Source organism: Falco peregrinus, chromosome 14 (assembly GCF_023634155.1).
Source record: "Falco peregrinus isolate bFalPer1 chromosome 14, bFalPer1.pri, whole genome shotgun sequence".
NCBI lineage: Eukaryota > Metazoa > Chordata > Aves > Falconiformes > Falconidae > Falco > Falco peregrinus.
In genome coordinates this window covers 489,860-632,283 of record NC_073734.1, presented here as the reverse complement: position 1 = coordinate 632,283, position 142,424 = coordinate 489,860, and the positions used below count along the sequence as shown (strand labels likewise).

The window sequence follows — 142,424 nt, the reverse complement described above, 5'->3', positions numbered from 1 at the left end:
CTCAGTAGCAACGTTTTGGATCAAGAGTGTATCTGTGAGTGAGAAACTATGCAGACCCTGGAAAGCCATCTTGTAGACGAGTGTTCTGTCTAAAGTATACTTGGCATTTCTTGCTAATACAGCTTCTTTGCTGCACCATGCTACACATTCATTCAGATGCTATTGAGCATCATTTCTTCATTTCTTTCAAACGGTGCATTTTTGTCGTGGTACTGCGTGTTAAACGGTGTCAGGGCAGTACTGAAGTTTTATGGCAGATCAGTTATGGTGAATATACCTAGAAATGTTCTTAGAGAAACCCTAAGTTCTTTTGAATCTGAGAAATGGTGCTTGATTCTCAGAGACGGTAATGGTTTTGTATTACTTAGTGTGCTGTTTCAGTTTGGTAATCTACCGTCTGGCAAAGCTTGCATGTGATTAAAGACTTTGGAATATGACTTGTCAGAAATACAAAGACTTGGAAACCGTCTCCATTCCTTAAACATTCAAATTTTATCGGTTGGGGTTTTTTTTCTTTTTTCCTGTGGTTCTGTGACATTCCCACAACAGTCTTGTCGTTACAATGTGTACTCATAGGATTTTTTCCTCTCCCTGTTTGATGTATTAAAACTTAAACAGAATAACATGCCTGCTGCGGTAACTGTAACTTTGGCCCCAGCCTTTCAAGTGGTTGGACCTAAACACGCTGTTTACCTACAGATAGGTAAAGTATGTTCAGGAGAGTATCTGTGAGGAGACTTAACAGCACGGTGTTAGGGGTCTTGGGGGTGTTACGGGATCGCGTGTCATATACAGCAGTAGAGACAGACATGCAGGTAGAGGCAGACGTACAGGTTGTGACACAGATGCTTACTGGAACTTTTGTAAGGGTGTTTTCCCCGTGAAAATGCAAAAATCCCCCAGCGGTTGTCAGAGCAAAGCTAAGGAATACATTTCGGTGTCATTTATGTGTATGCCAGATTTTGGCGTTTTATACATAACCGTGACTTTCCGTTTTTATTGAACAGCATCTACGTGCTTAAAGTCACCTTCAGAAGATGAAGGAAAGAACTAGGCCTGGATGTCCTGCCTAAAGGGGGTTCTTGGAGATCCTCCCTGTGGAGATATGGTAGTGGGTTTTATAACTTTGTGCAGGAGTCCTGACTAAATGGTGACGTGATCTTGGAAAGACCCTTCAGTGAACCTTGAGTGAAGATGGCCAACTTGTTCAGAGTTTTCCGAGCCGCGTGATCACGGAAATCTCGTAATAGAAGCAATGCTAATAGAAGCTAAAAGTAAACAGGATTTTACACATCACTGGGGGGAAAAAAAAGAGATGGTGGACTCTTTTTGAAGATGGTGGGAAGGCAAAATGGATGGTTGGGATGTGTTTTAAAAGGTGGGAGGCGGGGTGGGGGTGTCCTCTTCCGTGCTCGCTATTATAGAGACATGTTCTAGGGTTTTGTAAGCTAACAGGAGCAAAAGCAATGAAAGTTAGATCAGGAAAGAGCCTCATGTTTTAGCAGACTCTGCTTTAGTGACTTTAGAGACCATTTTGCTGTTGGCATTGAAACGATTCAAAACAAATGGAAAAGATTTTGCTGCTTGTGTTTGACTATCAGACCTGAAGATTTCTGGAAAGGTACCGTGAGCGTGTGGACATGATAAAAGCATGACGCTGTGTGTAAAATGTTGCTTTTCTATCCATAAAGGGTTACCTGAAGTGCTATGTCATGACATATTAATATCACTCTTACGAACTGACTGATGCTTTCTCTGTATTGATGTTGTTTTCAGAATACACAGATGACAATGCCCTGATTCCAAGGCACTCATCGGTAACTGTTAGGAGAGTCCCTGTTAGAGGAGTTAAAGCTACCGGCAAGACAGACCTTGGGTAAGTAGCCCTAACGCGTTGTGTTCTGTGGGAGGGGTTTCAGTGTGTTCACCTTCTTTGTGGCTGTTGGTTTACGGAGGCATTCCGGTTGTCTCTTTCTTGTTAAAGCTGCTGTTAAATTGTGTTGTGACAGGGCAGATCTGAATGTATCTGTCCCAAAGCAGACTTAGATTTTTCAGCCCGCTGGGACGTGGCATTCAAAGTCCAACAGTGGTAGCTGTTCAGACGTTTGAATTGGGTTTGTTCTTGGGGTTGGTTTTTCTGAGAGTCAAGTTCTCCATCCTGTTTCCTCTATGCAGAGAGATTCCTTATTTCATGCTTTTGCGTGTATTGCTTTTAGAGTAAACGGAGAGACACATTGCAGTGTGAACTGGTAATTGCTTCCCATCTGCCAGCAGTCCGAGTCCCAGTGTTTGACTGCTTCCTTTGTTTGGGGGCGGGGGGGGCAGGGTATTCTTACACCCCAGAGGGGTGGGGGTGGCGGGGCTGCATGCTGTCTCCAGAGGAAAGACTGAGAGTGGCCAGCTGGCAAACCGTGCAAACAAGAAGTTTCATTCTTAAGTGATTCCTATTAGTTTCCTAAAGACAATGCCTGTGTCGGGCAAGAGAAAAAGAGCAACGTCCTAAAGCGTATTGCCTTTTGTGCCAGGACGGTGAAGGAGCAGTTGATCTTTTCCAAACCTGAAGCTCAGAAAGCAGTTGGGCACATTCCCAAATGTTGGTAGTTACCTTTCTAAGTTTGATTTCACCCTAAGCTGCTCTCTGTGCTCCAGGTATTACTGCTGTATTCCTCAGATTTATGGAGGACAGAGAATCTGATTACAATTGCAGATATTCAAATGTAAGCCTGACTACAGCATTGTTGCTGTCATCGATGTATTCGTCCAGTCCAGTTCTGTATCAGCTGCGTCAGCATGGTTTGAATGGTCATGTTTTCCAGCCTTCTTCAAGACAGACCTCTCCTCCACCATCAGTAGATATTATTGACTTGTGGTTTTGCCGTGTCTTTCTAATGTTAGTTCTCAATAAATAAAGTATACCGGCAAGTTTCAGCGTGTCTCAAACAAACAGTACAGCAGCATCCTAGTACCCGTGAAGCATCTGCAAGCAAACCCCCCTGAATTTATGTGGCTCTCCTGTAAGCTTTGGGCATATTAGTGCTTTCAGGCACTACCAAGAGTTTCTGGATGCCACAGCACTGTGCTGCTAAGCATGGCCTTGTTTGGGGGGTTAATTTAGATGGGGATGCTTAGTGCTGTCTTGTCAATATAGCCTCCATTTCTGGTTGGATGACACCCTCTCCTGGTGTTGGAATGCTGCCCTAAAATGAGAGGCTAGGTGCCACTAGCATCAAAGATCCAAGAAGCACCTGCACGTGGGGATAAGGGATGAATGCCGCTGCTCTGCTAAAGTTGCAAATGGATCAGGCAGGTCAGCTTTCTATTCCTTCAGCTGGAACCATTGTGGAAACAACTGGTAGAGCTGTTAATGTTTGGGAATGGTGAATGCATGCTGTCATGGTGGAGAGGCCTTCAGGAATGTGTTAGTCACCTTGTAGTATCTTCCTCAAGGCAAGTGGATGAAGAAACCATGGTGTGGTAATCTAAAGCTTTTCCTCGCGCTTCCTCATCTTCAGGAGGTACGTGGCTGTACTCGCGAGCCTGGTGGTGGTGTAGCAGTGTCAGGAAGTATGAGCCTTTCTATTTGTGCAGGACTTGCACAGCAGCCTTTGGGTTGCCTCTGCTCGTGGGACGCTTTGGATGAGGTATGAATTGTTTGTTAACTAGATGGGCGGTTGCATGTTTGATTCATGAGTAGCATGCAGGTACAGACCAATGAGTATGTGGAATCTCGGCAAGGGCTTGTGTGTCATAAGTGTTCCCTAAAATATTGTAGCATGTTCAAGATGATCTTAAAGGAAGTTCTGGTAATCAAGACTTTTTTTCTTATTTTTTTAACACAGGCCTCCTCGATCTCAGAAAATCCTAGGAACTGCTTTCAGGTGATGTTTCTACTGCTATTTGTAGTCACTTTAGGCTAAGTATGGTAGGTACCTGAACACAGTGCTTGGGCTTCCACCAAGAAACACTTTTCTACAGACAACTGTTCTCGTTTTGTCAGAGGAGTGTAGAAACCAAAGTGCTCTATCTGGTACCTATTTGTGGTAGTGGGGCTATACAGATTGCCTGAAAGTGCCTTCGTATTTGGATGGCTGACTATTTAAGAACAGAAAAATGTAGCACAGTCTTCACAGTTTTGGTACTTAGAGAGCAGAAAGAAAATATGTGAGGACTTCTTCTTGCACTGCTGTATTCTGTATCTTAGAGTCATTGGGGGCAAAGAAGGAATGGGATTTTGGGTTTTATTTCAATTGCACTGAATGCACCAGGAGAGCACACTTTATGTATAGAAATAAATTTCCGTATTCATAAGACTACCAGTACACAATGTTTTGATGTTCAGGTTTTATAAACTGTTTTCCCTGCTTTATGTTGGTTACGAGTGCTTTATTTTAAGTTCTGATCATCTTTCTTTCTTCTTCTAGAAGTCGAACTGGGCCAGCGAGTAGAACATCAAAAGAGGTATGTAAAAACACAAGCTGAAACTTTTTGCTACATGCTGCACCTAAGTCTAAGAAATGTAGCCTTGTACTAATTTTTTAATATATATAAAAATACATAAAATATATATGTTTTATATATAATATTTATAATATATATATCTCAAACATATTTTCCAGTGAAACATAGTGTATGCTGTAAATCCAATGTATTTGATTCAGCATAGTGAAAACTGAGCAATGCCAAGATTTGCGCGGTTCTAATGTGAATAATGGTATTTGTGCCTAGTAACGCATTGCATTTCGTACTGAATAGGCTAGAATATTTCTTGTGTGACTGTGTGTTGTACCGATAATGTATGCTCATTTTTAGAGCTTGTAGGTTCAAGGTTTGCACCACTGAACTTGGTGCCACTCTTCAGTACGCCACCACTTTGAATTTACATTTGGAAAAGGGGCAGCATTTTTCTTCCGGTCAGAAAACACTGTTGTTCTGCTGCTAAGACATGAATAAGTAACTCGAGGAGACACTTGACTAGTAATGGCCTAGATCTCCACTTGGCCCTTGGGGGGTATGCTACGTGCAACGATGCATTTCAAAATAGCCCTCATAGTACAAACATTACTTTGTGGTGGTGGTTGGTTTTCATCTGTAAGTATAACTGCTTGTTCTTCACTAGAATGGAGGGAGGCATTACATGAGCTCTAGGTCACTGGATCTGATCACTTTGTAAGCTCTTAGGATAACTTAATCTAGAAATTCGTGAACTTGGGGTCTAATTAAAGTAAATGAAAGACAGCGCAAAAACTATACTGCATTCATGAATCATACTTGTGTGCATTTAGTAGATGATGAGCTATTAACTGATTAATTTATAAACTGCACTGACAATGTTTCCTGTAGTGACACTTCCTACTCAAATAAACGGAAATAATTTTTTTAGATCCTTTCGAGCTGCAAATGGACAGCTTCCTTAACCCTCCGTCTTTTAAGCAGTTGTGAGCATTTGACAAGGGTCCCCCTCTGAGGTATTCTGAGCAATAGGTTGATCTCAAGAGGGGTTGGTTACTTTAGTTTCTTCTCATTAACAACGTAGGCATACTTAAGCTGTTTAAGGTTTGGACTTTGTTTTGAACAAGTATAAATTCCACTGGCTTGGAGGTGGCTCTTCCAGTGACACTCAGAGGATATAGCGCAGGCTTTCATACAGCAGTAGGGGTGAACTATTGCTCTGTTTTGATTGTAGAACTTGAGTATGTGTTTAATTTTTCTGAATAGATTGGCGACCCTTCCGCACCTCTTTCTCTGGCCCAGCTTATTAAGGTATGCTTAGATGTACTTGCTTGTGAAATAGTGTTAAAAAGAAAGGGGTGGGTGTGGGTGTGTATCCTTGTATTTTCAAACCTTACACTGTGCTCTCTAGCTGGATAACTGCTGTAATATGAGCAAAACATTAATTGTTAATAATTCAGAGTGTTTCTCCTAACTTTAAAATGTTACTTTGATACTATCCTGTAGAGAGTAGTTCCCAGCTTGGGAAGATGGAAGGGGAGCACCTTATTGGCCTCAGTGTAATGCTGCAGTGTTACTCATCTGCGAGACACAAAGAAGCAGCACTTCAGAAGCTGTTTACCATTTTTCATACGTCCCGCTCATTGTTCATTGGAAACTAACACCATTTTTACAGCAGGATTTAATTGGCTGTAAGTCATGGACATTTCTAGGGCCTTTGCAACAGCCGGAACAGACGTGTTTCTGGAACATGGACAATTGCATGGCTGTTTTTGAATTTTTAGTCATTACAGTTACAGATCCATTCTTTGAATGGTGCGGGACTGCTTGAATTGTGGCATACAGATAGAGGACGACGCAACCTAATTTGTTTACATGCAGACTGTGAAAAGTGTGCAAGTGCACCTAATTGTTGATAGGACTGTGCCAGTGTTTATGCGAGGCACATCAGCAGACGTGACCGCCTGAAAGCATATTTTGTAATGGAACTGCTTGTATTTTGTGCTCAGCAACGTGTAACGTTGTCTGGGGAAACACTAGTGATTGCACTTGGTGAAGAGGCATAGTGCTAGCCACAGAAGTGATTAAAAGCATAGTCTTTAAAGTTACAAAGACTAGAGAAGGCAGGGCCTAACGCAGAGGAGCTAGTTCTTTCCTCTGAAAATGAAGGCCAGAGCTCATGTCCAAGAGAAAGAAATCCTTCCCACTGGGAACGTCTTCCCTCGCTCGCTGCATTTATTTATTTTCTTAATAAATTTAATTGTGTTAATTAACATTTTGCGGCAGGGTGGGGGTGGGGGTGGAGGTGTGTGCAGAATTAGTTTGGGAAGCAGCCACCAAAAGACATTGGTCTCCCTCAGGGCTGTCCCTTGGTTCTGTAAAGTCATGTGAAATTTACTCTAAAATGTGGAAAACTGTCCCAGCTTTTGAGAAATTCAAAGATTTCAGAAATACGGAGATAGGTAACAAAGCAGCTCCGAACTGTTACCCTAGCCTCTTTAGTGCAGGCTGGCACAGGAGGCAATGTGTAGTAAGAACTTTTCTGCTTTGTTATGACTATGTATTGAATGCCGTATTTGAATGGTGGTCTGTTCCTAGAAATGTGTTGTGGGTTTTGGATGTGTTTTGTAAACCATTTGGGTTCAGACAAATCAGTCAAGTGTCTATAAAAGTTCTCTGCAAATGTTACTGGAAATGATTTCATAGATGGAGATCTGGATTATGTTCCTGCGTATATGGAACAGCTAGATGAAATAACATGTGGAAACTAGTTGGTTGCTTTCGTGAGTGAATGCATGTAAAAAGGAAAACATGAGCAGTTGGTCTGTAGGATAGGTGCTTGAAGTTCCAAATAATTTACAGTCACCCCCTTTGACCCTGCTTGTATCTGGACTAGTGTGTAATAGAAACATTTGAAGAAGTACTGTGTAAAAAAAACCATCTGGCTTCCATAGTTCGTAGATCTAGTTCTGCGTAAGGTTTATATTACAATTTGCGTGTTAAAAGGACAGTGACAACTGGAAAAAAATTGTAGTTCAGTCACTTCCTATGAAGAAGCGAGTGGCGGTGGGGGAGGGGGCGGAACCGTGCGGTTTGGACTGCCTACAGCACATGATGGTCAGATGTCTGCTGAAAAGAATCTTTTCTCTTGCTGAGGGATTATAGAAAGCTTGATTCCTTTTAATGCTTCTGGGTCTGAAGCTGAATTTCAGCAAGCAAAACCAACTGCCACGACTCTGAAGTTGTGTGTCCTTTTGACACTGCAGAATGTAAATACTGCTACTTGCACACATCTTTCTCAGTTAAATGTACCGTGGCTAGCTTCTTTGACTAGTCTGGAGCTTAAAGACCAGCTTCAAAATGCTGGCTGGTGGGCTTTTTTCTACACATAGCTTCAGTCCGCTTGGACAAAACTTGGATTGGCTTCACAAGTCTTTATGTAAGGTACAAAGAGAGCCTATTTGTAGCCTAATGTGTGTGTCAAATAACCATTACCTGTTAAACAGACTGCCAACCTGGCTGAAGCCAATGCTTCCGAAGAGGATAAGATAAAGGCGATGATGATACAGTCCTGCCATGAATACGATCCATCCAAGTAAGTATCAAATGTGGTCTTCAAAGGTTATGGAAAAAGTATGGAGATGTTTCTTTTAAGAAGAGAGACACATGCATACCTTTTCCTTTTTTCCCCCAAACCTTCTAGTTACTTGAGGGAACCCTTGGATCTGCCTCCACCATCATCCAGTTGCTTTTGCTGTGGAAAACCTGGCCACTATGCCAAGAACTGCCCGGTAAATAGGGTAAGATTGGGGCAGGCCTCTGGTGTTACCGAGCTTTTAGGGTTTTTTACCTTGGCATTTATGTGACAAAGACATGAACACTCCCAGTAAGAATTGTTTCTCTCGGGGCGAAATGTTACATGGCAATGTTGCAAAGCCCTCCCAAATTCAAGGGAAACTTGGAATTCTAAATGTGAAACTTTTTTTTTCTCTAGGTCACAGACATTAAAGATGTCCATAGATCTTTCTCAGTGAACTTTCATAGATATTTGTATCTATTTCAATAGTACTGGAAATGTTCCTGGTTCTAACTCTTTCTAATGACAGTTCAAAGTTGTTGGTATTTCCTCTAAAAACAAGAGGTTTCTGTCGACCCCGTCTATTGAGTATCTGTCAGTTTTAACTACAGAAGCCTCTGGCTGAATATTCATGCCGTTTAACATCAGTCCCTGAATGTACGTGCAGGAGGGATGAATTCAGCCTTCCTATATAGATGTGAATGTAAGTTTCCATGGGGGCTGATTTGGAGACCCTGAATTAAGCTCTCACACGTTGCCCAGGGGCTTTGGAGGGGGAACAGGTTTGTGCCTCTGCTCTGAGCGGACGGTGAGCAAAGGGCTGTTTCACCCTGAAGGGTCCTGAAGTTAAGCCAAAGAATGACGACTGGGTTCAAAACTCTGCTCAAACCTGTGGTACGTCCTGGCTATGCTCGTTGGGGAAAGCAGGAGTTTGAGTCGAGCAGCCATTATGTTAGGTAAAAGGAGGGGATTAAAGGCTTTCGCTGCTTAAAATTATCTCTGAAACGTCATTTTAAGTGTGCGTCTGAAGAGGAGAGATGTCTGCATTTCTGTTCTCAACAGGACAAAAATGTGGAGCCTGTTCGCAGAATTAAAAGGAGCACCGGAATTCCAAGGAGTTTCCTGGTGGAGGTGAAGGATCCCAACACAAAAGGTGCCATGCTGACAAAGGCTGGGAAATACGCAATACCAACTATTAATGCGTAAGTATGGAATTAATCGGACCGACCAAAATGCGAATGAGAGCAACCATGCGTAAATGTCTGAGTGGCAATGCAGCCGAGGTGGCCAGCCTCTAATTACGAGGGAGGAAGCACTACCGTCGTATCTTAACCTTAAAATCTGCAATACTTTCCCATATTGAAATAGAGTAGTCCTACTGTTCATGCCCCGGGAAGCTGGCTGACCTTGGGGTATGCTAAGAACCTGTATTTCTGCAAGGCATTTCAGTAGTGTTTCCAGCTGGCATCATTCTCTCTGAATGCTCATTTTGCTTCTGGTTTATGTTTCAAAGGCTTCTTGCAAAATTTAACAAATAGCCCTTGGACTGAGATTTCCTCCTCCTCTGACTTTTAACAAATCTCATGTGTGAAACGGGCTGAAGTGTTCCTGTTGCTATAAACTAAGAAATTACTGCTGTGTGCTGACAGGAGTGGCTGTTGGAAAGTGCACTCGGTAGCACTTCCCTTTTTCTGTCATGGATCTCCTGTTGTAGAAGCTGTAGCACAGACTTCTTTCATTTACAAAATGAAATTACTTGGGGACGAACTTTACCCTGATCCAGCAATTTGCACTTACCCTCTGGCAAAGGAGAGGTGGGATTCCTTTCCCCTGCTCTCTAGCTGTCAAGCAATTATTTTTCTAGTCTGAGCTCATTTCGTAGTTGATCCAACGGATGGGAGAGTTCTGCAGAAGGAAAAATGTTCCCCCCTCCTTCTTCTTCTGATAGTGTGGCTCTAGAGAAGTCATTTAGCGTAAATGCCTACGTTGTAGAAAGCCAATGTGGAGTGAGAAGACTTCCATCTATCACCTTAGTTTGATAAAATCCAAAGCTTGGAAAATTTTTCCTTTCCCATCTTTCACTTTTTTCTTTTTCCTTCCCCACCTGCCCTCCAGGGAAGCTTATGCTAGAGAGAAAAAGGAAAAGCCACCCTTTTTACCAGAGGAGCCCTCCTCCTCCTCCGCAGACAGGCCTGTTCCAAACGAGTTGTTATGTCCCATTTGTAAAGATCCAGTGACGGATGCAGCGCTTATTCCATGCTGTGGAGCAAGTTATTGTGACGAATGTAAGTGCGTAATGTAATGTAAGGAGTAAACTCCCCTCCCGTGTTTTTTAATCCAAAACACCACATCAGATCTTCTGAAAGCAGGAATAGGAGATCACCTGTGCTACCAGGTCTATTTCATACTTCAGTACGCCCGGAGTAGGAAAGGCCTCTTCTCCGTAATGGGGGGGGGGGGGGGGAAAAACAAACCCAAAGGCCAAAGAGCTTTTTTCCCTTTCTGTGTATCTAGTCAAATCTTCTTCACATGCGGAAGGTCGAGTACGAGAAGAGTGCATAATTGTGCAGGTGAATACAGTATTAGATATGGAATGCACGTAGTTTGTCCACAGCTCTTTCTCTCATACACAACTATAGAGCCAGCTCTGGTGACTGACTCTGCTCCACCACAAACAGGCAGTCGGGCATTTAATCTACATTCTTTGCCACAGGAGTTGGTTAAACCTTCAAAACTCGAACCGACTCATGGCTTTTTGAGATGTGCTTTGTTCATTAGCCTTGATGTTGGTGGCTTCTTGCTGTACTCGGTAGTAGAAAAAAGACTAGTCCAAACATCAGGACACAGCCCACTCTATGGTCTTCAGCTGTTACAACAGGGAAATGTCAAAACTGTATAGCGATTTGCTGCATACTGGGCATTTTTTACACTAATGAACATTTATAGCTTCATGCTCTCCATTCAAGACCATATCCAGCCATTAATCGTCTGTGTGTTCTTATAATTGATGAGAACCCCAAAGAGTTCCCTACTTTGGCTGAAACCTATTTTGACGCTTCTAATTACACACAGGTATTAGAACAGCTTTACTGGAATCGGAGGAACATATTTGCCCGGCGTGTCATCAGACAGGTGTTTCTCCTGACGCTTTAGTTGCCAACAACTTCCTGCGCCAGGTAACGTGGTGACTTTTTCATCAGCTGTTTGTAAGGAAAGTCTGTTTGTAAAAAGCTGAAAGGGAGGAAATTATTGACATCTCCTTAAAGAAGGATAAACTGAATAAGGCTGCATTTACTTTTCAAATGCATTGTCTGTTGTTACAGAAGCTGACAACTCTTTAGAGATAATCAGGCAAACTCAGGTCAAACTTTTGTCTAAACATGCTTGCCTGCCTCTCAGAGTCGCTGTTAACACTGAAGTCCTTTAACTACAGATACTCTGAGCTACCAGTCCTTAATAGCAGTGTTTCATGTGATGTGTTCCTATCTCTGTGTGCTGCTTTACTCTAGGCTTGATAGCATGTACAGGACTATACAAGTCATTTTACCCTGTGGAGGCTTTTCTTCATCTATTGTCATCATAATCTGACACTTTGATCTTTTTGTCCATGTTCTTCTGCCTCTAGGCTGTGAACAACTTCCACAATGGAACCGGCTACACAACAGGGCTCCATAAGGAGATTCAGCAGCAGCAGCAGCGACAGCCGCCGTCACCGCCTGCACGACCACTTGTGACTGTGACACCTGCTGCTCAGGTGACTGCCACCAAACTTTCTAAATCTTCCTCTCTGTCAGTCAGCGGTCTGTTAAGTTTTATTTCAACATATGCTTTTGAAATACAGTATTTATTAGAGCTTATTTTCCAACTGTTTGCATTTATTCACAAGGGCTTTCCGGTTCCTGTAGCAAGACAACCGGCAGTACCATGTCTTCTGGGCCCCCAAGAGCTAAAAATACCCACACCTGGTGAGTGACCGTAACTTTAGAATTTCTTCTAAAAAAATTATCTTCAGATGAACTGAATGGGATTTATTTCTTTTTCCTCTCCCCACTCCAAAAGGTCATCCGATGAGAGCCAGTGCAGTTCGCTCAGCAGGTGGCAGACCAGGCTGGGGACTGTAAGTATTTCACCGAAATTCAGTCTCTGACGACTTGTAACCTGTTAAACCAGGCTGTAACACCTACATTACTTCTACAGTAGCTGATTTATAATGAAATGCGTATGCACAGATAGCTGTGGAGAATACAAGTGGCAATTCATTTTTAAGTGGCTCAGCTTGAGTTGGCTCTAACAAAGGGGATCTGTGCTTGCAGTAAAACGATTACAAATAAAACTCCAGTATGTGACCCAAAAGTAGACTCTGAAAAAGAAACGCTTTTGGAGGAAACCGTAAGTATATATCAAAATGAAACATAACGACAGGATGAGGTGCAAAGCCACCCTTTCGAATTACTTACTGGCTGGATAGGGCTGAAGAAACTGATTTCCCAATTGAAGTCAGCCTCCAACATTTGATTCTTAATGACTTAGTGATGGAGCAAATTGTTGGAAGAGTCAGTGCTGTTTTTTTATGACCATTTTGAATTTCTTTAGTCTAGTCATCTCAAATAGCCAAGCTGCTTTCTCTCCGTTGGAGAGAGAGGAATCTCTTTTTGCTGTTATTGCCCTACCAGTTAGTTCTTCCTTTTGGTATGTATTTGTTATGGATAGATTATAAGTGTGCATCGTGTTTATAAAATCTTAAAGATAAATCAAAAGAAAACACAGCAATCCGTCCCAGAGATACCTAAAATTCTCAGGTTCAGTAAGCAAGGAAAGAACAGTTCAGGGACAAGACCAGGCCAAACAGATCATCACGAGGCAACAACCTAGGAAGTTTGTGGGGAAGAACTGAAAGGAAGTTGGAGAGAAGCTTGGTTAATATCTGTGCAGTACTTTGAAGCTCGGAAGTGTGAAGTAGGAAGTGTATCGAGGAGTGGCAGAGGAGCCGTGGGCACCTGGCACCTGGGAGATGGGAGTCTCCTTTAAGCATGGGCAGCCTCTGCCCACAGTCACAAAGCTGAATGTAGGGGGAGAAGCCTGAGGCAACTACTTGGGGTGAGGATGTGGAAGGCAAGTGTGAGGATCCAGAAATGAGGGTAGGCTCAAATGGACAGGAAGCTGCCAGAAAAATGCTCAGGTTGAGAACAAGAAGGGCTCGCCACCGTGCTCCCGCTTCATTCACATTCCTCTTTAAAATCAGGGCAGAGTGTGACAGTGACACGCGGGTTTGGGTTTCTCTGGAAGTTCAAATGGAGGACATCCACGTAGCACACGTACCCAGAGGACTCAGGCCCCGACACTGCCATCATCAACAGCAGCCTCTGTACCTGTGCCTCCACCTCCCTTGCATCCTCCCCCACCCCAGGCGCTTCCTTTCCCGCTGGCGGTACCACCACCACCACTACCTCCTCAGTTTCCACCTGGTCAGCCTCCATCTGCTGGGTATACCCCCGCCCCGCTCCAGAATATCCCCCAGCTCCTGCAAACATGTCATCAGCCAACAGCACGGCCAGCGACTCATTCAAATACCCTCCCAGCGACACCAGCACTTTCTTTATAGAATCACAGGGTCATTTAGGTTTAGTTGGAAGAGACCTTTAAGATCATTGAGTCCAGCAGTTAACCTAAACCTACAAAGTCTGCCATGACAGCAGGTCCCTAAGCGCCACCTCTACATTTCTTTTAATACACCCAGGGATGGTGACCCAACCGCTTCCTTGGGCAGCCTGTTCCAACGCTTGACAAACCTTTTGGTGAAGGAATTTTCCCGAATATCCCATCTCAAGCTCCTGTGGCGCAACTTGAGGCCATTTCCTTTCCTCCTATCAATTGTTACCTGGGAAAAAAAGAGACCGACCCCCACCTCACTACAGCTGCCTCTCAGGTAGTTGCAGGGAGCAGTGAGGTCTCCCCTCAGCCTCCTTTTCCCCAGGTTAACCAACCCCAGTTCCCTCAGCTGCTCCTCACAGGACTTGTGCTCCAGAGCCTTCAGCAGCTTTGTTGCTCTTCTCCGGACACGCTGCAGCACCTCAGTGTCTTTCTTGTAGTGAGGGGCCCAAAACCGAACCCAGTGTTGGAGGTGCAGCCTCACCAGGGCTGAGTACAGAGGGACAATCCCTTCCCTGGTCCTGCTGGCCACCGTATTTCAGGCAGAAGCCAGGATGCCGTTGGCCTCCCTTGTCTAGGGAGGAGTTTTACGGGAACAATGGAGGCTTCAAAAGGAGTAAGTGTTTGGCTCCAGGAAGTTGCACGGGTTTGCGCTTTGGTATTTCGTTAGCACCTTGGACTGCAGTTACACTAAAGTGCATCTGGCAGAAGCAAAAATGGCATCGTGTTTTATCCAACAGACCTTTTCATTGCAGATGGTAAATGTGCAAAACTCAAGCAAGACAAATGGAGTTGTAGAACTTTCCCTGAATCCTGGGGGAATTCTAAACTCGTTTTGCTTGACTAGGATGTTCGTGTTTGGCATTACATGCAGTAAACATTTTCTCATCTTGGCCGTGTTTTGTATTTTGGTGTCTGTTTGGAATAAATATCCAACTATAATTGTAATAATGGTCAAACTGATTTTAACAGGGAAGAGAAAAAGCCCAGACCCGAAGTGTTCACAAACACTTCTTCTATGGAATTGGTGGCACGTGAGGAGTTTCAGGAGGAGCGCAGGCATTCATTTCCCAGGTAATTGCGTTGCATGTCCCTAACGGAGAAGCAGATTGTCTAGAAGAATCAGGAGGAGTTCCAGTCCACCTCTCTATCCTGAGGTGGGTTGGATGGTTCAAGGGACGAGCAGTGATGGGAGCTCCACATGTAGGTCACTAGCTCAAAGATGGCAGGGATTACAGGTGACTGATAGTTATAACTGGGCAGCAGTTGAGAAGGAACGGGTGTCTCTTTTGCCAAAGCTTCTCTGTAGTGACATCCTTCGCCTCCTGACAGCCCTGAGGAGGCTAGAAACTGGACAGGTGTGGATTCCTGTGCCTCCGTGCTCTGACTGTAACTGTTACCTCAAAGCACTTTGGAGGAGATACGTGAGAGGAATTGCCTTTGTTGCCTCTGTCGTCTAATCTCGCACAGACGGATTGCAACCTGGACTGCAAACTGGCGCCTTTTGCTCAGATTCTGCTGACATCCTTAAATTTTTCTTACAAATTAAAAGATCAGACTTGCGTAAGGAAATCTTAAGTTGGAGGAGGAATGAACATACGTGGAATAACTCGTGAAGAAAAATCTAAAGATAGCTGCTGTCTTCTGTCCTTAAAAAGCCCTTGGGCAGGAATCTGAAGAGCTCTCTGTAGTAATGCTGTCAGTATCTTTCCCAGAGTAGTGGCATTCCATCAGCTTACTGGAGACTGAGTTTAGAAGCTTTTAGCTAGGATTTTTCTTGAAATGCAGTCACCGGCCTTGGTTGGAGCTAGAGGTATGTGCAGAATTTGGCTACCACTGGCTAGAAGTGGGGCATTTTGCATGCTGTACAAATTGCCAAATACGTAGTGAAGTTAAATAGACTAAGCTGGCATTTTCAAATGGAGCTTTACTGCCTCCAGGCTAAACCCTGCTTTCCTGACAGTTGATACTGCGCTGTAGCCATTGAGACTCACTTGTTTTGCATCTTACGGCAACAAGAGTGATTTGCGCTGCAGGTGGATGCTGGGTAGTGAGACATCTGCATGTCCATGTACCAGCAGAGACCAGTAGACACCCCTGAAATCCATCCATAGCTAGGGCAGTCCATGCGATAGAAGTGAGTGGGAACAGACTTACCCTTCCTGCGTGTTTTTACACTACCACAGCAGCAGCCGTTCTGGCTCGTAAGCAGAAACCTTTACACGCCGCCATGCTCTTCGGTTTGCAGCAGCAGTATATCAGCAGCTGAAAGAAGCTTTGACATAAGCGTATGGAGAGGAAAAAACCCCAAACCCAAACAAATTTGGGAGAAAAAAAAATGGTGTGAGTGACTGTTTTGAATTAACTTCATTCATTTCCTTTGTGTTGCGTTTTGTTTTTTAAGGTCCAGGTCTCCCTATGCCAGTTCTTCTCGCTCTAGAAGTTGGCATACCTACTGCGAGTCAAGATCAGGTCCTTCCCACCCTCGCTGCTGCTCTCAATCATCTAGTCATGCCCCCTCTCATTCCTACCCACGATCACCACCATATCCAAGAAGAGGCAGAGAGAAGAGTTGGGGCTGTCATTCTAGGTCAAGGTCACGTGGTTATCCCCGCTCAAGGTCAAGGTCACATGGCTCTCCCCGCTCGTGCTAGCGGACTCACCCTTTCTCTCGTCTTCCCTTAACTGAACATTTTTGGAAAAAATACTGCAGATACAGAATTTAAATAAAAGCTATTTTATGAAGCATTACAAAAGATGACAGCCAGTGTGCACCGCGCCCGTTGCGACTGGACTGCGCCCTTTTTCCCTCTTGGCACTGGTTCTACCAGAGGAAGCCCCGTCAGACAGAGTGAATAAAAGCCAGTTACAAAAGGAACCATCATTAATACCATGGAGGAGTACAACAAGGACAACACTGCGACACCCCGAGATGTCCCCTCCCTGCGCTGTCCCTGCGGTGCAGGCAGCCAAGTGCCACTCGGCAGAGCCCCAGCATCTCCCCCAGGCTGCCTTGGGACAGGAGGGGACAGCAGGTGGGGACAGCCTGGGGGTGACAAGAGGGGACAGCTGGTAGTAACAGGCCTGGGGGGTGAAGGGAGAGACAGCTGGTGGGGACAGCCTGGTGGGTGACAGGAGGGGACAACTGTTGGGGACAGCCTGGGGGTGACAGGAAGGGTCAGCGGCTGGGGACAGCTTGGGGGTGACAGGAGGGGACAGCAGGCAGTAGCAGCATGGGAGTTGACAGGAGGGGACAGCAGGCCATGACAGCCTGGGGGGTGACAGGAGGGGACAGCAGGCTTTGACAGCCTGGGGGGTGACAGGAGGGGACAGCAGGCCGTGACAGCCTGGGGGTTACAGGAGGGGGACAGCAGGCAGTGGCAGCATGGAGGGTGAGAGGAGGGGACAGCAGGCCGTGACAGCCTGGGGGGTGACAGGAGGGGACAGCAGGCCATGACAGCCTGGGGGGGTGACAGGAGGGGACAGCAGGCCGTGACAGCCTGGGGGTTACAGGAGGGGACAGCAGGCCGTGACAGCCTGAGTGGTGACAGGAGGGGACAGCAGGCCGTGACAGCCTGGGGGTGACAGGAGGGGACAGCAGGCCATGACAGCCTGAGTGGTGACAGGAGGGGACAGCAGGCAGTGGCAGCATGGAGGGTGAGAGGAGGGGACAGCAGGCCGTGACAGCCTGGGGGTTACAGGAGGGGACAGCAAGCCGTGACAGCCTGGGGGGTGACAGGAGGGGACAGCAGGCCGTGACAGCCTGGGGGTTACAGGAGGGGACAGCAAGCCGTGACAGCCTGGGAGGTGACAGGAGGGGACAGCAGGCCGTGACAGCCTGGGGGTTACAGGAGGGGACAGCAGGCCGTGACAGCCTGGGGGGGTGACAGGAGGGGACAGAAAGCCGTGACAGCCTGGGGGGTGACAGGGCACGGGGCGGTGATGTGCCCAGGGCTGCTGGGAGAGCCCCCACAGGCGCAAGGGCTGACAGGTGACGCAGGATGGTGAAGGCCCCAGGGGGTGACAGCAGGGACACCGGAGCCCTGGGGGGTGACAGGGCACGGGGCGGTGACAGGCTGGGGGACAGCAGGGACACCGGCGGCCCAGGCGGGGCTGATGAAGGCCCCTCCCCCAGGGGCGCTGAGTGGCCCCCTGAGCCCCTCTGTCACAATGCGGAGCCGCCTAGGTTGCCATAGCGAGCAGCTTGGCCTGGCAGCGCTGGTGCGAGGAGGGAGCGGAGGCCGAGCCAGGGCCTGTCCCCATCGTCCTCCCACCGGGGCTGCGAGGAGGAGCCGGCGGGCTCAGCCCGCGCTGCTGGCCCCAGCCCCTCGGTGGGCCCCTGACCTGCTGTGGGGGCCGCGAGGCCAGCTGCTGCGTGAGGTGCCATCGCGGAGCGGGCACCGCCTGGCCCCGGCCATGTCGTGTGTCCACTACAAGTTCTCCTCCAGGCTGAACTCCGATGTGGTCACCTTTCACGGCCCCCCACATCTCCCCTGCGCGACCTCAGGCGCCAGATCATGGGCCGCGAGAGGCTGAAGGCGACCCACTGCGACCTGCAGGTCACCAACGCCCAGACCATGGAAGGTGCGTGGGGGCGGCGGGCGCGGGGACCGGGGACCGGCCGGCTGGCGATGGCGCAGGCGGCCAGTGAGGCGGTTGGGCCACGGCCGGCAGCGGTGACTTGTGCTGGGGCCTCAGAGCTGCTCTTCCGTGGTTGTGCGCTGGCAGCTGCCGTCAGGGCTGTGTGCGCAGCCAGGCACAGCAGCGTACGGGGCCCGTGTGCGACACCGCGCGTGGAAGAGGTTTGGTTTCTGGGAACCCTTCTAGGTAAAACGATAAGGGAATGTGGGACAATGCCTTGTCATCACAGACCTGCCAGATTTCTTTGAAAGCCGGCAGAGAAGGCTGAACGTGATAGAAAAGGAGTGGGTGGCTAATTTAAAGGGGAAAAAAAAGTGGGTTTGGTGACTGAAATTTGTCTTCAGCTACTTTTACTCCACCGCATTGGAAAAGCGGTGCTTGGCTGCCGCAGAAACTGCTCAGTAGCAACGTTTTGGATCAAGAGTGTATCTGTGAGTGAGAATCTATGCAGACCCTGGAAAGCCATCTTGTAGACGAGTGTTCTGTCTAAAGTATACTTGGCATTTCTTGCTAATACAGCTTCTTTGCTGCACCATGCTACACATTCATTCAGATGCTATTGAGCATCATTTCTTCATTTCTTTCAAACGGTGCATTTTTGTCGTGGTACTGCGTGTTAAACGGTGTCAGGGCAGTACTGAAGTTTTATGGCAGACCAGTTATGGTGAATATACCTAGAAATGTTCTTAGAGAAACCCTAAGTTCTTTTGAATCTGAGAAATGGTGCTTGATTCTCAGAGACGGTAATGGTTTTGCATTACTGAGTGTGCTGTTTCAGTTTGGTAATCTACCGTCTGGCAAAGCTTGCATGTGATTAAAGACTTTGGAATATGACTTGTCAGAAATACAAAGACTTGGAAACCATCTCCATTCCTTAAACATTCAAATTTTATCGGTTGGGGTTTTTTTTTCTTTTTTCCTGTGGTTCTGTGACATTCCCACAACAGTCTTGTCGTTACAATGTGTACTCATAGGATTTTTTCCTCTCCCTGTTTGATGTATTAAAACTTAAACAGAATAACATGCCTGCTGCGGTAACTGTAACTTTGGCTCCAGCCTTTCAAGTGGTTGGACCTAAACACGCTGTTTACCTACAGATAGGTAAAGCAGGTTCAGGAGAGTATCTGTGAGCAGACTTAACAGCACGGTGTTAGGGGTCTTGGGGGTGTTACGGGATCGCGTGTCATATACAGCAGTAGAGACAGACATGCAGGTAGAGGCAGACGTACAGGTTGTGACACAGATGCTTACTGGAACTTTTGTAAGGGTGTTTTCCCCGTGAAAATGCAAAAATCCCCCAGCGGTTGTCAGAGCAAAGCTAAGGAATACATTTCGGTGTCATTTATGTGTATGCCAGATTTTGGGGTTTTATACATAACCGTGACTTTCCGTTTTTATTGAACAGCATCTACGTGCTTAAAGTCACCTTCAGAAGATGAAGGAAAGAACTAGGCCTGGATGTCCTGCCTAAAGGGGGTTCTTGGAGATCCTCCCTGTGGAGATATGGTAGTGGGTTTTATAACTTTGTGCAGGAGTCCTGACTAAATGGTGACGTGATCTTGGAAAGACCCTTCAGTGAACCTTGAGTGAAGATGGCCAACTTGTTCAGAGTTTTCCGAGCCGCGTGATCACGGAAATCTCGTAATAGAAGCAATGCTAATAGAAGCTAAAAGTAAACGGGATTTTACACATCACTGGGGGGAAAAAAAAGAGATGGTGGACTCTTTTTGAAGATGGTGGGAAGGCAAAATGGATGGTTGGGATGTGTTTTAAAAGGTGGGAGGCGGGGTGGGGGTGTCCTCTTCCGTGCTCGCTATTATAGAGACATGTTCTAGGGTTTTGTAAGCTAACAGGAGCAAAAGCAATGAAAGTTAGATCAGGAAAGAGCCTCATGTTTTAGCAGACTCTGCTTTAGTGACTTTAGAGACCATTTTGCTGTTGGCATTGAAACGATTCAAAACAAATGGAAAAGATTTTGCTGCTTGTGTTTGACTATCAGACCTGAAGATTTCTGGAAAGGTACCGTGAGTGTGTGGACATGATAAAAGCATGACGCTGTGTGTAAAATGTTGCTTTTCTATCCGTAAAGGGTTCCCTGAAGTGCTATGTCATGACATATTAATATCACTCTTACGAACTGACTGATGCTTTCTCTGTATTGATGTTGTTTTCAGAATACACAGATGACAATGCCCTGATTCCAAGGCACTCATCGGTAACTGTTAGGAGAGTCCCTGTTAGAGGAGTTAAAGCTACCGGCAAGACAGACCTTGGGTAAGTAGCCCTAACGCGTTGTGTTCTTTGGGAGGGGTTTCAGTGCGTTCACCTTCTTTGTGGCTGTTGGTTTACGGAGGCATTCCGGTTGTCTCTTTCTTGTTAAAGCTGCTGTTAAATTGTGTTGTGACAGGGCAGATTTGAATGTATCTGTCCCAAAGCAGACTTAGATTTTTCAGCCCGCTGGGACGTGGCATTCAAAGTCCAACAGTGGTAGCTGTTCAGACGTTTGAATTGGGTTTGTTCTTGGGGTTGGCTTTTCTGAGAGTCAAGTTCTCCATCCTGTTTCCTCTATGCAGAGAGATTCCTTATTTCATGCTTTTGCGTGTATTGCTTTTAGAGTAAACGGAGAGACACATTGCAGTGTGAACTGGTAATTGGTTCCCATCTGCCAGCAGTCCGAGTCCCAGTGTTTGACTGCTTCCTTTGTTTGGGGGCGGGGGGGGCAGGGTATTCTTACACCCCAGAGGGGTGGGGGTGGCGGGGCTGCATGCTGTCTCCAGAGGAAAGACTGAGAGTGGCCAGCTGGCAAACCGTGCAAACAAGAAGTTTCATTCTTAAGTGATTCCTATTAGTTTCCTAAAGACAATGCCTGTGTCGGGCAAGAGAAAAAGAGCAACGTCCTAAAGCGTATTGCCTTTTGTGCCAGGACGGTGAAGGAGCAGTTGATCTTTTCCAAACCTGAAGCTCAGAAAGCAGTTGGGCACATTCCCAAATGTTGGTAGTTACCTTTCTAAGTTTGATTTCACCCTAAGCTGCTCTCTGTGCTCCAGGTATTACTGCTGTATTCCTCAGATTTATGGAGGACAGAGAATCTGATTACAATTGCAGATATTCAAATGTAAGCCTGACTACAGCATTGTTGCTGTCATCGATGTATTCGTCCAGTCCAGTTCTGTATCAGCTGCGTCAGCATGGTTTGAATGGTCATGTTTTCCAGCCTTCTTCAAGACAGACCTCTCCTCCACCATTAGTAGATATTATTGACTTGTGGTTATGCCGTGTCTTTCTAATGTTAGTTCTCAATAAATAAAGTATACTGGCGAGTTTCAGCGTGTCTCTAAGACTTATCTCTAAGACTTAACCTTGAGACATAGCCATAAGTCTTAACCTAAAGACCTAACCTTAAGACTTAACCCTAAGACTCAACCCTAAGACCTAATGGGTAGAAGCTCCTGATCTGGCTCCGGTCAATCTGGGATCATCACTGGGAACCACGGAACTTGGCCAGCACAAGGTCTGTGAGGTAGCAGGTTAAATGAGGCAGAGGAGAAGCCCACCACTCTGATGAGCTGGGTTCTTGGCACCAAGGTACCTCTGTGACATTTTCACTGTGCTGCAGTGTAAAGACGGCCTGTGATTTTCAAAAACTGAAGATCAGTCTTTAAAATGCAATTCCTTGGACAATAATAACATTGTGTCAGGTAAATACATACACCCCTCACCAACGGAGTTTTGGTTTTTTTCTTTGTACCTTTGCTGCTTCTGCAGAAGCCAGTAGTGCAGAGGGCTGAGGGTACAGCTACACAGAGTGGCTTCTGTTCTGTGAGCTCTAACTAGACGTGCAATGGACAGCCATTAAGATTGGGAAAGCTCACAAAAAGCTTAAAAACAGATAAACCACAACATTTCTTTCTTTTTTATAGAACTCCTTAGACTACTCCTTTTTTTATAAAAATGAGAAATCAGGGGTTAGTCATGCTTTGTATGCTATCTAAAGGCTTTAATCAGCAGTGCCTCCCCTGTCCATGCAGAGGAGGTCATGTCCATCTTTTTTCAGATTTTCTGTAGCTGGAAGAAGTGTTTTTGCCAGCCACCACAGACAAGTTTTCCTAAAAGGCATAATCTGTCCATTTAAGTGTTCCTTCAGCCTGATAATGATTTAAAAACTGTGCCTGCTGGTCTGAACCTGGATTTCATGTTCTAGTTCCCTCCTAACCAAATAAATAGAATGTTCTTTGCTGTAGATGCCCCATTGCAACGGGGTCTTCAGGAAGGGATTCTGCATCCAGCCCATCATAAATAATCACGCAGAATTCCAGAGAATATTTTAAGACCAACACGCTCTGCACTGATATACGTCTTCACCACTGTCATCTACAGTGGTGAAGATGACAATGAGGAGTACAATGAAGAGGAAGAGAACTGTAAACAGTTTTTTTCTCTTTTTTTGCAAGGAAGAAGAATGAGGGGCTTTTCAACTCTTGCAATGCACTGCGTGAACGATTTCTTAGAAAGAGCATTACAATTCTAGGAAAGACTTGTCAACAAGTTTTTTGAAATAGTTTCCTAATCTTCAAAATATTGGAGCTGGTAGTCACCAGCTGTGGCTGACGCACCATTTTCTGACTCCTGTGAAGTGCCTAACTGTCTGTTTCCATAGTGGTATCATTCCCATACCTCCTTTTCCTTAAATAGAGTTTAAAATGGGGTCCACAAATCAGATGATGCGGTCCACAATTCAGATGGCCATCAAAGAGTCTTCAAAATTTCTCAAAATTCAGGTACTTCTTTTCTGGGAAACATACTCTTTGCGACTTTAACAGAACGTGTATGTGTATGTATGTGTAGGTATTTACAAAGAGGCATTTTGTAAAACATTAGTTAAAACGTTGACTGTCTCTCACTTAGAGGTGAGAGATTCCGGGGGAAGGAATGGATTGCACATTCCCAGCGAGTGAAAGCGAGAGAACACCCTGCTCCCGCGCGTTCCCTCCGTAAATGCCTGTGCTAGTTCTCAGGCGGCCCCCAAGCTGCTTTTCACATCCCCCCTGCCCTTCAGGCTGGCTGGCAGGGCTGCCGGTTAGCGCTCCCTCACCGCCTTTCAGGCTGAGCACGCCTGTCAACAAGACAAACAGGAGGGCTTTGCTAACCTTAGTATCCTCAGCGGAGACGGGGAAGGAGCACTCGCGTCACCAGCTCTGCTGGCAGGCATCACAGGACAGCAGGTCTGCGCAGAGGTTTTGTGTCGAGCCCTCCCTGGGGACACGTTGATCCCAAAGGTTTCCTTTTGGGTGTCAAAGGGCGATTGTTTTGAAAAGGAGTGCTGAGGATGGTTTTGGAATGATTTAAGATCAACAAAGAGCAGCTTCTGAGTACGTGTTGGACCTGCAGTTCCACTGCACTTGGCAATAGCTGCTGTTAAGGACTCCTTTTCCTGGCCAGGAGCAGAGCTTGTGGGCAGACAAAAGCCAACAGAAAATCCAGTACCAACAGAAAATTCTTAAATCCCTTGCTAAGGGATTATCAAAAGCTTGATTCCTTTTAGTGCTTCTGGGTCTGAAGCTGAATTTCAGCAAGCAAAAGCATCTGCCACAACTCTTAAGTTGTGTGTCCTTTTAATGCTGCAAAACATAACTAATGCTACTTGCATGCATCCCAGTTAAATGTACCGTGGCTAGCTTCTTCAACCAGTCTGGAGCTTAAAGGCCAGCTTCAAAATGCTGGTGGTGTGCTTTTTTCTACACATAGCTTCAGTCCGCTTGGAAGAAAACCGGATTGGTTAAACAAGTCTTTATGTAAGGTACAAAGAGAGCCTATTTGTAGCCTAACATGAGTGTCAAATAATCAGTACCTGTTAAACAGACTGACAACCTGGCTGAAGACAATGCTACCAAAGAGGATAAGGTACAGGCTATGATGGTACAGTCTTGCTGTGAATACAACCCAGTCAAGGAAGTGTCAGGTATGTTCCTTGAAGGTTATGGGAACATTGTAGAGATGTTTGTTTTAAGAAGAGAGATGCATGCATACCTTTTCCTTTTTTTTTTTTTCTTTTTCAAAAAACTTCTAGTTACATGAAAGACCCCTGGGATCCACCTCCACCATAGTACATTTGCTTTCGTTTTGGAAAACCTGGCCACCATAAGGTTAAGTCTTAGGTTGAAGTCTCATTGTTGAGACCTAGGCATAAGTCTTGGAGCTAAGTCTTAATGTTAGAGTCTTAGGGTTAAGTCCTAAGTTTAAGTCTCAGGGTTAATTCTTAAGTTTAAGCCTTACGGATTGAGTCCTAGGGTTAAGTCTTAAGTTTAAGTCTTAAGTTTAGGTCTAGGGGTTAAGCCTTAGGGTCGAGTCTTGGGGATAAGTCTCAGGGTTATGTCTTAGAGTTAAGTCTCAGTGTTAAGTCTTATGGATAAGACTTAGGGTTAATTTGTAGGGTTAAGTTTTAGTGTTAAGCCTTAGGGTTAGATCTTATTGTTAAGCCTTAAGGTTAATTCTTAGGGTTAAGTCTCAGGGTTAAGATTTAGGGTTAAGTCTTAAAGGTTAAATCTCACGGTTAAGTCTCAAGGTTAATTCTTAAGGTTAAATCTTATGGTTAAGTCTTAGGGTTAAGTATTAAGGTTAAAACTTAAGGTTAAATCTTAGGGTTAAGTTTAGGGTTAAGTCTTAGGGATAACTGTTAGGGTTAAGTCTTAGGGCTAAGTCTTAGGGTTAACTATTAGGGTTAAGACACAGGGTTAAGTCCCATGGTTATATCTTAGTGTTAAGTCTTAGGGTTAAATCTTACCTTTAAGTCTCAGGGTTAAGTCTTAAGGTTAAATCTTAATTTAAGTCTTAGTGTAAAGTCTCAGGGTTGAGTCTTAAGGTTAAGTCATAAGGTTAAATCTTAAGGTTAAGTCTTTGGTTTAAGTTTTACGGTTAAGTCATAGGGTTAAGTCTTATACTTTAAATCTCACGGTTAATTCTCAAGGTTAACTTATAAGGTTAAGTGTTAGGGTTAATTCTTGTAGTTAAGTCTGGGGATAAGTCTAAGGGTTAAGTCTCAAGGTTAAGTCAGGTTTAAGTCTCAGTGTTAAGTCTTAGGTTTAAGTTTTAGGGTTAAATATTAAGGTGAAGTCTTAAAGGTAAGTGTTAGTGTTAAGTCTAAGGGTTAAGTCTTAAGGTTAAGTTTTAAATTTAACTCTTAAGGTTAAGTCTTAAGGTTAAATCTTAAGGTTAAGTCTTAGGGTTAAGTCTCAGGGTTAAGTCTTAAGGTTAAATCTTTAAGGTTAACTATTCAGGTTAATACTTACGGTTAAATCTTAAGGTAAAATCTTAAGGACAAGTTTTAGGGTTAAATCTTAGGGTTAACTCTCAGAGTTAAGACTTAACATTAAGTCTTAAGTTTGAGCCTTATGAATAAGTCTTAGGGCTAAGTCTGAACGGTGAGCCTTAGGGTTAAGTCTTAGGGTTCAGTATTAAGATTAAGTCTGAAGGTTAAGTCTTAGGGTTCACTCTTATGGTTCAGTCTTAGGGTTAAGTCTGAAGGCAAAATCCTAAAGGTTAAATCTCAGGGTTAAGTTTTGCGGTTAAGTCATAGGATTACATCTTATGGTAAAGTCTCACGGTTAACTCTTAAGGTTAAGTTTTAGGATTAAGTCTTAGGGATAAGTCTTAGGGTTAAGTCTCAGAGTTAAGTCTCAAGGATAAGTTCCAGGGTTATGTCTTAGGGTTAAATCTCAGGGTTAAGTCTTAAGATTAAGTCCTAGGCTTAAGTCTTAAGTTTATGTCTTAAGGTTAAGTCTTGGGTTAAGTCATAGGGTTCAGACGTAGGGTTGAGTCTTAAGTTTCATCCTTTAAGGTTAACCCTTCACCTTAATTCTTAAGGTTAAATCTTAAGGTTAAGTTTTAGGGTTAAGTCTTAGGGTTAGTTCTCAGGCTTAAGTCTTAAAGTTAAGTCTTAAGGTTGAGCCATAAGTATAAATCATAGGGTTAAGTCTTAAGGTTAAGTCTATAGGGTTAAGTCTATAGTGTATATCTTATGGATTGAGACTCAGGGTTAAGTCTTTAGGTTAAGTCTTAAGGTTAAGTCTTATGGATGAGTCTTAGGGTTAAGTCAAAAGTTTAATTCTTAAGTTTAAGTGTTAGGGTTAACTCTTAGAGTTAAGTCTTGGGGATAAGTCTTAGGGTTAAGTCTTAAAGTTAAGTCTTAAGGTTGAGTCCTAGGGTTAAAACTTAATGTTAAGTCTTGGGTTCAGTATTAGGGTTAAGTTTTATGGTTAAGTCTTAGGGTTAAGTAGTCTTAAAGGTTATATCTCAGGGTTAAGTCTTAGGGTTAAGTTTTAAGGTTAGATCTTAGGGTTAAATCTTAGGATAGAGCCTTAAGGTTGAGTCTTAAGGTTAAATCTTAAAGATAAGTCTTAGGGTTAATTCTCAGGGTTAAGTCTAAACGTTATATCTTTAAGTTTGAGCCTTAAGGTTAGGTCTTAGGGTTAAATCTTAGGTTTAAGTCTTAAAGGTTGAGTCTTAGGGTTAAGTCTTAGGCATATAGTCTTAGGTCTCAGTCTTAAGGTTAAGTCTTAAATTAAAGTCTTAAGGTTACGTCCTAGGGTTAAGTCTTAGGGTTAAGTCTTAGGGTAAAGTCTTAACATTAAGTTTTAAATTTAAGTCTTAAGGTTAAGTCTCAGGGTTAAGTCTTAGGTTAATACTTAGTGGTAAGTCTTAGGGTTATGTTTTAAGGTTAAGTCTTAGGGTGAAGTCTCGGTGTTGAGTCTTAGGGTTAAGTCCTAAATTTAAGTCTTAGGGTTAAGACTTAAGGTTAAGTCTTAAGGTTGAGTCTTAGGGTTAAGTCTTAGGGTTACTATTATTACCGGGAACAGAGGTGTATTTCTCAAGTTCTTGCAACTTAGTCTTCTGCAAGATTGATCGATAGATAGATAGTCAGACGGACAGAAAAATTACGCAATAGCTGCCGTAAATGGTTCAGAGATTTGTTTCCATCAGGGTAGGGCGCAGAACTTCCTACAGTGGTTATCTACTTCCTCATGCGGCCAAGAACTCCATCGTGTTTGCCATCACTGCTACCAGTTGCTCTGTTCCTTGCTTCTTTGGGCAACTTTGGAGCCTTTGCTGTGGAAACAGGCTGGTGTGATGAAATTTAGCACATAGGAATACTTCATGGTTTGCTGGCTCTTCAGCAGGGGTTTCCTTCCTCCACTCCCTGCCCAGCTCCACCCCTGTTCTCTTCATTCCTCTGTCCCTCTCCTGTCCCTCTCCTGCCACCACACCGCCCCATCTCACCCCCCTCTGCTGCTCGAAATATTAAGGGAACTAGACCTGTATTGAAAAAAGTGGGGTTTCTCTTTCCTCTCCTGAGGATTTACCACCCAGAGCAGGCTCAGGTTCTGATCCTGCCAACTGCTCCCCAGCGCCTGGATGCTTGCTCTGGGAAACAAGGACAGCTGCTATACTTCTTTTGCAGGCACAATCTTTGTTTAAATTCTAGTTGAAATGAAATAAAGAGCTGTCATCAGTCCCACCTGTGGCACAGAGAGACACCTGTGTTTCATGCACATGTCTGCACAGAAACACACACAGAGGGAAAAAAGCCCAGAACCGCTTTGTGCAAGGAAGTACGTAAACTCTCCCTATCAGCATTGCTTCTTTGAGCAACTGAATTGTTCTACAGTCAACTGACAAGCCGACACGCTGCCCATCAAATGAGAACCAGAATGTATGCCATTTGCAAGATGGGGCAGCAATAAGCTTTCGACCACTTTCCAGCAAGATCATGTCAAGCAAGGTGGTGTACTCATGGATTTTCTCCTCTGCAAAGCCATGAAGAAAACATGAACCGCAGTCCCCAAAGGCAAAGGAGCAAACTGAGGGAGAGCAGCTCATCGGTGCCTTTCAGAGCTTCAGCAGTCTGGAGAAATGGGAAAAAACCCCATACAAAGAGAAACAGCAGCCAAGAAGCACTTTTATAAAATGCATATTGGGGCCTGTTCCAGACCTCAGAATGACTTTCAATATTGCTTTGCATGACTATTAGACCAAGGCCTAAAGTGGAGTGATAGCTTCTGCTTGCCGGGGCATGAGAAGATCACTCAAATGAGCGACACAGTAACAAGTAAACACCAAAGGCAACAGCGGAGCTTACCATTTCCCTCCACTGGCGACCAGCTGTGCAGTAAACCAGCTTAACCAGCCTCCCTAAGGATGGCTCTAAAGTCGCTGAAAAGGAAAAAAAGAAGGTAAGTTCCTAGCCTGGAATGCAAAGGCACCATCTTGGCTCCCAGGCAGGTGGCACTGATGGCCCAGCAGGGTCATGTCCCCACGTTCCAGGAAAGATAAAAAAAGTGCAGGACGTGTTTGTGGGGTGGGTTTGATGCATCCTTTCCGTTTGGTGAAAGCCTGAGGAAGGATGTACCCCACGGTGGGACTGGTGGCACTTTAGACCTGAGGTTAAAAAAGTGCTGCACATCAGTGACACTGCCCAAGCTGCTTTCACCACCAAACAATAAAAGATTTGCTTTCTGCAGTATGGTGGGAATGATGCCATAAAGTCGGTCATGGAGAGAAACCCTCTAAGCCTTGCTTGCAAGTTTCAGAAGGCAGGCATTCTTTATGGCAGTGCTGGGAGCACGGGGGAATGTTTCCTCTGAGCGTGCTCACCCAGTTACTCGAGGGCACGCACTACGGACAGCAGAGCACTTGCACACTCATAGCGCATTACACATGCATTTTCAGTCAGGCACGGGATGGGTTACAAGTTTCTTGCTTTAATACAAATGAGCACACACCCTCAGACAGCACTGCTGAGGTTTTTTACTAGCTCCCCGTGCTCCCCAAGCGGGGCCTTGCCCTCTCTCGGGGGGGTATCTGAGTCAGAGGTCGCGATCTCCCCCCACAACAATTACCTCTGCCCGACTTCCAACCAACATTCTGCGGATCGCAGCACTCTATCGGCTTGTCTCCTCCTGTGGCCACAACGTCCTCACCCAGAGGCTCTTTCTGCATCACTGAAGAGAACGGAGATCTTTTCCCCATCCATTCTTTGTTCCCCATCCTTCCCAAGGCTGACTCCCTGCATGAGAGGTCCCTTAATTTGTCACTTCTAACAGCTTTAGAGAGTCAGCTTGGCCTAACCTTTGTGCGCAGGTGTGTTTAACGTAGAGCTAAACACCAAATCAGTGTGGTAACTGGGGAGCTCAGACATCTTGTCCCTTTGCCGAGCCAGCAGCCTTCCCTTAACAGAATCCCTGGACATAAACGTATATACAGTGGAATCTATACGGTGGCATCAAACGTCCGCCCAGACACCACATCCGTCCCTAAAATCCTTCCCCCCAAACAACCCTGAAAGACTTCCCTTGACCCCCTCCTCCACCCTGGCTGTTCCTGAAATCATCCCCCACCTCCACCTCCCCGCCCTGTCCCTAAAACCTTTTCCCCCAGACCCTGGTCCAGCCCTCCCCCACCCTCGGCCCGTCCCTAAAATCCTTCCCCCAACCCCCCGGTTCTTCCCTAAAGGCCTCCATTAACCCCCCGTCCGTCCCTAAAACCCTTCCCCCAGGCCCCCCAATCTGTTCTCTAAATAACACACACACCCTCAACCCCCCCCACGCCCCCACCCCCGGTGTATCAATACACACACACCCACCTCCCCCCAACCCCCACCCCCCCCACACCCACTCCCACAAACACACATCCTTGCCCCACCCCCACACACCCCGCTCCATCCCTAAACACCTTCATCCATTCCCACCCGTCCGTCCCTAAACCCCTTCCCCCCGCCCCCTCCCCTGCCCCCGTCCCTCTGTCCCTGGCACGGCCCAACTGCCCAGCACCACCAGACCACTCTGCCCCAAACACCGTAAGGCAATGGTTCCCACCTGCCAATAGCAAGTCGAGGAACATTTTTTTCTTCTTAAATAGAGAGAGTTTTACTTCACACGATGCCGACTACGCCAAATTATGTTTTGCTGACTGACTGGATACACAGCAAAGCTGAACTCTACATCAAATATAATCAAATCTATCAAATCTATCAAATGATGGAATATATCAAAGGCAGTTTCTTATATTACAATAAAAGAAAATAGCATGCAATATGATAAAAGGAACCAGTAGCAGTTACTGTGAGCAATATGATAAAAGAGCAACAGAAGCGAAGCATCCAATTGTTATTCCAAAGTGTTAACATGCCTAAGGAAAGGAGACATCACCAATTCCCACCCCAATTCCCTTCGGCTGGGAGCCCCCTTGCAGCTGGTGCCAGGAGTCTCTCGGGAACTGGGAAATTCCCCTGGAGAGGGTTCCAGGCAGGAATTCTCTTGCTGTTTCTCACCCTGCCCTGGCAGCCATGTGAGGCACAGCGCAAGGGTTCTGCTCCCTGCTTTCTGTGGTGAGAAAACTGACCTCTCACATTTGCAATCATGCAGAGCCGAAAAAACCCTCACTATTGGTAAGTGCAGCACAGTTCCCCTGGAGAAGATGCCAGAAAGGAATTCTCTTGCTGCTTCTCACCCTGCCCGGGCAGCCATGTGAGGCACAGCACAAATGTTCTGCTCCCTAATTTCTGTGGTGAGAAAATTAACCCCTCACATTTTCAATCATACAGAGCCAAAAAAAGCCTCACCTTGACAAGTGCAGCACGGCTCCCCTGGAGAAGTGACAGGAAGGAATTCTCTTGCTGTTTCTCACCCTGCCCTGGCAGCCATGTGAGGCACAGCACAAAAGTGCTGCTCCCTGCTTTCTAAAGTTAGCAAAATTGACCGTTCACAGTTGTACTCATGTTGAGACAAGACTTTCTTACTCAAAAGCAAAACCCAAGAAACCACGTACCCGTGGGAACCCCCTTGTCCTTCCGTGTGGCTGGTGACTTCCCATGGCTCTTCCACAAGGCAGGACAGATAACCACGAATTTGGAAGCCCACGTTAGTTCAAGTACACTTAGTCCTCTGACAGTCACTACTTATGGGCCAGCGGTCCTCTCACCCCTCCACAGATCTGCCTGTTAGTCCTCTAGCAGTCATTCCCCATGGAGGGACCACAAGTCCTCCACATCTACCTACCAACTCACCAGAAATGAGTCAGACCACGCCAGAAGTGACACTGCCTGACCTGCAGGAGATCTATTAGGCCAGTAACGATGGTTTCAAGACAGAAAAGCCCACCACCATCCACCAGCACAGCAGAAAAACAACCAGAAGAAACATCATACACAAACCAAAGGCACCCATCCAAACCCCACAAAGGCAAAATAGCTGAAAAAAGGCACTCTCCGCAAAAAAACCCCACCACACAGATCACAAGATAAGATAAAAATGCCATAACCCCAGGAACACAGGGCCAACAAACACAGATTCTGTCCATAACAGTAACACACTTTGACACTAACTCGCTTGACCTCTGACATACTTGACCTTGTTGCCCCCAAACCACAGCACATCGTAGCCCTAAGGCAACACAAAACGGAGCACAAAGTCCCTGAAGATCTCCGCCAGGGCAAAAGCAAAGCACAGAGCCACACAGGAGGGGGGGTTGGAAGGGACCCGTGGAGGTCCTCTGGGCCAAGCCCTCTGCTCCAGCACGCTCGCCTCGAGCAGGTTGCTGAGAACTGTGTGCCCTTGGCCTTTGAAGATCCCCAAGGACAGAGACTGCACAACCTCCTTGGGCAACCTCTGCCAGCATTTGATCGCCCCAAGGGGGAAAATTTGCCATTTCTATCTCTCCTTTCACTGTACCGCATTCCAGAACAGCCATGAGTTGACAAGCTCAGGCTTGAAACCAAGTGCTGTGGCTGGCCTGAAATTCTGTCCCCCTTTTTTTCATCCACTAGTAGCTAAAGGAGGACAAAGAAGGATTTCTTTCAAAGGAGAACTTCTCTTTTCCTCTGTCCTTCTTCTCTACCAGTGATCTGGATTCTGAGTGCTGTGCCACTGTCCTAATGGCTGGGATAGGGATACTTCTTGTAGGACAGGGAGGAGGTGACAGTGGAGATGATCAGGCTGGGGAAGCTGAAGGAAAACGCAAGCAACTGGAGTTGCCTGGAGCAAGAGTGGCCAGCTTCCGAGCTAGGTCACCTCGTGTCCTCAGCTCCCATGCAGGAGCTGAACCAACACATGGACTGCAAAGCAGTGTGACCCATAGAAAAAAGTTTGCTTGGCTCGGGATCGCCCAGGGGCATTTAACTGCAATTCCGCCCTTGTCAGCAGGAAGGAAACATGCCCTGCAAGCACACACTGAGGCACGACACCTTGCCCGGGGCTAAAGGGTACCTCAGGAGACCTACATGGGACCCCCCAGCACCTGGATTGCTGGCTGGAGGATGCGTAGGTCAAAGGACCCTGATGGGAGCCCTGCAGGCTCTCATGCATTGGACCAACGGGCACCTTCCCTTGTCATACAGAGCATCCTCTCGGATGCTCTGGACAGTTTCTGGTAGATCTCTGGAGAAGAGCTTCTCCCCAGGCCTCTCCCATGGGCTTGCTCACCCCCGGAGCCCTTCCCAAGCACAGCCCCAGCAGGTGGATGCAGCCGGCGTTGCAGGGAAGAACAAGCAGCAGGCACCACAGTCAGCACTGCGGGAAAGCTGGGACCCCAGACACCCACCCAGGCTCTCCAATCCCAGCCTGGCCCACAAGAGTGCCTTTATCTCCCTTTCCCAGAAGTGCTGAATTCCCCTTCCAGCATTAGCCACTGGACCCACGCTGCTTCTTGCTGCAGTGTACAACAGCCACAAGAGAATTTGCTAGATGTCTCTGATTTCCTGCATTTTTCCTGAACAGGGCGGGTGTGTAACTCTCTGAATCACTTCTATTTGAAGCAAGGCATTGCTTAGGGTCAACAGTGAAACGAGACACGGGCCATCAAAAGCTGACTACTTTTCCCCTTCTTTGCCATGGTCACGGCCTACCCCACAGACTCGCCCCTGGCCGTGTCGGCCACCGGCTGGGTGAAGGTCATGGCTAACCGGGCAGGGGCTCCTGTGTGGCGCTCATCCAGCCCTGATTGCCAAGGGTGAAGCCTTAGCACCCAGGTGGAATAAAGCCTTCCCAAGCAAGGGTGGTGCTCCAGGGGCACCACAATTCCTGCCGAAGCTCACCACACATTTCATTTCCCTGTGGCGCCTGGCAGGACACGAGCGGCTCTTGACTGCTGCTAGTCCCCCCGTCTTTTGGTAAAAATGGAAGTTTTTCCTCCTGCTGGGCCTGCTCCAGTTCCAGCGCCTTGGGGCCTGAGGCCTGGCACGGCCTGTGTGCCAGAGGCCTTCCGACCGCTAGGCCGGCCTCCACCAAGAGGAGTCTGCCTCAGGCCACAACGGTCACCTCTAGGAAAAACGGCTTCTTTTATCGAGCAGGGCCCTGCCCAAACCCCAGGGCAAAGCGCTGGCCGCAGGCGCAGGGAGGTGGCCCTTGCCCCCTGCCCTGTCCTGCGCGGGGCTCCCCGGGGCGAGGCAGGCCCGGCCATACTGGAGAGGGCCCCAGCCCCGCCCCGCAGGCCCCGCCCACTTTCCGTTGGGCTCAGACCGTTGGTCACGGGGAGCCCACGGCCACCACAGGCAGCAGGGCAGAGCCGTGCTGGCACGCAGCGGCGCTGGCAGGAGGCAGCCTCTGGCCCAGCAGCGCTGCCACAGCACCAGCACCCCGCTTCCCAGCCTCGCCGTCGCCGGCTGGGCCCCCTCCTCGCTGCACGGCCAGGGCCCTCCTCTCCCGGGCAGGATGGGCCAGGCCAGCTGCTGCTGCGGCTCCAGGTGGGCTCCCCCCGGGCTCGGGGACACGCGGGCACAGCTGGGCCACGCAGCACTGGCGTTGCTCATGCCCGCCGCTCTCTGCTCTGCAGGGAGGCTCTCAGCGACGCCGAGCCGGTGCTGAGCGCGGACGTGCGGCTGACCCGGGGCCGCAAGAGGAGCGAGAGGCGCCTGCTCCTCCTCCACGAGGAACTGGTGGTCGCCAAGTTGCGGTAAGACCCTCAGAGCCCAGATCCTTGCCCCCAGCCCCGGCCCAGGGACACCCTGGCACCAGCCCCAGGCCCCGGCCCCTCGGTGCTGGAGGCACCAATGTCCGTCCCAAGGGCAGGTGGGGGACAGGGCTCTGCGCGTGGGGACCCAGCCCAAGGAGCCCCCCTCCAGCTCAGTGCCCGCCTCTGCTCTCTGCAGACATGGCACCAGCCTGCGCCCACAGCTCCGCCTGGCGCTGGACCAGCTGTGGGTGCTCAGCAGCGGGAAGGAGGCTGCGGGGCAGGAGGGACAGGAGGAGGAGGAAGGCACCGATGAGGACAGCACCTCTGTCATCCTCGCCTGGCCCACCGGCTCCTGCATCGCCACTTTTGGGTGAGTCGTGGTCGGGCAGCAGAGGTTCCCAGCCGTGCCCACGCCATCCCATGAACACAGGCCTCTGCCTTGCGTGCAGAGCTGGGCAGGGAGCAGGCAGCCCGGTGGAAGGGAGGGAGGGATGTGGGATGTTTCCCCATCCTGCATCCCCTGGTCACCTTTTGGTCCCCAGAAGGGAAGGGCAAATGCAGCCGCTCAGGCAGGACAGAGCGACCCAGGGCTTGGACAGCGCCTCTGTCCTGCCCCACAGCACAGGGCTGTGCAGGCACCCACCTTTGCCCAGGGCTGGGGGCAGCAGGGCCTGACGCTCTCTCTCCTCTCTATCTGCAGATCCCAGGCACTGAAGGAGCTGTGGGTGGCCACGCTGCTGGGGTAAGCCGGGGGGATGCTCCAGGAGAAGCTGGATGGACGGGGGAACACAGCCCCCAGCTGGGGAAGGTGCCCCCGTGGCTGCGAGCAGCTCTCGGGCACAGCTGCCTGACAAGAGACAAGAGACGGCTTGGGGCTCACCCAGCTCTCTCCCTCTCCCTTCCCGGTGCACAGGACACGAGAAGGACGCACGGGAGCCCGCGTCACCCATCTGACATCCATCAAGCTCCTGGAGAGGGAGCTGAGCCGCCGCCACGCCGTGAGTATCTCTCTGCTCTGGGCCCTGTCCCCAAGCACTGCTCCTACAGCCGAGCAGCAGAGCCATGGCTGCTCACCTTCTTCCCCTCCTTCTCTCCTGCCCAGTGGAGGACACTGCGCGCCAGGAGCCTGGAGAGGCTGATGGAGGCACAGGCAGAGGTGAGAATGGCTGCCTTGCACCTGCCTCTGGCTGCGCCGGGATGCGCAGGGACTGGGGTGAGCTTGTGCGGGAGGGACAGAGGGTCTGATGGTGCCACTCAGGGAGCAGAGAGTTTTGGGAAGCCAGCAGCACGCCAGCACGTTCTGACTGGTGACACTGGGAGGAACCCTGCCACATGGGGAAGAGAGCCCGGGAGGGCAGAGGGTCCCAGCTCTGCCGCGCTCAGGCTGCTGGTGGCCCTTTCTGCTGCGGGGCTGCTCTCCAAGCACAGCCCGATTCTTGGTTCTTGCAGGCTCATCCCAAGCAAGGGCCTGCGACGGCCCCATCTGCAAACGCAGGGGGACTTTGCCCCGCACCAGGTGAGTTTGGGAAAGCAAGGCAACCTCCTGCAATGCTGTGCTCACTTGTCCCCGAGTGTCGCCATGCAGGTTGGGCAGCCCACGGAAGGATGTCACCTGGACGGACAAGGACAACTGCTGGGCAGTGCCTGCTGGATATGCTTCTGCGGGGACACGGAGCCTCTGCTGCTGCCCGCAGCTTGCAGGAGGGCAGGGCGAAGGCTGGCACAGGCTGACCCCGTGGCACGATGGCTCTCAAGAGCCTCTAAGTCAACACCTCCGAGCCACAGCCGCGGTTCCAGCTGCTGCCTCCCTGCCCATCCTGCCGCACCACACAGCACCGTGCTGCCGGCAGGGCAGCGCAGGGCAGGGCAGGCGCTGGGACCGCTGGGCTGGGGTCTCCATTGGTGGTGTCTTACTCTGTTTTCCTCTGCAGCAGGAGGGAGCAGCAGCGGGAGCAGCACCAGCAGGAGGAGGATGGGGCTGCCCTGGCCCTTCGCCCTGCGGCGCACCCCGGCCGCTGCCCAGGCGCCAGGGCAGGCGGGCTCCAGCTGCAGCAGGGCGCTCTTTGGGCAGCCCCTGGCAGCCCTCTGTGGGGAGGACAACACGCTGCCCCGGCCCATCCAGGTAAGCCAGCCTGGACAGACGGGGTCCCCAGCCCTCCCTCCGGCTGCTCTGGAGAGGGCCTGCGTGTCCCCAGCAGCTGCGGGGACAGGGCACTGGGCTCTGCACCCCCAGAACCTGCTTCTGGTCCCAGACCCTTTGTGGCGCTTAGGCAACCACGTCTGGGGCAGAGCTCTGGTCCTTGCCACCGCTTGGTTCTTCAGCCAAGCAAGTGGCCTCCTGCCTCTCCTGCAGGAGCTGCTGGCTGTCCTGCGCCAGCAAGGACCAGCAACGGAGGGGATATTCCGCAGAGCTGCCGGTGGGACAGAGCTTCGGCAGCTGCGCGAGGCCCTGGACCGCGGCAAGGACATCGACGTAGGAAGCCAGCCTGCGCTGCTGCTGGCCGTCATCTTGAAGGTGAGCACTTCTGACGTGCAGCTGGAGGAGCTCCTGGCTGGCCTGCAGCGTTCAAAGGCTCACCTGCAGCCCTTGGCATTGCAGGACTTCCTGCGAAGCATCCCCACCAAGCTCCTCGTCGTCGACCTCTACGAGGACTGGATGGCAGCCATGGAGAGGGCCAGCAAGCAGGCCAAGGTGGAGGAGCTGAAAGCGTAAGTGTGGGCAGCAGCCTGCCTGGTGAGCAGGGACCGGGAGAGTTCTGGGACCTGCCTGCAAAGGCACGGGCTCCTCAGAAAGCTGTCTTTTCGGGCAGCTGCAAAGCTGTGCAACACGGCCGCTGGCTCCCACCCGCCTGGGGCCAGCTGCGGGGACGGCTGTGGGCACCCTCTGCTTCATCAGCCTTGTCTTCCTCTTCCCTCAGGGTGGCTGACAAGTTGCCTGCGGCCAACCTCCTCCTCCTGAAGCGGCTGATGGCCCTGCTGCAGCACATCGGCCACAACGCAGCCACCAGCAGAATGAGCTGCAGCAACCTGGCCATCTGCGTCGGGCCCAACCTGCTGAGCCCACCCAACGAGGACCTGCTCCCGCTGCAGGCCATGCTGGCGGTGACCGAGAAGGTACGCCCTACCCAGCAGCCAGTGCTGCCTTCCCGGCCCATCGGAGCTTGGCTGTTGCGAGGTCCCTGGCTGCCTCCTCCCTTGGGCCAGTGCTGGTGGGCTGGGTGCCTGGAAGAGCAACCCCCAGCCGCAGCCGCCTGCGCAGGCGAAGGGTCAGCAGTGGGAAAGGCTGCTTGACACGTCTGCAGGCACCTGGCTTGAGACCAAGGCTTTCATGTCTGCAGGTGAACGTGCTGGTGGAGTTCCTCATTGAAAACTGCGGGGACATCTTTGGGGAGGAGGTGGCCGGCCTCTCCCCTCCATCAGCCGAGGAGGTGCCAGCACCCATGGACAGGGGCACAGGTAGGAGGCGGGACTGAGGCTTGTCACAGACACTGGGGCTTGGGATGCCAGAAACCTCAACGCTGACGAGACAAGTGGTGTAGGGCTCGGCTGGGCTTTGCTTAGGTGTTCTTGACTTCCAAGAACTCGCGCTGCTGCACGTGCTTTTGCTTTCCAGAGCTGCGGTGCGAAGAGCAAAGTGGCCCTGCAGGCACAGCAGAGACCCAGCATCCGGCAAAAGCCTTTCTGCATGCAGCCGCCTCTCTGCTGGGCATCGACAGCGGAGCTGGGGGAGACACAGGGGCAGGGCCCAAAGCGGCAGAGGTACGGCAGCTCCACAGACGCTGGGGCAACATGTCTCAGGTGGGACAGTAATTTCCCAGGAGGCCAAGCAGCCGCTGGGCCTCCTCCTGGCAGCCGCTCTCTTGTGCCTTTGGGGTTCCTCCTCTCCCCCCAGAGTGGTGCGTGCTAAGGAAAACTGGAAAGGCTGTTTCTGGAATGCACTTCATGAAGTATGATCTGCTTCATCAAACAAAACATACCTACAAAATACCCACAATAGGACAGAAAGGAGTAGCTGCCACCTTGAGAGGGCTTTTGCTCAAATCCTACTCCGTCGCAGCTTCATCAAGTCTAGGCTGCGTTGGCTGGACTGTGCAAAATGTGCACGATGCAAACCAGCATCTCCTCTGTAGAGCTCATACAGCAATTTGGCAGTCAGGCCCTCACTACCCCAGGCTGTCACTTGCCACCCGTTACCTCCCGAGTTTCTGGTTTAGGCACCTCCAGATTTGCCTCCAGGCACCCCCGAGGGCACGGCAGAGTCCCTGGCACGCCTGCCACAACTGACCAGCCTGCCCCAGGAAACCAGGTAGGAAGAGCTCCCCTTGCCTGACCTGAGAGCTCGCTGCAGGGGCTTGGGGCTTTCCCCATCTCATCACGCTGTGGGATGGAAAGGTTTGCAGGCTCCCACCAGGAGAAGGAAAAGTCAAGGAAAAGGAAGAGAAAAGAAGCCTGGGCAGAGGAGAGGGACAGCCAAGCACAAATAAAAAGGAGAAGAGAGGAAGCGATTTTGTGGACCCAAACCTGAGAAAATGCAGGAAGGTGCAGCACGTCAGGAAGGCCAGGTGCGTACCACGTGCTGCTGCCCATCTTTCCCAGCCCTGAACACGGCCCTAAGTCAGCCCAGCTGGCTGGCAAGGGCCGGCGAGGGCTGGTGCTGAGCAGGGTTTGGGATGAGCCCCACGGCAGCTCCCCGGGGGCTCCCCGTCGAGCCCTGCTGCGCGGCACAGGGGCACTGTCAGCATCCCTGCGCACGCACAGCTCCCTAGGGACATCACCCCTGGGGAGAAGGCACCGGAGCCAGCCTCGAGTGGAGGCCAGCAAGAGCTGTCCCTTCTGGGCCATGAGGAATTCCTCGGAAACAGCGTCCCCCAAAGAGGGGGGAACCAAATCCTGCCTCTTCCTGCCTCTGGGGGCTTATCAGAGCTTTCTGACTCTGTCGTTGCAGGTGCCGACTGATTTTCACCGGCTGAACCGCTGTGACTCCTGGGCCCCTGCAGCTGCTGTTGACAATAAAAGAATCTTTTCCCTCTCCTGACTGTGTCTGCCATAGGGTCTTGTGGAGTGGGGAGCGCTTGTGCTGGGGTGGACCCTCGGGGAGGAGATTGGGATGGTCCCTTGCCCCAGCACCCTTTCCAGCGGGCATCGGGGCTGAGCTGAGGGGCTTTAGGAGGAAAAGCAAAGCACAGAGCCACACAGGAGGGGGGGTTGGAAGGGACCCGTGGAGGTCCTCTGGGCCAAGCCCTCTGCTCCAGCACGCTCACCTCGAGCAGGTTGCTGAGAACTGTGTGCCCTTGGCCTTTGAAGATCTCCAAGGACAGAGACTCCACAACCTCCTTGGGCAACCTCTGCCAGCATTTGATCGCCCTGGGGGGAAAAATTTGCCATTTCAGTCTCTCCTTTCACTCTACCACATTCCAGAACAGCCACGACATGACAAGCTCCCTACAGCTCTGGCAAAACCAAACTGGGTGGAAATCAGAAACTGGTACTGCTGTATAAGCAACACAGCCTTTAAACCCAAACCAAGGGTTTAATTCTAAAGGTCAGCTGTTGGAGCACCATGAGGCTCTGGTGGGACAGCTCTGGAAAGAGTTAAGCCTACGCATCTTCAAAAGTTCTGCTCACCTTGGAAGAGGCCACATATGCAGGGCTAGCGCTGCCCGTACCCTGGAAGGTTAATTTAACCCTAATTTCTAAATAGCACTGCAGATACCATTTGAAGGGCACAGCACTGTCTGCCTCTGTCTCACTAGGAGCAAACACTGACCCGCTGGCTAATTATTCAGCTGCTTTGGGGGGCGGGGGTGGGGGGTGGGGGTGGTAATTTGCAGTAGATTTAAAAACCACCCTCTTGCCAATTCAAGTCTGCTCCGACTTCAGTGAGAGCAGCTGGGGAGAACTGCAGTCAATGCTGACATGCTCTTCAAAGCCTTCACTGCCCCCAGCCTGCACGGTTTGCTCAGAGAGCAACAGAATTGCCCGTCAGCCAGAACAAGGAACAGAATCACTAAAGCAGCATCCCCTCATCGGCACTGTTTTTAAGTTTATCTCCTCCGTGTTTTGCTGTCTCTCCATATGGCCGTTTTGTTAATAAAGGCAGTGTCGCCAAAGGCTTGAGGTAATAAACAATTAAATTAGTAAATGAAAAAAATTGTGTGCTAGAGGGGAGAAGCCAGTATGGGAATGGGAACTGCGTGTTCTGCCCTTGCTTACACCACACCTGACCAAGAGCCTTTATACATTGCCTGAAAAATCAGTTATCTGCAGTGAATCCCAGTGACAAGACAAATAGTTACAGCTTTTTTTCTTTTTTTAAAAAACAAACAAAACTTGGTCTCTTCTGCAAGGTCAGCTCCAGTTGAATGTGACAGCAGCGCATCCCTGGGAACGCCGAAGGGGATCTGCACTGAGCCACCAGGCACCCTCCTGAAGACGATGCAGCTGGCTGTACGACCGCTGCTGGAAACCAGGCAGCAGCGAGCTTCACCTGGAGCACAGGGCTCTGGATCAGGGAGGTCAGGGACCAGGCTGAAGGAGACAGGACCCCGCATTACGACTGTCATGCGAAGAGGAAATCCCAAGGAAGGTCTTCTGCCTCCTCCCTCGTTACAAGGCGCTGGGAAACCATTTGCGCCCTGTGGCAGCACATAACAGACCCAGCACGGGGGTTATGCAGGCAGAAAAAAGCTGCCACTGATTAAGAAAACTTACACCCTAGGCCTGTCTCTTCTTTCCTGATCACAGAGACGTGACATGCAGCTGCCTTCTGTGGTGCCAAGAGATGTCAGCCTTAGCAGCCACATAAAACATCTCCGAGAAGACAGCATGACAAAGAACAAGTAGGAAATGACCTAAGAATGATGCTTTTTCCTTTCTGCAGGGAGAGCAAACACTTCCATCAGTCCATAACAAGCCTTTGGCACTTGTCAATACGGCAAAAATCAGGCACTTAGGGAGGCAGGAAAAGAAGATGACAATGGAGCAAGGAGGAGAAACAGCCACTTTTGTCAGCAGGTTACATCAGCCCCCAGCTAAGCTGCAACAGCTCCTTCATGTTGACTCATTCCTCCAGTCTTTTTTTACCCAAGACAGACACAAATCCTCCCCTTGCTGGATCCAGAGGATTCCCTAACACGCTGGGCTGCCTGGCAGCTGGGAAAGCAATCTGACAGGGAAAAGCACACCCGACAGACACAGGATTTGACAGTGTGAGCACAGGACGACACACTGGTCCCAAGGGTCGCAGATCTGCAGACACCCTGGCAAGCAGGGATAAGCCAACCGAGGACGCAGGTATGCAGTCCCTACACCCCTCTTCCAACCCAAAAAGCCCCGTCTCAACACACAGATTTGGCGGGTTTTTACTTATTTTCTTCTGGTGGCAGAGATACTCCCTCCCTGCTGCTCCCTGCAACTGAGAATAGAACAGACACAACTCACCCAGCAGAGAGGAGAGGGGTACAGGGAAGCTGGTGCCTGAGGGGGACTGCAAGGAATTCCTGAAGTCACTTTCCCAAAGTGAAGTTCACCACAAATCATGCTGGCTTGCTCAGGTAATGATCTTGTCTCCCACAAAGCCAGCAGCAAGCTTGCCTTAACAGGAAGAGCAATTATCACTCGAGGGTTAAGAGTACCACCGGGGTGGCAGCACGGCCACCTGCATTACAGCATTTTCCTTTTCTGTTTCAAACAAGACACCAGCCTTTCGTTTGCCCTGTTGCCGCCCCTTCAATTAACCTCATTCAGTTTGTCAAGCTGTCCGTCAGTCTGCATAACATTCCCGATGCAACGCTCCTGTGAAAATTTCAGTCGATAACTCGCCCTTTCAATTGGAGACCATGATCTCTGAGCCTCACAGCCACCGTTTGCAGACTGGCCAACAAATGGGAGACAGGGAAATGACGGCTCACCACCCTGCAGCAACCTCCAAGCAGGAATCAGAGCAGCGGCTTTGGCGCTTTACAGGACACAAGGCTTGGGTTCAGGGACACGGGGGAATGAAGGATGCCCGTGTCACCCATCAGCTGGGCTAAGGCACAGCCCAGCCTGCTCCGCTCTCAGGTGGACACGTGCGCGTCACCCTGACGCCCGACTGCATCTCAGGCTTTATCTCCACAATTATTCAGTCCCCTCTGCTTCCCGTCAAGGAGCTGCCAGGCAGCGTAAGGCAGCCAAGGGCAAAACTTCAACTGGGGCAGCAAAAGAGCGGCAGAGCAGGCAGCTGCTGAGGGCCAGGGCGCAGCTCGGGCACATCTCGCCCACGCCCGCGCTGCTCCCATCAGGCAGCCTCAGCAGCACCGTGCCCGGAGTCTGTCTGAAGAGCCTTTGGTGAAGCGGCTGATGGAGCAGGTTCCCAGGACCTGCCTCCTGGCACGTCTCCATGAGAGCAGCAGCTGCCCTGAAAAGCAGAGATGCTCACCATGGGGGAACTCGGCCCCGTGGAGTCAGCAGGGGGGATCATCACACACACAGAGTCACAGAGCGGCTGGGGCTGGCGAGACCTCTGGAGATCATCTGGTCCAAGCCACTGCTCAAGCAGAGCCCGTCTTTATTGCAGGCAAAGAAACCGTCCCTGAGCCGCCTCGTGTTACTGCTCTAGTGACTGATCAGCCCCAGGACTGGCAGAGATGGCGGTGAAGCACGACAGGCTTTATTGCCCAGTCCCATGGGTTAGGGCCCTGAGGCAACGGAGGGGCAGATGTACCCTGCAAGCCCCCCGGCTACACCGCGAGCTGCCCGGGGAGGAGGGAGGCATTGCACCGGGGCAGCAGGACCCGAACAGCTCTGCGGGTCACTGCCTGCGACAGGCATGCAAACCCATCATTTCAACACCAGTACCAGCCATCCCTGGTGGCTTGCTCTCGCCACAGATGGAAAGCGGGTTTTCATGGTGGATTCAAAGAAAGCTGCCCTGGGAATCCCTCCCCCACTTGGAGGTTACTGTTGTCCCCCAAACAGCTGGAAAAGCAGCAAGGAGGAAATTCGCCCCCCTCCCCCTTGGCCCAGGAGGCTGAGCCTGGCCTCTCGCACGCTGCCTGATGCTTTACCCGCAGACCCAACCAAGCCCACAGAGCCAGGCCTGGGTGAACCAGCTCCACAAATCCAGCCCACCTAGCGTGGAGCAGAACAAACCTCCCCCCAACCCTGTTTTTAAGCCCCTCACAGATCCCACCTCCAGTGAGCGGCACATCCCACCCAGCGTCTGCACGGGAGCCCTCCCTGGCTGCACCAGCCCTGCCCCCCCCTGCCAGGGCAGCGACCCAACCTCCTCCTGACACGCAGCTTGTCAGCTGCAGCCTCCATCAGTTCAACGGCCTTTCCCTGCGGCTGGCCCCCGGAGATGCTCTGCAACGCGACGGAGCCCACACGCTCTGTAGCTACACAACCCTTACCGTTACATGTTTGTGCAACACCACAGCTGGTTGGGCCCCCAGCAGGTGTGAAACTCACCTCACCACAGGCAGGCTGAGGACAAACTTCACACCCCAGACTCTGTCACAAACAGCAGTCTGACACAAAGCAAACGCAGACCTAATGGGGAAAGCGTCGGGAAATCCATGCCCTTCCAGGAGCAAAGGGCCACAGGGGCCTCTTGATCTCAGAGCTCCAAAGACACGACTCTCCGTTAAATACCACCCAGAAAACAGAGGGAAAACTTGTAAAGATGATCCAGACTCATTTCTGCACAAACATCTATGCAAGCTGTCTGTTTTACTGAGGGGTGCCCCAGCTAACACTGCCCCCAAGCCAGGCTCCTCTCGCTGCGTTGGGACGGAATATCTTGCTTTCTCTCCGAGACAGCAATATGGGAACGTTGCATGTAAAAATCAGGCCACAGGCTGCTACAGACCAGTCAATTTTCATTGGGAAATAGCCCCACAGATACTTACCATCTCTACACAGAAGGAAGCAGGGATGACAGCCTGATTGGAGAGGTGGAGAGTTTTGGACGCATCTTGTAGGACTTCAATACTGCTGGAATTTATCTCACTCAGATGCACGTAGACAACCCGTTCTTCTCCAATGCTCACTAAAGACACATTCTGCTCCAGGAAGCAGGTAGGAAAGAAAAAAGAAAAGCAGGGGAAGTTAAAAAATATGAGACAGCTCTAAGTGTCCTCCTCGACTGGGCGATAAGTACGGCTGTTGGAAGTTTTCAGTGTTGCCAGGCTGAAACAGAAGGCCTGGGGCAAGTGCAGGCTCGGGAGTGACCCCATCTGAAAGCCACAAGCTCCCGTTCTCAGGGGACAGAGAAACCCTGGGTCCCACGCTCTCCTTTCCAGACCTCCTCCACAGTTAGCTCTCCTTTCTCTGCCTTGTGCCTGCTCCCGCTCCTTCTGCCGCTCAGCCTTGCCCCAAACCTCCCTGACCGCTGCTGCTGCACAGCGACACTTGGACAGTTACTTCTCTGACATTCCCAAAAATGCACCTCTGAAAACCAGCACAAGCCAGAAGCGAAGCAGGCTCTTCAGAGCAGAGATCGTGCAAGTTATGGCCTCTGATGTGTGCTTATGTGTATTCCTGGTATGGCATGAATAACAGGCATTAATTATTCATTACATCATTCAAGTGGTGTTTTTTCTCTTGACAGTCAGAACCAAAAGCTTTCTCCTTGCAGAACTGGCACAGACTACTGGAGGAGGAACACAGATCCCTTTGCTAAACCACCTTCCCACATCATTAAAAACAACGAGAATTTGTCCACTCTTGCGGTGGATTTCACTGGTTCCAAACACCTCAACACTTCAACAGGATCTGAATGCATAGAACTCCCAACACTGACCAGACGCCGTATGATTCACTGGAGGGCACAGAGTACGATTTAACCGAAAAAGAAACCAGCTTCCACGATGTAAAACCTTTAATGATGTCTGGCTCAAGGAAGTGGTATTGACCGCTGTCAGAATCACCAGCCCAACTCAGCCAGAAGCAGCAGCATCCAGAAATGCTCATCCCTTGGCAGGGCACTGCTGCGTGCAACTAAGAGCCAAAAACCTCACCTACCAAGGCTGGGGCCTCCAAAATAAGGAACTGAAGCCATGCACGATGATGCATGTCTGGGCGATGCTGCCCAAAGCTCCCGGGAAGGAGGAGCTGCAGGGAAGAGCTGCGCCTCGCCAGCCAGCTCAGCTTCCCGGTGACAGCGGGACAGCAGCAGCAAAGGCAGGGCAGAGCCCTTTGGGGATGAGCGGAACAACATCTGGAGGATGCCCAGGAGAGCTGCCTTCTGTCAGCCTGTGTACTAACACCACGCATCCTCACCACCAAGGAGAGGGCTTCAGAAACGCTACCCCTTCATCTACAGGGTTCTAAAAGGGACAAGGAAAATGCCATTCAACAGCGTTACAGGCAACATGGCACAGGGAAAGGCAGCAAGAAGCGATGGCAGCTCTGCCATCGGCAATATTGCCACAGCTACAGACACAGCCGCCGCCCCCCCCCAGCACCGCTAGCTTTGTCAATAGGTAGGTCATGTCACATTTGATCACTTAGGAACGACGAGCATCTGACCCTGGCGGACAGCTGTGCTCCAGTGCCCGCTTATTCCGACAGCAGCCAGCTGCCAAACCCCCTGCCCGCGGCACACGAGGCTGCCTTGCACCAGTAACGCCAGCGCTGGGATTTACCAGCTCCTTCATGCAGATGACACACGCCAGACTGGAGCTGGCACACGGTCACCTGCAAACCAAATACCCGACAACAGAGCTGTGGAGGGACTCTGCACAACCTGGATGAACGATCTGTACCACGTTCCGCCTGAAACAGTGGTAAAGACCAGGCATCGACACTGGGCACCCCAGCCTAAGGCAAGAACGAGCTTTGAAGTTCTACTGGAACACACTGCAGCGATTCCCAAGGTCAGACTTGCAGCCGTACGGGTAGGATCTGCCACCAGCGCAGGACACGTAACAAGACAGCCAGCTCTTCTGCCAGCCCAGAAAGCTTTGGGTGCGTCAGCTACCAGGGAACTACTGGAACTGCACTGCAACCAGAAGACAGACCTATAGAAAATGCAACGCATCTAGTCCTTTCTTTAGGCACAGCTACGCTTCTCCAGCTGAAATGCTCGCCCTTTGGGCAAAACATTGACACGCTCACGTCCAAACAGAAAAGATTAAGGTAAGGTCAACTTTCAATTTATAAATTGTTAGCCCAAGCGTAAAAGCTTTTCAAGGTACCTGTAGTTCAAAATCCAGCTGACATTTAAACAACTGGTTATTCCAGTGGGGAGAAACCCTCCTCTTTCGGGGAAGCATGCCTTCTGTTTGCAAGCAACTGTTTTGTCAAACTTGAGACTTCCCTGCAAAGCCTGCATTGCCTGGCCTTGCTGTTGACTGGTTTACATGCACACCCCCAGCAGCCAGGGTTGAGATGATCAGTGGCATCCAGGGGATTTGGCATCATCGTTTCAATTTGGTTTATAAAAAGTTTATATCCCTGCAATTGTTTTCAAAATGTCAGCCTTCCTTTCTGTTACAGAAAGCTTCACGTTCTCGGGAATCCTCTGATATCCCCTTCCGTGCTCAGGGAGAGGACAAGACATTTTAAAACAGCTGCTTCAAAAGTTAGTATCCTTTTAAATTAAAGTTTAATTAACTAAATTTGTTCTCGATTTCAGCCAGTGGAAGCCAGGACACCAGATACAACGTTCTCTTGCCTACACTTTGTTGTTGCTGCTGTACATGCCTGAATGCAAATGTCCTGTAGGAGCCTTTAGTCCAGGAATGCTTTGCCTCACCCCTTTTCAAGCTTGGTAGGGAAAAAAAAAGAAAAGAAAAAAAAGCTTGTGCTCCAGATGCAAGCAGTGTGGAGTCTCATGCGTCTTTGGCTGGGGCTTTTGGCAAAGAGATATGATGGATATTTCTCAGGCAGGATGGACCTGACTTTCAGGAAAGCTTAAATCCAGCTTTACAGAAATCATCATTTCAGCACGGTCTCTTACACCGCTCTTGCTTTAGTGGTATTCAGCGATGTCCCCGTGCGCTCCCGAACAAGAGTTCTAATGAAGCAGCGGTTGCTGCTCATCTCGTAACGCAGGAGAGCGAGAGACCCAGGAATTGCTCTGGGTTTCAGACTGGGCTTGTTATCCCGCCTCACACGTCCGTAATTAAACACCATCTCAGACACTTAGATTTCCACCTAAGAGGACACCACCCTTCTCTAGGCATTAGCTGCTACTTATGCCATGAATCCCTTCTTTCCGTGTCCGCACCAGCCACGTATTGTCACGTTCTCCTTTTCCCTGGCAGAACCCCTGTACACTTTATGCCCACCAAGATGAGTCACACAAAGGCACGCATCTTGCCTAGCACTCACCAGCGGGGATCTTTCATTCCCAAACACTGAGACACTAGCCACAGTGTCCTGCCTTCCTATCGCCTGGGCTTCCAGCGTCAACGGGATCTCCACCGAGCTGTGAGGCTGGATAATCCCACACGGCACAGGGCTGCAGTACCACACAGCAGCATCCTCCTTGTGCTCCTATAAGGGACAGAATCAAAGACAACTTCAGAGTGACCTCTGAGGAAACTCCAAGCTCCTTAACATCTACCACAATGGCAATTCACCCACATTTTTAAAAATCCCTAGGAGAAAGCAGAAAGGCGCAACACAAGGAGCAAGATTTATATGGGCCTAATTAGCATCCTCACAGGGTCCAAAAGCTGCTGCACTCACAAACGCCCACTCCGGTGCTGGCGGCCTCCTTGCAGCAGCTTTTCACAACCCTCCAAGTTCTCCTGCATGAAAGCACCCCAAAGACTAGAACCGAAACTGCTTCCTGAAGAGTTCAAACCGCTCCTGAAGTTCATATTCAGGTAGCTTCCCGTTCTCTCCAAAACTTTAGGTTTGAATATAAAACAGCAAGGTCTTATCCAAACCCCGTTTCTTTCCTAATAAACCCCTCGATAACGACGTTTGAGGGCAGGAGGCGAACACGACGCCAAACCTGAGGAAGGACTCCATAGCAGCCTGGAAGATCGCTGTCGTTCACAAGGGTCAGCATCCACTCGCAAGGGAACTTCAGAAAGCACCGTCCAAATGTCAGAACAGGGCTGAGCACGTGCAGCGGAGGAACGACACATCCGGGTGAAGAGATGACCAAAGGGAATTAGAGACACTGAGAGAACGTAGAAGTTGTTTACTCCCCAAACAGCATGAAACAGACACAACGCATTTGTCTCTGCCAGATAGACATTTCCTACCTCTACGGCAATCGATCACCTCTAACTTCTTCTTACTCAACAGCCTCTTGTAAAGGAGGGGCAGCCCCAGACTCCCGTGGCAGAGGCTGCCCAGTGCCCTGCCCCAGTGCTCTCTCATCAAGCTTTGCCCCTCCCTTGCCCCAGGAGGCCGGCAAGGACCCTCCCGCAGTCCCAGCAAGGCACGAGCTCTGCGGGAGCCTTCCCGCTGAGGACCAGCGCTCCCCAAAGCTCAAGGAAAACAAGACTCCCGCATCTCAGTAAAAGCAACTCCCTCCTCTCCCGTACCGCTCTCGCCCTGCCTGAAACCTCAGCCGCTTGCCCCCGCGATGGAGGGCACCAGCACCGCCTGCCTCTCGCAGTGGGTGACCAGCCTCTCCCAGCTCCTGCAGCTGCCTGGGTCCTCCACACACCAGCCCACACACTGACTCTTCCCATTCCCACTCGTTTTACAAAATTGCAGCCCAGGCACCCAGTGGGTGACTCTGCCGGGGAGAGGGAACAGCACCAGCGAACTGCGTCCCTCTCGTCATTAAACTGGCACCCGCTGCGGCGCAACGGCATTGAACGTGGCTGCAGCTTTTGGCTTAAGTCTGGGAACGTTCATGCTCAAGAGAACCAGAGAAACCTGAGCTCACCTGCCACACCAAGGACTAGTTTCCCCTCACCACTCCTGCCGTAAGCCCCTTTCCCATTTGCACACGCCTTCATTAACTGAGCCAGACCCCAGCTTTCAGCAGGCTGCTCGCCGCCTTCCAAACAAATGCTGCATTTTGGGCCAACCCAGCACAAGCCCACCGCTTGCAGGGAGAAGCAGGGGCAGTCCTTTGGAGATTCATTACTCCTCAAGTCCCAGACAACAGGCCAATAGTGAATATAATCACTGCTCCCTTAAAAATAAAATAAACCAAAAAAAAAAAAGACAGAGGCATGGCCCTGAGCACTGAGCACAGGTGCCTCTCAACATGGGCTGCTTTCAAAGCACGGCTGTGCTCACAGCGAGCTGGGCAGAACTAGCTCGTTAAGCAACATTTCTCATTTGGAGCTGAAGCCAGGACACCCCACGCCAGGCAGCGTGCTGGGCATGGGTACGCGGGGAAAGGTGGCCAGCTGCAAGGAAAGCGCCGGTACCTGGCTGTGAGAGGCACGCCAACACCTCCTGGCCAACACCATCCACGCCCACCACCAGCGCCAGCTCGTATCGCCTCACCGTGCTGGAACACAGGGTGACCTGGTAGAGGAGAAGAGCGTCAGATACTTAATCACTGCCAGAAGCCATCAGCCACGCGTGGTGTCCTCTGGCTCTCACCCACGCTCAGGAAAGGGAGCGGTATTTTGCCTTAGTTCTCCTGCTGGTCCACGTGTAGACCACTGTCTTTCCGAGTAACAAAACTCTTCTGGCGATATCCGATTTATTAAGTACGCCTTGCATACCAGGGCATATGTGAGCTAAATTAAAGCACAATTCATGTTCTACTTGCCACTGGGACCAATTTTTACTCTCGACTACAACAGCATAAATCCAGAGGAAATCTGTTGACTTTCACAGAATGAGTCCAGCTTTACAGTGGGAAGCCGAGGGCAAAACGTGGCCCAGCAGCAGCTGTGCAGCTCACGGCTGCTGGAGCTTTTCCAGTCCTCGCTGCAGTGGATGCAACCATTCTGCTCCACACGAGAGGAAAGATAAGACCGGGAAGAATAGCAAACTGCTTTATGCAATGACATCTTTCTTTTAACAGTCACCTTCTGTCCCCATCCTTCCTCGGCCCGCTTTAAATCAAATTGCTCTAAGCAGCTCAGACACACACGCGTGGCTTCTGTGCTTGACCGTAGGGTACATGATCCTTGGCTTACAACTTTGGAAACAAAACGGTGCTCCGCCCCAGAGTACCCCAGCTCACAAAAACCTAACACGAACACCGATCTCTTACTTGCGTTATGCCCAAAGCCAGCAGCACTACAGCCCTCCTGCGCACCAGTGAAGCTTCAGCTCCACCTGCTGAAGCACGTATGGCCGGGCTCGTGCCATACCTGGATACCCAGGGCTCCTTGGGAGCGGATGGTCCCCTTGCAGGGCATTATGGTGAATTCAGTTGGCTTGATGTGATGTTGGGCTCCCTTTCTCCAGGACGGGCAAGTGTTGTCTGATATCTGAGCAAAACTGGTGACGCTGCGCTGTCCTGAGCCTTCGCCAGGGATGCGAAGGTTGAAAGTCATGGGAACCAAGGAGGTGTTAGTCAGGCGACACGGCAGGGTGCGAGGAAAGCCTGGGAAGGTGAGACAAATATCAGTCAAGTCCCCGGCTATCCCGTGATTCCTGGTGTGACTCTCCTGTTAGGATAGACCGGTGCTTGTTGTTTATCTCTTTTCAGTGTGAATGAGAGGTAATGGAGAAGCTCAGGGAGGAGTGAGTTGTGACTGAAGTTGCTTTTTCCATGGATGGCACAGCTTGCTTCCTTGGCAATGGGCAGTGCCGTTGGTGCTGAAGAGCTGTCTCTACCTGTGAGGAGCTCTCTCACCTGCCCCCAAACCAGCCCCAACTCTTTCTCACTGATCAGTGTGCACCCAGACAGAGCATTTATTCTGAAAATTCAGTCTGTAAAATCCCCCATTAACTCCATGAACATTCCCCCAGTTTTCAATATATGAAAGTAGGGCATTGTCATGTAAGGAAAAGAAAGGATGAGACCGGGCACTACAACATGATGCGTTGCACTCTAATGCAGTTTCTCTAGGCAGGACCCTTAAGGCATCTCCTGTTTCTGGGCAACCAGACTGAGCACATGACAGCTCAGCCCACCTCACTGCAGGCAAACCTGATGCTTCCTTAGAAATGAGCAGGAACTGTGTCTCACCTTACCTAACAAACGGGGACATCACATCCACACTGCCTTTGATTACTGCCCACAAAGCCTGACATCACTTCAGCTCTGACACTTGCTTTCCACAACGGAAAACCAGTGGTACAACCACACTGGGTGAGGGGGTGGCTGTTCTGCAGAGGCAGGACACCAGCCCACAGCTTGGTCTGGAGCGGACACCAGCTCTGCCAGAAGACACCTCCCATGCCCTGCTTACCAAGTGCTATTTGAATAAAGACAGGGAGGAAAACCACCCGCAGACACAGCAGATAGTTCCTCTGTGCCCAGCAGCAGTGACCATTGCCCACCGCCAGCAATTACTCCGGCAGGGAGGCGGGGGTGGGGCACAGAAAGGACATGCACCGACTGACCCACTGCACAGCCCCAAATGGGACCGAAGTCACCAGATGCAGACAACAGCCAGCAGCACAGTGACAAGAAGCAAAAATACAATAGCTGCCTTCAGCTGAAAAGGCCTTGTTAATGAAATCAGATTAAAGTAGGAGGAATCTCCTATTACACAACCGCATTTCTGCCGGTGCGTTTCTTGTGGGTCTATTTATTCAAAAGGAAGCAGAGAAGTGGCCGAGTGGTGATGCAGGGAGAGGGGGAAGTGGCTCAGGGAAAGTATTGAGATTTCCTAGAAAGTCCACGAACCGCATGAAACCACAGAGGCATCCTGGGCACAGAATGATCATGGCCCTTCAATCAATCCCCAATTGATTTCACATGTAAACTTTAGACCATCTCAGTACAAAGCCTTTTCTCTGAGACTCGAGATGGAGAATCAGAATCTGCATTTCAGTGGAGATGCTCTGGGTGCTCAGCCACCGGCTCCGTCAGTGGAGCAGTGCTTCGGCTGGGGAAGGAGAAGGAGCCCACATCTCTGGAGACATCACTGCCCAAACCAATGCCGAGCTACTGCCTGGGCTTATTACCGGGCAGGTGATAACGAGGAGCCCTCACAGCACAAATTAACAGCTCACACTAAAGGTCAAGTGGGTAAGTGGTGTCCTCGCCTTGCAACAGGAACGTTCACCCTGAGCAGCCACAGGCTAGCGTGTGGCTCCAGCTCCCTTCTCCTGCAGCCCCATCCCCTGGGCCCTTCTGGGACAAGGGCTTTCACCATCATTCTGCCGCCAAGGATTGGGAGGTTGGGGCTGAGCAGGCTCTGAGGGCACCAGGAAAATACTGACTTTCTATTCCTTTGGTCCTGTTTGATCTCACGGCAGCAAAATACCACCTGAGCAAGCGGCAGCCCTGGTTCTAACACCCTGAAGGCTGCTGTGGAGGAACACAAGCGACAGACGCTCCCAAAGCGCTTCATTTCAGTAAGGCACAGACCTCCCCACCAGCGGTCCAAGCCCAGGGCACACTCACCAAAGGAGACGTCGCCGAATGGAGGGAAGGTACATGGAAAGGGAAAGTCGGTCCGATGACACAGCCCCTGTAAGGACAAAGGCAGAGGAGGAACTGGCTTGGTTAAAAAGAGCTGCAAAGTGTTCGGCTTTCGTTACCACCGGGACGGATAGAAGCTGGTCTCAGCAGCACGGTGGGTTTCAAATCAACCCGTCACCCCTGCGCTCGGCACAGCATCCCTGTGCACAGGAGGCAGCCAAAGCAACGTGGTCAGCAGGTGGCGGCTGCTGAGGTGGCTCAGGGCACCAGGGCAGGCAGGGTACACCCCCAGGTTGCTGCTGGCCCAGTGAAGGACCCTGAACAAGTGATGGCTCTGTGCCTCAGTTTCCCCACCTGTCATGTGACGGGCAGAGCTGTCCATGCAGAAGCAGGTTCATTGTAACTAGCCCTCTCAGCCACAGGTTCCCTGCTTTGGTATCTCTTTGCTGGAACTGGCCTTTCCATGGGCTATATGGACATCTTCCTCAGACCTTATTCCACACTACCATTATGCGTGCAGGATTTTGAGGCACGAATCCACAGGAGCCCCAGACATCTACTGAGAAACGCAGCACAAGTTCTACACAGTGGATGGCGGAATCTTGGAGGAAAGTATCAGCTTGTCACCAGTGCACCGGCTGACACATCCAAGAGCAAGACTATTTGCACCACCGAACATGAGTGTCCTGAAGCCACCACACCAGCCCGCCCATCCCTAAATTCAGAGATGTTCCAAACTCCCAAACTCACCAACATCCACTGAAATCAGCACTTGAAGCTGCACAACGTTCATTAATTTCATGGTTGATGCCAATCAATGCCAGCTCTGCCTCTTGCTGAAAAAAACAAATACAGATCAAGGAGCACAGTGACCCGTGCCTCCTAGTTTTATTCACAGGACTGCCACCGGGTCTCTCGTACACATGAACAGACCCCAGCCTCCCGCAGGAGGGACCTGCACTCACCCGTGGTGTCCCAGTTCCAGCATCCCTTTCTAAAGAGCAAAAGAACAAGCGTTCAGGACCTCGTCAGGTCTGTTTCCAAGCAAAGAGTGATCACCTATGGTTTGGGCATCTTCTGACTGCACAATCAAAAAGCACTCAAAATCTGACTTTCAGGAGTTTCAATCCCATGCTAATTCTCGATTCCTGGAGCTGAATCCGTTCCTGAGAACAAGTTAGGTAGCAAATCCCTTCTGGCAATGAGGTTCCCTCTCCAAGGACCTCACGTAATCAGACTTAACCTGCCAAGCCCCAGCATCCTACTCTGGATGGAGCAAAGGGAGCAGACATGCTTTCCGTAATAGCACTTGCCAAAAGACAATAGAAAACTGCCTCCAAACCAGCCACAACTGGGTCTCACACTGGGAAACTGCCAAGGGTGAGCCTTGCAGCGAGGGGGGAAATAACTGCCGTTTCTGCTGAGCACACAGGAGCTGTGCTCAAGGAAGTCAGACCTGAAGGACTGCCCAGAGGGCTCGGCCAAGCAGCCAGCCCAGAGCCCTGTGCGCTACAGCCGGTAACAGCGCAGCTTGCAAGAGAACGGGGGAAGAGGGCAGTCTTTATGGCAACAGCCACATCTTCCAATAGTGCTTCTGAAGGGAGATCGGGGTCCTCGCAGAGCAGGAAGGAGCACAAGGTAGGAGAGGAACCACCTGCACTCCCACCGCTGTTCCTTCCTCTGCAGCCCCGTGTCCCACCAGCCAGCTCACCTCCACTCAAAAGAACTGGGAGTTTTTCCCTCCCTGGAGAACTAAATCCAGTGCACAACCCCCCCTGAAGAGGGAGGCTCGGCTTGCCCCGGTGGGTGGGCATCTCAAAAGCATTTGAAACAAACAGCTTGAGTTGTGGGGCTGGAGAATGAGAGATAAGGGCTGGACAGGGGTCCTTGGAACAAAGGCAAGACAGAAAGCAAGGAGGCAGATGCCATCTCGAGGAGAGGAGTCTGCAGTGGGAATTACTGTGGAGGCACCCCCCAGGCTCCTGTAACCCTCCTCACCTGACGGTCAAGGTCACGGGCTCAGGGGACCCATCCGCACTGAACCGGAATCCTTCTGTGAACTGCCCCAGGGCGGTGGAACTGAAGGAGATCTGGATGACTTGGAGGCCATCTGGTAAAACGATGCCCTCCTGGGGGAGAAAGGAGAAGCAGGAGCCCAGAGCGGTCGCCGGAAGGACCAACTTGGAGGGGGCATCAATGACTCCTTTGTTAAACAGGATCACCTGCAGCAGCAAGAAAGCAAAATGGAAATACATGAGGAATCTTCTTTCCTTACAGAAGGCTGATTTGTTTTCTAATTAAACTTCTACAAAAGGCAGAAGATGCTGTGTGCTGCTGCTTGGCTGAAGCCAAAGAAAACACAACAGGACAGTTTCTGCCTTTGGGTTTTTGCATGCAAAAAACCCCAGTGATAACTTCACATAAACAGAGTCACTCTGGGTTTATTCCACTGACACAGAGCAGTCCGCTTGGACTTGCAGGGCTGAGGATGTGCTCAGCATCACCAAGGCGATGCAGACCTGCCCCAAAGAGCAGCAAAGGGCGGTCGCAGCATTACAGCGAATCGTCACCTAACTGCTCCCGCTCCAGATGAGCCCAGTCCTGCCAAGGGCAAAACACATTCAGCTCCCGTCACAGCCAGCAAGTTTACTGGATGTAGAAAATACCTCGGGACAGCCCCATAACCAGCTTCAGCAGCACTCCCCGACTCTGCTAGGGTACGTCAGTGAGGCGCATTTTGTTCTTTTCTTTGATCTGAGAGTCTCTTTGTCTTTGCTCAACCAGACATGTCAAGAAAGGATGAGAGGGAGGGGCATAGCAGCTCCACCTGCTCTAAAGAATCTCTTTCATAAATATTCACAGCCATCATCTACTAATTTACCATTATTTACTGTTCCAACAAGCTACACAATCCTGCAGCATTTGCTGAGATTCAGCAAGAAATGCCCACACCTGCCTGTGAGTATCAGCACACTGGTGGTCACCAAACCTACCCAAAGCAAAGCTCTACAGTTTCCGAAGGCTGCAGGTGAAATCCGGCCATTTCTGTGGACTTATCTACCTGCTTGGCAGTTATTTTCCCTAACTTTTGTCCTCGCAAAACCTGTCAGAAAAACTGAGACAGAAGCAGAGGTACAGCCCTTATTTTTTTAATTTTGCAGCTGCTGTTGAAAACATTCCTGTATTCAAATTCTGCACTGGTAACTTGGAAACTACTCATATGTTTTACACCTTAATTACAAATTGCACTTAGGGATCCTACACTGAAGTTTACCTCCAGTCTGGCTACTTAATACAGCACTTGGAGTATCATCTACTTATTCACATTTTCTCCAGTAATGAAACCAACACATTGATATATATAGAATCAATAAAGAATCAGCATTAAAAAATGCATACATACAGTGCACAATATTTTGGCAAGAAAACACCTTAACGTGTCCTTCCCTGCAACAGTCAAGCTTTTGAAAGTGTCTGGCACGATGTACTGCCTCATTTTCTACCGCCTCCAGTTGCTGTATCTTGGGGGTTTTTTTGGTTGGTTTTTTTTTGAGAAAACTTGCCACCATCGGCGGGGGGAGGCAAATACCCAGAAAGCTCCTTTGCTTCATTTCCAGAACTGCCCTGCTCTGTTCATAGAGCCAGAGGGGCACCAGGTCTGAAGGGTGGCAGGAGGCTGGTCAGCAGGGACAGCGCTCCCGGTGCCTGCGCGGGCAGCTCTGCGCGGGGAGGCTGCCCGGCTTCCCTCCGGCGCCAGGATCCAGCAAGTTGCGCTTCACTGAAAGGTGTTTGCAACGGACTCGAGTCGGAACACAACCCCTTTGTTCCAGCTGCTTTTTAACCGCCAGGGTACCAGGGCACAGTGCATCTAGGGCTGAAACAAAAGCCTCTGGATCCTGACCTTTTTGACCCGGTGTTGCTATCATGTGTCAAGGGCTGGATTTTCTGCATGAAGCCTCCCAGCTGGTCTCAAAGGGAGGTTGCCAAAACGCAGGGATCGGGGCTTTGTGGACAACATACACACCTTTCAGACCCCATCAAAACTATCCAGATTCTGCAAAAACTCCCACATTTAACTTACATCAAATAATGCGTGCACATAACTGCCTGTGTTGCCAGAAATCCAGCAGGTGCACAAAGCTCACTGCTGCCCCAGGGGCCATCAGGATCCACCCCAACCCCAGCAAGCCCCACTGCTCACCTCGTAGCTGGGGGCTGACGCAACAAAAACCTTCCCGATGTCCAGCTGGTCAAAGCTGAAGCGCAGCTGGGGCCCTATGCCGCTCCCTTTGATGCGCAGGGGCAGCCTGGTCTCACGGCCTGGGGAGAGGTTGCCATGTCAGTACAGAATTCCTTCGGTTCGCCTGGATTTTCCAGGCAGCCTCAGAGCCAGTCCCCGACTCCGGGCTGGGTGGCACCAGCACTAGATGCTCCGCGAGAAGATACGGGACCCTTCTCTTCCCTCAGCAGATCAACTTTGCGGCTGGTTTCTAACTTCTGACGGAGCCCTTGGGCTGGTTTGTAACTTAGCAATCAGTTTGCACCCTCAGAAAGTGATGCTGCGTATAAAACATGATTTCTGAATTCCTTCCCATGCACTTAAACGAGCTTTGAAATCCATTCAGAGAAGGCACAAAGCTCACAAAACAGAGCCGGAGAGAAAAATCTGCTGTCTGTATCGCTGCAATCGGAGACGACCGCACAGGAGCTGAGAAGTATGAGCCCAAGCAAGGCAGAGCAGCCTGCTGACAGCGATACCCCAGCAGCCTGCTGACAGCGACACGCGCACCCGAGCGCTGCCTCAAGCAGGCAGAGCATCTCAGCCACCACCTGCGCCTAACGTAGGGCTCCGTACCGGGGTGCTCCAGGGCTCACTGCCTGCAGCAGCGCCTTGTTAAGACGGGGCTTTACGGTCTCCAGAGAGCAGCACTCACCTGTTCCCACCATCAAACCAAGAGCTCAGCTTTGTAAAGACGCCCCACCTGAAGCATACTGAGCAGTTACGGAAAACCAGCCTCCTCGCTACTGAAACCAGATAAGCTCTAAGTGTACTGCTAACACACATACCCCTTGCTGCAAAGGCAACTGAGACCACAAGGCTTACAGCTGAACTCCAGGATGCTGAGTTTCTTCCTTAAGTCTGCTAAGATGGCATAGTGCAGGATCTTTCAGTCTGAAGCCTTTCTTGAACCACTGGAGCAGCCTAGAGTGCCTGAATTCTAGCTCAGATTTTGGCTTAGGTCCCCCTGCTGTTATAGATTTGCTAATAAGTTAAGATTGATTGACTTTATTTGATTGATTATTTGATTTTATAAAATCAATCATGTAATAGAAATATAAGAGGATAAGAAAATATATTTTAATGAAACTTATAGTTATAGTAAAAAGCGGCTATAAAAAACCCTCTGTACAGCCCCGTACCAAGGCCGGAGGAATTGGTCAGAATCACCTAGTAGGAATGTTTAGAACTTAGATAACAGACTTAAGATTTGAGATGATTGTTTATATGTAACCTAGGAGGATGTACTAAAATGTCAAAATGAGAATTTATGTGAACTGGGAAGAGTCGAGTGAAGCAGCCCATAGCTGCCGGCCAAGAAACAGTTACCTCAAGTGGCAGGTAATTCCGGCAGGGGGAGATCGAGACCACCGACTCACATACCACCTACCCAAATCGTACCCCAGACCCATTTCCGGACCTTTCTAACCTTTACTGCGCAGAATCGGGTACGAGAGGAGAGTATGTTAATGATTTATGGGAAATCTTACGATTATGCATGGATATTTAATGAATATGTATGAATGAGTTCTATACAAGGTGTATGATTTTGAACCATGGTGTGCGTCGATCGTGAGGGGACTCACTCACGCACCCGGCCGTCCATAAAGAAATGTCTGCTTATCTACATCACATTGGTGTCGGTAAGTTCTTCATTCCGAGATTTCGGTAACAGTTTTGGCGACCCAGATGGGACCTCGCTGAAGGAGACCGGAGGAGTCGGGGACCTGATCGGTTCCAGCCGGCACCGAGGATTTCTCGGGGATACCCATCGATCCCCGATCCGTAAGGCTCTTCGCGACGTTCCCTGGATTTTGGTAAGACACTTCTTCTTGTAATTGTAGTAAGTGGGTAGGAGTCCCACTATAATAAGTGTATGGTAAGGAGTGGGTTGGAGACCCACCAGTGGGTTTGAGTCTCACTGAGTAAGTCTGCCTGTCAGACGCGGTGAAAGCTGCGCAGGCTTGGACTATAAGGATCCTTGTGGAAGAGGAAGCCTAGGCGCCTGCCCGTAAGACATAAGCGAAAGCTATTGCAGGGTTGGACAAAAGTGGAAACAAGAGAACCTACATGCTCTAGTGTTCTCTAAGGTAGTGCCTCTAACAAGAAGTTAGGAGGGGTTTTTCTTCTGATACAGAATTGTTTATTGTGTCTGTGTATCGAGAAGAAAATTAAGAAGTGTATAATATTGTGTTTTATGTCTTTGTTTAAAGTAACAATTGTGGAAAAGTGTGAGTGTGGCTGTAAGGGTGAGACGTGCAATTAAGCACGAAAGCGAGTGTGGAGCGTGGATCCGCGGATCGGGGAGACAGAGTTGAATAATTGTGTATTGTACTGTGAGTGATTATACCATGGCATCTAAGTTAACTCGGTTGTTTAAAAGTAAAAGCATGCGTAATCTTGCTGTAAATGATAAAATCCCGAAAAATTCTCCATTGGGATGTTTATTGGCACATTGGGGAGATTTATATGAGGATTTGCCAAAAAGCCAGATGATTGAGTATTGTAATAATTGGTGGCCTCTGTATACATTGGAAAATCAGGAAAAGTGGCCCATAAATGGAACACTGAATTATAATACTATTCTGCAGTTGCTCAACTTGTGAGATCGGGAAAGGTTGTTTAAAGAAAAAGATTGTTACTGAGAGTGATGATGGACCAGAATTAGATATATCCCCTCTTAGGAGAGAAAGGAATCAGGGTCGAGAATCTAGGGCACGAGAACAGGCGATTGAACCGGATAGCAGTGGAACAGGAGATGTGGAAGAGAGATTATCGGAGATTGTAATTCATACTCCTGTTTCAGGGAGAACTCGGCAACAGACACAGACTATAGCTCCCCTGCGACAGGGAGTTGGTAGTGATGGACCGGTCTATGTGAAAGTACCTTTTACAGCTATGGATTTGATGACTTGGAAGCAGGCAGCAGGAAATTATAGAGAAGATCCTGAAAAAGTGGGCAAGGTGGCAGATACTATAACTAGAACACAGAATCCGGACTGGAATGATTTACAGGTGATCCTGGATAATGTGTTAGATGATACAGAGAAGCAAATGGTATTAAAAGCTGGTAAAGCTCAGGCAGAGTTGGATGTGATGAGTGGAATTACAGGTGGAACAATAGAACAGAATTTTCCATCTGGGGATCCGCAGTGGGATCCAAATAATGTAACACATAGAGAAAGACTGAGACGGTATCAGAAATGGGTTTTATATGGGATTAGACATGCCATGCCTAAATCTCTGAATTGGTCTAAATTATATGAAGTAAGACAAGATAAAAATGAATCTCCCTCAGCATTTTTGGAACGATTAAAGGAAGCTGCCAGAAAATATACTGATTTGAGAGTGGAAACAGAGGCAGCACAAATGCAACTGGCTTTGATTTTTATGGGGCAATCGGCACCAGATATAAGGAAAAAACTCCAGAAACTGGAGGGAGAGAATTCAAGGAGTTTGAATACAATGCTGGAAGTCGCATGGAGGGTATATAACAACAGAGAAAGAGAAGAAAGAAAATCAAGGAGAACAGATTTATTGGCAGTAATGACAGGAACGGTAGACAGAGGAAGGGGCAGAGGAAGAGGACGAGGATTTAATGGGAGGGGAGGTTGTATGCACTGTGGCCATCGGAAATTTAATACCCCCTTAGGAGTAAATCAGTGTGCTTTGTGTAGAGAGGAAGGACATTGGAAAAAGGATTGCCCTAGAAACAAGAGTGTTTCTCACGACCTTGCCAAGATAATGATTTTAGACGACTGAAGGGGACCGGAGGGAACCCAGCTGAACCTCTGGTTAAAATTTAGCTGGGAGATAAAGAAGTTAAATTTTTAGTAGATACAGGAGTGACATTTTCGGTATTAAATACATGTAAAGGAAAAATAGGAACAAAACCAGCCAATATAATAGGAGCAACAGGGAAAGAAGAAAACCAGGCCATTCCTACAACACCTAGATTTGAAATTTGGAAATAAGATAATTACACATGAATTTTTGTATGTACCAGAATGTCCGATACCCTTGTTAGGAAGAGATTTGTTGTCTAAATTAAATGCACAAATTGTTTTTGATGAAGGAGAACTTTTCTTGAAAATACCCGAGTCAAAAACGGGAGAAACCTTGATGCTACAAGAAAGAGTAAAGGAACAAGAAATTCCACCGGAGGTGGATTTGGCAGTGATCCCTACTGTATGGGAAACAGATATTCCTGGTAAATCGAAGCTAGCAGAGCCTGTTAAAATAGATTTGAAGGAAGGCGCAGGAACAGTGAGAATTAAACAATATCCAATCAAACCGGAAGTGAGACAGGAATTGAAGAAATTGAGTGATAAATTTTTGGAGTATAACATTTTGGAAGAATGTGAATCTGAGTATAATACTCCTATCTTACCAGTCAGAAAACCCTCGGGTGAATATAGGCTGGTACAAGATTTGAGAGCAGTAAATCAACTAGTTAAGGATATTTATCCTGTAGTAGCAAATCCTTATACACTGTTAACAGCATTGAGGGACACTTATCAACGGTTTACAGTGCTTGATTTAAAAGATGCTTTCTTTTGTATACCTTTGGAAAAAGAAAGCAGAAAACTGTTTGCTTTTGAATGGGAAAATCCTCAAACCGGGCGAAAGATGCAGTTGACATGGACTAGATTACCCCAAGGATTTAAAAACAGTCCAACTATCTTTGGAAATCAATTAGCAAAGGAACTTGAAATGTGGAAACAGGATAAATCAAGACCTGGGCATTTACTTTTACAATATGTGGATGACATATTGATTGCTACAGAAGAAAGACTTACCTGTATACAGGTGACTATCGACCTCTTGAATTTCCTGGGACTAAATGGATACAAAGTGTCCAGGAAGAAAGCCCAGACAGCCTGCCAGACTGTGATATATCTGGGCTTTGAGATTTCAAAAGGACAATGACAATTAGGAAAAGATCGCAAAGAAGCTATTTGTGGTATACCTGAGCCGAGAAACATTCATGAACTCAGAGCATTTTTGGGAATGAGAGGGTGGTGTCGCCTTTGGATCATGAACTATGGGCTAATAGTTAAACCGCTGTACGAGGCCCAAAAGAACTCTCCCTTTGTATGGGGCCCACAACAACAAAAGGCTTTTGTAGAGTTGAAACGTGGCTTAATGTCTGCACCTGCCTTGGGACTGCCGGATCTAACCAAAGATTTCCAGCTGTTTGTACATGAAAGGCAACACCTTGCACTGGGAGTGTTAACTCAGAAGATAGGAAGCTGGAAACGACCAGTCGGATATTTCTCTAGACAACTGGACACAGTGAGTAGAGGGTGGCCAAACTGCCTTCGAGCAGTGGCAGCAACAGTGATGCTCATACAAGAAGCTCGGAAATGGACTTTGGGAAGAACAATAACAGTCTATGTCCCACACATGGTGATAACTGTCCTAGAACAGAAGGGGGGACACTGGCTGTCTCCCAGCCGAATGATGAAGTACCAGGTAGCACTGACTGAACAGGATGATGTGATTCTAAAGACAACTAACCTGGTAAATCCTGCAGTATTTTTAAGTTCCATACAGGAAGAAGGACGACTGGAACATGATTGCTTGGCTGCCATCGAGTATGTTTATTCCAGTCGTGAAGATCTGAAGGATGTACCACTGGAGCGACCAGACTGGGAACTGTACACTGATGGAAGCAGCTTCATGGAACAAGGAGTCCGATACGCCGGATATGCGGTAACAACAGAGACTACAGTTATAGAAGCAGGAGCATTGGCGAGTACCACATCAGCCCAAAAGGCAGAACTCATCGCTTTAATTCGAGCCTTAGAGGTAAGCAAAGACAAGAAAGTAAGTATCTGGACTGATTCAAAATATGCCTTTGGGGTAGCGCATGTCCATGGAGCTTTGTGGAAAGAGAGGGGGTTATTGTCCTCTCAAGGATCAAACATTAAGCATCAAACAGAAATGTTATGATTATTGCAAGCAGTTCAAAAGCCAGATCAAGTAGCAATCATGCACTGTAAGGCACACCAGATTGGGAATACAAAAATAATAGCTGGGAATAATTTAGCTGATAGAACAGCAAAAAAGGTAGCAAAGAAACAAGCATTGCAAATGGCAATAATTCCTTCTAAAACAGTAACCCTTCCTAGGGAAAACCCGAGATATTCAGAGGAAGATGACAAATTGAGTCCGTTATTAAATGCTAAGAAAAACTTAGCGGGATGGTGGGTAACCCCTAATGGACAGGTAGTAATTCCACCTCTTGTGATGAGAGAGATAATTCAAACGAGACATCAGGAATGTCACTGGGGAGCAGAAGCCTTAGTAACATCTTTACGAAAACAAGTAATATCAGTTAAGATGTTGGGAATAGCTAAAATGGTAACTGCAAAGTGTGAAGTATGTTTGAAAAATAATCCAATGATTAAGAAAAAGGTTCAAATGGGTAGACTGAAATCTGGTGTAGAACCTGGAGATGATTGGCAAGTAGATTTTTCAGAGCTACCCAGACAAAATGGGTACCGGTACATCCTGGTAGGGGTTGATACTTTTACAGGATGGCCAGAAGCCCTTCCCTGTCGCACCACACAAGCAAAAGAAGTGGTGAAGTGGTTATTACAAGAAATAATTCCGAGATTTGGAGTTCCTATTGGAATTTCTTCTGACAGAGGTCCACACTTTGTTGCTGAAGTAGTCCAAAGTGTTAGCAAAGTATTGGGTATTAATTGTGACCTACATTTATCTTGGAGACCCCAATCTAGTGGGAAAGTGGAAAGGATGAATCAAACTTTGAAACGACAAATAAGTAAAATTTGTCAAGAAACCAGTCTAAAGTGGCCTCAGGCGCTTCCATTGGCATTATTACGTATCAGGGTACAGCCAAAGAGTGGAACCTCACTCAGTCCTTATGAATTATTATATGGAAAACCATATGAGTCTCCAGAACCAAATCCAAACGTACATGTAAAAGGAAAGCAGGATGTATATAACTATTTGCTTTCTCTAGGAAAAACTTTGGCTGCAATTCGGAGTGCAGTAATTTGGAATAGACCTTTATCCCTGGAAAATTCAGTGCATGATTTCCAACCAGGAGATTATGTCTATGTGAAGACCTGGACCTCTGAACCTTTACAGGAACGTTGGAAAGCACCTTTCCAAGTACTGTTAACCACTTTTACGGCTCTCAAGATAGCAGAATCGGATGCTTGGATCCATTATACTCGAGTGAAGAAAGCACCTATTCCATGGAAGATTATCAACCGTGACCCAAAGACTTTAAATTTGACTTTGAAAAATGTCTAATTTTTCATATCAGGTTATGATCGTTCTTTGGATTCCATTTGGGTTGGTAGTGTTGGCAGGATCATGGGCTGACTTGGTGGACAGGAATGAAAGACAAATAGAGACAGAACAAGTGATTGAAATTCCCAAACAAACGGCTGAGGAAAATTTGATGGTAGGATTGATTAAAGGATTTGCCAATTTACAAAATGTTATGCAGATCACTGCTTGTTTACCAATACCGAGGGCAGTAGGTGAATCTATTCCATGGGGAATCTTAACCATGAATCTGACCAAATTAGAATATGAAAATGAGACAATGGATTGTAAACAAGAACCTAGGGAAACTTGGGAATTGCAAAAGGTTAAAGGTGGGGAAGAATCACCAGTATATTCAACCATTTGGGAATGTAAAGGATGATTTGTAGCTAAACCGGGATTATATGGAGATTTAGGGAACAAGGGATGGTGTTACTAGCCTAAAATGGCTACAACAAACACCAGTGTATGGATAACCGAGACAAAATGTGAGAAAAAGAATCGAACCCTACAGGAAAAGGAAATAGTTTGGGATTCGGTTTGGTCTATGACCTTATATTCCCATTTTCAGTATATGGCAAAAACTCCTTGGTGTTTTACCTGGGATGGAAAAGTGTTTTCAGTATTACCCTGGGTCAATGATAGATCAACTTCATTGGGAGAAAAGGAGAATAAAATAGTGCCATGGTGGAAATGTGAAAAAGTGTATGATTGTAGCAATGCAGACTTAATAATTCAAAGAATCCCTCCTTTGGCTGCCGCTTTAAAATATGGTTGTTTTTGTCGAGGTCTTAAGAATACTCTCAATCTATCTAGCGCCTATATACCCAGAAGAGGAATTATGTTTAGTTGTAGAAAATCTACTATTCAAAGTCCAGGACATTTAATTTGGGCATTGAGTGATGGAACCTGGACAACTCATCTACCATTAGATGGTAAAGTGAAACAAATAACTTTAGGCGTGCCAACATTGTGTCCGATTTGGAAGAAATCACCGTTTAGAGGATCTCTAGAAAATTTAGAACTGAAACGAACAAAGAGATCTGAGACAAATGATGATACTTGGAATGAACCATCTACAGGAGTGAAAATTGGCTGGGCAATTGAATCACTTTTAAATCCTATAGCATCATATAGAAACAGAGCATGGCTTTATAAGTTAACTGGTCAAGTGGAAAAATTAGCAAACGTTACCAAAAAGGGGTTTAAGGAACTGAATATACAATTACAGGCGACCTCTAGAATGACTTTACAAAATAGAATGGCACTAGATATGCTCCTACTTAAAGAACATGGAGTATGTGGATATCTCAAAGATAAGCTGGACCACTGTTGCATCCCCATTTCAAATGTCACACAAGATGTCGAACATGATTTGGATTTATTAGATAAAATTGAAAAAGAAACAGAATCAATTCAAGAAGATATGTCAGAAGACTGGTTAGGGAAAATTTTTAACAAATTAGGAAGGAACTTGAGCTCTTGGATACAATCCCTAATCAAAACTTTGTTTCTGTTACTGATTGTCCTTTTGATGATCATGTTGGTATATGCATGTTTGAAGAAGCAGTTTACCAACAGAATTGCAATCAATCGTATGATCATGAGAGAAGTACCAACCAGTCCACCAAGGTATAGCCCACCACCAAAATATGTTGAAACAAATGATATGTAAATAATGTGAAAGTATTGAAATAATGATTTTCAACACTTTCAAAGGGGGGAAATGTTATAGATTTGCTAATAAGTTAAGATTGATTGACTTTATTTGATTGATTATTTGATTTTATAAAATCAATCATGTAATAGAAATATAAGAGGATGGGGAAATGTTATAGATTTGCTAATAAGTTAAGATTGACTTTATTTGATTGATTATTTGATTTTATAAAATCAATCATGTAATAGAAATATAAGAGGATAAGAAAATATTTTTTAATGAAACTTATAGTTATAGTAAAAAGCGGCTATAGAAAATCCTCTGTACAGCCCCGTACCAAGGCCGGAGGAATTGGTCAGAATCACCTAGTAGGAATGTTTAGAACTTAGATAACAGACTTAAGATTTGAGATGATTGTTTATATGTAACCTAGGAGGATGTACTAACATGTCAAAATGAGAATTTATGTGAACTGGGAAGAGTCGAGTGAAGCAACCCATAGCTGCCGGCCAAGAAACAGTTACCTCAAGTGGCAGGTAATTCTGGCAGGGGGAGATCGAGACCACCGACTCACATACCACCTACCCAAATCGTACCCCAGACCCATTTCCGGACCTTTCTAACCTTTACTGCGCAGAATCGGGTACGAGAGTATGTTAATGATTTATGGGAAATCTTACGATTATGCATGGATATTTAATGAATATGTATGAATGAGTTCTATATAAGGTGTATGATTTTGAACCATGGTGTGCGTCGATCGTGAGGGGACTCACTCACGCACCCGGCCGTCCATAAAGAAATGTCTGCTTATCTACATCACATTGGTGTCGGTAAGTTCTTCATTCCGAGATTTCGGTAACACTGCCATCCCATTCTACTCTTGTACGGAAAGCGAGTAGCACAAGGAGCAGAAGGTAGCCCCAGAAGTTGTACACAACCGTCACTGTGGCTTTTGTGCAAAACTATTCCTCTATCCTTTGAGCTCCTTTTGTGTGACACCCACCATTAACTAAAGCTTAGGGACTGGAAGTTGATTTCTTTTTTTATAAAAGTCTGCTGCTTAGTCATTCCAGAATGTCCAAACCAACTTCTTATTGCAAAGAGCAGCCCACGTGTGACTAGATCACAACTCGGAAAAAACCCTCCTGGAACAGCCTTTTCAGTGATCCCTGACTTTGGGCTTGCAACCGTGGCACGGGGATGTTTGATCACATCCAAAGCCAGAAAGGAAGAGCTAGGGAGCTTGTGCTGAATTCAGTGGTTTTTCAGTGGATCCAGCCGCAGCCCAGCTGACAGCAGAGATGAGTTACACTTCACAGCTCAGGCACGCATCAGAGGGCTGTGTACTTCTATTGCACAGACACCTGAAAAGAGGCAGTACTGGGTGCTCGCTGTTCAGAAGATTTTTCCATCTTGCATCACATGTGGCCTAATTTTCATTAAAAACTTGACGTTCTAAACCATCAAAGCTCTTAGGAAATGACAAAGATTTCCAAGGGACAAGTTTTGCCCATAATCATGGGTGAGGCATGCCCCACGGCCACTATCATCAAAAAAAATCAGTGGCCATTCTTTCCCTTCTGCAGCAGGCCCTCAGCCTCTCCTGGAAGGTCTGCGGAAGCTATCCTTTCTTCTGCCCCACCATTGATGCTGGAACTTTAGGAAACCCTGGGAGTTTTACGCTCTCTCCTTCCAGGTGAACCTCAGAGAGTGCTCTCCTGAAAGGAGGAGGAGCAGAGTAAAATACAGACCATTCAGGACAGCCGAGAGAAAAAGAAAGAAAAAAGAGAGTATGTCCCGCTCCTCGCTAGCAGCTGGGGCTTCCAGGAGCACCCAGCCGCTGGCCAAGGCCTGGGTACCCTGGCCTGGGACCGTGTGATGCTCCCACCACAGCATGTCCCAGAGCACATGGACCAGGCCATGGAGGGGCCGCAGCCTCCTTGTCCTCAGTCCCAAAGCCACACCCGGTTCTGTGGAGTGAGAATTCGGATCTCAGTCGGGTTAACACCTTGGCACATCATGGAGGGATTACAGCTCGGCATTCAAAGAAACAGGGGTGTGGGTGGCCCAACAGCACAGAACTGTTTCCCAAGTCCCTAACTTCTGCTGCTTTCTGGCACTCGTTTTTTTGCCCACGGAACGTCCCCAGGTTTTGAGGTTGGTTTTGAACGTGATTCTCAACCAACCACATCAACACAGAGATCCAGCTTTACACGATGTAGGACACGGCAAGTGAAGGAGGGATCAGCACTTAGGATTTTGCTTCTCCCTGCAAAAGCGGCTTAGAAATGGGTTTTGGAAGAAATCAGATGTAACCCAGTACATTTCCATATCCAGAAAAAAACAACAAAAAAAGAATTTTAGGTGATTGAGCCCCCCCACCACGTGCTTCCTTCCAGCACTCAAGAGCCATGGCTTTATTTGCATGAATAACTAAGAAAGTTCATTTTGAGCTTAAACAAAACAAATTTCAAACCATTCTTAACCGCTGGCTTTGCAAGTTGCACAGTGCTGATGAGTTCTGTAAATCACCTGGTCCAGAAGCGTTCGGCTAAGCGATTTATGGAGGCAACTGCAAAAACACACATGGAGGCCAGCCACTTCCCCGTGGGGCTCGAGATCCAACTGCAATTTCACAGTGCTGCACTAGGGCAAAGCTTCTAAATATTCCCTGCAAGGGGCACACGCTGTCTGCAAATCGTCCTCCAAAGGGATCTGTGACTGGCATGCAAATGCACGAGGAAGGCAGTCACACTGCTCAGAGTCGTCAAGAAGCAAAATTAATGACTCCCTAGTTAAAGATCACGGGTTTCTTCTTTAAACTCTTTTTGCACCCTGGGACAGTCTCCACCCTGACGATACAGCGGCTCAGCTCTGTTTTGTGAGGGATGGGGGGTAGGTGACCTCCTTGAGGTCCTCTCCCAAGGGGCCCATGGAAGAGTTCAGATCTCCTGAGGGACCACGAGGGTTTTTCCAGAGCAGGCTCCTCTTTCTAAACACCGATCGCTTGCCCAGCTCTGTTTCCTGTAACTCCCAGGTTGCATGTAAGTAATTTTCCTATTTCTCTGCCACAACAACAACAAAAGCTCTCCAGGAACAACCCCTGGAGATCCCTGCAGCAAAGTGATGGACAGCCCCACCACCACAGCAAAAATCCCAGGGCCAGGAGCACAGCGCTGAGCCAGGATTCCCTTGGGAGCAACTTTTTAAATCAACCCTTTCCTTCCACAGCTCTAACAACTGCAGCTGGCGGCCAGGAAGGCGGTTTGTTAACACGAGCCCTGGTTAATTACTGTAGGTGGCATTTGCCAAGTAAACCCTGCGCAATTACCGTATCAATAAAAAGCTGTTTCATGGCCTTTGTATCTGTCAGCTTGGAGCAGTAAGGAATGGCTCGAAGCAGCTGGGTTAGTGATCTCAGCACCCTCCAGAACGGGAGCCTGGCTGCTGGGGACCACGGGCCTCGCACCTCCTTCCTCTTAGATGGGGAAAACCAGAGCGTTCCCTGGATGGAAATCTGACAGGGACCTCCCACTCCTGAAAAACACCTCAAGCAGCACCACACGGACGGAGAGGAAGGACAAGGTAACCTGAACCACGGAGCTTGCTGCAAGCATTCCCTGCCCCGTGCCAGCACAGCAAGGCCATCACCTCTGTAAGGGCAAAGGCGGCATAACTCGGTGGGTCAGTGATAACCGCTCCCAGAAAAAGACCTGACAGCACTTCTGGCAGCCGGGGGGAGCATAAAGCTTGTCTAGCAGGCTGCTCGCACTCTGACTTCTGGGGAGGGTGCTCACCCTGCTGAGGACAGCGAGCCCTGTAACACGCGACCCAGATGAAGCAGAGACTTGAGCCACGAGGTGACGATTCCCACGCAGGGACAGCAGCACACATGTGGCACGTTCACAGACACCCTGCGCTCAGCAGGGCTCAGCCACTACGGTCTGGCAGCGCCTGGAGAGCGGGAGGTGACCCAGGGGCAGGGAGCACGTTTCACTCAGCTCCTACCGCCTCAGGAGCCCGATGGTGCATCCACGTAATAAAGGCTCATCCTGGAGGTCTATAGGGGCTTAGTGCTCGTCCACCAAAGCTCTTCTGCTGTGTACCTCTCTGCCTTTACAAACACCTTGCAGCACAACGAATGCATGGTATGAAAGCTCGCTTCTTTGGCTGCTCTGGGATCAGCGGTCGGAGCCAGGCGCGCTAAGCCCTGGCTCTGCACAGACCAGCTGGGAGCCACAGGGACAGCAGGAAGGTGCTGGCACTGCCCTGCTGACCACCGGCTCTTCCCAGGAATTCCGTGGGAACCAACTGGGCTGGAAGAGTATTTGTGCCTCGCCTTTGCTGTGGGTAGCAGGAGGAGGAGAAAGGAGCTGTACCTGAGATGTCGCAGCAGACTGTTGATACACTCTGGCTTCTCGGGGTTTGAAGATCACGTAAATTTCAACTGAAGAATTTGGCCAGACATCTCCCTCCTAAGACAGGAGACAACAAACCATTTACCTTCAAACGTTACGTTTCTTGTTTTCACCCACAGCCCTGTAAGCCTTTATTTAGAGCATCAATGATGAGCAAGGAGCAAACAACACTTACAAAATGTGTAAGACTTTGGAAGCAGCTGTGATAAAAATTAAGTCCCTTACCTTTACTAGCACCCGGTAAAGGCTTGCCTTTTTTTTTTTTTTTTTAATTAGGGCTATAATAAAGGAACTAAACTGGCTGGCTTCGGCATATCAAGGATCTCTTCAGAAGTGCCAGCTGACCTAAAGAAAAGATACGGTTTCCCTCCAAACCTTCCCTTATATCCCTGTGTCACTACAGCCATGTGAACACGTCTTCTCAGATCAGAAGAGATTTAGCAAGTCAAATGGATTTTTCCTTTCTTAGTTACAAAGATAGAAAGAAAGAAAACCGTGCCTGCCTTCATCATTGCAGAAGAGATCTGTAAAGCAGCTCACAAACAAAGGCAAGGTCCCGTCAGGGCTGGCTACCCCGGCCAGGGCTCACTGTCCAAGCCTCCCTCTGCTTGCAGGCAACAACTGGCAGAAGAGGAATATCAGGGCTTTGCAATCTGCTCCAGCTGCCTGCAGGTCTCCACAGGGGGTATGAGACATTGCCCATGACACAAAGCCCTAGTTGTCCTGGCCTCCTCCCGTTCCTGCATCACCGCTGCTGTCGGAAGCGGAACCGGGGCTGGGTCAGTGCCCACGTGGCATTTCTCTGACACTAGAATGTGATCCTGGCTCAAAATAACCCAAACCGAACACCAAAATGGTGAACTTCCGCTGCACAAAAAAAATCCAGCTTCAGCAAGAACCTGGGAGAACCCTGCAAGCGTAAATCTTCAAACAGCGAGGGAGTGGCGATGGGTCCCTGCAGGTGTTATTCCCAGCGGCCGAGGCCCCAGCGGGATGATTTGCCCAACACCACCGAGACCACGGTGATTGCTGCAGTGTTGCTGGCATCTCTCTGTACGCTGTATAACTCACCAGATGTCCTGCCATGCTCCAGGAAGCCAGTCAGTGGTGCAGTAAGATCCTGGTAAGGGACATATCTCCCTACATCCAGGGTGCTGCTGGATCCCAAGGCACAGTCAGATGAGACTGCTCTAAGGCATCAGAGGAGACAAGCCTACGGACGAGCAACACAACCCATCCATTCATATGCACCCGCACAGCTCTCTGCAACAATCCTAACGCAGCATTACTGATGGAGCCTTGCACTCATATCCTCACTCCCAAGAAAACCTGCACCAGCAGTTAACAGACTCAAACCTCTTGAGCTTCTGACATGAAATCACCATTCTCCAGGATTCAACGTATTTGGACAGAAACTTCAGGCAGTACGTCCACAATCAGCTTCCCTGTATTGTCAGTGAAGCTGCACGCCAGACTGTTTGACTCAAAGGGAGAGGGCAAGAAGAAATCATCAGTTACACATTATTCTACTATTCTGTGGCTAAAAAAAAAATTGTGAAGGACATGACTGTTTTGGGAAACCTTTGTCATTTCTCCCTTCATTACTGCTGTATGTCAGACCATAAAACTGGAAAATATTGTGACCTATTTCTCCTGGGAAATGAAAATAGGCTGTTGGAAAGGTTCCTCACATTCCTGCTACCCCACGGGGAAGAAAGAATTGCTGGTTAAAAGGATACACTTCACTACTCACCCTTGCGGGCTACTGCTACATAGGCGTACCAGCCCTAGGACACGGCAGGAGCCAGCGGTCTGCCGCGGCTAGCATATTCTCCGTAAGATGGCAGTTGAGTCAGATCATGGAAAACTACCGTGGATGCTTGCCAGGACAGAAATGCAACTATGCAGTGCTGTGAACACGATATTGCAACACTGCTGGCTTAATGTCAGCCTCAGGCAGGCTGCAGCTGGCAGGTGGCATAAAATACAGACGGTGGATGTATGATGATCCAGCACAAAAACTCCTGCTGTTGTGCCCTGGCTTTGCTACAGCATATGCCAACGTGATACCCGAGGGGACGGCACACCATGACTCACCGCTACAGAAGTGACCTCAATAAGGAGACCAACCATAAATAGATGCAGATCCTATTTCCCCTCCCTCAGCCCCTAAATAATGCAAATCTCCTCAGCCTCCACCAGCCTGAAAAGGAAAAAGCTGGTCTTGGAAAGCGGGGCACCACCAACTGTCGGCCTGCTTTGTTTGGTGGAGGGAGAAGGTGATCCATGGAAAGGAAATCACTGCTCAAAGCACACCAAAACCCCCAAAGGCAGAGCTGGCAACACAAGTACTGAAGTGACTCCCCAAAGTGCATCCTGTTAGTTCAGGGCACTCAGGGAAAAGGCAGCGCCAAAGCCAGTATCTGCCCCTTCCCATCAATAACCGAACCCACAGCGAGCGGAGGGATGGACCATAGCTCCCACTGGAGATGGCGCCTTCTGCCAAAAACCAAAGTGCTCTGCAGTCCCCTCTCATTTGGATGGGGACCAGCTGGGCACCTCAGCTGAGGTGGACGTTTGCAGGAACAAATATCGCTGTTATCTCCTGGCCCAACCTCTGCACCAACAGCAGTAGCACTTGCGTAACCTGCACATCTTGAAGACCACCTCCATCGGCTCAGAGCTGACACGTGGCACTGAGGAGTCGCTACCAGGCAATGACAAGACAGTGATGACTTGTCAAGGTAAGAGCAATGATTACAAATCCTTTTCCTCCCTTTCCTCTGGTTTCCATTTCCAAGGAGTCAGCTCCCACGTGTCTGTACTGTGACTTACAGCTAAGCTGTGGTGGGGAAGGTGCAGCAAAAAGCAAGGACTTTGTCCTTTGAGAGCCACCTGGGCTTCTACCACAGATGCTTCTGCTGACATACCATGCGTCTTTGCAAAAATAAATCAACTTTGAGACGCACTCAGGAAGTCAGAGTTACAGAACAGCTTGTTTCCCACAGGCTTGGACGGCTGCTCAAAACGTTCATGGTCACAGGCTGACTGCAAAACCGCTCCTCCTCTTTTCTCTTATTATTTTCATCAGCAAGTTAACCTTATACAGGCTGAAACAGCCTGCTGCAGCTTCCACTGAGAGCAACCCCTGGCAGCTAACGGCCCGCTTACACAGCAAAGCTGCTGCACAAACCCTGCAAAGCCACCCTGCCCAGAGAGCCTTTCCAAGGCTATCGTCCCTCCAGCGGCCTCCTAACCTCTGGGAACCTCCAGCCACTTGTTCCAAGGGTTCGATTCTTTCTATAGGGTGCTCCCAGGCACCACAGGTGATAGGTGGGAAGAGCAGCCGCCGCTTTTGGCCAGAAGGTCCGAGGCAGCAAGGTCCCAGCTCTGGTGGGGCCCCTCCAGCAGATTTACACGGCGCTGCAAGAAGGGTCTCTGTCCACGCTAGAAGTTACGGGACTCTCACCGGGGAGAAGGTTGTGGAAGTCAGCAGCAGTGGATTTTTAGATTTTACATTTGATAGGAAAAAAGACTAACATTTGATGTGAAGACACCCGTACGCCAGGGGGGAAGACAGACATCAGCAAAACTATGAATGTGAAACCCATTGTTCCATAAATCATGGAATTAATGGAAATCTAAAGACTGATAATGCTGAACCAGCCAGGAGGGGAACGACTCCTGTAGTATCCCACTTACACCCAGTCCTAAGCCAACTGTAACATCAACACAGCCATTCAGGAAAGGTTTCCACTCGAGACTTGAGGCCAGGCTACACTCTGGGTCCGTACAGCGCTACACGGAGCACCAGGACTCAGCGGGCAGCCAGGCTGCTGGACCTCACCCTAATGCACTTCAGGAGCCCAAGAGCAGGTTAAGCTCGTTATGGAGACCTAGCCCAGTTGTAATGAAGCAGGAGCCCTGGGACATGCTCCAAAACCAGCTGGCACAGCTCAGGCGATCGGCTCCCGCTCTCTGCAATACCCCCGCTGCTCTGACACAGGCTCTTGGTCCCATCATGCTGCTCTCAGCTGCAGTGGTGTGAAACTGCAGCTGTGCTCACATGGGGGGCTCTCAGCCTCATTCGGGCTATAGGAGTAACCAAGAAGAGAACAAGATCCCCTTCCTTAAAAAAAAAATAATCGTTTCACCTACTACAAAAGAAAGAAGAGGCTCAGATTATTCTAGCGTTTGCAACAGGATGAGAAGGGATTTTGCATTGCTCAGGCAGCAGGCATTCTTCATCTCAGACCATGCAAATACTCAGAGTCAGGGCTCTGTTTCGTTGAAGGACATGAGGTTTTGATTGCGCAAACGCAAAAGCAAAAAGTTTTCTCCAAGTCTGCAATGAAACTCAAAAAGTTCGTTTAAAGCTGCCAGCCTTGCGTGCAGGCTCACAGACGATGCTGGGAGGGAGAGTCACACATGGTATAAATCCAGATTATATGAAGGGATTGGTCTTTCCGTGATTAAACGGGCTGAACTTGGCCTCCTTTCCCTAGAGGACCTTTTCATTCTTCAATAGGTGAACTAATGCCCATGGTTAATCCCCATACGCTACGTGTAAGGCCTGCCCTTATATATAATAATCAGTACCCCTGAACACTGTAAGGACACTTATGAAGTGCCCTTAATTTATAGCCCTTGCAGCAGAGCTCAGCTTTAGGCAGGCTCTCGCCGCCTGCCAGGAGCTCACTGTTTAGAAACGCTTTTTGCAACAACCTCTCCCAGCCTCACTAGAAACCTCATGTCTTCCCTCTCGGCACATCAAGACGCTGACGCGGGTATCTGCCAAGTGACCTCATTCAGGGAGGAGGAGGAGGAGGAAGAGAGGTTCTCAGCTATCACTTACCACCGGCTCAATGGCAAAAATATCACTGGAGAAAAGCATAGAGCCTTCTCGCACCTTTGCCCTCTGGTTCTGGAAGGCACGGGAGAGAAGGGAAAGGCGTTCTTGGAGCACGGGGTCCACTGCGCGCTGCTTGAGAAAAGAATCCCTCTCATTCTCCTCCTGCTTCTGCAGCCTGCGACAGCGCCTGCAGCCATGGGGAGACACAAACCAAGCAGATCATTTAATAAACAACATATTTGCAGAGACTGTCGCGTAAGCGCAGGAGCAGCCACGCACTGGGGGAGGAACAGCAGGAGCAGCTCAGCAAGGGGCTGACCCCAAGCCACGGGGTCCCAAGCAGATCAGGTTATCACTTGTTCGCTGGCACGGCAGGTAGTTTTACGCCACACTCACGAGCTAAGAGGAGGTTTTTGAAAGCTAGCAGCCCTCAGGAGAGCCTCCTGGCTCAAAGCTACTGCCACGACTAATGGACAACCCACCAACACCCTCAGATGGCTTTTCCTCCCGTAGAGGTGCTCGGGGAGATGGATGAAGATGAAGGAGCACACACTGCAGTGCTTCGCTGGCAAGGGGAGAGCAGCTGGGATTCAGCTGCAGGTTACCAGCATCACTCTTTTTTACCTTCCCTTTTGGACTGGCAGGGATAAGCAAACTAGATCTGCTCCACTGCCTACACTGCCATCCAGCAGAGGATCCCAGAGCATTTGAAAAGCCAACTCACGGACTTTCAGGCATTGCATGACTTCAGTGAAATTAATGGGTTTATATGCATGAAGACAGAGGCCCCGAGAGGTGAAGGGACTTTGCCTAGCATCACCCAATAACGAAGGCAGGACCAGCATCTCTGAATGCAAACCCTTACATCCAGCCTTGAACCACTTCAACATTTTTCTCTTTTTGGCCTTCTCCACAGAGCTTTGACACAGGTCACCTCTCCCTCACTCGGTAGTTGTAGCAGCAATCATTCTAGTGTTTAAAGCTCGCAACCGAGAGGTGAGAAGGGAGCACTGCTGCAGAGCACTTGCTTCCCAGCTGGCACGTGGATGTGCCCCCTTCACGCTCCAGTCCCCTGGCCACCAAGGACCAGCAGGTGACTACTCGAGGGGGATGAGGGGAAGGCTCCATACACAGCACATCAGGGCAACGTGGTATAAACAGGACCGCAATCACCACCCAGCTAAATTCCAATACATTTAGAAAGGAAACACAGCCATGGACATTACTAGCAGCACGCAGACAGAGCCTCGGGCAAATGCTGTCACCAGTGCCAAAAATACTTTCTTTGGCTTGCTCCCTGTGGAGTGTCATGAGAAATGTTTTTCCACGGCTGACCTACAGCGCTGTGCATGAGGGGGGCTTCCAGGCACCGAGATGAGCAACCCTCAACTAAGCCTTCATCAACAGACAATAATTCCATTGTTGAATCCCAGAAAGTCCTGCAGGAGGGAGACAGAGCAAACCCCTGGGTAGACCTTGTGATGATCCAGGTCTTTTGGGGTGACAGCCAAGCGCAGGGTGCTGAACTGCCTCCTCCCATTGTAAAAGTCCTCTCTGCTCTGACATCTCAAAAGCTTCTGCTACAGCAGGACAGTGGCCTCGGAGCTATGACCACCCCTAAGACTGCAAGTAAGGAAGAACAAAGCACTCTGCTCAGAGTACAGAACACGAGCTGGCATAAGATCAAGTGCCATTGGAAAAAAATGGGTTGAAGTTAACTGTGGGGAAACCTGGTTGCTTCTGAGGGGAGAGAGGATCACTCAGGGTCCCATCTGAGATAGGCAGGTGGGAAGAGATGCTAAAAGAATGGCGCAGGGACGTACTAAGAGAAGGTCATGAGACTTTTTCTGTTAACACACTGATCTTGCACAGAAGTCACACACTGCGCAATTAAAAACAGAGAAGAGTGGAAAACTAGTTTTGGCCTTCAAGGCATTTCTGACCTAATTACACTGAACTTTATTTGCTCAGAAGCCCTCAAAAAGTTCTCCAGCTGAAGGCAGTTTCCTGACCAGCTCTGGGTTCAGACTAACTCCTATACACCTACAGCCATTCAACTCTGAGAAGGCACACAAGGACTCCCTAAATCACCCCAGCTTCTAAGTGTCACTTCCAGTGCATCCCCTTGGGCTAGAAGTGTTTCCCTGCTGCCCCAAACGGAATTTCAAAGCTTCAGAGACACCCTGTGGAGAGCCTGCCCCACCTCTCAGCACCACGAAGACACAGGTGCTGACGCCCAAAGGCACTTCCAAGTCCTGTGCTGCCCTGCCTTCCCCGCAGAACCCTCCACCTCCGAACTCTCCGAGCCCCGGAGAAGGGGCAGGGATACCTCGTTGTGCTGGAAGCCGGGACAGCGCAAGGCAATTCAGCATCCTACAGCCGGATGGCCTCAACGTTCGGGGCCAGCAAAGCACCCTGCCCTGCGCACTACTGGACAAGAAGGCTGAAGAAGGTTGCCATCTTATCAAAGCTGGAGGGGAAGAAACTGCAGTGAATATCACAACAGGTACGCTGCCTGCAGCTGTTAGGTGCTACCGCTCAACACAGTCCCAGGTAAGGAGTGCCGACACCTTCCTCAGCCTCACAGACCCTCTGCGAGCCCAGGGACCTGGCCTCACTGACTTAGGGCTCCCACAGACGGGAATTTGCTCTCCGAGGAAATGCGACCTTTCCTCCCCAAAACATGAGCTGGAACATGGATGGAACCGGAATGGGAAGCACTGAGCTCCATTACCCTGAAGCCCAGGGGGGGACACCCTGGTGTCGTGGATGGTTTACTTGTCCTACGCCATTCAAAAAAGCACCAACATCCCTCTGAGGCCGTACGTTAGTTTTACCCTTGGGCAGCCTGTCTTACTGAAACGAATCTTCCCAACGAACCTCAGGTTCTCCTGATCCTCCCCTTCTTGACTAACAAAAGCCTTCCACTGGAGTGGGCTATGACTTTACTCCGATTGTGGATGACCACGGATCTGTGGTTTGACAGCGTGATGTAGGTCTTCCCAGCTGTCAAGGAGTTCCTGTCTAGCCTGATGTTGACATCTTCAGCGGCTCCATGAAGGCTTGTGTGAATATCTTCACCTGGAACAAAGCAAAAGCGAGACTTTGCTCATCGCCCTTGCTGATGGGAGTACAAGGAACAGAGGAAGCCACAGGGAACAGAAGTGTCACAGCCTTTAGCTGTATTAGCAGTTCCACAGATCAATACCTTTATCACAGCCTGATAGCTGCATGTGTACAGCACGAGGATGTCCTGGACACCACCTTAAGCACCTTATTTCTGGGTGGGCTTGTGAAGATTTATCCCCAAGGTGACCCTGTCTACAGGGGGACTTTTTCAGATGTGCCCAGGTGGCCTTTGGGTTGCCATCCCACTCGGGTCCCAGGGAATTCTGCATCTGAGTCGTTCAGGTGACTCTCAGGAGTCCCACCTCGGTCACGGCTCGCCCAGAGTCTCCTGCAAGCACGCCACCGGGGTTGTGTCTCTCCTGATCCCTTGTTGCCAACAAGCCAAGGTGCCTGGGGCATGCAGGCAGAAGAGGGAGGCAAGCAAAGTGACAGCCCACGGCAGGATGGGACGCAGATGAGAACTTCACTGTGTTGGAGCAGCAGCACCCTCACTTGCTGTGTGTCTGTGCAGACAGGTCGGAACGAGACTGGTGGGGCACGGCCCACGCCAACCTGCCCATCACAGCCCTGCAAGCCCATTTCTTCTGCCTGGAGCCTGTCGGTGCCTGTGCCTGAGCGTGCAAGTCTGCACCGAGTATTCCCAAGCTGTCCCACAACCCGAGCGAGCACGCCTTTGCTTTCCACCTCAGACCGAAGAGGAGAGAGCCCCTGGCTGCACACAGCAGCCGATTAACGCCTGGAGTCTTGCTGGAGCACCCGCCAGCACTTCACCCTCCAGAAGAGACCCCCACCAAAGCGTCCCTCACTGCCAGAGCTTCCAAACCTTCATTCTTCCCAACCAAGCAACTCCTGGGAGTCAACCATCTCAAACTTGAGCACCGAGCCTACTCTGCCTGTTGCAGGTGAGGGTTTCCAGGTGAGAAGCAAACCACAAACACGAGACATTCTCCGTCGAAATGGCACTTCTGTGGAGCGTGTTTAAAGCCTCAGAGCCAGCCCCAGCTGAGAAGGGCAGCGACCCGGCCATCCCTGGAGAGCATCCCCCTGCCGAGGCAGAGCCTTCTCCTCGCTGCACGGGTTACAGCAAGGCAGCCAGGGGATGGACCTGCCTTTCCAAGGCGGCCACGCAACAGCACGGGGGAGAGCTGGCGGTGTCCTACACGGACTCCTTAAACCCTAAGGCAGACACAATGCGGCGAATCACAGCCGTGCCAGGAGAAAGAGAGCCCCTCTCTTGGAGGGAGGTTGGGAATGAATCACCCTTCAAACAGATCTCTGCAGCCATTCCCTCACCTCCACACATGGAGAGTTCAGCCTTCGTGCCTGTATAACCTCAACTTCTCTGCTCTTAAGGGAGCCCAGGAGGAGTGGGAGGGATTCGTGGCCAGAGATGAGTTATGTTGCGAGAGAAACAGCGACGTCTCCAATGACTGGACAGCCTGCTTTCTGGAACGGACAACTTAGCGTAGAAAAATAACTGAGGTTCAGAAGCGTTACAGAGGCAGGTGTGCTTTATAAGCACTGCCTCCCCCCTCCGCTGAATCCTCGGCGTACGTTGGCAAGCAGAGGAAGCAGGACCCAAGAAATGGGAGACATGCACAGTGCTTTGAGCATGTACAACTCGGGTTCATGGAAACATGACATGAAAAATGCTCTACGAGACAACAAAGTACTGCAAAATGAACTCCACGAAAACTATCATGATCTCCCTGTCTAAACCCATGGCCAGGTGGGTCTTGAAATAATGGGTATAGTTCTGATCTTAAAAACCAACCTGAAGCCTTTGAAATTTAATCGTTCTTTCTGCCCTTCTCCAAAGTACAGAGCAGCTTCTATACGAAGACTGAACAGGATTCCTCAACCTAGAAACCACACAGGAGATAGGTAGGTTTGTAGAAGTATGAATGGCCTGGGAAAAAGTGAACGAGGAAAAAGTTGTCACAATTTGTTGTAAAACAGGAACCTGAGGGCCTGAAATGGTATTAGTCAAAATTAGAGAAAAGTAGTACTAGTACTTTTCCAAGGAATATTCCTTCCTTTGGAACGTACTGCCATAGGTGCCTACAGGCGCTCATCGCTATAAATCCACAAAGCAACTGGACAAAGGCTTGGAAGGTAAAACCATCAGAAGCGATTAAACAAAGACGTGAATAAAGCCTCCAGCACAGAAAAATGCTGCCTCCAAGGCCCACGAGGGAGAAAGCATATGCACTGCCTGCTTCTACACGCTTTGCTAAGCATCCCCTACCGCTGCTCTCCTGGAGAGCACTTACACTCCCGGCTGCAGGCACCGAGGACGCTTCTGAAGGCTGGAGGGCTTTGCCGGAGCACCTTCTACCACAGAGAGAAGGATCTGGCATCGTGCTGACTGTGTAAACCCACAAACCTCCCGGTACAGACGAGAGCGTGCAGACGCCAGCGAGTCAGGAGGGAGCAGCAGGTCTTTCTGCCAGGCAGATAAACTGACACAGCAGAGCTGTCAGGGTTGGCCCAGGGCAGCTGCAGGCTTCATGGCCTGGGTGCCAAATCAGATGTGACATTTATTTAAGACTCTTGATGGTTTAATATATAAGTCTGGAGGAAAAGAAAAAAACAACAACAAAACAATCTCTGTACTGTACCAGCAATGTAGCCCTAGGTATTTCACCTGATGGGGTAATGTCCATGGGTCTGTGCTTTGGGACGCTTTGCTGCCATGAAAGCACATTTACTGAATCCAGACGTACCTGCCCTATCGTTACTTACACAACACGATGATCTTATTACAGGCTGTCAGCTCTCTCATTCTTACACGCTTTTGACGTATTTCCCAGAGACAGCAGGACACAGCTCACTCTGCAACCTGAACAAAGCAACACCTGAACTTGAAATTAAAAGAGAGGCTTCTTACACAGCAGCAGAGCAGGTGCTTTGGGCTGTGCACTCCTGAGCGATGCTCTCTGAGACAGCGGGAACACCACCGTGTTTTATTCCAGCATCCATCTGCATGGCTATGGCCACCGGTATCTCAGCACATCATGGTAACTTTTAACTATCTGAAAGTAAGAAACCCAGCACTGGGTCATCCTCTGGGGGGCCTGTTGTGCAGGAGGAGAGGGAATTTACAGAAGAGCTAAAATATCTTTCCGAATATTAAGCAAACCCTTGAACAAGATTTCAAAACAAATTTCAGGTTTTATGAAGAATGCGTTCCCAGCATTCAACAGCCAGTACCTTCCCCCATCGATTACTGCTCTAAATATTAGGAAGCTGGTAGCCAGATGGATTAGACTGAAGAGAAACAAAACAGCACTCTGCTGCCTTTCGTCCTCACCGTAATATTCTCCCTCTATCCCTGTAACTCCCTCCTCGCTGAATTTGGATTTTAAACCTTTTTAGGAGTGCATGACAGTCAGGTTCAGAATATTTGGGTAACAGGGAAAGCAAGTTTAAGTTAATTTGCCCAGTTTGTCAGAAAACTACGTCTGGCTCTCACCTCTTCTAAAAGAGACAGGTCCTGCTGCTTTTTCACTGAAAATACAAGGAAGCAACGAAAGCTGAGCTCTTCACTCAGAAGTGTCATTGTACCTCCACATCGACCCTTTGAGCAGTTCTTTTGCTCCTGCTACTATCACGATACCCAACTGCCTCACCATCACCAGCATATTCTGGTTTTTCAAACAGCATGCAAAGGTCTGCTGGTACCACTTCACCACCGGAGAAGGGAGTCACTTCAACCAGGCTAACGATCTCTGGAAAGCGAGAGGAGTCCCCTGCGGCTGGATCCAGCCCTCCCCACCATATGCTTTTGGCTGCACCTCCCACAGAGCTACCTCGGTCAGAGCCAGGAGCGCTGCTCTGAGCTGTTTTGCTGTCAGGAAGCTAATGGCATCACCTACAAAGTGTGCTGGGTCTCCGACAAAGGCCACCTGTCAGTCCCCACGCTCCTATTTCCAGCACTAGAGCAAAACACAGGGCAGCGACAGTCATTTTTAAGTGCTTCTCTGAGGCAGTGCTCATGAGCTACCTTCAGACATCATTAAAACCATCGTGCTAGTTACTCCAGCCCTAGGAGCAGCTTGTTTATAAACCTCACCATTAAATAACTGCTGCCAGCACAGGGGTTTCTACAGGACCATTGCCCAGGCTACAACAAAGCTCAGGGCACCCTAATCATCACTGCTGCCACAGCTGATGCTGTCAACAGCTAAAGCCCCCAGCAACGCCCCCTCTGAGCCCATGCAGCCCATCACAAGGAAAGGATCTGCTACCCCAGAGCACTGCAAGCCACCGTGAGACAACAGATGGGCAGGAAAAGGCAGATGGAGAGCAATGACCAGCCACAGCGTCTACGGGACAGGTCGCAGGCTCTTCAGACGGCTCTCCTGCACTTAGGAGTCACCTTGCTTTCCACCAGGCTCCTTGTTGTGCATCCTCCTGTAATGGAGCACCCAAAGTATTCCCCATTACCTCCTCCGCACCGTGCTTAGGAAGGGCTGTTGGCTTTCTTACAGGATGAAATACTCCAGCGCAGGAATATCTGGGAGCCAGCACAGAGCCTTTGTGCTGCCCAGTGTGACGGAGCCTCGCAGAATGGACTGAAAGGACAATGAAACTGTTGGATAACACAAGACAGCGCTGCCGCATATCCAGGATGCCGTGGGCTATATATAATCATTATTGGTACTACAGCCATGATACGCTGGGGTTGCTGATCACTGAAACACTGCTTTTGGCCCATGGGGAAAAACAGGGCAGGAACCTTCATTCTGATTGCCTGGCAAAGACATGCTTAATACGCCACTTCATATATCAATCACCCTTCAAGCTACTCTTCTGCTTCTCAGCAGACGTTGATTGATCCACCAGGAAAGGAGACTAATGAATGGTCAGTTCTGCCCCAAAACGCATCCAGGGTTCATGGCACCTAAGAACATACTAGTGATTTCCACTGATGATAGAAGAGACAAGCTGCAGTCCAGGATGCCCTGCAAAGAGATGAAAACTACATTCTCCAGATATCCTTCACAGGCTAAGAATGGGATAGGCGGCGTCACATGGAAGTCTGCTTCTGGGGATGAACAAAACAGCCAAAACTGAGACTTTTGGCAAGTCCTGAGCCTCCTCTGCTCTGGCTGGAGTCAGTACAAACCGCAAGGGCTCAGCAATCTGAGTGATCTCAGGAACGTGAAACGCAACACAGCAAGGGCTGAACTTCAGCTAAACCCTGCTGCCTATCCACATCCATCCGTGGGTTTGCAGAGAGAAAAGACAAAGGCTTGATCTAGAGGCTAAGCCAATAGGATTTTCATTTTGTTTTCAAACAAGTTCCTGGAAGCTACTGATGGCAGTGCCAGCCTGGCAAGATGACAGGACCTTCGGTAGAAAGGGGGTTCTTAAAGGAAAGAGAAGAGAGGCATGCAGAGGTGGTTGTCTTCTCCAAAGTCTACACAAAACCACAGACTAATATCACAGCAAGGTAATGTTTTACTCTTGCGAGTAGCTGAGATGCCCACAGGTGTTCAGCCTCAAACATCAATAAACACGTAGGGCTGGGATTTAATGAGCTTCCTGCGTGTGTACAGTGGCCACTAACACACCGCCAAGCCCTTGCAGAGGTGGCCTCATTTACCAACGTAAGCTGATCCAGCTAAGCCCAGCATCAATTTCAGCTGAAGAAAGGGATTCAGCACCCCAACACACCGACATTCCCGGCTGGGAACCCCATGCTGATCTGTGCAGGAGCTGAGCAGTCAGCAACGCCCCTGACAATTCCCCTCGGCCCATTTGCAACGCGATGCAGCCCCTACCACAGTTTCCCACCGCGGCCGAGATGCACAGGCTGTGCTTGCCCTGCTGCCAGCCGAGCACACCCGGTTCTGTAGTTACCGTCATCTTCACCAAACCCAAATGGCTCTAACACACCACACCAAACTCTCTGTCGTGCCACAGGTGACTGAAGAGCTCCACATCAGCTCCCTAATTAATCGTCTTTCATATGCCTTGATTTTTCCTGTGATCTCATGCCTCATCTTCCCCCATTTGTGATGAAACCTCGGTGCTTTCTCAAGCTGGCGGTTATCACTCACAGCTCCAGAGGCTGCTGCAGCACAGAGAAGCTGCCTGTGGTTAGACCGAGAAGGGCAGAGGCACCTCAGGGCAGTGGCTCAGGCCGTCCTGTGTAGGGCAGAAGACCCAGATCCTCTTCTGACATCCCCTGCCACCCTGAGCATTGCTGCCGCACTAAATACAGTGATCCCCAGCCAGTTCTTCCAGATCTACCCAAGAAATTCTTTTGTTATTATTTTTTATGCTTACGTTGCCCTAAGGAGATCTTGTCTATCGTGCAAGTGTTGGTGCTGGCTTAGAGGAAGGGGAAGATCTGAGGCCAGCTCATCACGCTTACTGACCAACCCAAACCACACATCCCAGTAGCTCTCCGGTGCTCAGTACCAAACCCCCCTGCAGCAGCCCCCTGAGTGCGGGCAGCCTAAGCAGCAGCTGCTGGCCAGCCTTCGGGACTGGGGGGCTGGCGGGAGCCTGCCAGGGAGGAGACGGCTCCGGCAGGGCTTGCTTCTCCACGCTGCAGGCTGGAATCACCACCCCTGACGCGTTTGACAAACACACAGATGTGGTGCTTCGGGACACAGTTTAGTGGTGGGCTTGGCAATCCGGGGTTAAGTTGGACTTGGTCATCTTCAAGGTCTTTTCCAACCTCCATCATTCTATGATTCTACGAGGCTGCTGGCATTTGCCCCACGCCTAGCAAGCAGCAATGGGGAGGAAACGGTGCTGGGGACCCCCTGCTTCCAGGGCCAGGCAGCAAAGCTCAGCGGCGGGGGAACAAGGCAGCCAGACCCCTCCCTGACCCAGGGCAAGGCAAGCTCTGCTCCACATCGTCTCCAGCTCCCAGCGTGCTGCACTGAAGAAGTCTGTTTAGCTGCTCTCTCCTGCCATATAGGAATAACCTGAATCTGGCACAGAGCAAGTTTTGCTGCCCAGGGCTCAGGAGGGGAGACATGACTTCACCCACTTCCTACGGGGACAGGAACTGAGCCAGCGCAGGAAAACTCACTCTGATTAACAACCACGGAGCCAGAATCAGACCCTGCTCGCACTTTCTACCTGCCCTTGAAGTAAGCAATTGAGGAGCCGAGGCTGAACTCCCCCATCTGTGCCCTGGGCGTGCAGAACCACAAAGGATGCTCTGAGCCTGGGTCTGCCATCCACAGCAAACAAGCCAAGATTTGCTTTAGCACAGCTCCTGCTCAGCAGCTGTCAGCCCTCCTGCAAGCTGTGTGGGAAGTTGAGGGAAAACAGGGTATTCATCTGCCAAACACCTAGACGGTTCCTCAGCAGGCTTTTAGCACAAGGCTGGAGGCTTCCAGCAGGACCAAAACCACCGAGAACTACTCCTGAGCCACACACGTTACCTCTCTTCTGGGGAAACCGCTTTTTGGGGCTCTGAACCAAGGGGAGACAGAAGAGTAATGGAATAGGCAGTTCTGCTTGAGGGCTGCCTCCTCTTGGGTGTGCTGTCTCCTAAAATACTCCTATGGGTATGGGTTCTGATCTCCCCCCTCAAAGAGGGTGAGATCCTGCCCCAGGCTTTTGCTTCTGCATTAGACTCACAGAGCTACTGAAAGAGAGCCATCCGCATCACTACTTTTATTACTGACAGCAATAAAAGCATCTCAATACATAGCGTCCGTCGGCCACGCACAAGCTCAGTGGTGCTTTGCTAATTACTGAAGTTTTCTGTGCTGACAAAGAGATGCCAAGGGATGCAGCAACCGATGGGGAAAAACTGCACAGAGGAATTTCAATACCGCACCACAGATCCCCTGGGCTAGAAGCGTGTTGTAGCGCCTTGCCACAAGGGCCAGTGGGCACTGGAGGCACCCACATACAGGCACAGGATCTGGTCCTACACCTTGAAGACCACCCATCATACTATACTAGTACTCGTTGGAGACAGGAGCCTAATGTGAGTCAGCATTTAGGGAGCTCTGAGTAGAGAAGCAATTCTCCTTCCACAACTCCAAGCATCTCGCCGGCACCTCCTGTCTCTGGCAGCCTTCTTCACCTGCATGGAGCACCTGCCGTAGACGTTATTGTTTTGGATGGCATTGGACTGGTGGATTTGCTTTGCACCTCTGGCACACCTCTGGGAACCCGTCATGCATCTCCTCAGCCACGTGTCCCTGAGCAAAGCTCACCTTCCCACACCAAGCTGGTGCTACGCTGCCAGGTTGCAATAAATGTTACTGCAGCAAGCTGGGTTTGGTGTACAATCAGCAGCACTCAGGGCAAGCAGCTTGGGCATCATCTCACTTGAGCAGGACTTGACAGCTGAAAGAATATCAAAACTTCATGAATACTGGATTGGTTGAGACTAGGACTTACCTCCATAAACTTATTTTCCCACATCCACACGGTCCACACAGGGTGGGCTGAACGTCATCTGGGAAAGGCCAAGTGACCGACAGGACTTTCAGTGGTATTGAAACCTTTTCCAAAGCTGTACGAGTGCTTCGCACGCAGGTTTCAGAAACCCTTTCAAGTACCATAATCTGATGTTAAGGTGCTGGACAGGGATATGCTGGAGCCCAGAACATCCCAAGTCACCCTCATTTCAGTACGAGCTGGGATTTTTCACACCCAGACACATGTACACAGGCGAAAAGGAGGAGTTTAGGCATGTAAAGCACTGAAGGACAAGTTTTCATTGTAAATCATTACGCTCATAGCAGCAAACATTTTCTCCACACTCATCCATAAATTTGGAGCAACAGAACCGCCACCACACACACAGTCTATCCAGGGGACAGTACCTGTGCTCCTAACCAGCCCAAAAGACACACAATTTAAATCAACCAAATCATACGCTAAGGGAAAAATTGTGACTTGTTCACATGGAAGAGCTCCATGCTTGCTTAAGCAATGCTGGGGACAGATCTGACCCAGCTTCAGCAGAAATTTAAGCAATGTTCACCTGATCCTGCGTAAGTCACCCTAAGAAGGGTGTGATCCATTGAGAACGACTGCTGCCTGCGAGCAAGTCAGTACTGATACACAGCCAAGCGAGGGAAACGCCTCCCAACACCTTAAACTGCTGTTTTGCTCTTAGCACTTCTGTTTCTTAATAAACACTCTGTTGGTGGCTCTGAAAGAGCAACCCGGCTGCTTTCTGTACGCGCGTCACAGGGAGCCTGCCGTGGTGCCGGACACATTAGCCAGGGCTCGCCACGCGAGGTCAGGGAACGCTGTCTGGTGCTCTGCACTACTCCTGCAATAAGCTCTGCACCACACCTCGAAAGACTGATTGATTACACGTTTCTGCTTCACTTTAGCAATTCATCTCAGCAGCCTTTCACTTACCTGTACGCTTCAAAGCTAGAGAGATAATCCCTTCATTATCCCCTTGCTCTCCTTCGCAATTCGTAGTTTATTTCAAAATAACTGCAACATTGTACTGGCAGGCAGGAATGAAATCCTGGGTTCATCTCCCAGGGAGCTGCACGTGTTCCTGGGAAAACACCCATCTCAGAGCCAGCAGAGAGTTTATCCCCGTGGCCTACCCACACAAATCACTTTTGCAAAGATTGACTATGGGGGAACCAGCTGTTTCAGTAAGAACAAGACTCTCAGGTTTTTCAAAGCAAGCCACGAAGATCCTGGCCCTAATTATTCGCTCACTCTGTTCCGTCACAAAGTATAAACCCTACGGCCCTAATCTCCACTGTCACTGCTCATCTGCCCCAGAGAAATTCTAGCCCTCTGAATTTTATCCTATAGATTCTGTATAGGCATACAAATAAGGCACGTTTTTGTGCTTCCCTAGCTGATATTTCAGTCACCCGTCCTAGAAACTGTTACCCAAAACAATAAGCTCCTCTGAGTGAGCATCAACCATTCTCCGTGAATATGTCAATAACTGGAAAACATTAGACAAAGATGAAATAAGTCGTGAGGCTACATAAGTGTTTGGAAGATACAGGAGCATTTGTAACTTCCACAAACCCAAGACAACTAAAATGCTCTTTGCCGGGCTAAAGCAGCACACAGTATCCCCTCGGTTAGGACACCACACTTCCAAGGACCAACGCTGAGGAACAGGGACAAACCAAACCTCCCTCTCAGGCGAGAGGAAACACACGCCAAGTGCCTTCACGCAACTGAGGAAGCGCCTCGTTCGGCACCACAACATACCCCTGCTGAGCCAAGGCCGACAGAAGCATTCTAACATGGCGCCTTTTCCTAAAGATATTCCCCGCTTACTCTTCAGTGAAGCGTAAAGCTGATGGTGTTTCTGTGGCCTGACCTCAGCTTCTCCTAGCCTAATATAAATGTTACACCTATCTCGGGAGGCAGCGAGCTCTTCCTGCCAAATCCCAAGAGCCCTCAAGTCCTGGCTGCATTAGTCCTGATGTCGTGAGCTGTGGGAGAAGGCAAAAAGAAAGAACAAGGCTCTGCGGCAAAACAACGTAGAAGCAGTGCAGGGGACAGATGTGTAAGAGACAGCGGCATTGGAGCGAGTCTGACAGAGGCACGCATTCCCACGTCGCGCTTCAAACATAGCACCGCCAAGGAATGAAGCTTCACACGTGCATATGCACACCGTAACGGAGAATCAAGGTTCCTCCCGCCTCCGACTCAGCAACTCCCAGCAAAACCCGATTCCAAAAAACCTCATTCCTGCTTGAGGGGATGCACTTTAAAAGCCCCCTAAACACCAACTATTTGTCACTTTTCTTTGAGGCAAAGCCGGGACAGGGGAGATACACCTGGAGAGGCAATTAAGGTGACCGGGACAACAGGGAATGATGGCAGATGGCAGTCATGGGGGGTGCTGGGTGGAGAGCACCCAGCCGACACCAGCATCCCCCAGGGAGAGACCGGCACACAGCCACACAGAACGAGGGCACACGCAGCCTTTGCCCCTTACCTGCTCACTTAAGCACCGAAACATACAGAGGTTTTGAAAGAAAAGGTTTTAGAAGTAGTCTGCAAAGCAAGCTTAACATTTTTCTGCTTTGAAAGGTCTCTGTTTTGAAGGACGCAGAGACTGGGCACCATGCAGTGCCCAGACCTTACCTGTGTCATAGTGAACTGTCAGGGGCCTGGAATAATCACCAGTCTTCTCTGGGTGGAAGTCCACCGTTACTTGCATGGCATCGCCAATCCCAAGAGTCCCAGCAGAGGGATCAACAGAGAAAGGGCTGCAACACGGAGAGGCACATCAGGATTATTGTGGGACCTTTGGGGACTACGTTCCTTCTGCCGTCCAGCTCACTCCAGCTCACCTGTATTAGCAAGGGGCCAAGAAACCACAGTCAGCAGCAGAAAAAGAGAACATACAGGGCCAGGAACTGAGCCACCGACCCAACTCCTGAAGAGCTCCAGCACTCAGAAGATCCTAAGCTATAAAATGACCTCGTCTCCCCCATACCCTGCATCCAGTTTTCTGCAGCAAGGCTCAAGAGTCTGACTGCTAGCGATACGATCGGAGGAGGGTTTTTGAAGGGCACGGAGATGGCAAGAGTTATTTGCATGCACAACTTGACACTGAGTTCCTCAGGAATCCGTCTTTTCCTGCCACCTATAAACCTCAAGAGATGCAAATGTCAAGGCAATACCTGTCCCAGTGAGATTACAGCCTGGAAATCAGACAGGGAGAACAGAAGTTTATTCTTGAATGACCGGAGAATAATTAGACTTTAACGGCAGAATTAATCTATCTTTCTTTTTTTTTTTTTTTACCTTGAAAGCATCCTGGGTTTGCCTCAGAAAGGGCACATTTTATCAGCATTTCAATGAAAGCTGTTCTAAGCAAAGAAAAATCTGTACGAGTGCAAAGGCAGATTAGAGTGATACAGAAACAAGAAAACAAGACACAAAAGGAGTATCCCATTTACAGCCTGAACAATTAAATCTCTAGCTAAATGAAGCACCGCTAGCAGGAGCATATCAAGGCACCTTCAACAGGAGGTTTTCTGCGTATTCACAAGCAATGCAGTCTGGGGCTCTGGGTTGTAATCCAGGCTTGGTAACTGTTTGCTTGGCCTACTAGAGAAATTCTGTGCAATGTGTGGGAAATAGTATGAAAATGTGTCGGTGTACTTTAGATTTAACAAGAGCAATTATGATTTGTCGCCAGGTAAACAGCTCTCAGCTGACAGACACATAATTCAGTCCTTTAATGCTCAGGGAAAAGTCAGATGCAACATGTTTCTGCACAACAGCAGCTGGGCTTTGCGGCTCTTGTACAGCCTCACTTAGAAAGCAAAAGTTATTGGATTTAGTGCTTTGCTGGTGGTCAATTTGTCACCTTAAAAATATTTTCTGCAGAGTTTTACAGTGATTGGGGAGTGCAGCCCACAGAAATAATGAGAAAAAATGGAGCCATGCGCAAGCTGAGCTTCGCTCATGGAAGCAGCGACAGCTGATGAAATTGCTGGAGTTCCTGCTCATTAAGGAGACACTGATGCAATTGGGGGCCTGACCTGCTCCCATCACGACTAGCAAGAACATCGCCAGTGACTAATGGGGAAGCATTGGGCCCGCAATGTTCACGTGCTGGACCTGAGGCTTTTGAGAGGGAGGAGGAAAGCCAAGGCGCCGCCAGCCTCAGAACCGGGCTGCTCTACATGGCCCTGCACCTGCGCTGGGGGTTGTGCCTGGTTATACTGGGCAGGGCTCTGCTGGTGCTTGGCGGGGATCACTGCCTGCTGTGGGAAAGGCACAGAAAAATTCCCCCCCACCTCTTTTAGTTTGTTGTTTTTACCAGAAACATTGCCAGAACAGAAAAGCTGCCGGTTAAGGGCCACACTTCAGCACTACCTCCCATCCCATGCCCTTCCTACTCCATCCCCATGTCTGCATACCCCTGCCCTCAGATAGCTGGGATGGGAATGACACTCCTGAGGATGACTTCAGGGGATGCCCGAGAAAGTAGATACCTTCACATCTTCAAATTACCAGAGAAGAGGATCCCACCGAGGTCAGGACTCATTCTCAGGACTGAGAAACAGAGCACAAGTCAGACACCGCACCTCCTGCCTCCCACCCCACGCTGTACCCGCAGGACAACTTGGTTCCTGCTGTAGCAGGAGCTTGGTATCCCTCACGTAGACCTGCTTCTCCAAGACCCAGAGGGATGTAAGGTCCATGCTTCACCTGAACTCTGAACTTCAGTCCACATCACTAAGCTGTTCCCTGCAGCCTACAGATAAGAGATGCTAAGGAAACGTCCCTGACACACTAATAGCCACACGGAAACCACTGCCAACAGATGAAACTGGCAGGCTAAACTTTGGCCTTTTAGCCATTAATTGTGAGCTGTTCTTTACGGTAATTCTTGTCCTGTTAGATCTACCCTTGTAATGAATAACTACCGCTCCTGACAAAACAGGAAAGATAAGGTTTGGAGGTTTATTAATAGCTCTTCTTCTGACATGCTTTTCAACTACGTCCATTTGTACGTTTGCTTTGTTGTACAACATCTAAACTTTCACAGGTCCAGATCTCCCAACGGTGCCTTGCAATCCCCAGCTTGTATAAACTCATCTAGCCGCACCAATCTGAGGGAGACCTTCCCAGCAGAACCTGCTGAGATCTTGCCCGTAATTGCCCTTCAGAAAGGGAACAACACCAGATTAGTAAGCAATTTCATTGTGATCTGCCTTGGCGTTTACATCTTGCTTGCTTTCACCAGGCATCAGCTCCCCAAGCTGGGCAAAAGTTAAATCCCATGAGGATACCACGGGCAAAATACTCCTGACAATTTAGCAACCAACTGACAAGTGAACAACGCTGACAGTTCTGTGGCTCAGCTTTCGCGACTACCGCGCTGCCTTTCCTCCTGGAACCATACGTTTAGTCAGTGCAGCGTGCAACGAGGCTGCAACATACTTCGTCCCATGGTATGTTTCTCTTCTACAACCAAAACCCCTTTACTCCTCTGGTGCCTTAATTTGCATTATAAAATCATCTGAGTTTGTGAGAATTGATTTCATTAAAAGCTGCCTCCAACCCCAAGACCGACAGTAAAATTACTGGTGATTGAATTGCCCCCTCTGTCAACTAAGACCTATTGCAGGAAAAAAACCCCAAAGATCACTTAATCTTGGCATACGTAATGTTTTGGTAATGGTATAAAAGCCAAAGTCGAGCACTGTAACCACTCCAGTAAACACAGTCTGTTAGGTCAAAGCATCCAAGACTCCATCTCCATACTGAAAAAATCCTGCACAGAGCCAGCATCTCACAAGCTCTCTCTTTCCCTCTTTCCCTGCACGTAGGCTCTGTTGTCACATCCCTGTACATCCCATGGTAACTCTCCAGCCCCACACCTCCATGTAGTATAATGGGTACTGCAGGGAGGGATGCAAGGCGGCTCCTGGCACTGTGCCATGTAGGATCATTTCCTGAGCTTCCAGAGCTTGATGGGACATTCCTAAATGGACCTTCTCAGACAGATCCTCTCTAACCCATAGCACAGCATAGCACAGTGTAACGTCAGGAAAAGGCAGTGCTGCACTGAGATCTGCTTCCAGGCACCATTTTCAACTGAAATGTACTGGAATGACATTTATCTCCATGAATGCCGTGGAGAAGAAACTCACTAACCAGCCTTAACAATGAGAACGGCAGGAAAAGACTTTCTATATTTATACTATTATTATTTTTTTTATTACTACACTATGCAGTGAACAGCTGGGTATGGGCATGCAGGGGGAGGACAGGCACAGAGCCAAGCTGCATAATGGGGAGTGCTTTGGTGTCAGGGTTCCCACACACACACACACACACACACCCTTTACGAAAGAGGAGTCAAAACGTGTCCATGTTTTCTGGTAGATACCATGGCAAGGGAGAGTTCTGAACAAGCAACAGCAGAAGGATGCTGAATTGGCTCCGTGGATTCATTTGAGAGCTCTGCCGTGGAGTAAAATACACCACACGAGTCCTTAGATAAAGTTGTAAGAGGCAAGGAATGTCCTTATGAAGTGACCCGCTGCAAGAGCAGAGCTCGCAGTACTGACCGAGAGGAAAGGTTAGCATTGGAGATGGGCTGAAAAATGCACTGAAGGTGAAAGCTGGTAGGTTACGCTTGATGCCAAGGGAATTTTGAGAAAGGAGGCAGAGAGAAGTGATACGAGCGGCGCACTGGACTAGGAAACTGTGGCGCCTGCAGCTGCCTTGCAAAGGGGCAAGAGCCTGAATTCGCCCAGGCCAGAAGACAGAAGTTGCAGCAACTAAGAAGTCTCAGTTGTGCAGAGAGAGAATGAAGGACACAGAGGCCAGCTGATGGTCCACAAACTTTGATCTCTCATTCCCTTCTACTCCACTAAGCCTCCTCCCCCTCTCACGTGCACGCATGCTTACACATAGCGGCACACAAAACTATTATGTGATATTGATGTTGGCTTTAACACAACACTACATCCGTACTCAGCAAAAGTTAAGCACACACTAAAGCTGCTTCAGTTCTCCACTAAATAGGAAGAGACTAAAACAGTCCTGAATGTAAGTCTGTAAGGCTGGCACTCCTACCACCTATGCCATAACTCTTAAATACTGCGTCTCGTATCTACACATTAAGCTCTCCAGGACAGGAAACACCACGCATTAATGTCCAAAGCACAGGTTTAAGTGTTTGTGATGCTGAACAATCATTACGGGAGTCATTCAAAAGAATGCAATGACATTAAACTAAAAACTTCCCCTGTCGTTAATAATGATGCAGCCTTGGTCACAGCCTCTAACGCAGGGAAATTAATCCCCTGACATGAGGAGGAAAACGGTCTCTCCCGCGAAAGCCTCTGTAAGTAGAGTTGTTCAAAGACAATTAACAGCTAATGACCTACTCGCCTGTGGAGCAGTGTATTGGTGAGACTCTCCAGCCAACTTGTCATGCCAGCTGGGAGGCCAGTTCTTTTCTGCTGGGGCTGCTGGAGCCACTGAGCTCACCTGGGACCTCGGGGCAGGCACCTGAGCAACTTCTCACAGCACAAGCAGCAGGGAACCCACTGTCACCCAGCGCAGTCCCCAGCACTGGCTGGAGAAACCACTCCTGGCACACCATGGCCTCATCGCACAGGGAGAACGTGGTTGTTCTGCTCCCAGGCTGCAAGGGGACGTGGTGACCTGGTCAAGAGTGGGGAGCACTCGGATTTTGAGTGGAGGATACAAGCTTGGGGGAGTACAGTCGAGATACTGGAGGGCTGGGCTGCTATTCAGGGGACACAGCAGAACCGCATGCAGCCGAGGGATGGAAAATGCAAAAACCTGTATTTGGGATGGAAGAATCCCTGGCAGTGCAGGCTGGTGGGCACGAAAGCCTTTCTACAGAAGAGGAGCTTAGGGGCTGGAGCACAGCACATACAGGGAGATGCTGGGATAAATGGCTTTGCACAGCCTTGAGAAGGAAAGACGAAGGCTGGTATCACTTGGTCTTACTTTTCGTGTTGAGTGCACACCTGATCAAACTTTGACACTGGTCTTGCTCTGAGCACTGTGTTTGCTCACATGATCTCCAGAGGTCTCTTCCAAAGTTATTCTAGGATTTTATCTTCTCCAGCAGCCCAATTCCGTTTCACATGTTCCCCGAATTTCTCATATTATTTCTTATACATCTGTGCATATATATAGGCAGATGGTAGACACACAGGCATTAGAGGAACTCAACCTTTAAGAAAGTTCCCAATGAGGAATTCGTTATGACATTTCGCTGAACACTTAAAGCAAAAAAAAAAAAAAGAGCAGAAAGACAGGAACCTCAGAGTATTTAAAAAAGAAATCTGAATGAAAGTGGGGGCGACCTAATTAGAATAAAATGCTGCTTATATTCAAAGATCATCAGTTTGAAATTTCAGACTGGCTTTCAAAAGTTCATAACGAAATGGAAGAGATGACTGATGCCTTTGGCTGACATGGGAAATCTTACCAGCTTTTGATCTCCACGCACACGCAATCCAGTTATTCAGAATTGTACTTTCTTGTGTAGTTTGAAATAAAGCTTTCGTAACGCTTCCCATCCCTTTGTTGCAAATCAGGACTGAAACATTCAATTGGTGAAGTTCAGCATAAAATCCATATCAAGCAGGATTCAACGTACGCCATATCACGCGATAGAACAGTTGGCAAGGACATTGCCAAGAGATGCTACACACGACTGGGTACTTGTTTTGGTGGTGACAAGTAGATCTGGAAATCCCAGAGGGAAGCTGTACAGGGATTTACAAGTTCCTGCCTATGTATTTCCACAGTGAAAAGAAGCAGCCTGCTTGAACAGCATCCTGGAAGCCTGCTTCAACAGCCTTGCCAGGCTTTGGTAGAAGCCTCTTGGACCTTCGCATTTCCCAGGAGAAAGAGCAAAGAGCCTTCTCTTGACCCCTGTTTTCCTGGGGAAGAAACCGAAGCAACTCAGGTGCACTAAGGCAGACGGCACGTCTTTGCTGCATTCTGGACCTCAGCTCCTACACCAAAACCTCTGGGACCAAGCAACACGGAGCTAACTACCAGCCAGCTGAAGTGGTTTCCTTGCAGGTGCAGTTTCCAAAACGCATTACCCTCTCCAGTTCAGCAAACTGGAAAACCAGTGACTGTCTTCTCAGACCAAGAGGAACAGTACAGGCTGTCCACGACACAGCACACATCAGGCGCTTGACCAGGAGACTGCCGAAATGCCACGTGCTTGTGGCCTCCCAGGGAATGGGTATATTGGGTCAATAGGGCCACATAACCACTTCAGAAGGTACTGAAGATCAAGGGGGTTGCTGGTAGCTACTACAGCATGCTAGAGCACTTTCCAGGAGATCTGAGAGAGACAAAGCTCTAGAAAAGGCTCCCAACCCACGCACCAGGCATTTGCTGCACCTTTTGCCTGTGCGCCCATCGGCATTCTGCTTTGGGGCTAAAGTGCAGGTTTGAAGCCGCTGCCAGCTCATCTCCACTTAAGAGCTCATTCTAATGAAGAATAGTGGATCCCAGGGACCAGATCAAACCTACTGGAAAACCAGGTTCTGGACCCCACAGGGTTTTTGTCAGGGTCTCAATACCAGTTGCTTTGATCTATCATCTCTGATTGCACTTGCTACTATAGACAAACTGCTGGTAAAGCTGATGATAAATTCTTAAATGTCTCTTCCACCAGCTCAGAGCTTGCCCATTTCTTAACACTGCCTTTGGTCTTCAGGAACTGAGCTCCTAGAGCTGTCGTCTGCCACGCAGGATCTTACACAGCCCGAGGGCAGTCCAGCTGCCTTCCTACATTTGCTCGTTCAATCTAACAGAATCAGTCTTGCACGACTGTGCACTGAAGACACCGTTGCACTATAAAACTCCACTCTGCAGCTTGCAGAGTTTTAGCAGAGGCTGCGCCATGCTTCAAACACTATAATCAACAGCAAACCCCACGTGCCCTGCCCATTTCCAGCCACGGCAGCAGTACAGCAGCTCACACGCTCTGGCTCCTTTTTGTCGCTGTTTACCAACTGTATTATCACACAACAGTGTTTTGCACAAAAAGAGATGAGCTCCCTACCTCTGAGGGCTGATGCAGTAGCGGGCCGCCCCGTTACCGATGTTGCGAACCAGCAGTGTTTTCTGGGTGCTGTACTTGACTGGACAGGCTGAGAAGTTCACCTGGTCGGGGAAGGCCAGGATAGCTCGGGCACCTATAGCTCGGAGAGGCACAACAAACTTCTCCCCTTTCTGTGATGCAGATGAGCTCGTGGAAATAATCCTGCGGGGAAAGAAACAATCTCAGCACAATGCTTTTAGTACTTTCCCCACGGCAGAAGGAAAACTGCTGTTTTCTATGGCTGTAGCAGTATCATTCAGTAACGCAACAGTACTTTTTACCTTCATGAGCTTTCATTCCAGTAGCATGACTTGCACAGGGTCGTTAACTTGCAAAGGAGAAACAACCCCATTGATTCACCTGCTTTTGCAGCAAGCTGGCAGCACCACAATTATCTGATGCTTTGATTCCGAGACACCAGAACAGTCTCTTCATGCAAGGGATCACAGCACTAACGCAACCTGCTTCGATCGCCACTGCAGACTATTGGAAGCACCACTGAGAACCCAGCTGTGCCACAGCACTAACTCCAGTGCCAGCAACGCGGCGACCTCGTTGAAGCTTGGCAGGGGATGCTCAGGTACACTTTCAAAAGGACTTCACCACATGCATAGTCAACGGTCAGTCTTCGGTGAAATACTTCACAAGCTGGACACGGTAATTGCGGCAGCGTCAGGGCAGTGCAGGGTACGGCTGTATTTCCTGCCCCTTCTCACAGCGTTATAGGGCCAAGGCTGGGGACACGCACCCTTCAAAAGCCACCTGATCCATCTCCCCACACCAGAGCTGGCTCAGCTCCAGACCCAAACTGTTTTTGCGAGAGGTTTCACAAGTACCTAAAAGCGCTAACAGTTGCACCCCTGCCCTCAGCAGCCTATGCCACCTCTGCGCTAGAATTAAAGGGTGTTAGTTCTTCCTGTGTCTGAACTCCGTTTCCCTTTACATCTCACCCAGCCTCAGGGGGCACAGGAGACAGCTCTGGCTGATGCCGTAATCACACCCCTCTGTAAGGTCTGTTCTAGAGGAGTAAGTGACGGCGTGCCTGGTTAGCACACCCACCCCAGGCAGGCGGCATCGGGAGCTGCACACGGGGGACACTCAGACACCCCACCAGAGCAAAGCCGGCTGTGCAGTCCCAGCCACTGCCTTCTGCAGAACAGAGCCAGGCAATCCCCCCCGCGCCCCGGCTGTCTGGCGTTTAGCAGCAGGAAGGCAAATCAAATTACCAAAACCATGTTACTGTAGAGATGAGCAGAGCAGTCTCCAGATGTATGGCGTGGCATCGCTGCGCTGGAACTATCACCTTGCCCCCACTGAAATCAGTGGTAAATCTGCTGCCATAGGGCCAGGAGCCATTACCCCCAGCAGCGCTCTTATGGATGAGCTGATAAAAACTCTGCTTCTCGTCACTCACTGGCTGCCCTGATTTTTTCCTCAGTGCTTTTAATTAAAATTTGATATTTTTATCACTGTTGAAGCAGCAAGCGCTTTAGGATTTTAATGATTTAGGAATTGCATACAGCAGCAAACTCCCTTCAGCAGAACCGATCCAGCCTCCGCCACAGCTGGGATTTCCTGCTCCTGTCCCCATCCCCTCCTGGAAGGGCCCTAAGGCAGCCAGCCCAGGCACAGACACGCACCTATTGCTCTAACGCAAGCGCTGACAGCCAGCGCCTCACCCACCACCCAGCACCTCGCCTACCACCTGCTCAGCTGGGGTTTAAGCTTGTCAATACAGATGCTGCCCCATCCAAGACAAAAAGAATAATCTCCTTTTCTAGACATCTCAAATATTCACCCTAGAAACTGCAGAAGGGCTTTTGCTTTTCCTATTTGGAAGGTAAAATACTAGGAAGGGAACTGCAGCAAGCAACCTGCATGATTTAATACCGCATTTCAGGAAAGCGTTTCATCTTCAGCAAGTCGTTCTGAGTTAGCAATTTTGTACTCAATCTTGCAGCCTAAGCCCTCTAAAATAAAAGCTATGGGCAGCCCATATGAATTTAAAGCACCTATTATCTGGCTACTTCACGTCCTGCACTGTTTCGATCCTCAGAAACTCATTAGCAAATGAAGAATGTTATTTGCTTTTGTTGTTGTTGTTCTTTTGGCCACACTACTGTAACAAAGGCATTGCAAAGCCAATTGAAAGCTACCTGCCTTATTAAGTCTTGGCATGCCATATTTACTCAGCTCCCTCTTCCAGGTGCCAGGTAGGCAGAGGAGGATGCAAGTTCAGATCAGCAGGAGGATAAAGAAAAAAGGAACTTCAACAACTGGAGCTACTTGGAGCAAGTAAAAGGAAGTAATTGTCAAGGTGTTGTCATTGCTAAGGAGCAAATGGATCAACAGCAATGCAATTAAGAGCCCAAGAAATAAATCCCCCCCAAAAGCAAGCACAGGCAGCCTTCCCAGCTCCGTTGCTGGTGAGGGGCGCTGGGACCACCTGCACAGCAATGCACAAGGGATTTCTCCAGGGACCTGAGGGCAAGGCTAAAGCAACAAGGATTTGGTTTCACAGAGACAACCACGACCTTGAGAGAGAAAGATGCCTCTCGCCATTCATGCAGATGCACATTATGCTCCAAGCCCCCTCTCCAGGGACACCGTGGGACATGGCATCCCGTGCAAGGCTTGACTCAGCACTTCAGAGCGGGCTGACCCTTCAGCCACGCTCTACCACCCCACCAACGTGGGACCTTGCACCAGGCTGAATGCAGCGCCAGCCCAAACAGGGGGAAACCCAAGGCAAGAGGGGTGCTAGGCAGAAGCTGGCTGTTTGTGCCACTGTGAACCCATGGTCCCTTAAGCTTTTGAAAGCTGAATTGCCCTCCCTTGGGGGCAACAGGTTGCAAAGCCTCTACTTCAGCACTGCCTCGTGTTACCAGGGCACTAACCCTGCTACGCACTTGCTTGCAGCCTAGGGGCACAGTTGAGACCAGTTCAAAATGTTGTTCTGCTTCGCAACTGCAAACCCTTAGCAGACTGTTTAAGACCAGGTTTCTAAATAAACGTGCCTGGATGACAGAGGGGTTGCATCCCATCTATGCTTTAAAGTTTGCTGTGTTTAGACACAGCTTCAGGCTATAGGTTTTCATGAAAACACGACTTCATCCTGCATACAACTCCCCTCTCAGTTTCACGGAAGGTACAGACAGTTGTACGATGGCTCCCCTTCTCGTGCTCCCCTGTGACAAGCAGTAAATTACAGGCTCTGGCCTTCCAGGTATCACCACTGGCGTCTGAACTGGCACCCACTGAGACTGAAGCAGCTGCTCGTCTTGGGTGTTGTTTCAGGCTCTTTGTAAACTCAGGCTAACAGTAATTACTGTCGCAGCAATATCAAGCCTAACTGCCCAGAACCCCAAACTCAGATGTCAGTTTCCCTGCATAACCTATCCCAAATGCTTCACTGAATTCCTTGCAGCAGCCAACCTGCAAAGAAAAGATCCTTGTAGCATGAGGTAACACAGCAAGCCAAGCAGGGAAAGCTCCCGCTGAAACCCTGATATAAAAAAAGGCTGGAAAATAAGGGCCGTGACAACAGAGGAGAGACCAGAGGATGAAGATCCGTTCGCAGCAGAGGGGGTGCCCCTGCGCCTGCCCCCCTCAGCCGCCGGTTCGCAGGAGTCTTTGAAATGAGTCACTTGGCTTCAGGTTCCTGTGGCGCCGCGCCATTTGCCTTGGTCTTCTGCCCCTTTCCTCCTCACAAGAGTCATCTTAAAAGTATTCTTGGAATAGCTTCTGTGCACAACAAAACATCTAGCAGGGCTGGGCTGAATTTTAAAGGACTTCATTTCAGTCATGCAATAACTCACCGTCCTGTCATATTTCAGAGTAATCAATGTGCATTAATTCAGTCTCCACTGAGCATCAGCAATGAATTTCACAAACCTCACAGACTGAACTTGCACTGCCTGAAAACAGTGCACTGCTACAGTGAAAAGAGCAAGAGGACAACACAGAATAAGCTCTGCTATGTTTTTATGTGCTTCTTGCTTCCTTCTTCCTTTACAATAAACTACTAATAAGCCTGAAGGACGCACAAATGGAAGTATTTCTGTCTGTTGTTTATCTGCCGGTCAGTGCCACAATGGTTTCCAGTTCAGCAGAGGCCGTCAGACCATGACGCAAGAACACATGGGAACAGGGGCTGGCACGAGAACACCCACGCTGTACAATGGAGCCATAAAACAGAAACGTGCAAATCAGAAGCAGCAAGAGTAACAAACTGGAAATGTTGCCCAGCAGAAAAATTAGCAGTTCATTTATAACACAAGTGCCAATAAACCAAGAGGCGGGTCGGCTATTCCTTTTCTGACAGTCTGACCACGTGGCACATTCCCAAATGACTGCGAGACAGTAGGAAACTGCTCATTTTCCAAGAAAGGGCTACGTGGCATTTCAGCCACTAACAACTCACATGGCCCTATTACTTAGGGCTGAGGCACAATTTTACTCCTTTCAATCAGGAGTGACTTCACTGAAGTCAGACTTACTCCAGGGAAGAACAGATTCAAAGCAAGAGAATGACACAAACCGGCTCCTCATCAGGAAGACCCAGACCCCACTTCACTGGGTTACCCACAGTCCCTGTGGATCATGCAGTATCAGAGATGTAGGAGTTATTCAAAGGCAGCACTCCTGAGCCTTCCACAACTAACACACAGATACTCTGCAGGCAAGCAACTGCAAGCCCAACACAGGTGGCTTTACAGAACCATCTCCCAAAGCCTGCCTCTTGGCTAAGGGCTTTTCAAGGTGCTCTGCACATCCTGACCATGCTACTGATGCATTTCTAGCTGAGCGACAGCACTCCGGCACTTTCCTGACTCACACTCCATCAAGTACGAGACAAAAAGTTCGATTTATACAACATTCTGGTTCTGCTGTAGAGTCCCCATGTGCTCCTCACCAAGCCGCCCACATCCCTCTCCCAATGCCCTGCAAGGAGCACAAAACCCAGGTCGGCAGAAACCGCCAGGGTGTCGCTCGAGCTGTGCAGAGGACCTCGCTGGCACAGCTCCCTAATGCCACACACTCACCAGTTCAAGGGCAAGACAAGGGACAAAGTACTGGACATGAGTGTTCCTGGGAGTTACCTCACCCTACTTCTATTTGGGGTGATGTTCATGTGTTGCTCTGCTGCTTCTCTGTAGTTGAAGAGCAGCTCTTTGCCCTTCATGGGAACCGATTTACTTCCATCCCAAAAATGAATGCTCATGAATACTAGTCAATCACATTTTAAAGGAAGCAGTGTCCCCTGCAAAGCCTACCTCGGTGGGATTAAGCTCTTATGTCACTTGGGCAGTATGGAGAACTGCCCTAAGCCAACATCATTTTAACCTTCCATACGAATGACGTAAAACAATTTCTCAGTCCCTCCGCAAAGCAACAGATCATTTCACAAGCATGGGGAGCCAGGCACCACAGGGCATTTCCTCTCTAGTTTGCTACAGCCATGCTGTTTGAGGATAGGACAGGGTGTTCAACTACATCTAAGCAGCAAACGGAAGATGAGAGAACAGCTGTGCCCAAAGAGAGCCTGCACCTCTGGCCTGGCACAGAAACACCAGCTGGCTCAGAGCGACCCCCTCACCTTGCATCACCCACAAAGTCACGCAAAGAACTGTGCCAAGAGGCAGCAGAGTGCTGGTGTAAAGAGTCAGCCTGTCTGTCTGTGTTCCCCTGCAGGGCTTCCTCCCTTCCATGCCAGGTACTAAACCCTTTTGCGTTAACAAGCCTCCAGGTAACACCGCCGCCCCTTCACATCACGGCACAGTGCCAGACTGCCAGGGCCACAGCACCGATGTTCCAACCTCCGAGCAAAAGCACGGCACACGGGGCAGGGAATAGGTGCCAGCTGACACAGCAACCACAGCCCCATGCACGCAGGCACAGCCACACCAGCGTGACTGCCCAAAGGCTCCAGGCTAACACTCTGCCTGCAGATGCTACCTGCCCCTTCACTCCTGTGTGCGCTCCAGATGCCTCAGTCCTCTGCAGCACACCAGCCTCCTGCTGGTTAAAGACATCTGGAGCTCAGCGTGCCTGGGCCAGGCTGGCTCCCTGCCACGAGCACAGCGCATCTTCTCCCCTAGAATCACAGCTGGAGCACAGGCGGGCAAGTATCCTCAGGGGCAGCACAGCGGCAAGGCTGGAACACAGAGGGTATGAAAAAGCATCACCTTCGCTCCAGCCCAGGGTGAGGCAGGGAACTGGTTGCCAGACGGGAAAGGGGAAAGCTCTCTGGATCTAGCCATTCCCCTAGCGTTTTCCATCATAATGAAGCCCCTAACATCGAGTAGAGAGGTGCGATGGCTAAACACCTTATCAGCACCCCTCCCTGCCATTTCCCTACTGTCCCACGTGCGCCTTCCCCTGAAAACGCCCAGGAAAGCACAGGGAGGGAACGCACAGCTCGTCAGTCCCTGCTGCGGTGGCATCGCATGGTGCTGCCAGCCAGGATGTGACCAGCTGCAGGCTGCCTGACCGCAGCCTAGAGCAAACCTCGCAGCACGGCATGGGCTATGACCGGTGTGCAAGAAAAGTGCCGGCTTCAGACAGAACGTTCCGCCGTCTCACTACTGCGGCCAACACGATATGCATTCAAGAAGCAACTCCAGTTTTCAAAGGTGGTGGTCCTCACTCTGATCAGGCTCAGCTTTGGGTCCTCCAAACAACAGGTTTGTATTTATGCAAACAGGCTTTTGTATTTATAATTATCAGAGCAAACCCGTAATTATGCAGCAATAGTCAGATACTAGAAACCAACACCATGAGAGGCCACCCCACCACACAGTGCACTCTTATCCCTGAAGCCAACAGACATGGCATTAAACGTTCCAGCACCAAAGGATAATCACAGTCTGAAGCATAGAAGAGCCTCCAGCCTATGACAGCATCATCTTCACCACAGGAAAAGTTTCCCCCAGCTGCAGATCCAGTGCAATGCCACCGAAACCAGGACAGTGCCTCAAAACCCACAGCAGATGCCCTGTTCTGAACCCAGCCCCGCAGGTTCACCTCCCACTGAAGGCACACACCTCTCGGGACCTCCAGTCTCACCTTGTTCTCATCAGGGGAGAAAACGATGCGGAAAGTCGCAAGCATGCCAGGCAGTACCTTGCGGCACACAGCATGGTGGCTGATCAGCTTGAAATAAGGTGAGCTCTCCAAGATGACCTTCACCAGCCCAGGAACCTGCAGAAAAGAGAGGAAAGTATGATCTTGCAGCTTGTGGAAACAGGGGGAGAAGAGGCCTGGTGATACCACCTTCACAAAGCACTTTTAGCTCTGGAGGTACATACACGTAACACATAAGAGTGAACATTAATCCCTTCTGCCTGGGCAAAACAGCTCGAGGCCAGAGGCAGCAGGGCGATGAAGGAAGGGCCAAGCAGGGAAGACACCAGCAGCACGGCGGTATAATATCTGAATCAAGTCACCCGTGTATTCAATAAGCCCAGAGAATCTGCTGGCTTCTGCCCGTACACATCCAGGCAGACATGCCCCTAGAAGGGGCATGTATTATCTGAACGCCAAACAGTACGTGTTAATCCTGGCGGAAGGAAGAAATTCACTTTAACGTGCTGGGTTTGAGCGGGGCAGTCAAGCTGCGGTGCTACAGTCATGTAGGCAGACCAGCAAGAGGGGACCACAGATACTGTGGCCTTACTGGGAATAAAAGCAGCAAATGAAGAGCAAAAGGAGGAAACACAGGAAGACAAAGAGACAACCCCAGAAACAGAGAGATGGCTGGGAAAAACCAAAGGGAGCTGGAAAGAAGCAAGGGAGAAGCACAATATGCTACAAGGAAAGGCTGATGCAGAGGATGAGAGCCAGCAACCTGGCCAAGTGATGGAAAGCCAGGCGACCCCCCAGGCTGTGCCTATCAACTAGGGGCTTCAAAGGCATTTTCTGCCCCGAGATACATGACTGGCACTGCCTGGCGGTGGTTTCATTATTAAAAGCCAACCTCTGCTCTCCGGAGGCTCCTGCTGCCTGTGACTGTAGCCAGGCAGCTGCCAGCGCGGGCAAGCCAGATCCCTGGGGACCCCTGCCCACCCCCAGCAGTCCCTGCAGGCACCCTGCTGCACGGTTCTGCCCTCTGGGGCACCACCAGCACACAGACAGCACACAGGCATTTCCCTAGCACACAGAGAGCAACCCCTGAGCGCCAAATCTCAAAGTCTGAAGCAGGTGATTTGGACTGGTGGGCAGCTTCACGGATCAACAACAACCCCACATGAGGCTTGGAAAAAATGGAGGCTCACTCTGCACCACCCACCCGAGCCTGGTAACCCGTGGCCAAGGCAGTCCTGAACTCTCCAAACGCCCTTGGAACCCAGCAATGTCCTGGGGCGGCGAGTTCCAGGAGCCAACTTCACAGTGCAGACAAGCATTTTGGTCACCATGTCCCTTAGAAGGGGAGCACGTGTGGCTCAGACCTTCAGCAAAAGCCACCCAGAACATCTGAGGGTGCTGAGGAACAGCCTGAAAATAGAAAAGCAATTTTACAACACAGGTAAGAGCAGGAAGTATATAGTACAGCACTTCTGTAGTTGCATGATTACAGAGCCTCTATGCGGAATACATTTTGCTGTCAGCTGGATTTTTATGGGGCAGACAACTTCAGGCTACCATGCAGTGTAACTCAGTATGATTCAGGGGAATGTGGGAAACTGGCACGAAAAACTTGAGACGGAGCACAACGTTGCTTTTCTCCAGGACATCGCCAAAAGCCAACCAATTTAGAATATAACACCCTCGCAGGATTATCCTCTCTGTCTTTCTGTATTTAAAACATACCAAAGATTTTCCTGGAGCTTATCTTACTTTTACACCCATGCTCTCCAGTGGTTGAGCTCTAACTAGCTTCAAAACTACACTGTTTTGGGAAAAAAACCACAGTTCACACATTGCCTCCCCCTTCACAGGGCACGTAAATCCCAAGGTGCAGCTTTACACAGTACAAGTTTATTATCATTTACTGGGAATGGCAGAAATGTTAATGCAGATGATCTTTTCCACTTGAGGAAGCATGAATAGAGCAAATTAACTGTTTGCCTGTTGGCTGGTACTTGGCAAAGATAAACATTTTGAAGTGCTGCATGGATAATGGAGCAGGTGAAGCCAAAGACTCAGTGGGAATGAAGCAGAGAGTAGGAAGAGAGAAAGTGAGGACTGAGGCACATTTTAATCAGGGACGAGGATACCTACAGCAAAGACTGCCCAAAATTCAGCGCAGATCACACCAGTGGCATCCCCCGGGTGCAGGCACACATGCTGCATCTTATCAATGTTCCCAAGTTAAATGCCAGACCAGGAATGGTGCAGTACTCTCCCGGAATAACTGAGGGAGCACACCCGCATCCTTCCTTGCCAAAGGGTCTTCCATTTTCACCCACATCCCTGTCACAACCTGTTATCTCAGGAGATACTTGGACTTGCTGTTCTTCCACCTGCAGTATGCCTCGACAGCTTTTTTTTGTTGTCCACCTGTTTGCCCTCCCCAACAGGGAAATTTGGAAAGGAGGCGAATTCACCGTCTCTTGTGCACACTTCCATCTTCCCATCCCACCCTGCCCTCACGCATACCCCTTCCTCTTCATTACAGAAGAGTATCCTTAATTACACCCCTCTTTCTGACCTGTCTCTACTGCCCGTGCACTTACTGCTACGTATCAAGAGAAACCCCTGCGTGTATGAAAGTGCGCAGGGAGAGAACACCGAGCTCAGCTCCTTTCCTCCCTCCTGCCTTTTCCCACCAGCTTGCCCTTGGCACATGCCTCATTCCAGCAAACGTTTCCCCAGCTGAAGTTCAAAAGGTCCCAATTTCCCTCCTGACAGTGGAACAAAACTGCTGACATTTTTCAACTTTTCCATTCTCAACTTTCTTGGGAAGTCTCAAAATGATCGTTTTTTTCAAGTAAAGGTGGAGACCTTTGAGGGCACTTTACTCCAAACAGGCCGTGGCTCTCCAAAGGGGAAGCAGAGCATCACGTTGTCTCAGGAAAACCTGAGCAGAACCCAATTAAGCTTAGCAGGAGCCTGAAGGGGCACCTAAAGGCCTCCCGCTGCTGCTGCTAAATCAGCCTGCTTCCACTGCTGTTTCAAAACACCTTTCCTGAAGCGCTGTTACCACTAATTATAACTTACTCCAGCATAAAGTGGAGAAGACCCCACCCCGAGCTCTGACAGCCCGTTCAGCTCTCTGTGCAGCTCACCCAGAGGCAGAGGGGCCCTGTGGAAACTGAGATTAACCACGGAGCCACCAGGACGCGGTGCACACTCGAGGGAAAGCACGAGGGCAGGGAAGAACTGTACAGCCCCCAACATTCCCACCCGTGCAGGGCTTCCACGGGGAAAGGTGCTGACCAGAAAAGCTCCTTTCAGCTAGGTACCACCAACACACAGCCAAAACCAGGGGGAGAAACCTCAGCATGGCAAGATTTCCACCGTCTTGCAAAATAAAGGCGGTGAGACGTTTTATTCTGGATGCGCTGTGCTGCAGCAGGCGACTGGCTGTGCTGTGCACCGCACGGATGACACTGCTCTCCAGTTCCAGCACAGGGTTAAACTTCCACATCCCAGCACTTACCTTGTCCACGTTCCTCAGAATCAGTGGCACTTCATAGACCTCATCGGGGACGTAGCTCTGAAATACCACCTCTGATGGGAAAGGCCGGAACAAGCTCTGTTCCAGGGCAACTGCCGAGAACTGGAGATGCAAAAGAGAGCAGAGAGTTTCAGCCGCGGGGAGAAAGACTCATCGGTGAGAGAATACAACACTGGCCTCCAGCGAAGGACAGTCCCTTGGTGAGTACGCCTGCCCAGCTCACGCTAGGGGAACAGAAGCTCACCCACCTGTGTTCTGAGCAGATCAAAAGTTTCTGGGCCACACTAGAGCAGGCTCAAGCGAGCAGCTCTTTTGGCAGGTATTTCTCCAGGTCGCCTTCTCCAACAGGCAAGGCAGCACTTACCTCCGGCAGAGCCCTGGGCTAACACGGTCACACAGCTCCAGAGCACTCACTGCAAGAGCTGTAAGCACTCGTGGAGCAAGGGAAAGCCAAGAATTTACAGGAGACCCCATGGGAAACAACTTGGGGATCATCTTTACTTTGAGACACAGAGACCGAGCCCAACACATCCTCAAATCTCTTTTTTGACACACAGCCCAGAAACCAGGAAGAAGAGAAGACAGGCCAGAAAGGAACACCGCCGTTAAGAAAGCGACAGATGAGGTGGTAAGTTCCAGGTACTTTCCCAGCATCACTGGGCAATCTGAGTAAAGCTGGACTTGGCATCTCCTTTTCCCACGAGCTTTAAATGGATGCTTCATTATATTCTATTATTGCCATTTTCTTTAATACCACTACAGAAGCAGGTCTGAAAACATACAGAAACAGCAAATGCTTACAGCGCCGAGGCGTTACTTTGAGAAAACTCCTCCCTGCTCTGCCTCCCCCCTTCCAGCTGAACTCTTCACACTCACAAGACACAGGCACGTCTCCTGCTTCTCCACAGGAGTCAGGGTCGTGCTGAAGCCAGCGGCCACAGCACACGGCCAGTTCTGTGTGCGCTCGTCCGAGGCGTTCCCAACCTCACGCGCTGTCTAGGGCAATCCTTAACCAATTTGCTACAGGTCTCTCGCTGGCAGTTTTCCACTCAACAGCCTACCTCAGTCATCTACCCCTTTGGAACGTGTGTTATACTAAGCAGATCTGTAAGAAAAGCAGCTTTAAACACACGTGTAAATAAACACTGATCCAGATAAAGCACACCCACTCCCCTCTGCCCAGGGCCATTCCCCTGTGTACCCGGCAGCCTGAAAAATCTAACACCCTGTACGGGTCCCACTCGTTGTTCCAACCCAAAGCATTCATGCAATTGCTTTAGCTACACCTTGAGTAGTTACCGTAGGCCCTCAGCCCTCAAAGGCCAACGCTGCCACCACTGAGGGCATCCTATGACCCCAAGTGTTCGACAGAGACTACACCAAACCAAGGGCTGGCTATTTCAGCAGGAAGGTGGGAAATTGCAAGCTTGCATCCTTGTGGCCCGCCCCAGCCTTCCCCCAGTATCATGCTTTAGCCGCAGTAGCTCATCTCCAGCAAAAGCCACCAACTTCAACAGAGGTTGTTTATATGGGCTTAGCGCAGGTCAGGACTTCAACATCTCACTGGGGAAAAATGTTTTACCTTTCCCCCAGCAGAAGGAACTCCACACCGGCAGCAGTCTGAAACAACAACAGGACTTAGTCACCAAGGCATTTAGATAAGCTGGAGGCAAGCCTGTCACAAGCACGCGCTCTCTTCAAACGTCACATCAAACAGCAAGGAAAAGGGCAAGAAAAGGCTACCTTACGATGGGAGGCTTCGCTCATGTCTAGAATCTGGATAATCTGGGGTCGCCGCATCTCCCGAGTGCTGGCCAGCCTCTGCTTGGTGGTAAGAGACATCTCCTTCAGGAGGGCAGAGGGAGTCAGCTGAAATGCAAAACACCAGCAAGAGCTACAGAACTGCCTTTATTCAGAAAGGCTTTTCTTCTTCAAGAGCCACCGATGAATGATTTGTGATCATAGCCGCTAGGATAGTCCTGGAAGTCCCATAACTACCTGTTGAAATATTTACCATTAGTAAATTAATGATAGAGAGTGCAATACACATGCTCCAAACAAGTAGCTTTGTCCCGTTAGCTTCTCCTTCATGATTTGATGTGACATGTTGGGGGTTTTGCTCTTCGGGCATTTGTTTCCTTTCCAGTTTGGCCGGAGTGAGCCAGTGACCTTTGAAAAAGGTTGGGAGGAGTTACCAGAAATCCCTTAACTCCACCCTTGCACAACGCTCACAACCACCACACATGTGGAGATGTCACTGCTGGGTGAGTCAGGAAAGCAGAAAATCAGTGTTGTGCCAAGACTGAGGTGGAGAGGAATGGCTCCAAGTTTTAGTTATCTCTTTTGAATTAGCACTTGTTTTCTCTGTTTGGGCCTCCGAGACCCCTCCACAGAAGTATGCAAAGGTATCTCCTCGACAGAGCTTCAGCACCAGGTCATCTTCAGCCAAGTGAGCTCTGGTCAGCAAAGGGCTGTCTGAGGATGGGGAGGAGGAATTGCCCTGACTCCGCTGCTGTCTGCAGCGCTGGATCTGTGCTCCACACGGGATACGGGACAGAACAACTGTTTTGGAACCTGTTCCATCTGGGACCAGCCATACCTCTCGAAACCTTCAAGCAGAGTTTGAGCAGCCCACCACGTGCCCAGCTGCCTGGAGGGCAGGTATGGTCAGAGCAGCGCTGGCAAGCATCCCGAGGTGACAAAACGTTACTGCCCACACAAAGGGGGCGGAGAGAAGCACACGCTCACGCTTCAGCTATTCCGGTGCAATGCCCGGCACGTTCATTTAAATGGCTCCAGTGGCACATCCAGACACAACTCTGGACCTCCCCTGAAGCAGCACACAGTCCATCCCCTACCGCACCATGGTCACCACCTCCGACAGAAGCATGGCAGCAGAGAGACGGGGAGGTGGTGTCCAGCTTCACAGTGCTGCCAGACAACAGGAGGGGCAGGTAGAGGAAGGACGCGGGGGCAGTTTCCAGCCTTACACAGCTCCTACCTGGCCGCAGCAGGTACTTACAGTTGCAGGCTTCTCTGTCCCTCTGGCTAGCTTCGGCTTACGAGGCACTACCACTTGGCTCGGGAATCTACCAGCCATCCTGGAGGACCCCGTGAACCAGCGGGGCTTTCCAGTGGCCATGCCTCAGTTGACCTGCAAGGAACAGCAACGGGACTTGGAAAACCCAGCATCCCCTTCCATGGCAGACCCAAAGGAGACAGCTGTGTCTCCGGGCTGTGGCTCCTTCATAACTGGAGAGCAGCCGGCATCCCCACCCTGTTTCATAACTAGACCATATTTCAGTGGCAGAGTTAAGACTGATAGAAGTAAAAGCCCAGAACAAACACTCCAAAACAGCCTTTTGCTGTGGGCGCAGTCCCACAAGCCACAAACACACGTCAAAGACTGCTGCCACTTCTCATCTTCTCCCCCTCTTCCATGTATTTTGGAACTATTTGCTGGAATTATTATCCACATCTCTATTAATACCCAAACTGTCCTTTATTACTCTTTAAAAGTTTTTTGGTGGGAACAATGTCACTTCACTGCTTCATTTTGCAAAAACAGCTGACCCGATGTGACTTTGTGCCTGACCCTACTAAGTGCTCAGACTATTATGAACAACCTTACACCCAGGGATCGCTGCTGCCCCAAGCATCAAAATCAGACTGCTCTCCTACTTTGCAAACCAAACGCCCATCCTTTGTGCAAGGAGCTTGGTGATGTTTTTAACTAAGGGACCATAGAGTTCAACACTCTGATTAACAACTATGGTTTCTCAAAGCTAATTTGGTTAGGTTACAAAACTTATCCAGCAAATATGACTCCTTCCAGGCATGAAATTACCATGCCCAAGAGCCTTTCTCCATGGAGAATGAGGGCCTTATTTTTTTCACTTACTAACACCCAAACTCTAGGCTCCCTACAGGCATGAAAAGCTGTAGCAGCAGAAATAAAAGCATGAAACCATTAAAGTCGCATGAGCAATTAGCTCAAATAGAAATACAACAGATGTGACAGCTTGGCCACTTCAGGCTATCCTAATGGCAGTTCCTCTCAAGCATCCTTATCCTGCAGGCAGCGTGGCTTAACAGGTCCATGGGCCATCCTTCTTCTATCACCAGCCTGCTGACAACCTCCCCATCTGTCTCTCAAAAAGTGGGTGTGCAAGAAAGGGAAAGAAAACACCCCCAGAAAGTGGGTCTCAAGCACCGACAAAAGTCAAAGGTGAGTATGTACAGCATTTACTAAGCACTACTTTGGACGAGAAATCGTTTCCCCTCCCTTTCTGGCTAACTGGACCAAGGAACAGATGGATGTCCCCACCTCTTTTTTTTTCTGGGACTTGAAAGACCAGTGGCCTCAAACCCAGCTCTACCCTAAAATTATTTTACATCCGGACAATAAGTAAAAAATCACAGATCCTACCCCCTCCTGCTTCCTCCTGTTCCACATCGTTTTTCTTCATGTGGACTTGCTGTACACAGCTAGACACCATTCTATGCAAAGACCACCATTCCCTTCCCCTCAAGTTTGACCCACATCCTGCAAACGAGGCAATACTTTCAGCTCATTACTCCCGAAACAGCTACAGCATTGCGCATGTTCACGGTACCAGGCCCTTCATAGTTTCAGGGAACAACAGGGTTGCCATTTCCTTTTGTCCTTGCCGGGAACATGAGAGAACAGCACGGTCCTACGGACACAAGGGCATGCTGCAGCTGGAGCTCGGATTGAAAGCCAGAAATAACTATTCGTTAAGAGAGAAATCTAATGGGGATGATACAACACTAATCTGGGTATCAGTGCTTTATTACTGGGTCTTGAGAGTAACTGGATTATTTGTTTCAATTTTCTAACTATAATTTCACTTCACTTGAAACTAATCCTGCTCATCATGCCCACACCAGTTATTTCCAGAGGGCTTCCAGTCTGCATGCCCCCATACCAGTCCAGCAGCTTCCCCTACCCTCTAGCCCCAGAGTTAGGCACTTCCACAGCCCCACTTCCCTGGAGCCTGCAGGGACCAGCCTCCTGCATTAGGAGGAAAGCAGCAGAACTAAGAAAGCAGCCACATTCTCCTGCGGGGGCAGGACAAAACAGCAACCGCAACACAGCCCACCTCCAGCCACCACCCCTGGCTGCTGCACGGGGAGCTCCATCTTCCCACCTCAGAGAGCCCTTCACCCCCCCCAGAAATTAAGGACAGACTGCAACTGCCCCTCTGCTCCAGGCTCAGGGCACAGACGCCTCGGGCACCTCGACTGTGGGTTCAGAGCATGAACGCCCCAACCCTGGGCAGGGGAACCAGCTGCGCCAGGACACAACAGCTACCATCACCTCAGAAAAGCAATGAGGAAATATACCCGGGGCTGGGGTACAATTCCTGACGTGTCTCAGGAAACCCACATGTGCCAGAGCAGGGTGCCAAGCTCCAGCCCCCTCCCCCACGCTCCCTTTACTCCAGTACCTACTATTACGTACTGCTCTGCTTTTGTGCTGTGCCTCACATGGCTGCCAGGGCAGGGTGAGAAGCAGCAAGAGAATTCCTGCCTGGCACCTTCTCCAGGGGAGCAGCGCTGCACTTTGCCAAGGCGAGGTTTTTTGGCTCTGCATGATTTCAAATGTGAGGGGTCTGTTTTCTCACCACAGAAAGCAGGGAGCAGAAATATTGTGCTGTACCTCACATGGCTGCCAGAGCACGGTGAGAAACAGCAAAACAATTCCTTCCTAGCATCTTCTCCAGGGGAGCAGCGCTGCGCTTTCCCAAGGTGATTTTTTTGTTCTGTGAATGATTCCAAGTATGAGAGGTCAAATTTCTCAGAACAGAATGCATGGAGCTGAACTTTTGTGCTGTTCCTCTCATGGCTGCCAGGGCACGGTGGGAAACAGCAAGAGAATTCCTACCTGGGATCTTCTCACCATGTCCTTGCAGCCACGTCAGGCACAGCAGAAAAGTTCGGCACCCTTCTCTCTGTGGTGAGAAACTGGACGCCTTTACATTGGCAATCATGCAGGGCCCCAAAGAGTCACCTTGGCAAAGTGCTGCACTGTCCCCCTGGAGAAGGTGCCAGGCAGGAATTCTCTTGCTGCTTCTCACCCTGCCCTGGCAGCCATGTGAGGCACAGCACTAAAGTTCTGCTCCCTGCTTTGCGTGGTGATAAAATTGACCCCAAAATTTTGCACTCATGCAGAACCAGAGCTGACCTTGACATAAGTGCAGCACTGTTCCCCCCTGGAGAAGGTGCCAGGGAGGAATTCTCTTGCTGCTTCTCACCCTGCCCTGGCAGCCATGTGAGGCACAGCACAAAAGTTCTGCTCCCTGCTTCCTGTGGTGAGCAAAACTGACCCTTCAAAGCTGCAACCGTTAAGAGCCCAAAAAAGGCACCTTGGGAAAGTGCAGCACTCCTCCCATAAAGAAGGTACCAGGACAAAATTTTCTTGCTGTTCTCACCCTGCCCTGGCAGCCATGCGAGGCACAGCACAAAAGTTCTGCTCCCTGCTTTCTGTGGTGAGAAAATGGAACCAAAGTTTGTGCACTCCTGTAGAGCCAAAAGAAAAAAATATATCTTGGGAAAGTGCAGCACTGCCCCCCTGGAGAAGGTGCCAGGCAGGAATTCTCTTGCTGCTTCTCGCCCTGCCCTGGCAGCCATGTGAGGCACAGCACAAAAGTTCTGCTCCCTGCTTCCTGTGGTGAGAAAACTGACCTCTTTTCAGTGGCAATCATGCACAGAAAAAAAATAATCACCTTAAAGCGCAGCGCTGCTTACCTGGAGAAGATGCCAGGCAGGAATTCTCTTGCTGCTTCTCACCCTGCCCTGGCAGCCATGTGAGGCACAGCACAAAAGTTCTGATCTCTGCTTTCTGTGGTGATAAAATTGATCCTTCAGAATTGCAATGGTTAAAAGCCCAAAAAATCACCTTGGGAAAGTACAGCACTCCTCCCATAAAGAAGGTACCAGGAAAAAATTCTCTTGCTGTTCTCTACCCTGCACTTGCAGCCATGTGAGGAACAGCACAAAAGTTCTTCTCCCTGCTTTCTGTGATGAGGAAATGGACCCAAAGTTTTTGCACTCATGCAGAGCCAAAAGAAAAAATATATCTTGGGAAAGTGCAGCAGTGCTCCCCTGGAGAAGGTGCCAGGCAGGAATTCTCTTGCTGCTTCTCACCCTGCCTGGGCAGCCATGTGAGGCACAGCACAAAAGTTCTGCTCCCGGCTTTCAGTGGTAAGAAATTTGACCCAAGCATTTTGCACTCATGCAGAACCAGAGCTCACCTCAGCAAAGTGCAGCACGGCTCCCTGGAGAAGGTGCCAGGCAGGAATTCTCTTGCTGCTTCTCACCGTGCCCGCGCAGCCATGTGAGTCACAGCAGAAAAGTGCTGCTCCCTGCTTTCTGTGGTGAGAACATTGACCCTTCAGAGTTGCAGTTGTTAAGAGCCAATAAAAATCATCTTGGGAAAGTGCAGCCCTGCCCCCCTGGAGAACATGCCAGAAAGGAATTCTCTTGCTGCTTCTCACCCTGCCCGGGCAGCCATGTGAGTCAGCACTAAAGTTCTGCTCCCTGCTTTCTGTGGTGAGAAAATTGACCAAAACCTTCTGCACTCATGCAGAACCAGGGCTCACCTTGTGAAAGTGCAGCACGGCTCCCCTGGAGAAGGTGCCAGGAAGGAATTATCTTGCTGCTTCTCACCCTGCCCTGGCAGCCATGTGAGGCACAGCACAAAAGTGCTGCTCCCTGCTTTCTAAAGTCAGCAAAATTGACTGTCCACAGTTGCACTGATGTAGAGATAAGACTTTCTTACTCAAAAGCAAAACCCAGGAAACCACGTACCCCTGGGAACCCCCTTGTCCTTCCGTGTGGCTGGTGACTTCCCATGGCTCTTCCACAAGGCAGGACAGATAACCACGAATTTGGAAGCCCACGTTAGTTCAAGTACACTTAGTCCTCTGACAGTCACTACTTATGGGCCAGCGGTCCTCTCACCCCTCCACAGATCTGCCTGTTAGTCCTCTAGCAGTCATTCCCCATGGAGGGACCACAAGTCCTCCACATCTACCTACCAACTCACCAGAAATGAGTCAGACCACGCCAGAAGTGACACTGCCTGACCTGCAGGAGATCTATTAGACCAGTAACGATGGTTTCAAGACAGAAAAAACACCACCATCCACCAGCACAGCAGAAAAACAACCAGAAGAAACTTCGTACACAAACCAAAGGCACCCATCCGTACTGTACAAAGGAAAAAAAAGCTGAAAAAGGCACTCTCCACAAAAAAAACCACCACACAGATCACAAGATAAGATAAAAATGCCATAACCCCAGGAACGCAGGGCCAACAAACACAGATTCTGTCCATAACAATAACACACTTTGACACTAACTCGCTTGACCTCTGGCATACCATAACCTTGTTGCCGCCAAACCCCAGCACACTGTAGCCCTAAGGCAACACAAAATGGAACACAAAGTCCCTGGAGATCTCCGCCAGGGCTTTCAGGTGCTCCCTGACCTCAAGTATCACAACCTTCAAGAGAGAACAAGATGGAGGCACCAGGACAACACCGCCATGCGTCTTCACACCCTGGAAAAGGGCCTGAGATAAACGCTCCTGGGCAGAGAGGCTGAGGCACTCGGAGGCTTTGAGCCAGCCCTCCACCACCACAGGGCTTCAGCTCATCATTTCTGTGTCAGAGCCACCAGGCAGGTGGCCCCATCCTCCCTGAGAGACCGCTCAGGGCACCTGTACCCAGCTCCAGGGGGCTGGACACACAGCCTCGGATCCATGGGGGGAGGGGTGCTTTAATCCTGGGAGCAGGATTTCTGACAGTGCCCCTGAGGAGGAAAGCCTCCTCAGGCCTGGAAGCCTGAGAGACATCCCTGCGCTGCTCCACATGTCACCAAAAGCAGGGGCTGAGGAAGGCTGCTTTGGGGCCCGTCGAGGGAACCAGCTCCCCTGGGCTGCTCTGCGGCCACCGGCTGCCGTTGCTGTCGCGCGGGTCTCAGTGCTGCTCTGCAGTCGGCCGTCACCTCCCCGCGGGACACTCCCCAGCGCAGCACACGTCTGCACTGGCTCTCCCTGGGGACAAAGATCACAAGCGAGGGATGGGCTTGGCTTTGCCCCCAGTCCCAGGCTGCCCCCAGAGAGACCTGCCACCCCCGCCCCAGCTGTGCGATGTGGGCACCACGTACAGCTGCAGCTGTGGGTCAGGGCAGCTGTGGGCAGGGGGCAGGCCCCGTGGCGGTGCCCCCGGCGCTGGCAGCAGGCAGAGCTGGGGAGAGCGAGGGGCAGCCCAGGGCAGCCGGCAGCCGGCGGCGGGGCCCGGCAGGGTGCAGCACCCTCAGCAATGCCCGGCTCCTTGCGCCTCGGCCCCAGGGCTGCAGCGCAGGGCTGGCCCCAGCCGGGGCTGGGCTGGGAACAGCCAGGCAGGGCCCCTGGCACCCCGGCACGCACCTGCTCCCTGCGTGGGGCGGCCTGGTCCTTTGCAATCGACCCCGTGGCACCCAGAGAAGAGCCCTGCCCTGGGCCTGAGCCATCGCTGCAGGGATGAGGCCTTCCTCGGCGTCCGTCCCTCAAATCCCTCCCTCCGGCCCCCACGGTCCGTCCCTAAAACACTTCCCCTCGCCCCCGGTCCCTGCTGGCCCTGAAGGCTGGCCACAGCACTTGGTTTCAAGCCTGAGCTGGTCATGTCATGGCTGTTCTGGAATGTGGTACAGTGAAAGGAGAGACTGAAATGGCAAATTTTTCCCCCCAGGGCGGTCAAATGCTGGCAGAGGTTGCCCAAGGAGGTTGTGCAGTCTCTGTCCTTGGGGATCTTCAAAGGCCAAGGGCACACAGTTCTCAGCAACCTGCTCGAGGCGAGCGTGCTGGAGCAGAGGGCTTGGCCCAGAGGACCTCCACGGGTCCCTTCCAACCCCCCCTCCTGTGTGGCTCTGTGCTTTGCTTTTCCTCCTAAAGCCCCTCAGCTCAGCCCCGATGCCCGCTGGAAAGGGTGCTGGGGCAAGGGACCATCCCAATCTCCTCCCCGAGGGTCCACCCCAGCACAAGCGCTCCCCACTCCACAAGACCCTATGGCAGACACAGTCAGGAGAGGGAAAAGATTCTTTTATTGTCAACAGCAGCTGCAGGGGCCCAGGAGTCACAGCGGTTCAGCCGGTGAAAATCAGTCGGCACCTGCAACGACAGAGTCAGAAAGCTCTGATAAGCCCCCAGAGGCAGGAAGAGGCAGGATTTGGTTCCCCCCTCTTTGGGGGACGCTGTTTCCGAGGAATTCCTCATGGCCCAGAAGGGACAGCTCTTGCTGGCCTCCACTCGAGGCCGGCTCCGGTGCCTTCTCCCCAGGGGTGATGTCCCTAGGGAGCTGTGCGTGCGCAGGGATGCTGACAGTGCCCCTGTGCCGCGCAGCAGGGCTCGACGGGGAGCCCCCGGGGAGCTGCCGTGGGGCTCATCCCAAACCCTGCTCAGCACCAGCCCTCGCCGGCCCTTGCCAGCCAGCTGGGAAGAGTTAGGGCCGTGTTCAGGGCTGGGAAAGATGGGCAGCAGCGCGTGGTACGCACCTGGCCTTCCTGACGTGCTGCACCTTCCTGCATTTTCTCAGGTTTGGGTCCACAAAATCGCTTCCTCTCTTCTCCTTTTTATTTGTGCTTGGCTGTCCCTCTCCTCTGCCCAGGCTTCTTTTCTCTTCCTTTTCCTTGACTTTTCCTTCTCCTGGTGGGAGCCTGCAAACCTTTCCATCCCACAGCGTGATGAGATGGGGAAAGCCCCAAGCCCCTGCAGCGAGCTCTCAGGTCAGGCAAGGGGAGCTCTTCCTACCTGGTTTCCTGGGGCAGGCTGGTCAGTTGTGGCAGGCGTGCCAGGGACTCTGCCGTGCCCTCGGGGGTGCCTGGAGGCAAATCTGGAGGTGCCTAAACCAGAAACTTGGGAGGTAACGGGTGGCAAGTGACAGCCTGGGGTAGTGAGGGCCTGACTGCCAAATTGCTGTATGAGCTCTACAGAGGAGATGCTGGTTTGCATCGTGCACATTTTGCACAGTCCAGCCAACGCAGCCTAGACTTGATGAAGCTGCGACGGAGTAGGATTTGAGCAAAAGCCCTCTCAAGGTGGCAGCTACTCCTTTCTGTCCTTTTGTGGGTATTTTGTAGGTATGTTTTGTTTGATGAAGCAGATCATACTTCATGAAGTGCGTTCCAGAAACAGCCTTTCCAGTTTTCCTTAGCACGCACCACTCTGGGGGGAGAGGAGGAACCCCAAAGGCACAAGAGAGCGGCTGCCAGGAGGAGGCCCAGCGGCTGCTTGGCCTCCTGGGAAATTACTGTCCCACCTGAGACATGTTGCCCCAGCGTCTGTGGAGCTGCCGTACCTCTGCCGCTTTGGGCCCTGCCCCTGTGTCTCCCCCAGCTCCGCTGTCGATGTCCAGCACAGAGGCGGCTGCATCCAGAAAGGCTTTTGCCGGACGCTGGGTCTCTGCTGTGCCTGCAGGGCCACTTTGCTCTTCGCACCGCAGCTCTGGAAAGCAAAAGCACGTGCAGCAGCGCGACTTCTTGGAAGTCAAGAACACCTAAGCAAAGCCCAGCCGAGCCCTACACCACTTGTCTCGTCAGCGTCGAGGTTTCTGGCATCCCAAGCCCCAGTGTCTGTGACAAGCCTCAGTCCCGCCTCCTACCTGTGCCCCTGTCCATGGGTGCTGGCACCTCCTCGGCTGATGGAGGGGAGAGGCCGGCCACCTCCTCCCCAAAGATGTCCCCGCAGTTTTCAATGAGGAACTCCACCAGCACGTTCACCTGCAGACATGAAAGCCTTGGTCTCAAGCCAGGTGCCTGCAGACGTGTCAAGCAGCCTTTCCCACTGCTGACCCTTCGCCTGCGCAGGCGGCTGCGGCTGGGGGTTGCTCTTCCAGGCACCCAGCCCACCAGCACTGGCCCAAGGGAGGAGGCAGCCAGGGACCTCGCAACAGCCAAGCTCCGATGGGCCGGGAAGGCAGCGCTGGCTGCTGGGTAGGGCGTACCTTCTCGGTCACCGCCAGCATGGCCTGCAGCGGGAGCAGGTCCTCGTTGGGTGGGCTCAGCAGGTTGGGCCCGACGCAGATGGCCAGGTTGCTGCAGCTCATTCTGCTGGTGGCTGCGTTGTGGCCGATGTGCTGCAGCAGGGCCATCAGCCGCTTCAGGAGGAGGAGGTTGGCCGCAGGCAACTTGTCAGCCACCCTGAGGGAAGAGGAAGACAAGGCTGATGAAGCAGAGGGTGCCCACAGCCGTCCCCGCAGCTGGCCCCAGGCGGGTGGGAGCCAGCGGCCGTGTTGCACAGCTTTGCAGCTGCCCGAAAAGACAGCTTTCTGAGGAGCCCGTGCCTTTGCAGGCAGGTCCCAGAACTCTCCCGGTCCCTGCTCACCAGGCAGGCTGCTGCCCACACTTACGCTTTCAGCTCCTCCACCTTGGCCTGCTTGCTGGCCCTCTCCATGGCTGCCATCCAGTCCTCGTAGAGGTCGACGACGAGGAGCTTGGTGGGGATGCTTCGCAGGAAGTCCTGCAATGCCAAGGGCTGCAGGTGAGCCTTTGAACGCTGCAGGCCAGCCAGGAGCTCCTCCAGCTGCACGTCAGAAGTGCTCACCTTCAAGATGACGGCCAGCAGCAGCGCAGGCTGGCTTCCTACGTCGATGTCCTTGCCGCGGTCCAGGGCCTCGCGCAGCTGCCGAAGTTCTGTCCCACCGGCAGCTCTGCGGAATATCCCCTCCGTTGCTGGTCCTTGCTGGCGCAGGACAGCCAGCAGCTCCTGCAGGAGAGGCAGGAGGCCACTTGCTTGGCTGAAGAACCAAGCGGTGGCAAGGACCAGAGCTCTGCCCCAGACGTGGTTGCCTAAGCGCCACAAAGGGTCTGGGACCAGAAGCAGGTTCTGGGGGTGCAGAGCCCAGTGCCCTGTCCCCGCAGCTGCTGGGGACACGCAGGCCCTCTCCAGAGCAGCCGGAGGGAGGGCTGGGGACCCCGTCTGTCCAGGCTGGCTTACCTGGATGGGCCGGGGCAGCGTGTTGTCCTCCCCACAGAGGGCTGCCAGGGGCTGCCCAAAGAGCGCCCTGCTGCAGCTGGAGCCCGCCTGCCCTGGCGCCTGGGCAGCGGCCGGGGTGCGCCGCAGGGCGAAGGGCCAGGGCAGCCCCATCCTCCTCCTGCTGGTGCTGCTCCCGCTGCTGCTCCCTCCTGCTGCAGAGGAAAACAGAGTAAGACACCACCAATGGAGACCCCAGGCCAGCGGTCCCAGCGCCTGCCCTGCCCTGCGCTGCCCTGCCGGCAGCACGGTGCTGTGTGGTGCGGCAGGATGGGCAGGGAGGCAGCAGCTGGAACCGCGGCTGTGGCTCGGAGGTGTTGACTTAGAGGCTCTTGAGAGCCATCGTGCCACGGGGTCAGCCTGTGCCAGCCTTCGCCCTGCCCTCCTGCAAGCTGCGGGCAGCAGCAGAGGCTCCGTGTCCCCGCAGAAGCATATCCAGCAGGCACTGCCCAGCAGTTGTCCTTGTCCGTCCAGGTGACATCCTTCCGTGGGCTGCCCAACCTGCATGGCGACACTCGGGACAAGTGAGCACAGCATTGCAGGAGGTTGCCTTGCTTTCCCAAACTCACCTGGTGCGGGGCAAAGTCCCCCTGCGTTTGCAGATGGGGCCGTCGCAGGCCCTTGCTTGGGATGAGCCTGCAAGAACCAAGAATCGGGCTGTGCTTGGAGAGCAGCCCCGCAGCAGAAAGGGCCACCAGCAGCCTGAGCGCGGCAGAGCTGGGACCCTCTGCCCTCCCGGGCTCTCTTCCCCATGTAGCAGGGTTCCTCCCAGTGTCACCAGTCAGAACGTGCTGGCGTGCTGCTGGCTTCCCAAAACTCTCTGCTCCCTGAGTGGCACCATCAGACCCTCTGTCCCTCCCGCACAAGCTCACCCCAGTCCCTGCGCATCCCGGCGCAGCCAGAGGCAGGTGCAAGGCAGCCATTCTCACCTCTGCCTGTGCCTCCATCAGCCTCTCCAGGCTCCTGGCGCGCAGTGTCCTCCACTGGGCAGGAGAGAAGGAGGGGAAGAAGGTGAGCAGCCATGGCTCTGCTGCTCGGCTGTAGGAGCAGTGCTTGGGGACAGGGCCCAGAGCAGAGAGACACTCACGGCGTGGCGGCGGCTCAGCTCCCTCTCCAGGAGCTTGATGGATGTCAGATGGGTGACGCGGGCTCCCGTGCGTCCTTCTGGTGTCCTGTGCACCGGGAAGGGAGAGGGAGAGAGCTGGGTGAGCCCCAAGCCGTCTCTTGTCTCTTGTCAGGCAGCTGTGCCCGAGAGCTGCTCGCAGCCACGGGGGCACCTTCCCCAGCTGGGGGCTGTGTTCCCCCGTCCATCCAGCTTCTCCTGGAGCATCCCCCCGGCTTACCCCAGCAGCGTGGCCACCCACAGCTCCTTCAGTGCCTGGGATCTGCAGATAGAGAGGAGAGAGAGCGTCAGGCCCTGCTGCCCCCAGCCCTGGGCAAAGGTGGGTGCCTGCACAGCCCTGTGCTGTGGGGCAGGACAGAGGCGCTGTCCAAGCCCTGGGTCGCTCTGTCCTGCCTGAGCGGCTGCATTTGCCCTTCCCTTCTGGGGACCAAAAGGTGACCAGGGGATGCAGGATGGGGAAACATCCCACATCCCTCCCTCCCTTCCACCGGGCTGCCTGCTCCCTGCCCAGCTCTGCACGCAAGGCAGAGGCCTGTGTTCATGGGATGGCGTGGGCACGGCTGGGAACCTCTGCTGCCCGACCACGACTCACCCAAAAGTGGCGATGCAGGAGCCGGTGGGCCAGGCGAGGATGACAGAGGTGCTGTCCTCATCGGTGCCTTCCTCCTCCTCCTGTCCCTCCTGCCCCGCAGCCTCCTTCCCGCTGCTGAGCACCCACAGCTGGTCCAGCGCCAGGCGGAGCTGTGGGCGCAGGCTGGTGCCATGTCTGCAGAGAGCAGAGGCGGGCACTGAGCTGGAGGGGGGCTCCTTGGGCTGGGTCCCCACGCGCAGAGCCCTGTCCCCCACCTGCCCTTGGGACGGACATTGGTGCCTCCAGCACCGAGGGGCCGGGGCCTGGGGCTGGTGCCAGGGTGTCCCTGGGCCGGGGCTGGGGGCAAGGATCTGGGCTCTGAGGGTCTTACCGCAACTTGGCGACCACCAGTTCCTCGTGGAGGAGGAGCAGGCGCCTCTCGCTCCTCTTGCGGCCCCGGGTCAGCCGCACGTCCGTGCTCAGCACCGGCTCGGCGTCGCTGAGAGCCTCCCTGCAGAGCAGAGAGCGGCGGGCATGAGCAACGCCAGTGCTGCGTGGCCCAGCTGTGCCCGCGTGTCCCCGAGCCCGGGGGGAGCCCACCTGGAGCCGCAGCAGCAGCTGGCCTGGCCCATCCTGCCCGGGAGAGGAGGGCCCTGGCCGTGCAGCGAGGAGGGGGCCCAGCCGGCGACGGCGAGGCTGGGAAGCGGGGTGCTGGTGCTGTGGCAGCGCTGCTGGGCCAGAGGCTGCCTCCTGCCAGCGCCGCTGCGTGCCAGCACGGCTCTGCCCTGCTGCCTGTGGTGGCCGTGGGCTCCCCGTGACCAACGGTCTGAGCCCAACGGAAAGTGGGCGGGGCCTGCGGGGCGGGGCTGGGGCCCTCTCCAGTATGGCCGGGCCTGCCTCGCCCCGGGGAGCCCCGCGCAGGACAGGGCAGGGGGCAAGGGCCACCTCCCTGCGCCTGCGGCCAGCGCTTTGCCCTGGGGTTTGGACAGGGCCCTGCTCGATAAAAGAAGCCGTTTTTCCTAGAGGTGACCGTTGTGGCCTGAGGCAGACTCCTCTTGGTGGAGGCCGGCCTAGCGGTCGGAAGGCCTCTGGCACACAGGCCGTGCCAGGCCTCAGGCCCCAAGGCGCTGGAACTGGAGCAGGCCCAGCAGGAGGAAAAACTTCCATTTTTACCAAAAGACGGGGGGGACTAGCAGCAGTCAAGAGCCGCTCGTGTCCTGCCAGGCGCCACAGGGAAATGAAATGTGTGGTGAGCTTCGGCAGGAATTGTGGTGCCCCTGGAGCACCACCCTTGCTTGGGAAGGCTTTATTCCACCTGGGTGCTAAGGCTTCACCCTTGGCAATCAGGGCTGGATGAGCGCCACACAGGAGCCCCTGCCCGGTTAGCCATGACCTTCACCCAGCCGGTGGCCGACACGGCCAGGGGCGAGTCTGTGGGGTAGGCCGTGACCATGGCAAAGAAGGGGAAAAGTAGTCAGCTTTTGATGGCCCGTGTCTCGTTTCACTGTTGACCCTAAGCAATGCCTTGCTTCAAATAGAAGCGATTCAGAGAGTTACACACCCGCCCTGTTCAGGAAAAATGCAGGAAATCAGAGACATCTAGCAAATTCTCTTGTGGCTGTTGTACACTGCAGCAAGAAGCAGCGTGGGTCCAGTGGCTAATGCTGGAAGGGGAATTCAGCACTTCTGGGAAAGGGAGATAAAGGCACTCTTGTGGGCCAGGCTGGGATTGGAGAGCCTGGGTGGGTGTCTGGGGTCCCAGCTTTCCCGCAGTGCTGACTGTGGTGCCTGCTGCTTGTTCTTCCCTGCAACGCTGGCTGCATCCACCTGCTGGGGCTGTGCTTGGGAAGGGCTCCGGGGGGTGAGCAAGCCCATGGGAGAGGCCTGGGGAGAAGCTCTTCTCCAGAGATCTACCAGAAACTGTCCAGAGCATCCGAGAGGATGCTCTGTATGACAAGGGAAGGTGCCCGTTGGTCCAATGCATGAGAGCCTGCAGGGCTCCCATCAGGGTCCTTTGACCTACGCATCCTCCAGCCAGCAATCCAGGTGCTGGGGGGTCCCATGTAGGTCTCCTGAGGTACCCTTTAGCCCCGGGCAAGGTGTCGTGCCTCAGTGTGTGCTTGCAGGGCATGTTTCCTTCCTGCTGACAAGGGCGGAATTGCAGTTAAATGCCCCTGGGCGATTCCGAGCCAAGCAAACTTTTTTCTATGGGTCACACTGCTTTGCAGTCCATGTGTGTGGTTCAGCTCCTGCATGGGAGCTGAGGACACGAGGTGACCTAGCTCGGAAGCTGGCCACTCTTGCTCCAGGCAACTCCAGTTGCTTGCGTTTTCCTTCAGCTTCCCCAGCCTGATCATCTCCACTGTCACCTCCTCCCTGTCCTACAAGAAGTATCCCTATCCCAGCCATTAGGACAGTGGCACAGCACTCAGAATCCAGATCACTGGTAGAGAAGAAGGACAGAGGAAAAGAGAAGTTCTCCTTTGAAAGAAATCCTTCTTTGTCCTCCTTTAGCTACTAGTGGATGAAAAAAAGGGGGACAGAATTTCAGGCCAGCCACAGCACTGGCTTTCAAGCCTGAGCTTGTCATCTCATGGCTGTTCTGGAATGCAGTACAGTGAAAGGAGAGATAGAAATGGCAAATTTTCCCCCTCGGGGCGATCAAATGCTGGCAGAGGTTGCCCAAGGAGGTTGTGCAGTCTCTGTCCTTGGGGATCTTCAAAGGCCAAGGGCACACAGTTCTCAGCAACCTGCTCGAGGCGAGCGTGCTGGAGCAGAGGGCTTGGCCCAGAGGACCTCCACGGGTCCCTTCCAACCCCCCCTCCTGTGTGGCTCTGTGCTTTGCTTTTGCCCTGGCGGAGATCTTCAGGGACTTTGTGCTCCGTTTTGTGTTGCCTTAGGGCTACGATGTGCTGTGGTTTGGGGGCAACAAGGTCAAGTATGTCAGAGGTCAAGCGAGTTAGTGTCAAAGTGTGTTACTGTTATGGACAGAATCTGTGTTTGTTGGCCCTGTGTTCCTGGGGTTATGGCATTTTTATCTTATCTTGTGATCTGTGTGGTGGGTTTTTTTTTGTGGAGAGTGCCTTTTTTCAGCTATTTTGCCTTTGTGGGGTTTGGATGGGTGCCTTTGGTTTGTGTACGAAGTTTCTTCTGGTTGTTTTTCTGCTGTGCTGGTGGATGGTGGTGTTTTTTCTGTCTTGAAACCATCGTTACTGGTCTAATAGATCTCCTGCAGGTCAGGCAGTGTCACTTCTGGCGTGGTCTGACTCATTTCTGGTGAGCTGGTGGGTAGGTGTGGAGGACTTGTGGTCCCTCCATGGGGAATGACTGCTAGAGGACTAACAGGCAGATCTGTGGAGGGGTGAGAGGACCGCTGGCCCCTAAGTAGTGACTGTCAGAGGACTAAGTGTACTTGAACTAACGTGGGCTTCCAAATTCGTGGTTATCTGTCCTGCCTTGCGGAAGAGCCATGGGAAGTCACCAGCCACACGGAAGGACAAGGGGGTTCCCAAGGCTACATGGCTTCTTGGGTTTTGCTTTTGAGTAAGAAAGTCTTATCTCTACATCAGTGCAACTGTGGACAGTCAATTTTGCTGACTTTAGAAAGCAGGGAGTAGCACTTTTGTGCTGTGCCTCACATGGCTGCCAGGGCAGGGTGAGAAACAGCAAGAGAATTCCTTCCTGTCACTTCTCCAGGGGAGCCGTGCTGCACTTGTCAAGGTGAGGGTTTTTTGGCTCTATATGATTGAAAAGGTGAGGGGTTAATTTTCTCACCACAGAAATTAGGGAGCAGAACATTTGTGCTGTGCCTCACATGGCTGCCAGGGCAGGGCAAGAAGCAGCAAGAGAATTCCTTCCTGGCACCTTCTCCAGGGCAGCCGTGCTGCACTTACCCATAGTGAGGGTTTTTTTGGCTCTTCATGATTGCAAATGTGAGAGGTCCATTTTCTCACCACAGAACGCAGGGAGCAAAACTTTTGTGTTTTGCCTCACATGGCTGCCCGGGCACGGTGAGAAACAGCAAGAGAATTCCTTCATGGCCCCTTCTCCAGGGGAGCAGTGCTGCACTTTGACAGGGTGAGCTCTGGTTCTGCATGAGTGCACAAGGTTTTGGTCAATTTTCTCACCACAGGAAGCAGGGAGCAGAACTCTTGTGCTGTGCCTCACATGGCTGCCAGGGCAGGGTGAGAAGCAGCAAGAGAATTCCTGCCTGGAACCCTCTCCAGGGGAGCAGCGCTGCACTTGGACAAGGTGACTTTTTTTTGGTTCTGCACCATTTCAAAAGTGATGGTTCTGTTTTCTGACCACAGAAAGCAGGGAGCAGAAATTTTCTTTTGTGCCTCACATGGCTGCCCGGGCACGGTGAGAAGCAGCAAGAGAATTCCTGCCTGGCCCCTTCTCCAGGGGAGCAGTGCTGCACTTTGTCAAGGTGAGTTTTTTGGGCTGTGCATTATTGCCACTGAAAAGAGGTCAGTTTTCTCAGCACAGAAAGCAGGGAGCAGCACATTTCTGCTGTGCCTCACATGGCTGCCCGGGCACGGTGAGAAACAGCAAGAGAATTCCTTCATGACACCTTCTCCAGGGGAGCAGTGCTGCACTTTGACAGGGTGAGCTCTGGTTCTGCATGAGTGCACAAGGTTTTGGTCAATTTTCTCACCACAGAAAGCAGGGAGCAGAACTCTTGTGCTGTGCCTCACATGGCTGCCAGGGCAGGGTGAGAAGCAGCAAGAGAATTCCTGCCTGGAACCCTCTCCAGGGGAGCAGCGCTGCACTTTCCCAAGCCATGTTTTTTGCTTCTGTATGAGTTCTAAAGTGCTGTGTCAATTTTCTCACCACAGAAAGCAGGGAGCAGAACCCTTGCGCTGTGCCTCACATGGCTACCATGCACGGTGGGAAGCAACAAGAGAATTCCTTCCTGGCACCTTCTCCAGGGGAATTTCCCAGTTCCCGAGAGACTCCTGGCACCAGCTGCAAGGGGGCTCCCAGCCGAAGGGAATTGGGGTGGGAATTGGTGATGTCTCCTTTCCTTAGGCATGTTAACACTTTGGAATAACAATTGGATGCTTCGCTTCTGTTGCTCTTTTATCATATTGCTCACAGTAACTGCTACTGGTTCCTTTTATCATATTGCATGCTATTTTCTTTTATTGTAATATAAGAAACTGCGTTTGATATATTCCATCATTTGATAGATTTGATAGATTTGATTATATTTGATGTAGAGTTCAGCTTTGCTGTGTATCCAGTCAGTCAGCAAAACATAATTTGGCGTAGTCGGCATCGTGTGAAGTAAAACTCTCTCTATTTAAGAAGAAAAAATGTTCCTCGACTTGCTATTGGCAGGTGGGAACCATTGCCTTACGGTGTTTGGGCCAGAGTGGTCTGGTGGTGCTGGGCAGTTGGGCCGTGCCAGGGACAGAGGGACGGGGGCAGGGGAGGGGGCGGGGGGAAGGGGTTTAGGGACGGACGGGTGGGAATGGATGAAGGTGTTTAGGGATGGAGCGGGGTGTGTGGGGGTGGGGCAAGGATGTGTGTTTGTGGGAGTGGGTGTGGGGGGGGTGGGGGGTGGGGGGAGGTGGGTGTGTGTGTATTGATAAACCGGGGGTGGGGGCGTGGGGGGGGTTGAGGGTGTGTGTGTTATTTAGAGAACAGATTGGGGGGCCTGGGGGAAGGGTTTTAGGGACGGACGGGGGGTTAATGGAGGCCTTTAGGGAAGGACCGGGGGGTTGGGGGAAGGATTTTAGGGACGGGCCGAGGGTGGGGGAGGGCTGGACCAGGGTCTGGGGGAAAAGGTTTTAGGGACAGGGCGGGGAGGTGGAGGTGGGGGATGATTTCAGGAACAGCCAGGGTGGAGGAGGGGGTCAAGGGAAGTCTTTCAGGGTTGTTTGGGGGGAAGGATTTTAGGGACGGATGTGGTGTCTGGGCGGACGTTTGATGCCACCGTATAGATTCCACTGTATATACGTTTATGTCCAGGGATTCTGTTAAGGGAAGGCTGCTGGCTCGGCAAAGGGACAAGATGTCTGAGCTCCCCAGTTACCACACTGATTTGGTGTTTAGCTCTACGTTAAACACACCTGCGCACAAAGGTTAGGCCAAGCTGACTCTCTAAAGCTGTTAGAAGTGACAAATTAAGGGACCTCTCATGCAGGGAGTCAGCCTTGGGAAGGATGGGGAATAAAGAATGGATGGGGAAAAGAACTCCGTTCTCTTCAGTGATGCAGAAGGAGCCTCTGGGTGAGGACGTTGTGGCCACAGGAGGAGACAAGCCGATAGAGTGCTGCGATCCGCAGAATGTTGGTTGGAAGTCGGGCAGAGGTAATTGTTGTGGGGGGAGATCGCGACCTCTGACTCAGATACCCCCCCGAGAGAGGGCAAGGCCCCGCTTGGGGAGCACGGGGAGCTAGTAAAAAACCTCAGCAGTGCTGTCTGAGGGTGTGTGCTCATTTGTATTAAAGCAAGAAACTTGTAACCCATCCCGTGCCTGACTGAAAATGCATGTGTAATGCGCTATGAGTGTGCAAGTGCTCTGCTGTCCGTAGTGCGTGCCCTCGAGTAACTGGGTGAGCACGCTCAGAGGAAACATTCCCCCGTGCTCCCAGCACTGCCATAAAGAATGCCTGCCTTCTGAAACTTGCAAGCAAGGCTTAGAGGGTTTCTCTCCATGACCGACTTTATGGCATCATTCCCACCATACTGGAGAAAGCAAATCTTTTATTGTTTGGTGGTGAAAGCAGCTTGGGCAGTGTCACTGATGTGCAGCACTTTTTTAACCTCAGGTCTAAAGTGCCACCGGTCCCACCGTGGGGTACATCCTTCCTCAGGCTTTCACCAAACGGAAAGGATGCATCAAACCCACCCCACAAACACGTCCTGCACTTTTTTTATCTTTCCTGGAATGTGGGGACATGACCCTGCTGGGCCATCAGTGCCACCTGCCTGGGAGCCAAGATGGTGCCTTTGCATTCCAGGCTAGGAACTTACCTTCTTTTTTTCCTTTTCAGTGACTTTAGAGCCATCCTTAGGGAGGCTGGTTAAGCTGGTTTACTGCACAGCTGGTCGCCAGTGGAGGGAAATGGTAAGCTCCGCTGTTGCCTTTGGTGTTTGCTTGTTACTGTGTCGCTCATTTGAGTGATCTTCTCATGCCCCGGCAAGCAGAAGCTATCACTCCACTTTAGGCCTTGGTCTAATAGTCATGCAAAGCAATATTGAAAGTCATTCTGAGGTCTGGAACAGGCCCCAATATGCATTTTATAAAAGTGCTTCTTGGCTGCTGTTTCTCTTTGTATGGGGTTTTTTCCCATTTCTCCAGACTGCTGAAGCTCTGAAAGGCGCCGATGAGCTGCTCTCCCTCAGTTTGCTCCTTTGCCTTTGGGGACTGTGGTTCATGTTTTCTTTATGGCTTTGCAGAGGAGAAAATCCATGAATACACCACCTTGCTTGACATGATCTTGCTGGAAAGTGGTCGAAAGCTTATTGCTGCCCCATCTTGCAAATGGCATACATTCTGGTTCTCATTTGATGGGCAGCGTGTCGGCTTGTCAGTTGACTGTAGAACAATTCAGTTGCTCAAAGCAGCAATGCTGATAGGGAGAGTTTACGTACTTCCTTGCACAAAGCGGTTCTGGGCTTTTTTCCCTCTGTGTGTGTTTCTGTGCAGACATGTGCATGAAACACAGGTGTCTCTCTGTGCCACAGGTGGGACTGATGACAGCTCTTTATTTCATTTCAACTAGAATTTAAACAAAGATTGTGCCTGCAAAAGAAGTAGAGCAGCTGTCCTTGTTTCCCAGAGCAAGCATCCAGGCGCTGGGGAGCAGTTGGCAGGATCAGAACCTGAGCCTGCTCTGGGTGGTAAATCCTCAGGAGAGGAAAGAGAAACCCCACTTTTTTCAATACAGGTCTAGTTCCCTTAATATTTCGAGCAGCAGAGGGGGGTGAGATGGGGCGGTGTGGTGGCAGGAGAGGGACAGGAGAGGGACAGAGGAATGAAGAGAACAGGGGTGGAGCTGGGCAGGGAGTGGAGGAAGGAAACCCCTGCTGAAGAGCCAGCAAACCATGAAGTATTCCTATGTGCTAAATTTCATCACACCAGCCTGTTTCCACAGCAAAGGCTCCAAAGTTGCCCAAAGAAGCAAGGAACAGAGCAACTGGTAGCAGTGATGGCAAACACGATGGAGTTCTTGGCCGCATGAGGAAGTAGATAACCACTGTAGGAAGTTCTGCGCCCTACCCTGATGGAAACAAATCTCTGAACCATTTACGGCAGCTATTGCGTAATTTTTCTGTCCGTCTGACTATCTATCTATCGATCAATCTTGCAGAAGACTAAGTTGCAAGAACTTGAGAAATACACCTCTGTTCCCGGTAATAATAGTAACCCTAAGACTTAACCCTAAGACTCAACCTTAAGACTTAACCTTAAGTCTTAACCCTAAGACTTAAATTTAGGACTTAACCCTAAGACTCAACACCGAGACTTCACCGTAAGACTTAACCTTAAAACATAACCCTAAGACTTACCACTAAGTATTAACCTAAGACTTAACCCTGAGACTTAACCTTAAGACTTAAATTTAAAACTTAATGTTAAGACTTTACCCTAAGACTTAACACTAAGACTTAACCCTAGGACGTAACCTTAAGACTTTAATTTAAGACTTAACCTTAAGACTGAGACCTAAGACTATATGCCTAAGACTTAACCCTAAGACTCAACCTTTAAGACTTAAACCTAAGATTTAACCCTAAGACCTAACCTTAAGGCTCAAACTTAAAGATATAACGTTTAGACTTAACCCTGAGAATTAACCCTAAGACTTATCTTTAAGATTTAACCTCAAGACTCAACCTTAAGGCTCTATCCTAAGATTTAACCCTAAGATCTAACCTTAAAACTTAACCCTAAGACTTAACCCTGAGATATAACCTTTAAGACTACTTAACCCTAAGACTTAACCATAAAACTTAACCCTAATACTGAACCCAAGACTTAACATTAAGTTTTAACCCTAGGACTCAACCTTAAGACTTAACTTTAAGACTTAACCCTAAGACTTATCCCCAAGACTTAACTCTAAGAGTTAACCCTAACACTTAAACTTAAGAATTAAACTTTTGACTTAACCCTAAGACTCATCCATAAGACTTAACCTTAAGACTTAACCTAAAGACTTAACCCTGAGTCTCAATCCATAAGATATACACTAAAGACTTAACCCTATAGACTTAACCTTAAGACTTAACCCTATGATTTATACTTATGGCTCAACCTTACGACTTAACTTTAAGACTTAAGCCTGAGAATTAACCCTAAGACTTAACCCTAAAACTTAACCTTAAGATTTAACCTTAAGAATTAAGGTGAAGGGTTAACCTTAAAGGATGAAACTTAAGACTCAACCCTACGTCTGAACCCTATGACTTAACCCAAGACTTAACCTTAAGACATAAACTTAAGACTTAAGCCTAGGACTTAATCTTAAGACTTAACCCTGAGACTTAACCCTAAGACATAACCCTGGAACTTATCCTTGAGACTTAACTCTGAGACTTAACCCTAAGACTTATCCCTAAGACTTAATCCTAAAACTTAACCTTAAGAGTTAACCATGAGACTTAACCGTGAGACTTTACCATAAGATGTAATCCTATGACTTAACCGCAAAACTTAACCCTGAGATTTAACCTTTAGGATTTTGCCTTCAGACTTAACCCTAAGACTGAACCATGAGAGTGAACCCTAAGACTTAACCTTCAGACTTAATCTTAATACTGAACCCTAAGACTTAACCCTAAGGCTCACCGTTCAGACTTAGCCCTAAGACTTATTCATAAGGCTCAAACTTAAGACTTAATGTTAAGTCTTAACTCTGAGAGTTAACCCTAAGATTTAACCCTAAAACTTGTCCTTAAGATTTTACCTTAAGATTTAACCGTAAGTATTAACCTGAATAGTTAACCTTAAAGATTTAACCTTAAGACTTAACCCTGAGACTTAACCCTAAGACTTAACCTTAAGATTTAACCTTAAGACTTAACCTTAAGAGTTAAATTTAAAACTTAACCTTAAGACTTAACCCTTAGACTTAACACTAACACTTACCTTTAAGACTTCACCTTAATATTTAACCCTAAAACTTAAACCTAAGACTTAACACTGAGACTTAAACCTGACTTAACCTTGAGACTTAACCCTTAGACTTATCCCCAGACTTAACTACAAGAATTAACCCTAACACTTAACCTTATAAGTTAACCTTGAGAATTAACCGTGAGATTTAAAGTATAAGACTTAACCCTATGACTTAACCGTAAAACTTAAACCAAAGACTTAACCTTAAGATTTAACCTTATGACTTAACCTTAAGACTCAACCCTGAGACTTTACACTAAGACTTAAATTAAGATTTAACCTTAAGACTTAACCCTGAGACTTAAAGGTAAGATTTAACCCTAAGACTTAACACTAAGATATAACCATGGGACTTAACCCTGTGTCTTAACCCTAATAGTTAACCCTAAGACTTAGCCCTAAGACTTAACCCTAACAGTTATCCCTAAGACTTAACCCTAAACTTAACCCTAAGATTTAACCTTAAGTTTTAACCTTAATACTTAACCCTAAGACTTAACCATAAGATTTAACCTTAAGAATTAACCTTGAGACTTAACCGTGAGATTTAACCTTTAAGACTTAACCCTAAATCTTAACCCTGAGACTTAACCCTAAGAATTAACCTTAAGGCTTAACAATAAGATCTAACCCTAAGGCTTAACACTAAAACTTAACCCTACAAATTAACCCTAAGTCTTATCCATAAGACTTAACACTGAGACTTAACTCTAAGACATAATCCTGAGACTTATCCCCAAGACTCGACCCTAAGGCTTAACCCCTAGACCTAAACTTAAGACTTAAACTTAAGACTTAACCCTAGGACTCAATCCGTAAGGCTTAAACTTAAGAATTAACCCTGAGACTTAAACTTAGGACTTAACCCTAAGACTCTAACATTAAGACTTAGCTCCAAGACTTATGCCTAGGTCTCAACAATGAGACTTCAACCTAAGACTTAACCTTATGGTGGCCAGGTTTTCCAAAACGAAAGCAAATGTACTATGGTGGAGGTGGATCCCAGGGGTCTTTCATGTAACTAGAAGTTTTTTGAAAAAGAAAAAAAAAAAAAGGAAAAGGTATGCATGCATCTCTCTTCTTAAAACAAACATCTCTACAATGTTCCCATAACCTTCAAGGAACATACCTGACACTTCCTTGACTGGGTTGTATTCACAGCAAGACTGTACCATCATAGCCTGTACCTTATCCTCTTTGGTAGCATTGTCTTCAGCCAGGTTGTCAGTCTGTTTAACAGGTACTGATTATTTGACACTCATGTTAGGCTACAAATAGGCTCTCTTTGTACCTTACATAAAGACTTGTTTAACCAATCCGGTTTTCTTCCAAGCGGACTGAAGCTATGTGTAGAAAAAAGCACACCACCAGCATTTTGAAGCTGGCCTTTAAGCTCCAGACTGGTTGAAGAAGCTAGCCACGGTACATTTAACTGGGATGCATGCAAGTAGCATTAGTTATGTTTTGCAGCATTAAAAGGACACACAACTTAAGAGTTGTGGCAGATGCTTTTGCTTGCTGAAATTCAGCTTCAGACCCAGAAGCACTAAAAGGAATCAAGCTTTTGATAATCCCTTAGCAAGGGATTTAAGAATTTTCTGTTGGTACTGGATTTTCTGTTGGCTTTTGTCTGCCCACAAGCTCTGCTCCTGGCCAGGAAAAGGAGTCCTTAACAGCAGCTATTGCCAAGTGCAGTGGAACTGCAGGTCCAACACGTACTCAGAAGCTGCTCTTTGTTGATCTTAAATCATTCCAAAACCATCCTCAGCACTCCTTTTCAAAACAATCGCCCTTTGACACCCAAAAGGAAACCTTTGGGATCAGCGTGTCCCCAGGGAGGGCTCGACACAAAACCTCTGCGCAGACCTGCTGTCCTGTGATGCCTGCCAGCAGAGCTGGTGACGCGAGTGCTCCTTCCCCGTCTCCGCTGAGGATACTAAGGTTAGCAAAGCCCTCCTGTTTGTCTTGTTGACAGGCGTGCTCAGCCTGAAAGGCGGTGAGGGAGCGCTAACCGGCAGCCCTGCCAGCCAGCCTGAAGGGCAGGGGGGATGTGAAAAGCAGCTTGGGGCCGCCTGAGAACTAGCACAGGCATTTACGGAGGGAACGCGCGGGAGCAGGGTGTTCTCTCGCTTTCACTCGCTGGGAATGTGCAATCCATTCCTTCCCCCGGAATCTCTCACCTCTAAGTGAGAGACAGTCAACGTTTTAACTAATGTTTTACAAAATGCCTCTTTGTAAATACCTACACATACACGTTCTGTTAAAGTCGCAAAGAGTATGTTTCCCAGAAAAGAAGTACCTGAATTTTGAGAAATTTTGAAGACTCTTTGATGGCCATCTGAATTGTGGACCGCATCATCTGATTTGTGGACCCCATTTTAAACTCTATTTAAGGAAAAGGAGGTATGGGAATGATACCACTATGGAAACAGACAGTTAGGCACTTCACAGGAGTCAGAAAATGGTGCGTCAGCCACAGCTGGTGACTACCAGCTCCAATATTTTGAAGATTAGGAAACTATTTCAAAAAACTTGTTGACAAGTCTTTCCTAGAATTGTAATGCTCTTTCTAAGAAATCGTTCACGCAGTGCATTGCAAGAGTTGAAAAGCCCCTCATTCTTCTTCCTTGCAAAAAAAGAGAAAAAAACTGTTTACAGTTCTCTTCCTCTTCATTGTACTCCTCATTGTCATCTTCACCACTGTAGATGACAGTGGTGAAGACGTATATCAGTGCAGAGCGTGTTGGTCTTAAAATATTCTCTGGAATTCTGCGTGATTATTTATGATGGGCTGGATGCAGAATCCCTTCCTGAAGACCCCGTTGCAATGGGGCATCTACAGCAAAGAACATTCTATTTATTTGGTTAGGAGGGAACTAGAACATGAAATCCAGGTTCAGACCAGCAGGCACAGTTTTTAAATCATTATCAGGCTGAAGGAACACTTAAATGGACAGATTATGCCTTTTAGGAAAACTTGTCTGTGGTGGCTGGCAAAAACACTTCTTCCAGCTACAGAAAATCTGAAAAAAGATGGACATGACCTCCTCTGCATGGACAGGGGAGGCACTGCTGATTAAAGCCTTTAGATAGCATACAAAGCATGACTAACCCCTGATTTCTCATTTTTATAAAAAAAGGAGTAGTCTAAGGAGTTCTATAAAAAAGAAAGAAATGTTGTGGTTTATCTGTTTTTAAGCTTTTTGTGAGCTTTCCCAATCTTAATGGCTGTCCATTGCACGTCTAGTTAGAGCTCACAGAACAGAAGCCACTCTGTGTAGCTGTACCCTCGGCCCTCTGCACTACTGGCTTCTGCAGAAGCAGCAAAGGTACAAAGAAAAAAACCAAAACTCCGTTGGTGAGGGGTGTATGTATTTACCTGACACAATGTTATTATTGTCCAAGGAATTGCATTTTAAAGACTGATCTTCAGTTTTTGAAAATCACAGGCCGTCTTTACACTGCAGCACAGTGAAAATGTCACAGAGGTACCTTGGTGCCAAGAACCCAGCTCATCAGAGTGGTGGGCTTCTCCTCTGCCTCATTTAACCTGCTACCTCACAGACCTTGTGCTGGCCAAGTTCCGTGGTTCCCAGTGATGATCCCAGATTGACCGGAGCCAGATCAGGAGCTTCTACCCATTAGGTCTTAGGGTTGAGTCTTAGGGTTAAGTCTTAAGGTTAGGTCTTTAGGTTAAGACTTATGGTTATGTCTCAAGGTTAAGTCTTAGAGATAAGTCTTAGAGACACGCTGTAACTCGCCAGTATACTTTATTTATTGAGAACTAACATTAGAAAGACACGGCATAACCACAAGTCAATAATATCTACTAATGGTGGAGGAGAGGTCTGTCTTGAAGAAGGCTGGAAAACATGACCATTCAAACCATGCTGACGCAGCTGATACAGAACTGGACTGGACGAATACATCGATGACAGCAACAATGCTGTAGTCAGGCTTACATTTGAATATCTGCAATTGTAATCAGATCTCTGTCCTCCATAAATCTGAGGAATACAGCAGTAATACCTGGAGCACAGAGAGCAGCTTAGGGTGAAATCAAACTTAGAAAGGTAACTACCAACATTTGGGAACGTGCCCAACTGCTTTCTGAGCTTCAGGCTTGGAAAAGATCAACTGCTCCTTCACCGTCCTGGCACAAAAGGCAATACGCTTTAGGACGTTGCTCTTTTTCTCTTGCCCGACACAGGCATTGTCTTTAGGAAACTAATAGGAATCACTTAAGAATGAAACTTCTTGTTTGCACGGTTTGCCAGCTGGCCACTCTCAGTCTTTCCTCTGGAGACAGCATGCAGCCCCGCCACCCCCACCCCTCTGGGGTGTAAGAATACCCTGCCCCCCCCGCCCCCAAACAAAGGAAGCAGTCAAACACTGGGACTCGGACTGCTGGCAGATGGGAAGCAATTACCAGTTCACACTGCAATGTGTCTCTCCGTTTACTCTAAAAGCAATACACGCAAAAGCATGAAATAAGGAATCTCTCTGCATAGAGGAAACAGGATGGAGAACTTGACTCTCAGAAAAACCAACCCCAAGAACAAACCCAATTCAAACGTCTGAACAGCTACCACTGTTGGACTTTGAATGCCACGTCCCAGCGGGCTGAAAAATCTAAGTCTGCTTTGGGACAGATACATTCAAATCTGCCCTGTCACAACACAATTTAACAGCAGCTTTAACAAGAAAGAGACAACCGGAATGCCTCCGTAACCCAACAGCCACAAAGAAGGTGAACACACTGAAACCCCTCCCACAGAACACAACGCGTTAGGGCTACTTACCCAAGGTCTGTCTTGCCGGTAGCTTTAACTCCTCTAACAGGGACTCTCCTAACAGTTACCGATGAGTGCCTTGGAATCAGGGCATTGTCATCTGTGTATTCTGAAAACAACATCAATACAGAGAAAGCATCAGTCAGTTCGTAAGAGTGATATTAATATGTCATGACATAGCACTTCAGGGAACCCTTTACGGATAGAAAAGCAACATTTTACACACAGCGTCATGCTTTTATCATGTCCACACACTCACGGTACCTTTCCAGAAATCTTCAGGTCTGATAGTCAAACACAAGCAGCAAAATCTTTTCCATTTGTTTTGAATCGTTTCAATGCCAACAGCAAAATGGTCTCTAAAGTCACTAAAGCAGAGTCTGCTAAAACATGAGGCTCTTTCCTGATCTAACTTTCATTGCTTTTGCTCCTGTTAGCTTACAAAACCCTAGAACATGTCTCTATAATAGCGAGCACGGAAGAGGACACCCCCACCCCGCCTCCCACCTTTTAAAACACATCCCAACCATCCATTTTGCCTTCCCACCATCTTCAAAAAGAGTCCACCATCTCTTTTTTTTCCCCCCAGTGATGTGTAAAATCCCGTTTACTTTTAGCTTCTATTAGCATTGCTTCTATTACGAGATTTCCGTGATCACGCGGCTCGGAAAACTCTGAACAAGTTGGCCATCTTCACTCAAGGTTCACTGAAGGGTCTTTCCAAGATCATGCCAACACTTAGTCAGGACTCCTGCACAAAGTTATAAAACCCACTACCATATCTCCACAGGGAGGATCTCCAAGAACCCCCTTTAGGCAGGACATCCAGGCCTAGTTCTTTCCTTCATCTTCTGAAGGTGACTTTAAACACGTAGATGCTGTTCAATAAAAACGGAAAGTCACGGTTATGTATAAAACCCCAAAATCTGGCATACACATAAATGACACCGAAATGTATTCCTTAGCTTTGCTCTGACAACCGCTGGGGGATTTTTGCATTTTCACGGGGAAAACACCCTTACAAAAGTTCCAGTAAGCATCTGTGTCACAACCTGTACGTCTGCCTCTACCTGCATGTCTGTCTCTACTGCTGTATATGACACGCGATCCCGTAACACCCCCAAGACCCCTAACACCGTGCTGTTAAGTCTGCTCACAGATACTCTCCTGAACCTACTTTACCTATCTGTAGGTAAACAGCGTGTTTAGGTCCAACCACTTGAAAGGCTGGGGCCAAAGTTACAGTTACCGCAGCAGGCATGTTATTCTGTTTAAGTTTTAATACATCAAACAGGGAGAGGAAAAAATCCTATGAGTACACATTGTAACGACAAGACTGTTGTGGGAATGTCACAGAACCACAGGAAAAAAGAAAAAAAACCCCAACCGATAAAATTTGAATGTTTAAGGAATGGAGACGGTTTCCAAGTCTTTGTATTTCTGACAAGTCATATTCCAAAGTCTTTAATCACATGCAAGCTTTGCCAGACGGTAGATTACCAAACTGAAACAGCACACTCAGTAATGCAAAACCATTACCGTCTCTGAGAATCAAGCACCATTTCTCAGATTCAAAAGAACTTAGGGTTTCTCTAAGAACATTTCTAGGTATATTCACCATAACTGATCTGCCATAAAACTTCAGTACTGCCCTGACACCGTTTAACACGCAGTACCACGACAAAAATGCACCGTTTGAAAGAAATGAAGAAATGATGCTCAATAGCATCTGAATGAATGTGTAGCATGGTGCAGCAAAGAAGCTGTATTAGCAAGAAATGCCAAGTACACTTTAGACAGAACACTCGTCTACAAGATGGCTTTCCAGGGTCTGCATAGATTCTCACTCACAGATACACTCTTGATCCAAAACGTTGCTACTGAGCAGTTTCTGCAGCAGCCAAGCACCGCTTTTCCAATGCGGTGGAGTAAAAGTAGCTGAAGACAAAATTCAGTCACCAAACCCACTTTTTTTTCCCTTTAAATTAGCCACCCACTCCTTTTCTATCACGTTCAGCCTTCTCTGCCGGCTTTCAAAGAAATCTGGCAGGTCTGTGATGACAAGGCATTGTCCCACATTCCCTTATCGTTTTAGCTAGAAGGGTTCCCAGAAACCAAACCCCTTCCACGCGCGGTGTCGCACACGGACCCCGTACGCTGCTGTGCCTGGCTGCGCACACAGCCCTGACGGCAGCTGCCAGCGCACAACCACGGAAGAGCAGCTCTGAGGCCCCAGCACAAGTCACCGCTGCCGGCCGTGGCCCAACCGCCTCACTGGCCGCCTGCGCCATCGCCAGCCGGCCGGTCCCCGGTCCCCGCGCCCGCCGCCCCCACGCACCTTCCATGGTCTGGGCGTTGGTGACCTGCAGGTCGCAGTGGGTCGCCTTCAGCCTCTCGCGGCCCATGATCTGGCGCCTGAGGTCGCGCAGGGAGATGTGGGGGCCGTGAAAGGTGACCACATCGGAGTTCAGCCTGGAGGAGAACTTGTAGTGGACACACGACATGGCCGGGGCCAGGCGGTGCCCGCTCCGCGATGGCACCTCACGCAGCAGCTGGCCTCGCGGCCCCCACAGCAGGTCAGGGCCCACCGAGGGGCTGGGGCCAGCAGCGCGGGCTGAGCCCGCCGGCTCCTCCTCGCAGCCCCGGTGGGAGGACGATGGGGACAGGCCCTGGCTCGGCCTCCGCTCCCTCCTCGCACCAGCGCTGCCAGGCCAAGCTGCTCGCTATGGCAACCCAGGCGGCTCCGCATTGTGACAGAGGGGCTCAGGGGGCCACTCAGCGCCCCTGGGGGAGGGGCCTTCATCAGCCCCGCCTGGGCCGCCGGTGTCCCTGCTGTCCCCCAGCCTGTCACCGCCCCGTGCCCTGTCACCCCCCAGGGCTGCGGTGTCCCTGCTGTCACCCCCTGGGGCCTTCACCATCCTGCGTCACCTGTCAGCCCTTGCGCCTGTGGGGGCTCTCCCAACAGCCCTGGGCACATCACCGCCCCGTGCCCTGTCACCCCCCAGGCTGTCACGGCTTGCTGTCCCCTCCTGTAACCCCCAGGCTGTCACGGCCTGCTGTCCCCTCCTGTCACCACGCAGGCTGTCATGGCCTGCTGTCCCCTCCTGTCACCCCCCAGGCTGTCACGGCCTGCTGTCCCCTCCTGTCACCACGCAGGCTGTCATGGCCTGCTGTCCCCTCCTGTCACCCCCCAGGCTGTCATGGCCTGCTGTCCCCTCCTGTCAACTCCCATGCTGCTACTGCCTGCTGTCCCCTCCTGTCACCCCCAAGCTGTCCCCAGCCGCTGACCCTTCCTGTCACCCCCAGGCTGTCCCCAACAGTTGTCCCCTCCTGTCACCCACCAGGCTGTCCCCACCAGCTGTCTCTCCCTTCACCCCCCAGGCCTGTTACTACCAGCTGTCCCCTCTTGTCACACCCAGGCTGTCCCCACCTGCTGTCCCCTCCTGTCCCAAGGCAGCCTGGGGGAGATGCTGGGGCTCTGCCGAGTGGCACTTGGCTGCCTGCACCGCAGGGACAGCGCAGGGAGGGGACATCTCGGGGTGTCGCAGTGTTGTCCTTGTTGTACTCCTCCATGGTATTAATGATGGTTCCTTTTGTAACTGGCTTTTATTCACTCTGTCTGACGGGGCTTCCTCTGGTAGAACCAGTGCCAAGAGGGAAAAAGGGCGCAGTCCAGTCGCAACGGGCGCGGTGCACACTGGCTGTCATCTTTTGTAATGCTTCATAAAATAGCTTTTATTTAAATTCTGTATCTGCAGTATTTTTTCCAAAAATGTTCAGTTAAGGGAAGACGAGAGAAAGGGTGAGTCCGCTAGCACGAGTGGGGAGAGCCATGTGACCTTGACCTTGAGCGGGGATAACCACGTGACCTTGACCTAGAATGACAGCCCCGACTCTTCTCTCTGCCTCTTCTTGGATATGGTGGTGATCGTGGGTAGGAATGAGAGGGGGCATGACTAGATGATTGAGAGCAGCAGCGAGGGTGGGAAGGACCTGATCTTGACTTGCAGTAGGTATGCCAACTTCTAGAGCGAGAAGAACTGGCATAGGGAGACCTGGACCTTAAAAAACAAAACGCAACACAAAGGAAATGAATGAAGTTAATTCAAAACAGTCACTCACACCATTTTTTTTTCTCCCAAATTTGTTTGGGTTTGGGGTTTTTTCCTCTCCATACGCTTATGTCAAAGCTTCTTTCAGCTGCTGATATACTGCTGCTGCAAACCGAAGAGCATGGCGGCGTGTAAAGGTTTCTGCTTACGAGCCAGAACGGCTGCTGCTGTGGTAGTGTAAAAACACGCAGGAAGGGTAAGTCTGTTCCCACTCACTTCTATCGCATGGACTGCCCTAGCTATGGATGGATTTCAGGGGTGTCTACTGGTCTCTGCTGGTGCATGGACATGCAGATGTCTCACTACCCAGCATCCACCTGCAGCGCAAATCACTCTTGTTGCCATAAGATGCAAAACAAGTGAGTCTCAATGGCTACAGCGCAGTATCAACTGTCAGGAAAGCAGGGTTTAGCCTGGAGGCAGTAAAGCTCCATTTGAAAATGCCAGCTTAGTCTATTTAACTTCACTACGTATTTGGCAATTTGTACAGCATGCAAAATGCCCCACTTCTAGCCAGTGGTAGCCAAATTCTGCACATACCTCTAGCTCCAACCAAGGCCGGTGACTGCATTTCAAGAAAAATCCTAGCTAAAAGCTTCTAAACTCAGTCTCCAGTAAGCTGACGGAATGCCACTACTCTGGGAAAGATACTGACAGCATTACTACAGAGAGCTCTTCAGATTCCTGCCCAAGGGCTTTTTAAGGACAGAAGACAGCAGCTATCTTTAGATTTTTCTTCACGAGTTATTCCACGTATGTTCATTCCTCCTCCAACTTAAGATTTCCTTACGCAAGTCTGATCTTTTAATTTGTAAGAAAAATTTAAGGATGTCAGCAGAATCTGAGCAAAAGGCGCCAGTTTGCAGTCCAGGTTGCAATCCATCTGTGCGAGATTAGACGACAGAGGCAACAAAGGCAATTCCTCTCACGTATCTCCTCCAAAGTGCTTTGAGGTAACAGTTACAGTCAGAGCACGGAGGCACAGGAATCCACACCTGTCCAGTTTCTAGCCTCCTCAGGGCTGTCAGGAGGCGAAGGATGTCACTACAGAGAAGCTTTGGCAAAAGAGACACCCGTTCCTTCTCAACTGCTGCCCAGTTATAA

At 50.0% G+C, this 142,424-nt stretch overlaps 4 protein-coding genes and 1 pseudogene across 4 annotated transcripts in view; 2 read left to right on the top strand and 3 right to left on the bottom strand.

Moving 5' to 3' along the window:
• LOC129785681 (E3 ubiquitin-protein ligase RBBP6-like) overlaps positions 1–4,479 on the top strand; it is a 5,134-nt gene extending 655 nt beyond the window's left edge. Inside the window, exons 2-3 of the mRNA XM_055818983.1 lie at positions 1,777–1,876; positions 4,422–4,479. Of these exons, the coding sequence (XP_055674958.1) occupies positions 1,777–1,876; positions 4,422–4,479 (158 nt within the window). The remainder of the gene's footprint in view (positions 1–1,776; positions 1,877–4,421) is intronic.
• A 13,713-nt stretch (positions 4,480–18,192) lies between these two features.
• On the top strand, positions 18,193–37,309 carry LOC129785680 (T-cell activation Rho GTPase-activating protein-like; the record flags this gene model as incomplete). Its single annotated transcript, XM_055818982.1, has 5 exons — positions 18,193–18,330; positions 36,318–36,377; positions 36,609–36,770; positions 36,855–36,964; positions 37,174–37,309. Coding segments are annotated over exons 1-5 (606 nt in total), but the record flags the coding sequence as incomplete, so codon positions are not given.
• Positions 37,310–42,975: 5,666 nt separating this feature from the next.
• LOC129785679 (hydrocephalus-inducing protein homolog) lies at positions 42,976–110,692 on the bottom strand (annotated as a pseudogene).
• Positions 110,693–119,618: 8,926 nt separating this feature from the next.
• LOC129785633 (T-cell activation Rho GTPase-activating protein-like) lies at positions 119,619–120,610 on the bottom strand (the record flags this gene model as incomplete). Its single annotated transcript, XM_055818575.1, has 4 exons — positions 119,619–119,754; positions 119,964–120,073; positions 120,158–120,319; positions 120,551–120,610. Coding segments are annotated over 4 exons (468 nt in total), but the record flags the coding sequence as incomplete, so codon positions are not given.
• Positions 120,611–137,099: 16,489 nt separating this feature from the next.
• On the bottom strand, positions 137,100–139,765 carry LOC129785678 (E3 ubiquitin-protein ligase RBBP6-like). Its single transcript, XM_055818980.1, has 3 exons — positions 139,547–139,765; positions 137,218–137,317; positions 137,100–137,109 (listed from the first exon to the last, which is right to left on the bottom strand). Exons 1-3 carry the CDS (start codon positions 139,710–139,712, stop codon positions 137,100–137,102), a joined length of 276 nt encoding a protein of 91 aa, XP_055674955.1. The 5' UTR covers positions 139,713–139,765.
• Positions 139,766–142,424: the final 2,659 nt, after the last annotated feature.

Coding starts and splice junctions, on each gene's coding strand:
- LOC129785678 (XM_055818980.1), bottom strand. CDS start 139,712: ATGTCGTGTGTCCACTACAAGTTCTCCTCCAGGCTGAACTCCGATGTG. Junction 137,318..139,546: donor CAACGCCCAGACCATGGAAG/GTGCGTGGGGGC, acceptor TGTTGTTTTCAG/AATACACAGATGACAATGCC.